Source organism: Chiloscyllium punctatum, chromosome 3 (genome assembly GCF_047496795.1).
Source record: "Chiloscyllium punctatum isolate Juve2018m chromosome 3, sChiPun1.3, whole genome shotgun sequence".
Lineage (NCBI taxonomy): Eukaryota > Metazoa > Chordata > Chondrichthyes > Orectolobiformes > Hemiscylliidae > Chiloscyllium > Chiloscyllium punctatum.
This window is the reverse complement of record NC_092741.1, coordinates 123,894,352-124,018,219: the sequence shown is the minus strand read 5'-3', so window position 1 is coordinate 124,018,219 and position 123,868 is coordinate 123,894,352. Positions and strand designations below refer to the sequence as shown.

Here is a 123,868-nt window from a genome sequence, read left to right as displayed (position 1 = left end):
ATCAGGCCAGGTAAGGGTAGAATGGGCCTACCGGGTCACAATACGCGGACCAGGCTCAAATCAACGCCCCCACCCGGTCCTGTTCTGGCTGCAGAGCTACAAGGAGAGGCAGATACTCCTAGAAGCCTCCAGAAATCTTGGAAAAGATCCCCAAGCCATGATCTATAAAGGATCCAAGATCATGTTATTCCAGGACTTTTCCCCAGCTCTGGTCGAAAAGAGGAAGGCGTTTGATGAGGCGAAGAAGTGTTTAAGGAACTTAAATATTCAGTACTCCTTACGCTACCTAGGGACGCTACGCTTTAACCATGAAGGATCAGTGTATAACTTCGGATCACCAGAAAAGGCAAAGGAATTTTTGGACTCTCTTAGATAAATTGTAAGAGATAATTGATGTTGGTTTGCTTTCCCCCCACTCCAGTTTACATTCCCCCCTCCCTTTTTTTAAATATATTAATCCCTTTGTTTTTACCTTACTGTTTAATATTATCTTGGGGGTGGGGAGAGGGATTTATTTATTTGTTCTCTACTTAACGATTTTCTCCCCCCCTTGTTTTTTTAAATTCGAGATATATATATAGGCCAGGGGGGTCTAGTTAATGTTGGTGGGGGCAAGTGGTTACCTTATTCTATTTTACTTCTGTCTCTAGGAGCGGGGTTGTTTTCCCTTGTTATTTTGTATTATTATATTTAATTATTACTTGTTGAGGTTGTAATTTTATAGTTATATATGTTTATACATGGTATTAACATTATCAAATATATCCAGGTGTTGTTGTGGGTGGGGGGTGGGGGTGGGGGTAGGGTGCTCACTGTTAACTCTAGCTCTGTAGTATATTTGAATTTTCTTCATCCTATTGAGGAGTGCCTGGGTCAAGGGTGGGGCACTGGGTGGGAGAGGATACGATGGATCTTTGGAAAGGAAGTGATATCCCCTGGGAGCAAGGGGGAAAATCTCCATTTAAATACGTTTTTTAAATTTAGAAATAGTTTTTTTATTGTACTGTTGTGAGTGGATTAGAGAGCTTTATTTTTATAAATTTTATATGCTCTATGCTCAGGTTGTTCTGGATAGGGTTTTCCCTCCCGAGGGGTCTCGGATTTGCCCGGACGATCATGGTTGATCAGTCGGTTAAGTGGTGCACCTGGAATGTCAAGGGGAATAATTCGCCAGTCAAAAGGAAGAAAATATTATCAAACCTCAAGAAAGAAAGGGTTGATATAGCTCTCCTACAGGAGACACATTTATTGGATAACGAACACTTGAAATTACGACAGGGTGGATTTGATCAGGCCTTTTTTATCTTTAGCTCAAAAAACGGGGGAGTTGTTATTCTTATTCGGAATAATTTCCCTTTCAAAATCCTAAATCAGATAAAAGATGAATCTGGATGATATATTTTGATTAAGGCCCTGATAAATGGAGAGGAATATGGGATTTTAAATTTGTATAGCCCCCTGGCACATCCTTTTAAATTTATAACGGAAGCCTTCTCAAAATTGATGGCTCTTGGTGCTCGTCATACAATTATAGGGGGAGACTTTAATTGTATTATAGATCCGGAAATAGATAGGATTCCCAAGAGTACTGCAGGAGTATCTCCCAGATCTAGACAATTGGTGGATCTGAACAAAGAATTAGGATTAGTAGATGTATGGAGATGTCTTCATCCACAGGGCAGAGAGGTTTCTTTTTACTCCAATCCACATAAATGTCACACCAGAATCGATATGTTTTTTGCCCCCTCGATTTTTAAAAATTCCATATCATCCTGTAAAATAGGTAGTATAGCAATTTCCGATCATGCTGCTGTATATATGGAAATCAAGGTGAGGAACAATGAGACATCCCCCCGGCATTGGCGTATGGACCCCTTCCTGATGAAAGATAGTAAATTTGTAAAGTACTTCTCTCAAGAATTTAAAACTTTTTTAGAAATTAATTTAGGTACGGCGAGCAACCCATCAATGATGTGGGAGACCATCAAAGTTTACGCGCAAGGTTTGATCATCTCATACTCAGCAACCCAGAAAACATTAAAGGGAGAACAACAGCGTCTGCTCGAAGCTCGCTTAAAAGCAGCTGGAGCAGCATACGCTGATAGACCTTCTATTATTAAATTGCAAAGGATTACGGCCCTTAGGACAGCTCTAAACACCACGCTTACCCAAACGGCTAAGAGGGAAATATTATTTGCAAAACTAAGGTTATATGAATTTGGCGACAAACTGGGTAGATACTTAGCATTTCTTGCAAAGAAAAAGAAGGCCCCTCAAACTATCATGTCTATCAAGGAAAGTATAGGTATTCTGACACATGATCGTAAACGGATTAATGCAATCTTTAGAAATTTTATTCTGATTTATATAAATCACAGGATTGTGAAGACAGGACTAGGAGGATGCAATCATTTTTAAAAAACTTAACCTTTGTGGACCTAATCCTGGAACAGGTATCGGTCTTGAATGTTCCCCTAACAATCCAAGAAATACTTGACGCAATCAGGCAACTTCAGAGCGGTAAGGCACCGGGCCCAGACGGCTTTCAAGCTGAATTCTTAAAGAATTTACAGGAATATTGGCTGTTCCACTTATGGGCATGTATAACTATGCATATAGTCAGCGCTGTCTCCCACCTTCGCTGAAAGAGGCAAATATCTCTCTTATCCTTAAAAAAGGAAAGGACCCAGAAGATTGCGTGTCATACAGACCAATATCCTTGCTAAATGTAGATTTTAAAATCCTTTCTAAAACGTTAGCACTGAGGCTAGAAAGGGTACTGCCATATATCATAAAGGAGGATCAGGCGGGGTTTATTAAGGGCCATAGATCATCCAATAATATTAGAAGGGTTTTGAATATGATTCAAGCCTGTCATCAGGGAAAGATACTAGGAGTAGTAGTTTCATTAGACGCGGAAAAGGCATTCGATAGGGTTGAATGGTCATATTTGTTTTACACATTGGAAAGGTTTGGCGTTGAAAAGGTGTTTACCAAATGGGTCTCAACACTGTATAGTGATCCCAAAGCAGTTGTGATTACCAATGGATTAGGCTCGGATAACTTCAGTGTGGGTAGGGGCTGCCGTCAGGGATGTCCTCTCTCGCCATTGTTATTTACGCTAATAATTGAGCCGCTAGCAGAAGCTGTACGGGCTGACCCGAATATAACGGCCCCAAGGATTGGTACAGGTAAACATAAAATTACCCTTTATGCAGATGATGTTCTTCTATTTTTCAGTAATCCTTTGATGTCCGTACCTCGCTTAATCCAAGTTATTAATACATTTAGTGTATTTTTGGGTTACAAAACTAATTTCTCAAAATCGGAGGTTATGCCAATGGGTGGCCTTGCTAGTATATCCCACTTATTGGACGGATCCCACTTTCCCTTTCGGTGGTCCCTGGAGGGTTTTTTATATTTAGGCATTTTTATTACCCCAGTATTTGGTCAGTTGTACAAGGCTAACTTTGTGCATTTACTGGAAAGGATAAGGCAGGACCTCCAGCGATGGGGAGACCTTCCAATTTCCTGGTTGGGTAGAATAGCACTAATTAAAATGAATGTCCTGCCCCGTCTCCTATACCCTATGAGAATGCTTCTGGTGATGCTGCCGAGGCTGGCACTACGTAAATTATATGGCTGGTTGGGTTCCTTTATCTGGAATCATAGACGGCCCCTCATTAAGCTGAAGAAACTACAGCTTCCACAGGCAAGGGGAGGATTGGACTTCCCAGACTTTAGGAAATATCAGTTAAGTTCCCTATTAAGTTACATAGCTGATTGGGTCTTGTCTGATCCACAATCAATCTGGCTGCACATCGAGGCTTCTCAAGTAAAATGCCCACTTATTAATCTCTTATTTTCAGATAAGAGAAAAATCATACGGATCAGTGTAAAAGCCCTATAATACTAAACACAATTAAAGCTTGGAATATAATGCGGCAAAATGAGGGCAACTCACATAAAACATCCCCCTATGCTCCGATAGTGGGAGCATGGGGATTTCAACCAGGGTTTACAGATGCCACTTTTAAACTCTGAAGATCCAGGGGTAACTCTTGTTTAGGGGATCTATTTAAAGAAGGGGTCCTGATGTCTTTTGAACAGCTGCGTCAGAAATTCGGATTACCTAATGGAGACCTCTTTCAATACTTCCAAATTCAAGATTACATACAGAAGAAGACTACGTTATTAGATAGTCTTTATAAATCAGATAGAGAGTGTAGAGTGCTCAGGCCAATGGGGGTATCATCCATCAGTACTATTTATTATTTACTACATGATGAAGTATCGGGAGATATGGGCAATCTGCTTAAAACATGAGACTAGGATTTGGGACTGGAAATCTCTATAGAAACGGGGTGGCACGGTGGCACAGTGGTTAGCACTGCTGCCTCACAGCGCCAGAGACCTGGGTTCAATTCCTGCCTCAGGCGACTCTCTGTGTGGAGTTTGCACATTCTCCCTGTGTCTGCGTGGGTTTTCTCCGGGTGCTCCGGTTTCCTCCCACAGTCCAAAATATGTGCAGGTGAGGTGAATTGGCCATGCTAAATTGCCCATAGCGTTAGGTAAGGGGTAGATGTAGTGGTATGGGTGGGTTGCGCTTCGGCGGGGCGGTGTGGACTTGTTGGGCCGAAGGGCCTGTTTCCACACTGTAAGTAATCTAATCTAATCTAAATGTGGAATGACATTTAGGAAAATGACAGAAGAATTACCATCTGCAACAGAACTCAGGCTATTCAACTGAAGATACTTCATAGGGCCCATATAGCACCGGATCGATTGGCAAAATTTAAGGCAGGAGCATCTCCAATGTGTCCTAAATGTAAAATAGAGGTGGGCACTCTTGTATATTGCCTATGGACCTGTCATAAGATCAGTAGATATTGGACTAAAGTAGCAAGTGCTCTGACAGAAATCTTAGGAACGGAAATTAGAGTGGACCCTGTATCTCTCCGTTTGAGCTTTTTGAACTTTCCCTCCCTGAATATGCACAGGAAGAGATTATTTTCTATTCTCTCTTTCTGTGCAAGAAAAAATATTTGGTAAACTGGGTGGCTGAGGGCCCCCCTGGACTTTCAAACTGGCACAGATTAATTATGGAATGTATTCCCCTTGACTTCCTTATAAATATGGTGCCCCAAAAGGCTGAATTATTCCATAAAATATGGCAGCCCTTCTTGAATTATATTAATACAGAAATTTCGGCTATCCTAACAAGGGCTTTTATTTAATTGAGATGGCGAACCTGGCTGGTCTGGGGCCCCTTGGGAGAGGAATCCCGCACGAATACGGGTTTTGTTACGATTTGATATTAATACATTCCGAGCAAGTATCTCACTACCCAATTTCTATGTTATCCGTTGGGCTTTTTTTCTCTTATTTGAATAATGTAAGAGACTTAATTATACACTCTGGTAAGTTGTAGGTTAGATTAATAGTTAGTTGAGTTTTGGTTTTTTTTCTCTTGGTATTTTTCTTTTGTTAAGTTTTGGTTATTATTTATGTAAGATTTAATTGTATATCAATGTTTATACTTGGGTTGTTTCTTTATTTTGTAAACTTGTAAAAATGTTAAATCTTCAATAAAAATATCTATAAAAAAAAGGTGTTTCGAGATTTTGCGTGAACAACAGTGGATGAATGATGATATATTTCCAAGTCAGGACGGTGAGTAGTTTGGAGGGAGGAACTTGCAGGTGGTAGTGTTTCTGTGTATTTGCTGCCCTTCTCCTTTTGAGTGGTAGACGGGTTAGAAGGTGCTGTCAAAGTGGATATGCTGCACTATCTCTTGTAGGTGGTAGATACTGCTGCTGCTGTGCATCATTACAGGAGGGAATGCAAGTTAAGATAGTAAATGGGATGCCTTTAAGTAGGCTTTGTTGCCTTGGAATGTGTTAAGTTTCTTGATGTTGTTGGAGCTGCACTCACCCAGGCAAGTGGGGAGTATTGCATCCTGACACTCTTGGTTTGTGCTTTGTGGGCAGCCTTTGAGGGAGACAGACAAGATGGGTTACCTGCTCCAAAATGTACAATATCTGTCTTGCTTTTGTAGCCACAGAACATATACAGCTGGTCTTGTTAAGGTTCTGGTTGATGGAAAATCCCATATGTTGATGATGGAGTGATTCACTGATGGTAATTCCATTGAATAACAAGGTGAAATGGGCAGGTTCTTTCTTTTTGAAGATGTTCACCACCTGATCGTTGCATGGTTTAAATATATACCACTTCTGATTTTTTGTTCCTCAGTTAAGGACTCCCCCTACACTGTTGCTGAGAGGGTGCTCAACCATGTTTATTCCATTTCATGTACTTTTGTCCTCAACTTTTCCTTGTTCTTCCAACATTGTACAGCCTCCCAGTCCTGACTTATTATTCCTTCAACCTCCATATTCAGTGGATTGTGCTGTTACCTCTAGTGTGAGGTCAACACTAAATATATCCTCACCATTTGACTATTCCAAAGTGACAGCTCCCTCGAAGATACTGAGATTCAGACCTGAAATACTCCAATACCCCTCCCCAACTCGCAAATCCTTGCCATGCTAGTATAGAATGTGAAATCCCTGTCCTTTTAACTCTGTTTTTGAAGTTTGCAAATATTCTTCCAGGTGAAACAGCAAATCATTTATACTTCTTTCTATTTAGTAACCTGTATTCACTGCTCACAATACAGTTTCTTTGGAACTGGGGATATCAAACAGAGATTAGTTAATCATTTGTGGAACATCTCTATACAGTGCACACCTGTGACCCTGAGCAACTTGCCATTTTAAGTATCCACCTCGCTCCCTCTCTGATTTTCCTTTCATCAGCCTGTCACAGTGTTCTAACAAAATTCAATACAGGATTAAGGAACAGGGAGAAAGTGAGGACTGCAGATTCTGAAGATCAGAGCTTAAAAATGTGTTGCTGGAAAAGCGCAGCAGGTCAGGCAGCATCAAAGGAACAGGAGAATCGACGTTTAGGGCATAAGCCTGAAGAAGGGCTTATGCCCTAAACGTCGATTCTCCTGTTCCTTTGATGCTGCCTGACCTGCTGCGCTTTTCCAGTAACACATTTTTAAGCTCAGGATTAAGGAACAGCACTATACTTTGACATTATAGTCATTGGTACTCAACACTGAGTTCAACAAAACAAGATCAGTGTCTCCGCTCCCACTTCATTTGCTTGCCCATTGCGTGTTGGTCATGCTCTCTTAACTTATTTTTTATATGTACAGACAAGAGCAATTCTGATAACAGATGCTACCTTGCCTGCTGTGTGTCTCTAGCACTTTCTGTTTCCATTACTGTTGTTTAGAATCCTGCCATTCACACTTCTTCTGCTCGTAGCATAGTTTCTTTACTTTCCCCATCACCACTCCCTTTTGCTCTGGCCCCATAAATGCTTCTATCATTTTACATTGCCTCACCAATCCCTTCTTTGGTCTTTTTTTCCACCTTCTCCCATTCAATTACTGCAAACCAAAAAGTTATTAGCTGAAACCTTAACTCTGTTCCTTTTTCCTTAGATGTTGCCTGACCCTAGATGCTGAGTATTTCCATCACATACTGTTTTCATTTTGGATTTCCAACAGGTGTACTTGCTTAGCCCTGACACAGTGCTACAGACAAGATTTCTGTAGTTTCTCAACTAAGAATTTTTGATGAATGGCTTTATTCATTGGATTGGGTTTTGCCTTCCTGAAAGCCCAGTCCTAATATTTCACTCATAATGAAGAAGGTATTTGGCACGATTGCCATCATTGGTCAGAGGTCTGAGTACAGGAGTTGAAACGTTATGTTAAAGCTGGACAAGGCATTGGTGACATCACATTTGGAGTATTGTGCACAATTCTGGTTGGCCTGCTATAGGAAAGATGTTACTAAACTGGAAACTGTGCTCAAAAGGTTTATAAGCATGTCACTGAGACCAGAGGGTTTGAGTTATAAGGAGAGGCTGCATAGAAAGGGCCATTTTTCCCTGGAGTGTAGGAGGCTGAGGGGTGACCTTACAGATGTTTATACAGTCATGAGGGGCATAGATAAGATGAATAGCCAAAGGCTTTTTTTCCACTAGAGTAGGAGAGACCAAAACTAGAGGGCACATGTTTAAGGTGAGAGGGGAAAGATTTAAAAGGGAACTGACAGGGAAATATTTCACATGAAGGGTGGTGAGTGTATGAAATATCCTGTCAGAGGAAGTGGTAGAAGTGTACAATCACAATATTTCAAAAACATTTACTGAAAATGTGTTGCTGGAAAAGCGCAGCAGGTCAGGCAGCATCCAAGGAACAGGAGAATCGACGTTTTGGGCACAAGCCCTTCTTCAGGAATGAGGAAAGTGTGTCCAGCAGGCTAAGATAAAAGGTAGGGAGGAGGGACTTGGGGGAGGGGCATTGGAAATGCGATAGGTGGAAGTAGGTCAAGGTGAGGGTGATAGGCCGGAGTGGGGTGGGGGCGGAGAGGTCAGGAAGAAGCTTGCAGGTTAGGAAGGCAGTGCTGAGTTTGAGGGATTTGACTGAGACAAGGTGGGGGGAGGGGAAATGAGGAAATCTGAGTTCATCCCTTGTGGTTGGAGGGTTCCTAGGCGGAAGATGAAGAAGGGCTTGTGCCCGAAACGTCGATTCTCCTGTTCCTTGGATGCTGCCTGACCTGCTGCGCTTTTCCAGCAACACATTTTCAGCTCTGATCTCCAGCATCTGCAGTCCTCAGTTTCTCCTTAAGAAACATTTGGGCAGGTACATGGATAGGAAAGGTTTGGAGGGATATGGGCCAAATGCAGGCAATTGGGATTGGTTCAGTTTAAGAAATCAGTCATCATAGTTGATGTGGGATGAAGGGTCTGTCTCCATGCTTTATGATTCTATGACTATTTCAAATTTAGTGAAAAATTTGATTAAACATTAATGTATGTCCAATCTTGCCTATTTATGTCATTGTAAAATTAAAATTAAGGAGACTCAAAATTATTCACATCCAGCATATTGCAATCAAATAATTAATAACACAGTCTTTAGAATAACCAAACATACAATTTTCAGAATTTAAAAAAAAACTGCAGTTCTGTCTGTCATTAAATGAGGGTAACGAAAGTGATTGCTATGTTCCAATTTTCTAAGTGTATGTGTCAGGTATAGACTCCCATGCACACAGAAGCACATATCAGTAAATGATGGGAGTTTTCCTGATGCTTTTTCATCTCCGAATTCTAACCAGCGGAAAATAGTAGTTTCCCAGTGAATAATTCCAGTCGGTGAGTGCCAGGAAAGTACGATTTGGAAAATTGGCACTTTTTAGTCAAAGTACCTGTAGAATAATAATAACAATGACAACTGTAAATGTTAACTTTGTGAGTCAAGATGTGTTAATACAAACTGTATAAATCTTTGACTCCCGCACCAGTGTAAACATGGCAGAAGATGAATCATCAGAGCCCTTGCCCAACTAGCATTGAGCAATTGATTTGCCCTTGGAATAAGCACGTTCAAAAAGACCTTTTAATCTGTCTCTGATGCCTACTAACCTGTACTGGTGATATTTCTAGTGCATTTATAATTTATCTTTTCATTCATTATTAATCTTCACCTAATGAGATTTTCACAGCAGATACTTATCCAACTGTGGACTCTAGCAGAATATCCAATGTCATTTTGGGTCTGTTCCTATCTAATTTGAAGCATGATGTCAGGAGATCTCCTTTTTAAAATTACACAAAGTGGACTGAACTTTCATCACTGAGGCAGGAATGAACTTCGGCACTGTTTTTGTGTCAGGAAAATGTCTCTAGTGGGAAACTGATTGAAGTTAAGATTTTCGCAGGTTGCTACTTTCATTGATATGGGTGTGGTTTTCCTGTCCATTTACAGGCAGGAAAGGAGAAAACTCAGATGGGAAGAGGGACAGATTTAAATTCCCCACAGCAACCATCACTGAGGTTGTCCCAAGGGGAGAATCTATTGATTTTGCTGAAGACTTTGTCCTCTTCTTAGCTGCTCCCTCAAGATGAAGCATGTCTGGGAGTGGGCCCATGGGTTCAGGGATGGGTCATAAGTCTAAAGTATGATCTGAGCACAGCAGGACACAGGCCAGGAGGTGCTTGAGGCATTGGGTAGATGAGTTGTTTGGAGGATTGTGCACTCTGGTATCTCAGCTTCACCTCTGCCGGCTCCTGATGAACTCTCCCAATCTCTTTGCTGCTTTCCCACCGGAACCTTTTCCAATTTGGTCAACACAAGCCAGTATCTCCTATGAGTCTGATCTCTTCAGGGAACATTTTAACATTTTTGCGAAAGCGTTTCCACTTCCTCCTGGGAAACTCATGAAGCAGCCAAACCCCAAAATAGAGCAGCTGCTCTGGGAGCAAGTCTTCCAAAGCAGCAAAGAGAAGTGAGATGGCACAGGAGATCCAGAGATCTAGCACCCTAGGGGAGGGCTGTCCCTTGCTTTGCCAATGACAACATGGATCAAACATTACAGAGTGTGTGTATGTGAGGGAGAGAGAAAGAGAGAGAAAGAGAGGGAGAGCAGAGAGGCTCTTATCTCAGAGGGAGGCAGGTGGAGGCCACCAGCTGACCTAAAAGAGGTCAGGCTTCAGAATGCAATTCCTGTCAGTATCAAGCGTGAGATGAGAAGCCGGATTCAGTTCTGTAAAAAGTTCAGTCACTACATTCATATTGACAAGGTGAACGTACAGCCTTGATAGGTCTCAGATCTTGTACCCTCCAGCAGACAGATTACCTGAGGAGTCTTAGGACACATACTGCTGCTGACCTTGGCACTTACTCTCAATCCACAGAATGGTTCAGATCCACGATGCTGCTGAGTTGTTGACACCGGTCAGACATGATGGTTAGGGACAGATAGCATTAGCCACAGAAGACAATGATGGTTCATCTGACCATCATAGAGACATAGAGTCACACAGCACAGAAACAGAGCCTTCAATCCAATCAGTCCATGCCGAATATAATCCCAAACTAAACTAGTCCCACTTCCTTGCTCCTGGTCCATATCCTTCTAAACTTGGGCTGAAGGGCCTGTTTCTACACTGCAAGTAATCTAATCTATTCAGCGAGTTAGAACAATAGAACCTTATAAAAAGAGGCAGCATGGTGACACAGCAGTTAGCACTGCTGCCTCACAGCACCAGAGACCTGAGTTCAATTCCCACCTCAGGCAACTGTCTGTGTGGAGTTTGCATATTCTCCCTGTGTCTATGTGGGGGTGCTCCAGTTTCCTCCCATGGACCAAAAATGTGCAGGTTAGGTGAATTGGCCAGGCTAAATTGTCCATAGTGTTAGGTGAAGTGGTAACTGGATGGGTTGCTCTTCAGAGGGTTGGTGTGGACTTGCTGGGCCGAAGGGCCTGTTTCTACACTGTAGGTAATCCAATCAAACCTTTCCTATTTATGTACTTATTCAAATGTCTTTTAAACATCGTATTTGTGCTCACATTCACCAATTCCTCAGGAAGTTCATTCCGCTTGTGAACCACCCTCTGTGAAAAAAATTCTCTCAGGTTTTTTAAAAAAAAATCTTCTCACCTTAAAAATATGTCCTCTAGTCTTGAAATCTCCCATGCTTGGGAAAGTATACCTATCATTAACCCTATCTATACCCGTCATCATTTTATAAACGTCTATGAGGTCACCTCTCAAGCTCCTAAGCTCCAGTGAAAAAAGTTCCAGCCTTTCTTTATAACTCAAACCTTCCCCACCTGACAACATCCTAGTAAATCTCTTCTGAATCCTCTCTAGCTTAATAATATCCTTCCTATAATTGGGTGACAAGAAATGGACACAGTATTCCAGAACAGGCCTCACCAATGCCCTGTCCAACATCAACATGACTTCCTAACTCTTATACTCAAAAGACTGAGCAATGAAAGCAAGCACGCTAAATGCCTTTTAAATTACCCTGTCTATATGTGATGCAAACTTTAAAGAATTATATACCTGCACCCTCAGACCCTTTGCTCTCACAGAAGAAGTGGAGTCATAATGTCGAGGGCAGAGCCCAGACAAAAGAAGTGCACCTTTCCTGTGCTGCAGCATTGAAATGGAACAAGATGCAATGGCGATAGCCAGGAAAGAGAATGAGGAGGCAGCTAGGTCTCGAGAATTAGGAGTTCTGGGTGGACCTGCTGATTCCAGAGGGCAAAAGTATCATTAATGGTGTGCAGTACACCTTACCCCATCTCAGTGTGAACACATCGAATGGTTCGCAATGTCAGTAATGTCTGCAGTTCAATTGACTGCAGGGTATACTCAAACTTTGAAAAACTAGGTTATTTTGAGCTCAGATTATATGTCTACTTTTGGGAACATCCATTTATTGGGTTATTTCGTATGTCATTCGATCTAAAAATAATGAATATTGACTTCTACTGTTCCTGAACCTGTTCACAGTTTTTATAAAATGGGTGCAAGCATTTTTCAAAAATGCCTTGAATCAACACTTAGCCCTCCTCCTTTTCACAAATTTCACAATAATTTAAAGTAATACAGAGGTTATTTCCATCAATTTTCAATCACATGAACTATACGATTCAGTGATCAGCATAATGATATTATAAATAATACACAGCTCCCAAAATAATTGCTGAAATACAGTGATGCCTTTATTAGAAAGCATAGATTTGATGCCACTCAACAATAATAGTTTCAAACATTAACTCTTTCATGGAAGAGCAAATCTTCAAAGTTCCTAGTGAGTTAAAAGCTCAACATTTTATGTATTTGTATGCACATTTAAGGTTCTAGCCCACATGGTATTGTTTCTATAGGAAATGTTTCAGTGAACAAAATGAAAATTTAATCAAGTAATGTAATGATGCACATTCAACTTTAGCAAATGTATTGGAACAGTGCCTGAGAGTATTGGGAATGACAAGAATATGACAGTCAAATAGATGGTGCACATCTCGTGTACTCCCCTCAAGAACAGAAGCTTAGCAAGTTTTCTTTTGCTTCTTTAAAGATGTATCACTGAACAGCACAAGTTACACTGAAATTAATAATGATATCACTAGCATCAACCATCAGGTCTGACTCAGGGTATCAATGTCACAGTCCAAAGTAAAGAATGCATCCCTTACCCTTCACAGTTATCAGAAACTGATTTCATAATTGGGAACCATGCTTGTAGTTTCAGTACCAGATGTAGTAGTCACCAATGGCCTCCTAAGGTCTGAATCCAACACATGTCAGCAGTGTAATATTCAAGTGTAGGTAAGTGGAGAGACTGAGGCTCAGAAATGACATGTCTGATGATGGTCAATTGCAATCATGCTAAGACTTAGGGACAGAGTTGCCATTTGATTCCTGTTGGACAAAACAACATGGCTGATTAATGGGATCTGAAGATGTTGGCAACTGAGCTTGCAAATGGTATTGGCATTTCCTCAGATTTAATGAATGGTATTAGTTCCTCCCATAGGCACATTATTTTATGGGAGCTGTCTGTTTTTATGACAATATGACACATGAGCTTAACAATAGAATGGCTTGTGATAGGAACTAGATATACATGCTGGTTTTTGGCACAGTACTTCTTAAAACAGTTTCAGGTAAAGTTTTTGAACATCTGTGAGATTATGCTTGATTGTTAACTTTTTGGCTTTTATTGCAAGAAATCGTGCAGAGTAAGAGCTAAGATCAATTTTTCATCAGTCAAACAAACCAACTGTCAGTGAGTTGTTTTGCTAAATTAAACAAATCGATTTCTAACTGTCCTCATTGTCATCTTTTTTTAAGCCTGTTGACTTTTACCCTGTATTTATTACACAGCTGTCTCGATTCACAACAGCAGGAAAGGATGCAAAGACTTTCCAATACAATGACTGTGAGGTATTTAATATTTACCATAACAAGCTAATTGCTTATAACTTGCAGCTAATAAGGAAACATTATCAAAGGCTGCTCTTTAATTACCCTGTAATGTCACAGCATGAGCATTTGTGGGAATTTTTCCAATTCAACAGAAACACAATGCCAAACCCCATTATTTATCATTTTCCTAAATGACCATGAAAGATGCAATGGGGCATCTCATGGCTATGAAACTGGGGCTGTGTTGGTAAGAAAGTCTGAAAGTCTGGTTTTAGTATACAACTGTGGTTATAATTGTTGATTAGCCCGATTTGAGCTTGCCTGAAGATGTTAAACAGGAGAACTGCAAGTTTAATACTCAAATGCTTTTTGGATACTATTTTTATATAGCAGCATGTGTGGATTCCACTCACCCATTTCCAGGTGTACAGTGCTATAAGATAGTTCAGGGACCAAAGGAGAAGATGTACATTTCTTTGAGGGGATACTGGCAGAGCAGGGATATCCCACATCGCATAAGGTGCAATATTCATGCAGAAATGCAGCAAGCCAATGGCTACCCCATTGCGCGGAGGTTTTTCTGAACACATACTATAAGGGAAGCATTTTTCTGGCAATTACAGCATGTGAACTTAGCTGGATTGTTTGGGAGTGAAAGTGACGGGAAAGATGACTGTCCTCTGCAACTAACCTCGGATTCCTCCCAGACACCTCATGATCTATGTTCCTCGACCCTAACCATCTCCAATTAAACCTCTACACCACAGTCACATTTAAATCTTCTGACTTTCTTGTCGAGCATGACTAGTCAGCCCTCACTCAGGACCCCGATCCTCTAGATACAACTCTGAGGAGGAGTACATTGGCAAATGATGTGACCCAGGCAACACATGAAGTATAATGGTAAAGCAAGTTGGTTTGTTTACACTTTGGGATGCATTGAATCAAGACAGAAGGTGCTCTGAAGTGAAACGTCATTATTTAAGCTGGTTGGAATCACACAGGACTCACTGAGTACCGACCTATTCATTCAGCTGCTGATTATTTGCAGGTCTATGGGAAGGAAAAGTGCACTGATGTATCATCACATTGTAGGGTGGTTGATGGAACGAAGATGTATCTCCAAAGAAATATGGGATGGGGGTGGGAGGAACAGAAAAGGTCAAAGGTGAACTGTGTTATACAGAAAAACAGAGTTCAGTGTTGTCTTTGGAGCAGTCACCAAGGAGTCCCTCAGAATTCATGTGGGCACTGGGTAGATCTATCCCTGAAAATCCTCAAATCACTTGGAAAAATTTATTCCCTATCACACACAAGTTATGCCCATGAACAGAATGGAAGGAAATGTTAAGGAGTGGGTCCGTCAATCACAGGCGATAGGTGGGTGGGTGTAGGGGGCAGGGGGTTGGTTCCGTGAATAAAATGGTCAATTATTACAGGCACAGGTTTGAGGCGATTGGTTGAAAGATTAGAGGGGACATGAGGAAAATACATTTCCACCCAGAAGGTGGCGGGGTCTGGAATTTGCTGTCCACTTTGTGCTTGAGGCAGAAATTCCTAACTCATTTTAAAGAAACCTGGCTCTTCACCTGAGGCACTACAACCTGCAAGATTACAGGCTGTGGGCTGATTGGTTGGCTTCAATAGGTGCTAGTTCTTTTCCTAATTTTTTTTTGGTCAGCACAGACACTATGAGTCGAATGGTCTCTTCCTTTACTGTGAGGTTTCTATAGTTCCCTGATTATGATGTGAATTTGAGATAGAGAAAAGCTGAAATTCAAGGTTTTAAGGCAATTCAAGAGGCGGCACAGTGGCTCAGTGGTTAGCACTGCTGCCTCACAGCAACAGGGTCCCAGGTCCAATTCCAGCCTCAGGTGACTGTGTGGAGTTTGTACATTCTCCCCGTGTCTGCGTGGGTTTCCTCCGGTTGTTCCGGTTTCCTACCACAGTCCAAAGATGTGCAGATTAGATGAACTGGCCATGCTAGATTGCCCCGTAGTGCTAGGTGCATTAGTCAGAGGGAAATGGGTGGTTACTCTTCAGAGAGTTAGTGTGGATTGGTTAGGCTGGAGGGCCTGTTTCCACACTGTGGGGAATCTAATCTAATCTAATAGCCATCGACACTTGGAATGCCCTGCCTGCAATCACGTTTTGAAATGCTGAAGGTTCTGTGGCGCCAAGGAGGGGAATGGGTTCTGTAGGACCTCAGAGCAACCTGGATACTGTTAAATAACACTGGAAACCAACAACTTCAATCTGATGGATGGTCTTTCCTCACTGTTGATCTGCTGTAATGACAAAGCTGACAAATATAGCTTCCCTTTAACAAGTTGCATCACTCACATTGGCAAATGAATGGTAAATTGCAACCTTCCTTTGTGCCACAGAATAAAAAAAACATAGATTGTACACAGTGCTCATCTTCATGGCCACATACAGCACTCTGCACTGGACATCATCTTTGAGCGTAGGATAGACTAGAAATCAAGGTCAGTCTCCTAAACTCTAGATGCAACTGAAAACTGACTAATCATACAATCTTCCTAATGCTTGGCATGTGATCTGGTGAATTCAAGCAAAACAGATTGCATTCCCAAGTTGGCTGCTAATAAAGATGACACTCCTGGCCCAGTCTCTACTCTAGAGGTTCTCCTGCAACATGCCCCACTGATGTTTGACATGGAATGAAGGATTCTATATTTTTAAACTGTGTTGATCGCCAACTCTTTCAGTAAAGAGGTTTGTTGAAGTTAAGAAACTTCCTGAAACCTAAATAAAATGTGCACAGAGAACAATCCCAGTCAAGGGAATGTTAATACTGAAATCTGCTGTGATGTAGAAAGTTTAGGAGGTTCTGACATGAAAAATGTCAGTAAAAATGAGGCACAAATTGATGAGACCCAGTTCTCTGATGCTCTGATTTGATATTGTATCTAGTAAATCTTCACACCAGGCGAAACCTTCATGGTTGATCATGATGCTCCCAGAGTTTAATTTCAAAGCCAATATTTGCTACATCGCTTCATTCTGTTTCTAATATTGTTTGTATCAAAACCCGTGTGGATCGAGAGGATGACACAGTATCAAAACTAAGGTCAGATCATAAAGATAGTGAGTGGTATCTGTGTGGCTGTATGTTCATCTCCACAGAGATGGTGAGTAAATGGGATGTGACATGTCATTGTTTGTCTTGGTGAAAGAGAAACTATTTCGATGAGGAGTGATTGAATTTTCAAACTTTGTTTCTTGTGTTTCAGACTCTGTCATTGTCCCTTGATAAGCTTGACTGGCAGAAGAAAGCTGTATCACAACAGGTAACCGTTTACTGCTGGCATTAAATAGAAGTGGTTCATTCACTCACAGTTCATTTGACTATGTTCATATAAATGCAGAGCATGAGATTTCCTACCATGGCACATGACATTATTTCAAGTGCTTCAGTGCAACTTTGAATTTAATAGTCACATTAAATATTATGGCTTAAGTACTTGCAGCAAGGAATGTCTATTGAACTCCATATCACGGATCCATATCATGGCTTGTAACATGCCTGAGCTACTTTTGAGTTGGTCTTCCTGTTCAGTGCGTTACAGATAAAGTGGCCAGCTTCCATTAACTTGCATAAATCTATTCCCTGCAGTCAATAAAGGAAGAAAGTAAATTTAAAGAGTGGCACCACCAGTAAATATTTGCATTAAAGTTTCTATGAGCAGTATCTACCTGACCAGAGAAACGAAAAAAATCAACGTTGAATCTAAACTGTGAAGAAATATTAACAGAAGAAATTTGGAAAGTTAAGATTTTGTTCTGTACTTGAAGTACACATCTGCATTTGTAACCTTGAAATTGAACATTGTCCCAACCTGTTACCTAACTTGAGTGTAAAACCATCGAAGAAAGGGCGTAGAATCACAGAATCATAGAATAGATACTGATCAGAAAACATTTTTTTCAGCCCATTATGTCCATATTATTTCTCTGCAAGAACAATTCAGTCAGTCCCACTGCCCCATTTTTTAACCATAATCTTGCAATTTGATTTGTTTTTGGACTAATTTTCCAAGTGCCTTTTGAAAGATAGCATCAAATCTGCCTCCACTCTACCTTCAGGCAGTGTATTCCAAATCCTAATCACTCACTGTGTATAAAGAATTCTTCCTCACTTTACTATCGGATCTTTGCCAATCACTTTAAACTGGAATTCCCTGAGTCGGAACCTTTCTGCCAGTGGAAGCATTTTCTCTCTATCCACTCTGTCCAGACCCCATTCTACACTCCCTTGAAACCCAATACTCAAATGATTTTGAACATGTCTATAAATCTCTCAACCTTTTCTGCTCTAAGGAAAACAATCTTTGCTTCACCAAGGTATCTACAAATCCAAAGCTGCACATCCTTAGAATCATTTTTGTAAATTTTTCTACATACTCTCTAATATCTTCCTTCCTAAAACACAGTGCCCAGAACTGAACACAACACTCCAGAACTTGCAAGGATTGTAATCTGGGAGGAGAATGATGAGGTGTGAGAAGGATAGTGATTGACTTTGGAAGGACATATTTTGATAGAATGGACAATGGAAGGAAGAACGAGAAACAACAATATAAAAAGAAAGGGTATAATGTAAATGATAATGAACGAAAAGAGACACCTGGGTATATATGGGCTCAAACTGTTGGAGGTGACAAGATGAATTGAGGAAGTGGTTAAAAGGTAACCAGATTCTTGGCTTTAAAACCAGAGAGCTGGAGCACAAAAATAAGGGAGTTACAATGAGAATGTTACAAAACTTTGGTTCAGCCTCATTTGGAGCATTGCATTCAATTCTAGATGTGAAAGAAGGACGTGAAGGTTTTAGAAAGGGTGAGGAAAAGATTTACTAGAATTGTTCGAGGGTTATCGAACAAACTGGAGAAGCTAGGGAGGATACTTAATAAAGCTGTTCAAAAGGGGCCTAAACATAGCAGATAGAAATTGGATCAAATGGCAGCAGTGCTGAAAACCACAGTATACTAATTTAAGGTAATTGGTCAAACAAAATGGAAAAGTAAAAGGAGGCAGCCTTCTTTTCTACAGTGAATATTGAGGATCTCAAATGCACTTCCTAAGCATATGTGAAGGCAGACTCAACCATGGTTTTCATAATAAAATTGGATAATCATCACAGGAGAAATTTCCAGGGCCACAGGGAAAGGGCCATGGCAGTAGGACTGTTGAGTTATGTTTGCAGCGAACCAGTATGATCAAGAACAAGAGCTTCTTTAAAATATATAAAAAGGAAGAGAGAAGCTAAAGTGAACGTAGGCCACTTAGAGAATGGGGCTGGGGAAATAATAATGGGAAACTAGGAAACAACAAACGTGTTGAATCAGACTTTTTTGCATCAGACTTCACAGTTGAAACTTTATAAAATTTCTATATAATCACGGGCAAAAGGAGGAGAGGAAATAAATACAATAACTTTCACAAGAAAAAAAGTGCTCAGGAAACTAACAGGACTAAGGACTGATAAATCCCCTGCATTGGATTGGACGCGTCTGAGGATATAAAAAGGAAGTAGCTACAGATAGTAGATGTACTGACTGTAATTTTCCAAGTCTTTAGGTTCTGGAATAGACCCAAACGATTAGAAAACTGTCAACATAAAACCTCCCTTTAAAAAGGGAAGCAAACAATAAACTAGATCACTATCAGCCAGCGAACTTAATGTCTGTTATTCAAAAAATGTGAGAGTCTTTTATGAAAGATGTGATAGCATTTAGAAATACATAATGTGACCAAGCAGTCAACATGGCCTCAGGAAGGGGAAGTCGTGCCTGACAAGTTTATTAGAATTCCTTGAGGAGGTAAAAAACAGGGGATGCAATGGATGTAATATATTGAGATTTTCCAGGTACCACATATTAGACTACTTAAAAAGACATTATGATGTTGGAGTTTATTAGCATGATTATAAGATTGACTAACTAACAGAAGACAGATGGGAGATAAGATTAACCTTTTTAAGAAGATGTGCAGCACTTCACCAGAGACTTTCACTTAAACCTTCAAGCTCAGTGAGCTAACTTACATACTTATAAGATAAACATTTTCAAAATGGTAACCTATAGCTAGTGGTGTCCCACAGAGATCAGTGCTGTTGCCACAATTATTTACAATATATATTAAGGATGAGAAATGAATGTACTAAAGCCAAGATGGCAAATGACTCAAAAGTAGTTGGTAAGGTAAGTAGTGAAGATGACACAGAGTCTTCAGATAGATATAGACAAATTAAATGCATGGGCAAATCCTTGACAGATGGAATACAATGTGAGAAAATTTGAGGTTATTCACATTGCAGGAAGAATAGAGGAGCTGAATATTATTTGAAAGGAGCAAAGACTGTAGAAAGCTATAGGACGAAAGGATTTGAAGTATCCAAGTTCACCGGATAATAGGAAAGGCAAGTGGGATGTCAGCCTTTACTTCAAAGGGAGTCATGTATAAAAGTGGGGAGGTTTTGATAAAATATACAAGGCACTAGACAGCCTACAGCTGGAATACTGTGAACAGTTTTGGGCCCCATATCGAAGGAAAGTTTCACTGGCACTGGAGGCTGTCCAGAGAAGGTTTACAAGGCTGATACCAGTCATGAGGAAAATACTAGTAAGTTGAACCTGTACTCATAGGAATATAGGAGAATGAGAGTGAACCTGAGTGAAACGTACATTTTTAGAAAGAAGTTTAGGACGATGAGAGATTCAAATTGTTTGAATCTTTGTAGCATAGTAACTGCCAAATTGATACATGGAGCAAAAACAGAAATTGCTGAAGAACTCAGCAGGTCTGGAAGTATTTGTGGAGAGGGAAATAAAAGTAATGTTTATTAACCTGTGTTGCATAGAAGGTTGACTGGGCTCAAAACAGTAACTTTTTTCTTTCCCTCAACATATGCTGCCAGACATGATTGAGTTTCTCCAGCTATTTCTGTTGTTGTTTCAGATCTTTAGCATCTGCAGTTCCTGTTAGTTTAAAAATCTAGGGTAGGTGCAGGAAGATTTCCCCATGTCTAGGAACAAAGGGAATAATATCAGAATATGTGGTCATAATTTAAGACGGAGATTAGGTAGAATCCACGAATCTGAGGAATATTTGAAATGGAATGTCTCTGCTGGCAATTGATCTTATAAATGCAAGGGTTGTATAGGCATTGAGTGGTAGAGAAGAGGGAACAATAGTGAAGTATCATTTGTTTTGTACTCAAGAGCCAACCTTATAGAGTGAAAACATAATTTCTGCTTTGTTGTATTCCTATTCCACTGTTAATCAATTTTCTGCTTCTGTTGTTACCAATACAGAGATCTGTTACAAGGGAATTTGCATACAGCAAGAAAGAGGCGAGTAGCTATTTCTCAAATAACATGCTACTTTTCTAAAAACCAAGAGGAAATCAGAGGGATTAGTCATTTCATTTTTCACCCTGCACTTACTTTTTGAAGCTCTGTGTCAGAAACAGTAAAGTGGAAGACTTATCCCAAATGGTGCAGGTAAACAAAAAAGCCATGCATTTCAATGGAGTTGAACTGGAATCTTCTCTTAGCCTAGTATTCAGCAAAGATGTTTGCTGGAATTGGTTAACATAATATAATTCAGATGTGTGTTCCATTATTAAAGCCCAGGTGATTTGCCCAAAGGGAGGAAGATGAAATGGAGAGTTCAGTGTCAGCTGCTGTCATGCACTTCCTTGGAATGGGTTACAAAGCAGCATCTGCAGAGGCCCTGGGAGAAGGTTATCGAACAGAACAATCAAAGGGAGAGGAAGCTACGTTTAAATACTGTACTTTGAAAATGAGCCCAACCTTCAAATGCTCAAGCATTTCAGCTAATGCAAGTCTTCTCAGTAAGTCATCAACATGAGAATTTAAAAAGAGGTATTTGAAGTATGATCATTGTGCGGTTCCACCAGCAACATATACCCGTACAATATATCTTTTAGACCTTCAATATACCTGTACAATATACCTGCCCTTTTAGCAATGAAAAGCATGTGGAAAATAGATCTCATGAACCCTTGCAGATTTTTCTCGCCTCTAAACACAAGCCTTTCAGAATACGAAAAGCAACTTTAGCTCTGTTTAAAATATTTTTGGAAGAACTCCAAGAGCAGTTTGTGTAGAATTAGTCATGAATAATGTTACTAAAGTAATAATTATCTAAGTCAACTCACCGTCTGAATACCCAAGCCACTCAGCATGTACACAACATCTTCTGTTGAAACATTTCCAGAAGCTCCATTAGCATAAGGGCAACCACCAAGTCCAGCCACAGAGCAATCCACAACATTGATTCCCATCTGTAAGGGAAGATCAGAACTTAATCCACTGCATTATATCTTCCTCAAATTTGTTTTCAGAATGTGGGCATTGCTGGTAAGACCAGTATTTATTGCCTATTGTCAAGAGATTGTTTCCCCAATATCTAGCAGACCATACCACTCTGATCATCCTGTAGGGACCACTCCCATTATCCCACAGTGTCCACTCCCAACATCTCACAGTGACTCTGTATCTATTACCCTTTCAGAGACTGCATTCCAGATCATAACTCCTTGCTGATTATAAAACGTTCACCTCATCTTCCATCCAGCTGTTTTGTCAATCAGTTTCCTCTGGTTGCTGACTCACCTGCCAGTAAGAACAAATTCTCTCTGTCTACTCTATTCATGCTTATGATCATCTTGAATACCTTGTTTAGATCTCCTCTTAACTTTTTTTGATCGATGGGAAAATTCTAAGTTCCTCTTATGCAGTTAAATCATGCAGACAATTGGCAAATTACATAGGCTTCAACCTATGTGCAACGGATCAAGTTTTTCAAACAATTAATAACGCAGGCACAAATAATGCATAATGCATGAAACTAGATAATGAAATTAATTAAATCAACAAACTTAATTGTTTTAACCACAGTGAATAACTTATTACTGTATTCTCACCAGCATAACAAAGTAAAACCTGTGATTGAACCAAAACTAGATATGCTCAACTGACATATAATTCATGAGTTGAAAGAGTGTTGCAGTAACTGAAAAGTGATTAGGTTTTCAATTGGTGTATGTGTGATACTAAGAGATACAGCAGATGGCAGTGTTAATTAACTGCATGATTCTTGTGAATGAGTTTAGCGTCAGGGATACATGTAGGTAATCCCAAAGCTGAGTTTTAAAAAAAATTGTTTTCATTTAATCATGTTCCTGCCTCAGTCGGGTTATAATAAAGGAATTCTATGCAGGACCATGAGAGATTAAAATTGTTTGAATCTTTGTAATATAGTAACTGCCAAAATGATACCGGGACTTGGGCAGCACAGTGGCTTAGCAGTTAGTACTGTTGCCTCAGGGACCCGGTTCGATTCCAGCCTCAGTGACTGTCTGCATGGAGTTTGTACTTTCTCCCTATATCTGGGTTTCCCCCAGTTTCCTCCCACAGTCCAAAGATGTATAGGTTAGGTGGATTGGCTGTGTAAATTGTGGGGACAGTGAGGTCTGCAGATGCTGGAGATCAGAGTTGAGAGTATGTTGCTGGAAAAGCACAGCAGGTCAGGCAGCATCCGAGGAGCAGGAAAATCGACGTTTCAGGCCGGAGCCCTTCTTCAAGAATGCTCATTCCTGAAGAAGGGCTCTGGCCGAAACGTCATTTTTTCTGCTCCTCGGATGCTGCCTGACTTACTGTGCTTTTCCAGCAACACACTCTCAACTGTGCTAAATTGTCCATAGTGTGCAGGGTAGGTGGGTTAACCATGATAAATGTGGCGTTACGGGGTTAAGCTAGGGGTCTGTGTGGACTGTTCTTCAGAGGGTTGGACTCTGGACTCGATGGGCCAAATGGCCTCTTTCCACACTGCAGGGATACCATGATGCTGGAACAGAAACTCAGCAGGTCTGACAGCCTCTATGAAGAGAAAGGATAAAGTGAGAACTGCAGATGCTGCAGATTAGAGTCAAAAGTGTGGCGCTGGAAAAGCACAACAGGTCAGGCAGCATCTGAAGAACAGGAGAGTTGAGGTTTCAAGCATAAGCTCTTCATCAGGAATGTGTCCGGGGAGCAAGAGGGCTGAGAGGTAAATGGCGGGGGGTGAGGGGGGGTGGGGCTGGGGGAAGGTAGCTAGAAAGGCGATAAGTAAATGAATATGGGGGGTGATGGTGATAGGTTGGAATGGAGAATGGAGCAGATAGGGGGAAGGAAAATGGACAAGTAGGACGGACAGTTCAAGAGGGCAGTGCTGAGTTGGAGGGTTGGATCTGGGAGAAGGTGGGGGGACAGGAGCTGAGAAAATTGGTGAAATCGACATTGATTCATTGTAGTTGGAGGGTACCAAGGCAGAAGATGAGGCATTCTTCCTCCATTCATTGGGTGGCTAGGACTTGACAGTGGAGGAGGCCTAGGACTTGCAAGTCCTTGGCGGAGTGGGAGGAGGAGTTGAAGTGGTCGGCCACAAGGTGGTGGAGTTGTTTAGTGCGTAAGTCCCAGAGATGTTCTCTGACATGTGATGCTTGACACATCGACTCTCCTGCTCCTCAGGTGTTGCTTGACCTGCTGTGCTTTTTCTAGCGCCACACTTCTGAGTCTATGATGAGAAAGCGAAGACAATGTTTGATCCCTCATCAGAACTAGGAGAAGCTCGGAAAAGGCAATATATACTGAAGGCCGGGGATTAAAAAGTGAGAGGAAAGAGGGAAAAGGAGCCCAGTGAGAGAGAAAGATAGGTGGAAAAAAAAGGGATGGGAAGTGGTATGTCAGGGAAGGAGAAAGGCTGATAATGGGAACTGTAAGTGGGTGGAAACAATGGGTTGATCTGATTCCTTTGGGAGGTACTGATTGTGGGAAGATTTATAAAGCAGGCTTTCCCTCTCATTATCACTCTGATTTTAAAATGGCAAGCAGGCAGCCAGAACTAGGAAGTTAGTCAAAGCCCTGCATATGGGGCAGTGTATTTTACTGTGAATTAAGCCTGATACAGGAAGCAGGATGTCACACAGTCAATCTTAAAGGTTGGGACTTAACACTCCACCATTCATCACAATAACTTGGATGAATCGATAAGTGAATCAAGCTTCCAAACAACAGTAATTAGGGGAATATTATAGAGATGGAAGAAGGCAATGATAAGCATTACTTTGAAAGATATTTTCTATAAGTTGAGAGATGTACAAAAAGTGACCAAAAAGATCAGTGCAATTTGATAGGAGGTCATCGGCCTGAAACACTAACTTTGTTTTTCACCCAATGAATACCGCCAAAGCTAATGGGTATTTCCAGCACTTCCTGTTTACTTTTCAGATTTCCAACATCCGCTACATGTTGCTTTTGTTTTAGATTAATGAAATGTTGGCATTTATCTCAAGGGTTCAGAAATTAAATGAAGGAAGCTTTACTTCAGTTGTAGAGGGTCTTGGTTAAGTTCCCACTGGAGTACTGTGTATAATTCTGGTGTTCAATATGTATTTTAAAATTCATCAACAGAGTAGATACAGAGGAATATATACAAAACATATATAAAAAAATTCTCTCACCTACCCAAGTTCTAAATGTCTTGGATCAGACATAAGCTGACTAAATGATGAAACATTTAGATCCATTCTTAGCTTGCAATATAGTGTTAACAGTTTTTTTTTAAAATGCCAGAAGATAGTGTTATGGACCTTATTATACAGGAACTTGCACTTGTACAATACCTTCCCCAGCCACCAAATTTCTTAAAGTGCTTTACAGTCACTGAAGCATTTTTGAAATGTTGTCATCTTAGTAAAACAGGAAATGCAGAAGCCGACCTGTGCACTGTTTCAATGAAACGAGCAGGAGTTGAATGGTTCCCTTCTTGTTCGCATAATTCTCAAATAAAAATACCCAATAATTTTAAGCAATCATATTAAATTTCACCTTTTACTTTTTTGCTCCCGAGACAATCTCAGCTGATTAAGCTCTCCACACAACAGAAGTCTCTCATCACTGTTACCATTCCAGGAAACTTCTTCTGCATGCTCTCTAAAGCCTTGAGATTATTCCTAAAGCGCAGTGACCATGTTGGGTCACATGGTAGCTCAGTGGTCAGCACTGCTACCTCACAGCTTCAGGGACCTGGGTTTGATTTCACTCTTCGGTGACTATCTGAGTGGGTTTACCCCAGGTGCTCTAGTTTCCTCCCACAGTCCAAAGATGTGCAGGTTAAATGGCTGGGCCATGCTAAATTTTCCATAGTGTGTAGGCTAAGTGGATTAGCCATGGGAAATGCACGATTATAGAGTAAGAGATGGGTCTGGTTGAGCTATTTTTCGGAGAGTCAGTGCAAACTCAATGGACCGAATGTCCTACTTCCACACTGTAGAGATTCAACATTGAACACAAGACTCTAGCTAAGATCCAACCCAGTGATTTCTGAAAGATTAACATAACCTCCTTGCTTTTACTGTCATATATATTTACAGAGTTAAGGATCCTACTTGTTTTTATCAACTTGTTCTGCCACCTACAATGTTTTGTATATGTTTATTGGCATGTCTCACTGTTCATGCACTCCCTTTAAAACTGTACCAACTTAAATCTTCTCTCCTCATTTTCCTTCCAACAGGAATCATTCCACACTCTGCTTAAAGACTTTCATTTTCAATGTGCCTGCCCTTTTCACAGTCTGTCTATTTCCTCCTAAAGTCTGCTGTTATCCTTCGAACCTTCGTGTCATGTGCAAGTTTTTTTTAAGTTGAGTTCGCTCTATTGCCACTTGCAGATTTTAACATGAATCAATCCGTGTGGTGCTCCTAATAATCCCTGGGGGACACTATTGTTTACTTCAGTCCTGTCTGGAAACAGCAGTTCATCATTACCTTCTGCTTTCTGCCCCTTAATCAATCTCATAACCAGGCAACCACTGCTCCATTAATTTCATGGTCTTTAATTTTGCGAACGAGTTACATCATCAATGCTTTTTCAAAGTTCACCAACACATCAAATGCATTATCCTCATCAACCCTCCCCATTACTTCAGTAAAAAACTCAAATTAAGTTTGTCAAACATGATTTGACTTTAAAAACTCCACACAGGCTTGTTTTCATTCACATACATTTTTCTGAACAATTTTGTCCTGGTTTACATTCTCAACAAGTTCCTCAACAATTGACATTAGGCTGCATCTTCTTTTTTTCGAACTTAGAAAGAAACATTTGTAATCCTCCACTTCTCTGGTAAGATTGATATAGCCAAGTAGGATTGAAAGATCATAGCCATATTTTTTCAATAAAAATATATTTTAAAAAAAGATCATAGCCAAAGCCTCCTATGTTGCCCCTTTGCTTCCATTTAGCAACCTTTATTGCATCCTATTTAGGCTGGGTGTTTCTGCTGCTTTGAGTGTTGCTAACTACATCAGTAACTTGACTGTCTCCATTTTATTCTAATTCTTTTACCTGCTCTTCCACATCTTTGGTGTAGACAGATACAAAGTATTGATTTAAGACCTCCTGCCATGTTCCCTACCTCCACAAGAAGATATATTTTTCAATCCTATTTATCCCTCCCTTGAGCATCGCTTATTTACAAAGCACTACTGTCTTGGTTTGATAATGTATTATCAATCTGACTTCTACCATCTTTTTCTGTTTCATTTTAATTGCATTCATTTGGCAAGCTCCAGTGTTGAATGCCTTTCCTTTGTCATTTGTATGATTACATTTAATCTGTACCGATTTCTTTTTTGAAGGCTTCCCATTGTTTGTTTGTATTCTTTAACTGATAATCATTGTCTCACTCCCACCTTCAACATTTTGCTTTTAAAAACATCAAAGCTCACCTTTCTGCAGGAGAGTATCTTCATATTTGACTGTTCCTTGCCCTTATCCATAATTAAACCCAAATATATAATAATAATTGTTTCTTAAAAGCTTTCCTATGGACCATTGCTCCACTATGTCCCCCCAGTACTGTTGCCGGGTTACAATCCTGAAGCTCCCTCTCGAACAGAACTGTGGGGGTAACTTTTACCACATGGACTAAAGAAGGCAGCTCAGCATTACCTCTTCAGGGGCAATTAGGGCAAAAAGGCCAGCAATGTTTACATCCCATGAAGTAGTAATAAAAGAGCTTTGCTGACTGGAATAGAAACATGCCTAACCACAGGTTTGCCCCGAACACACTTCAGGAATATCAGCCACTTCTCATGCTGTATTTCCTCTCCGTTTATGTTAAGATAATTGTAGTCTCCATTATTGTTATTCTGTTATTTTTATATCTTTTGAATTCTGCTTGCAGATTTGCTGCTTCCCATAATTTGGTGCTTTTGTATTGTCCTGCTCTTCTCCTGATTCTTAACATTAATCAAATAGAGTCTGATTGGAACCGTCAAGCATATCATCCCTTCATATAACAGGGCCAGAACAGTACCTTGATCAATATTACTAAAGATACCCTTTCCTTCCTTCTTCCTGAGGAATACATGAATAGCCAAGTATTTTGAAATGGCACTCCTGTCTTCATGTGAGCCAGATCTACATTATTGCTAATTTACCATATAACCTTGAGTGGCAACTTGTGTGTGCAGCTCACCAACCTTCCTGTGACATTCCAGGCATTGACATACACAGACTCCAAATCCCCTCAGGGTGTGATGGTGGAAGACTGACAGAAATAAACAAAGGATGGAATCCTGCTGGCCCCTGAATGATGTGGGTCACAATGGAAGAGTTGGGAAAGTTGGGAAGGTGGCCAGTGTGGAACTCTGTAATGTCGAGAGCAAATAGTCGCATTTTCCAACCAAGTGTTCAATAACAAGATGAGATTTTGACCAGTCAGCGGCAAGAGACCTATTAGCACATACTAACATCTCATTAGATGCTAGCCTTGGCTCAGTGATATGCAGTTTCCCATTCCCACATCCACTGGTTAGAAATGAGGTGGCAACGATTCCCAACACGGAAATCAGAGCAGTAACCTGGTGACTCAGCTCTCCTCTTACTCCTTGTGGATACCAGGCACCAACATACTCTCTAGGCAGTGATGGTGTGTCCCATCCATCCACAGATCTTGGTATCTGACAGCCTCAACTTATCATATGGCACATCTACTTAGAGTTCATAGACAAGGACAGGCATCCATTGCATGGATTGGACCAGGGCACAGTAAGTCAAGGGCAGCTTCCGATTTCAGTCTGGGGCCTTAGACACAGCCACTTGGCAGTTGGGGTCAGTCAGGGTCAGAGGTGCATATCTCTACAGATTGAGGAGTGGGTACTGGTCAGACTTAGTGTCAGTCCGTTAAAAGCCAAGGGTAGGATATCAGGGTGTACTGCTACAGGTATGAAGCCGGGGAAGTCAGTTGTGATTAGAGGCAGCATGCTGGGATGTAGAGGGGATAATAATTGTGAAGAGAGGTAACTCATAAATAAGAACAGAGGAGAGGCAGCATTTAATGGAAAGGGGTAATGCAGGAGAGGGAGCGCGTCATTAAGAACAATGCCCTTGCTTTTTTGGGCAGACTTGTGGGCTAGTATCAAGATTAGAGTGGTGCTGGAAATCCACAGCAGGTCAGGCAGCATACAAGGAGCAGGAAAATCGATGTTTTGGGCAAGAGCCCTTCATTGGGAATTCCTGATGAAGGGCTCCAGCCCTAAACATCGATTTTCCTGCTCCTCAGATGCTGCCTGACTTGCTGTGCATTTCCAGCACCACTCTAATCTTGACTTTAATCTCCAGCATGTGCAGTCCTCACTTTCACCTTGTGGACTACTATATCAGGCATATTGCCTCACCATGCCTGGGCTGAAGACATAAAGTGGGGACTTGAAGATTTAGATTGATCAGTTGGGTGTGATCTTAGAGAAGTTCAAAGCCAGTGGGATTGATGGGGAGGGTTCCCAAAAAGGAAGTGTTTACATTTGGGGTTTCTCCAAGGATAAGAGGCTGTGTCTGAGGCTCCCTATGGAGGGAGCAATGACTGTTTCGTTCCATCATGCTGTAAGTAACAAGTGCGCAACAGACCTGAAAATGACTGTGACGACATCCAGAGTGGGCAGCCAAAGCATTTTATCCTGTGAGGGAGGTGGTTTCTATGTTGAAAGATGTGAGGGCCTTCAAATTGTAATAGCAATACAGAGGCACTGATAAAGCACAGGTAAAATCCAACTGTGAGCACGACATGCTTTCTGAAACGTGGGCTTTGACCTGCAGTGCGGACGACAAATTCTGTTCCCAAGCACTGTGGAACACATCAGGTAACCTCAGGACTCAATCCCAGTTAATGGCTGGGATGCATGAGCAATGTATTATGGTCTGGGAAAGCTCATTCTATGTATCAAAGTAGCAATCATCTTCCAAGTTTCCAAAGCCTGCACCTGGTGCAGCAGTTGCTCACTTTACACCTTGTGTGAAGTAACTCCATAACCAGTATCCCCTCATCAAGGCACCCTTTATTAACATATGGAGAGTCCTTGACACAAATCCATCTCCCTTAGAGCCTGCTCTCAGAGTGAACAGGATGCCTGACACTCTTGTTCGTATCTGTCAGCCAGGGCTCTCTGATTGAACCAGGTTATCAAGCCCAATCAGGGAACTCATATTCTTTGAGCTCCACTTGGCTGACCTTGTTACAATCACCTAAAAAATTGAAAAGCGCGAAGGACGACTAACCTCTGTACTTTCATTCTTGTAGTTAGAGCCAGATAGATAATCACGCACAACTGATTTTGAAAAGTGAATGTATATGGAGAAATGTAAGAACATACTTACAATCAAGTGCCACCCATGACATCTATGTACCCTCATAAGGTCTTCCTTCTTCCTTTCCTCCCACTACATCTCGGTTATGTCCTGGGTCGGCAGCATGGTTGGAGGGAGCTTGCCCTACAATAGAGCCCATTAGTCTCAGAGTTTGGCTTGGGACACCTCAGGCTCATTCCTGTCTAGAGGATGTAGACATGCTGAGTGCATCCAAACAGTGGTAGATGCACTCTCCTTGGCCTGAACTCCGACAGGGCCGAGGGGGGCAGTACTGAGAGGTAGTGGGAGTTTAGATGTAAGGAAGTGAGTGAGAGATTGTATTGCAGACAGTAATGTGAGTGGCGGAGCTTGAGCCTTGATGGAAGGTGGGTGCAGGAGCAGAGTTGGAGTGAGGGTGAAGTACCAGAGAGAAAATAGTGTCAGAGAGAAAATGGTGGCACATTGTTAGAGCAGTGCCCACAGCCTGGTGGATCTTTGGATCCTGGATCCTGGTGGTGACCTCAGACCAAGCAGGCAGGGTCTGGTCATGTGGCCTTCTCTGCCAGATCTGTGGGAAGAGGACAACCCTCCTCTGCACTACCCTATCCACCAGGACCTCCAGGTCCCTGCCTGCAAAGCAGGACACCAATTTACTTTTATCTGCCGTGTCTGGGACAAATTAATTGAACAATACAGGGCAACTCCACACTGCACAGTACACTATAAAATAAAAAGTGCCAGTGCTAAGGATCCAGTAGGTTGCTCTGCCCATACAAATGGGAGGATATGACAGGCAGAGCACCACAGGGCAGGGTGGAGAGCTAATGAGGCTATTTGAGGCAGCAGTGTGGCTCAATAGTTAGTAATACTGCTTCACAGTACCGGGGACCTAGGTTCGATTCCAACCTTGGGGGACTGTCATCAGTGAATTTGCACTTTCTCCCTGTGTCTGTGTGGGTTTCCTCCCGGTACTCTGGTTTCATCTCACAATCTAAAAATGTGCAGATTAGGTGGATCAGTCTGGCTAAATTGCCCATAGTGTCTCTGGAGACTCAGTGGAATAGTCATGGAAATGCAGGGTTACAGGGACAGGGTGGGGTTCTGGGTTTGGGGTGGGATGCTCTTTGGAGGGTCAGTGCAGACTCGATAGTATGAATGGCCTCTTTCAGCACTGTAAGGATTCTATGATTTTCTGACAATAGCATAAGAAAGCCAGGCAGCCTTCACTGAGAGAAACTCTCAATTAAATCTAGCAAAAATGACACTTAGTCAATTTTCAGTCAGGTTCAGCCCCTTTTCCCTGATTTGTTGTTGATGATTCGGCAGTGATAGCCTGTCTAACACAGACCTATGCATGTGATTACCTGTGTTGTACCCTGCTAAACTTTGCTCACTCTGTACCATAACTTCAACCTGAGAAAAGCAATCCTCCCGGCTTTGTGGCATTCCGGAGCTGAGTCTGAAATGCAAAATTCAGGATACCTTCTACCAGCGGGTAAATGTTTTGGGAAAGCTCATTTTCATTATCATTAGATCCTGACGCTCAGCATTAGGAGTGCATTTGTCAACTGAAATGAGCTTCTCACCGCAATATGTTATTTCTGAATAGCATACTTCAGAAGTGACTGTCAGTGGATTGCAGATGCCAGTGGATGTTTTCCAGGCTGTTGCCTTGATTTTTCCATACCATAGTAATTAGATCTCCAAAGCTGTGGTCGCCTTTGCACACCAGAATGAGTTAATCACCCAGTCATTGAGATATAGAGGTAAAAACAATGACTGCAGATGCTGGAAACCAGATTCAGGATTAGTGGTGCTGGAAGAGCACAGCAGTTCAGGCAGCATCCACGAAGCTTCGTGGATGCTGCCTGAACTGCTGTGCTCTTCCAGCACCACTAATCCAGACATTGAGATATAGAGATGTACAGCATGGAAACAGGCCATTTGGTCCAACTTATCCATGCTGACTATTTAGATTAAATTAATGTATTCCCATTTGCCAGCAGTTGGCCCATATCCCTCTAAACCCTTCCTATTCATATACCCATTTGGAGACCTTTTAAATGTTTGTAATGGTAACAGCTTCCATCAGCTCACCCTCTGCATGAAAAAGTTGCCCTTATGTTCCTTTTAAATATTTCCCTTCCGTATTGAGATTTCAATATACTTTTGAGGTGAACACTGCATTTCCTTGATCTAAATGACAGAAATATACCTAAAACTATAATTCTAAAAAACTATAAACACTTATGAAATAATTAAAATGTTGATATTGGCAAAGGAGATCTAGGTAAACAAAGAAAAAATCATTATCAGGCACCCCCAATCTGAACATAATTACAGTGAAACCTCGATTATCCGAGCACCTATTATCCAAATTTAGGATTATTCGAACAAGATCGCAAGGTCCCGATGCTTGGTTAAACTATATTATCTGGCATTTGATTATCCGAACAAAATACTCCCTGCCCGTGTCATTTGGATAATTGAGGTTCTTCTGTAGTTGGATCTTTGTCTTTGACAATTGGCCAGCCTGCAATCCAATTCCCAGATTTCAACATGATCCTAAGACTATGTACATCAGCAAAAGAGAGAACACTCAAAGCTTCCTCTCACTTGTCAAATGCATTGACAAGATTTAACATTGCAGAGGGTGAGCTAACATTTCTTTTATAAACACATCTGTGAACACATCCCAATACGGGACCATTCCTCACTGTCCAAAGCAATACTCTTTCATGCTTTAGAATAACTCTCTGATGTACCAGTGCCATTTACAGACAGTACACTGTGAGAACTTGTGAGCACAGAGATCGTGAGTTGCAGACTACTAACATATATTGGAAAAGAAAACTCACAACCTATGACCTGCTGTTCTCTGTGGGTGCTCCTCCAACTATAAAATAAAATTACTTTTCACATGACGTCCATTTTAGATTAACATACACTTTATTTTCTGCTATTCCAGATTTCATCATAATAAATTGATCTTTAACATATATATAGAAGTACGCTACTGAAAATGTGTTGCTGGAAAAGCGCAGCAGGTCAGGCAGCATCTAAGGAGCAGGAGAATCGACGTTTCGGGCATGAGCCCTTCTTCAGGAAAGGATTCCTGAAGAAGGGCTCATGCCCGAAACGTCGATTCTCCTGCTCCTTGAAAGCTGCCTGACCTGCTGTGCTTTTCCAGCAAAACATTTTCAGCTCTGATCTCCAGCATCTGCAGTCCTCACTTTCTCATAAAAGTACCCTACCAAGGCTGCAACTCCAAAGTAAAATAGAAAGTTCTGGAAATACTTATTGTAAGAGCATGTGAAGGAACTGCTGTCAATGTGTGGGTGTTTGAATAGCTGAAACCATTCTCCTTTACTGACTGGGTCCTCAAGGTCTGCCTGGTCTAATATGGCAGAAGAAAACTACTAGGTATTTGTCTTAAACAAGATGTCATCTAACGCATGATACTTAGGGGTGGGGAAGACCCTGGAAAATGCCAGCATTAGGGAGTCCAGTTTCTTTACTCTGCCCTGGCATCTTAACATTTGGGGGAGATGTCAGCGGCTTGGTCAATGAAGTGCCAGGTCCTGTCAGTCTCTTACCAGGGAGAATAATATATAGGACCTGGGAACCACCCAGTGGATTGCTGGGGTGGAGGGCAGGGAGCTCTCCAGCACACAAGAGAGCACCCCACCCCCAGGAGCAGTGGCTGCCAAATGCCTATGGAGTAATTGGAGGCTGTGATTCCTCCTTCCTTCCCTCCACTTTGATTGGCCATGGTCTGCCTACCTTGCCCCACCATGGTACATCAATAGATTGTGCGTTGATGCTCCCTCTCTGTCTTCCTACAGCATTGGTATGGCCACTCCCATCAGAACATATTAGTGGCTGCCACGAGTGAATTGGTCTCCAGGTGTAGGGCTTCCTGTTGCCTAGTGTGTGGCCCTATTTTCAGTCTTGGCAGCACAACAACTGGCCTGTTCAGAGAATTCCAGCCCTTGCTCCAGAAAAGGGTTTCTTGAGAATACATCCAGCAGCACCTCCCTGCCAACTCTGGGGAGTTTCACACTGCCAGAATTAACACCACTCTGACAAACGTTTCTATATGCATTGGCATGCATGTATGTTCAATGCATTTTATGACATGGTCGATTGAGTAAATCAAGAAACAAACAAATAATGCATTGCACAGAGTGCCTGCAGGGCTGTATGTTCACAGAGTAAGATAAGGTGGTGCTGAGTTCAAAAGGAATGTCCATGTACTTTTATATTCTTCACTCTAATGAATTCCATTTATCTAATAGCTGTTTACAATCCTAAGACTGTTGATGAATTCTGGAGGCAACTTTCAGGGTTCTGAATTTATCATCTAGATAGGGAGTTGGAATGTAATCAGGATAACATTGAGGATTTCCCCAAGCACTTAATTTTCATTAATTAACTCTTAATCACTCATCCACTTACACCACTATAGTATAACAGTCTAAATATTAGATTAATTTCATAAGGTGCTTTGTTTCCAGAATGTCAAAATATCTTCTTCTAATGAAGAGTTGCAGGGAAAACTCAGCAAGTCTGGCAGTATCTGTGGAGAGAAAGCAGAGTTGACGTTTCAAGTCCAGTAACCCTTCTCCAGAGCAGATTCAATGTCGCCAATATAAAGGGGAGGAAATCAGAATAGCTAAGGCACGGAATATTTTTGATGGATAGAGAAACAGCATACAGAGCCATAAATGACGTACAAATTGTTTACCAAGATGACAATGTGCATCCTTTCTTGTGACGATGTTGCTCCTTTAACAACGTTATTCTGTCCTTGTTTTTTTATTACGAGGGTTCGTAAAGTCAGATGCTCCGATATGTTTGTGAATATCTACTTGAAAACGTTTCAAGTCTTTCTTTTAGAACACTTGTTGCATAAAAGGGGATTGGCCAATTCTCCCAGTTTAGGGTTTGGTTTGGTCAGTTTGGTCAAGCGGTCTGTTTGAAGCTGTTGGTCAAGTTTTAGCTGGGGAAAATGGTCTCGGATTCAACAGAGGTTTTCTGACTGACTCTCTCTCTCTCTCTCTCTGCAATCTCTCTCCTGTAAAAACCAGTGTTTTATTTTACCTTTTTAGCCAGGGGGGTCTTCATGGTGATGTTGCAAGTATTTAGAACAGCATAATTAAGTTGCAATAGAGGTGACTGGGCTTTCAGATGTGTGACGTTATTCTAAATTCATTTCTCTTTTGTTTGTGTTTCATTCAGTAGTCTGTAAATAAATTCTGTTTTGTTTGAAACTGAGTGATTGGGCCAGCTGCATCACTCCAAGAATATCCACTCTACACCTACTTAAACTAGAAAAGATAAGTCTGGGCTATCTTCTTAAAATGTTTTGAGGAAGTCTGACCTGGTCCATAACAGTTCTTATGAATGTTTTCAAGAAACTACCTGAAATGTATATTTTCCTGATTGTAAAAGGAATAATTCCTGGAGAATCAGTATTAATGCTGCCTCATTTTATATAAAGTCTGAATTTAACTATTCTGGTGAATGCAGGAAAAAAAATGCAATATGGAATACTTATTTGTAGTCAATTAGCAGAAAACAGTTTAGTTAGAGATTTCAAACTTAAAGATTTAATAAACTTCAATTTTGGGTATTTGCATTATCTTAACTATCTAAAGAGCCCCTAAAAACCTCAACAGTATTAATTTCTGTATTCGCCTGCTATGACTGCATCACCTAACAAAGGAGTTAGTGACAATGAAAAGTCATCCTCCACAAAACAAAATGTCACTCTGGAAAAATCTCAGAAACAGCAGAAATCTCAGAAAAAGATAAACTACTTTGAAAGTTGGTGCTTTCTGATTGGTAGGTGTTCTAACTCCTCTGTCATTCACAAAAGGCATGCCAGTCAAGTGAAAATGCTAGACTTAGAATCCCTACAGTGTGGAAATAGGCCATTTGGCCCATCAAGTCCACACTGAAGAGTATCCCACCCAGATCCAGCACCTACCCTAGATAATATGGCCAATCCACCTAACCAATCCATCCTTGGACTGTGCGAGGAAGCCAGACCACCAAAGGAAAACCACATAGATATGGGGACAATGTGCAAACTCCACACAGTCACCTGAGGATGGAATCAAACTGTGCCCCTGATGCTGAGAAACATCAGTACTAACCACTGTGCTACCATGCCTCCCACCGTTTAGCACTGAGGATACAGTGCATGAGGTGTGTGTTGTCACTGGACCAATCTGAGGAAAGGACAACAGAGATAAACCAATTCTCAACCAATTACAAAGCTGCTCTGAGAGGACAGATCATGGAATAGCGAAACAGCATCCAACAATCTGTCAGTCAACATTCACAGAAACCACTCTGATGACGTACTGCACACAATGACCATTCGAGAACCTAAACGTGACACAAAGATGTGCTGCATCTGATAATTTCACACCAGAATGTCAAATTATGCATAATAGAGAAAGCCTGAAAAGTTTTGGATAATGATTACAATATAAATACATTTTTGCTGTTTTTCTTTTTCTCATTAATGTTTTCCTTTTGTTTTACAGAAAAGGATGAAGAGCAGATGGAGTGGATGAGCTTATTTCCCTGTCATTTTGCAGAGATCCCAACCACCACGGGCATACACTGGGTTTACTTACCGCTACCAATGCCGTCACCGCGACCGAGCTCTTTAAGAGATCAGGTAAAAAAGAAAATAGAATGAGAAAAGAGAGAAAAGAAGAAAAGAAAAGTGGACGGAGTGAACGAACCCCAGGCTCAGAAGTCCTGCTCCACCGCCGTCTTACTGAAAGTCTGCTACACCCGTATGGTTATATTGACCGAACCTTATATAAAGCACAGTAAATGTCTAACAAAAATGTATTTACATTGTAATCATTATCCAACCCTTTTCAGGCTTTCTCTATTATGCATAATTTGACATTCTGGTGTGAAATTATCAGATGCAGCACATCTTTGTGTCACGTTTAGGTTCTCGAATGGTCATTGTGTGCAGTACGTCATCAGAGTGGTTGCTGTGAATGTTGACTGACACATTGTTGGATGCTGTTTCTCTATTCCATGATCTGTCCTCTCAGAGCAGCTTTGTATTTGGTTGGGAATTGGTTTGTCTGTTGAAGTGTAAGAAGTTTTTTTTCAGGTTTCTATCTACTCACTTACCTTCTGGAGTGAGGCAGCAGTGGCAGCACTCTCGGGCTCACTGAATTTGGTGGTCAGCTAGATGCCCAGAGCCAGGCAGCGGCTGGGGGCCTGACCCAGGACTCTCAGTGAGTTCCAATGCCCAGCGTGCAGACCAAAGTCGAAGTCCAGGCCCGGCGTGGATGACAGCTGGATCGGGGCTTTGAAGGTCCTCAGACTAAGCTGGTGGTAGAGGTTCCCCAACATCTGCAGCGATGACGAAAGCAAGGGAGGTTGAGCCAGCGTTGGGAAAGCGTGCCTAAACAGAGGAGCTGGAGCCAATGCAGGAGATGTGCTCCCAGCTCTGTCAAACACTTAAAACAGACTGCAATGGTTGAACTTTTAGCTTTATTTCTTTATTTTTTGACTTAATACTAAGAGTGAGTGCGATGTTTAATTTTAACTTTATTTCTTCCATTTTATGCTGTATTAAGACTGTTACGTGAATGTTTAACTTTTAACATTGTTCCTTATTTCTTTCTACCTTGTTCTTAAGTTTCTGTACCTAGGTCCTTGTGCTTAAGACAGCGCAGTTTGTGGTGACATTGGAAACTTTTCACTGCACTTCTATTTTTGTGTCAAGATTAGAGTGGTGCTGGAAAAGCACAACAGGACTGGCAGCATCCGAGGAGCATCAAAATCGACGTTTTGAGCGAAAGCCCTTCATCACCCTAATCTTGACTCTAACCTCCAGCATCTGCAGTACCCACTTTTGCCTCCTAATATTTTTGTACTTGAGTATATGTGACAATAAAATCTAAACCTAAATCTAAGACAATATTGATGGAGCCTTGCTTGTAGCTAGTGTGAGATTAAAATTGGACAACCCTGTTTCAAAGTATTTGCCCTGGAAAGCAAACTTGTACTGAGCCTGTCAGACTATAAAGTGACTTGCTAATCACATTCAGGAAAAAGATCACTTTGAAGAGAAATCTTGGGTCTCAGTATCTGCCTTTTCATGAACAATTATTATTGAAAGTGAAGCCCAGCTAGCAAGCTGAGACTGTTTTCTTAAAATTTGTGTATTCTCACATAGCCAGATTGAAGAGAAGGTCTTGTTGAAACAGATATTTTGGAATTCAGTTAAGTTGTCTAGCCATTCTCATTGAACTTTCAGTCTTTGAATCCTCTGATAATTAATCCATCTCCAGGAGGACGGCCCACTTCATAGAGCAGCCCGCCAATTAGATATCAATTGCTCTGTGCCACGCCAAGTTTGGCCACTGTCCTTGAACAGATACGTCTCTGGCGGAGTCAAACCTAAAGAGAAGGACAGTTCAGATATTGATGTAGGATCCTTAAGTTCCACTGAACATTGCACTAGAAACAAAACTAATGTTTGTACAATCCAGATCACAGCAGAAGGATATCACTGACCTATGAGCTCCATCTTAAGACATAGAGTCACGCAGCACAGGATAGATCCTTTGGTTCAACCATACATGTCAAATACAATCCCAAACTCTATTATTCCCACCTGCCGGCTCCTGGCCCATATCCCTCCAAACCTTTCTTATTCATGTACTTATTCAAGTATCTTTTGAACATTGTAATTGTACCCACATCCACCACTCCCTCAGGAAGTTCATTCCACATGTGAACCACCCTCTGTGTAAAGGATTTGTCCCTCATCTTTTTTAAAGATCTTTGCTCTCACCTTAAAAATGTGTCCCCTAGTTTTGAAATTCCCACCCTAGGGAAAAAAACACCTTCCATTAACCCTATCTATACCTCCCATGATTTTATAAACTTCTATAAGGTCACCTCTCAACCTCCTCTGCCCCAGTGAAAAAGTTCCAGCCTATCCAGCCTTTCTTTATAATTCAAACCTTCCATATTCGGCAACATTCTGGCAAATCTCTTCTGAACCCTCTCCAGCTTGATAATATCCTTCCTATAACTGGGTGACCAGAACTGGACACAGTATTCCAGAAGCGGCCTCACCAATGTCCTGCACAACCTCAGCATGACTTCCCAACTCTTATACTCAAAGGACTGAGCAATGAAGGTAAGCATGCCAAATGGAACACGCCATCAGGTTCTGCAGCCGATCCACAGAAAGAGTCAGAGGTGAAACGTTCAACTTCCCTGTAACTTAAAAGGTCCCTGGCAGGACATGGTGAGCAGTGCTGCAAACTGGGAAGGTTCCTTCTGCCAAATGTCAACTATCATCAGCCTCGATAGATGCAATATCTGATTGTCTAAAATGTCCATCCAACTCCTTCTTGGGTGCTACACTCGATGCTGAAAATGTGGCTCTTCATTGCCTTCCTGCCTTGCTCCTGAGGCTGTACATCAGTTCCTGAGGATACTGGTCCTCACCGTTGGTCATTACAGTCTTTGAGTACCCCAATGCTCATGTAAAGCTGTCTCCCTGCTTGTGGTCTGCTGCACTCACAATGTTCATTGAACCCTTTTCCCATAGCTTCACTTTCCCTGCATCTCCCACCACTGAGAAAGCATGCACAGATCACATGCTGTGTGAGCTTGATGCCATCTGTGTGCCAACTGGCAATGCCCCTCAACCGTTTGGCCTTTAATCAGAATCGAACAACTGTGGGTGGTGTTTCCACCTCTTTAACCTTGGCCAGTTTCCGATCTCTTTTGTAACAGGTGGATTCCCGCAAAGAGGTGAATCTGAATTGGGCCAGATTCTTCCACACCCATTCCCCATCTCAGCAGGATTGCTGACCGCAGGAATGGCATCAACAAACCTGCACAACAGGGGTTGGTATGCATTACAATTCCATCCCGCATCAGGGAAAACACCTTCCACTTATCAAACGCCAAGAGCTATTTTCAAAAATAATGTACCAGTCATTTGGCAAGAGCTGGGAAATGAGGCAAAATAGTGCCTGGGACACCTTGTCATCTTGTCAGTGGCAGGACAGTCGACATCCTCCAGAAGCACACGTGAAACCCATACCCTGCCTCTGGTGGGGTACTGTGCCAGGGGTGCCTTGATGTCACCTCAGATGACTATCCAGTAAAACCTGGCAGTCCCCCAGCAGGCTGTGCGATATTGAAGAGGATGCTCCATCCTTTTAATGTACTGCCTGGCCATTGATGGGACACCCCAGCCACAATTCTGCTCTACAGTGACCATGTCACCTGTGCTCCATGATCCCTCCCTACTCACCCACCATCTTTCTGGGCTCAGTGTTAGCCTGTGCCACCTACCCTTTTTCAAGTGCATTTTTGCCATGGATGTCTCAGCAATGGACAGTGACAGTGATGGTGCAGCTACTGAACTGTTGATCGCAGCGGTTAGCAGCATTTAATTAACATGCCACCACAGGGCACTTGCTTGCCTAGGTCCCACTAGTGGCTGGTGTGGTTGTCACCCACTGCAGGAGGACTTTTCTTTATTCATTTGTGAATCTAGGTGTTGCTGGTTAGGCTAGTATCCATTCTTAGAGAACAATTAAGAGTCAACCACATTACTAAGAGTCTGAGTCACATGTAGGTCAGACCAGCACATTTCTCACACAAAAGGGCATTTGTGGACCAGATAAGCTTTTAATGACAGTCAGCAGTGGTTACATGGTCAGCATTTCTTCCAAATTTTTAAAGTTCAACTACCTGCCATGGTGGATTCGAACCTATGTACCCAGAATATTAGTCTGGAGTACCAGCCCCGTGACATTACCACTACATCACCACTTCCCCTTGTCTTTACGCCCATGACAATGTTTGCACAGGTAACATGTTTTGCATGTTATCTAAAAAGATCAGTGTAAACTATTAAAGCTGCCCAGATTTATACTGCAAGTAATTTAATACATTTAAAGCTTTATTACAATACTTTGACCTACTCATTACTACGCATCCAAGGCAAAATAACACATGGTCCACATCAAGTATCAAACTAACAGCTCCACAACTTCAATCTATTTACTTGAAAGATCTTTTCTTAAGATGCATGTGCTCGTAATTAAGATGGAAGTTATTCAAATAAAGGCAATAAAGGGGAACACTTACAGAAGAATGAAAGTGGTGGTTATATTTGAAAATTCAAAGTTCTGCTTTTTTAAAAATGTATTCAGTTGTGGGATGTGGGTGTCACTGGCTGGCCAGCATTTATTGCCCATCTCTTGTTGCCCTTGAGAAGGTGGTGATGAACTGCCCTCTTGAACTGCTGCAGTCCACCTGCTGTGGGTTGACCCACAATGCCATGAGGGAGGGAATTCCAGGATTTTGCCCCAACGATAGTGAAGGAATGGTGATATACTTCCAAGTCAGGATGGCGACTGGCTTGAAGCTAGTGGTGTTCCCATATATATGCTGCCCTTGTCCTTCAAGGTCGGAGTGGTCGTGCATTTGGAAGGTGCTGTCTGAGCAATCTTTGGTGAATATCTGCAGTGCAGATAGTACACAGCTGCTGCTACTGAGCATCGGTGGTGGAGGGAGTGGATGCCTGGGGATGTGGTACCGATCAACTGGACTGCTTTGACCTATATAGAGTCATAGAGAGGTACAGCATGGAAACAGACCCTTCAGTCCAACCCATCCATGCCGACCAGATATCTCAACCCAATCTAGTCCCACCTGCCAGCATCAGGCCCATATCCCTCCAAACCCTTCCTATTCATATACCCATCCAAATGCCTCTTAAATGTTGCAATTGTACAAGCCTCCACCACTTCCACTGGCAGCTTATTCCATACCCATACCACCCTCTGTGTGTGTCAAACTTATTGAGTGTTATTGGGATTGTATTCATTCAAGCAAGTGGGAAGTATTCCATCACACTCTGGCCTTGTGCCTTGTGGATGTTGGGCAAGCTTTGGGGAGTCAGGAGGTGAGTTAGTCACTGCAGTATTCCGAGCTTCTGACCTGTTCTTATAGACACTGAGTTACGTAGTGAGTCCAGATGGGTTTCTGGTCAATTATAACCCCTGTTGATAGGGGTTGATAAGCTTTGATGAAATTATTTTTTATTACTTTTAATACCCACTAATAAATTTACCAATGGTCTTCACATACATTTGCTCTGGCTTTTCTTTCAGATACTTTATATAACAAACATGGCAAAATTTATTTTCGGAAACACTTCTGGTGAAATCTATTCTCTTGCATTTTATTTTGCAGAGTGATTAAAATAAATCAAGGTTCTTTTCTCATAATCTTTATATTGTCTTTGTAATATCACACTGATATATGTTCATATGTGGCAGATGTTATTTGAAAAGACCATTCATCAACTTTATTTTGCTCTTCAGCCCCACTTTCTGACTTCTTGGCCACCAAATGAAGAAAGATAAAGACAGATTGGAGGACTATGTTGTGGCTAATAAACCCAGACAGTTGGCTGCAGATTGAGTCATCAGATCCAACCACCTGGCTCTCTTCCATGGTTAGAACCATGCCAGTAAGTCCCTGAAGAGGAAGGGAAGTACCATAGAGACTAAAGACTATCATCAACCCCAAAAATGACATTTGATTTAATTTTGTAAATTCCCTAACATTTCTGTGTTTGTTAAAGTGTCATTTGAAAGACTTTCCACTCGTAAAATAGCTAAGTCGTACATCACAATAACAAATCAAAAACTGCAGATGCTGGAGATCTGAAACAAGCAGAAACAGAAATTGCTGGAGAAACTCAGCTGGTCTGGCAGCATCTGTGGAGAAAGAAACAGAGTTAATATAGCGAGTCTCACTGCTCTTCTTCACTGGGCTTGAAACATTTGCTCTGTTTTCTCTCCACAAATCCTGCTGAGTTTCTCCAGCAATGTCTGTTTTTAATTTGTGCATCAGTCCTTTACTGAATAAATCAACAGCGTAAGGCAGATGTTCAGTTTGTTTCCATTTTCTGACAAGGAAGACAGTTCAGAACAAAATTCTTTATTGGATTTTATTAAAGTTACACTAACTATCCAATTACAAATGAGTTATTAATATTTCCATGATGATCCTCATTTTCAATAACTAAGCTCTAACTAAAAGGATTTGTTGAGAGTACAGTTGTTATTAAAAACACAATTTTCCCTCCAAAGCAGCATGTTGAATTCGACAGAACAATTAACTGTAAACTGTAAAAACATAATAGTCAGGCTTGTATGTCTTTTTCTACACTGACAAAATGCAAATAATTAATTTTATGCCATTCTCAGTGGATTATTTACAATAAGATATAAGACTTCCTATCTTTCATGGTAAACATTATTAACCCAAATGGAACAGTTTTCCCCAAGAATCCTCAAAGATTAAACAATCTACACATCAGTATGTTTACCATATGTCCATTTTATTACCATGGGACTGTTAGAGATGTTTTCCAAGTTCTTTATACTGAGCCAGATGTCACAAATCCCAGAGTGAAGTAGAATTAACGTGGTAACCTTCACATGACCTCAACTCTGCGTTTGTTTTATCAATGATCAGTGTTAAATTATACAGGGCAGTTCTTGCTGAATATTCTCATTCTAAGGGCCACTTTGCCAGCAAGTACCAAAACTGCTGACTCTGTTGAATGATGGAACTACAGCAGTACCTCATGTGATTGCTCATGCTCTGGATTTTTAATTGCTGTTTGCATTGGCAAAGAACATGCACCAGGTCTGGCTTGTGCTCTATCCTTCCAGTTCTTTGCTTTCACTAGCGTCAGCATAGGATATTGTACTCGGCACAAGTTGTGTTGTGTAAACATAAACCGGTAATTTATCCTGTCACTCTACAAAAGTTCAAGCCCTAATTGCATGAGGTTGGAAAACTCAGATGGACTGTTCTCTGAAATATTTTCAACTGTTACATTCCACAATTACTTACTTTTCTGTGAAATTCCAACATAAAATGAATGAACAGCCACAGAAATTCTGATTAGTTTAAAGAAATAAAATTATCTACGCAAAACATTGATACAACTGGCAACTATATTGATGTACCTGGCTGCAAATGATTTTTTGACCATCTGAAATCACTACACATACCACAGAATGATGGCAATCTCTAATATTCATTCATCTTTATCTCAACCTGCAGGCTCTGCATTGCCTTTAAAGCTTTTATATGATATTTTCCATTCTGGATTGCAATGATTATACTTTGTAGTTAATGATGAACAGTTGTAATACTATTTTAACTCCCTGAATGTGGGTGGCACAGCTGAATGTCCGGACTGTTCCATATATACATAAATAGCACCCCATGCAGAGAAAATAATCTTTGCAAGGCGATCACCGGTTGTATATATAATATTACATGCCTCTTTAATTACATGTTCCCCACAAGTACAGTAGTCACACATCTACCTTCCGTTTACTGATAGTCTCAAGACTCCTCATTGCAAACTTGTGGGACACTGTAAAATGATGCTTGCTTTCAGGGTTGAAACCTGAGAAGCCACCTCGACTTCAATTGAAATAACGAAGAAGATGCCAAGCAAGAAATTCTTAATAACAGAGAGTGATTTGGTGAAATGTAACTTTTTGTTCCATTCTATTCCAATCCAACAAAGGACACTCCTGTATTCTTCAGAAGAAATGGTTTTGTCGACTTCTTCTCCTGTCCGGCTGTTGTTGGTATATTGCTGGGTTGGTATTCTGTGACAACAGATTCCATACTGAACCAGCTAGTCTTCATCATGCGCACTACAATGCTCTTGGCCCATAACAGGTCAATAGAAATGGTGAAATCCAATCCGAAACTGCAGCGTATGTTCTGGCGTGCTATTTAAATCTGCAAGCTTGAAGAGTGAGTAACTCTCTCTGGAGGCATGGCTCAGCAATTCTAACTCATTTCAATGAACTTCAGTCCACAAAGTTACGATTTCAAAAGGGACTGCGAGGGAAAATTCTGGCAGATGGATTCGATAGTCAGGAATTCTAAAGTCCAGGAGCACAGTCTGATGATGCAGGGCCAATTATTTCAGACTGACAGGAGGAAAGATTATTTCAGTCAAAAGGTGGTGAATCTTTGGAATTCTCCACCTCAAATGCTTCATCATTGGAAACATTCCAGGTCAGAACAGACGGATATCTGTTCTACTCCTGTTCCCATTTGCTTTACTCTTGTGTCCAGTACTTGGGAGCCATTTGACAGGAATGCTTGCAGCCTGGGTCTCCCAGTGCTTTGGGAACACAGCAGGTAAGAGGGAGGGCAGAGAGGGAATTGCTCTCTCCAACAGGTTAAGTGGTTTTGCAAATAGGGAGCCACAATGCTCTTCCCACATCTTCTTCTTTGCCTCCCAGTCACTCCTCAGCTTCTTTAGCAAAGCGTTTACTGTATCTCCAACTAAGACCTCTCTGACTAGGAGACTCCCCACACAACCACAATCCCACCACCAAAACTCCATGTTGCACGGCCCTGATCCTCTCTGACTGCTCAAGTACACCCATCCAGCAGGAGTCCAGCTGACCAGTCGACCAGCCACTAAGCAGGAAAGACAGCAATAATATTCCAGTGACGTCCTGGCAGGCTCTGAAGCTGCAGGCATGGGCCCCTGTTCCTTCTTACTTACCTCCCTGTGTCAACAGCCATTCTGCCATTCTGTCGTAATATACCTTCACCATAAATCCATCCTCCCCTCCAGTCTATACTCTAAACATACCTGCAGTTGTGGTGTCTGGACATTAATCAATATTGGAAGCTCCAGCCGACGTACCTCTTGCTAACATCCGAGTTGATTGCACTACAAATTAGTATTCGACTGGCAGCTCCCTCGTTTATATATTTCATTGAAACAACAAGGGAGATACATTTACAATTATGACTAAAGCACATTCTACTCCAATCACAGACAACAGCGAACTATTTTAATAAAATGAAAAAGGCAGAAAAAGAAACATGACTCTGATTTTTGAATGCAGTAATTATATTGCTCACTGTTTTTGTCTTCTAAAAAAACATGTTCTCAACCTTTGATAAATGGCGTCTGTGAACACATCGCAACTGAAATGACATTTGAGGTCAATATTTCCTATAATTTCAGTGCCACATATGCTATAGCTTTTCAAAAAAGTCAATTAAATGTAGGCACAATACTATTGGTTTAAAAAAAAACAGCATATTTCTTCAGGTGAGATATATGGGACTGGGAGGAACTATGGGAATACGTATTGGCAGGTCACTATCCTACTGATACATGATACATATTTTTTCGAGCATTTACACCCCAAGTGAATGGTCAATGAAAGGTAAAGCAATACCACCCAAGTCATTTTCTTGTATGTAACTGCAATGGTCACCAACCAGAAACTAAGTTTGCCAAAAAGGTTGCTCAGATCTCCTGGCCTGGCATGGCGGCCTTTCAGCCTGACGAACGGTGTCTTGACAGCCCGGTATAGCAGTCTCTTGGCCTAGTGTGGCAGTCTCTTGGCCTGATTTGGAAGCCTCCCGGCCCAGTGTAGCAGTCTTTTGGTCCAGTGTGGTGGTCTTTCAGTCTGGTGTGGCAGTTTCACGGCAGCCCAGTGTGGCAGTCTCACAGCAGCCCATAACAGTCTTTCAGCCTGGCATGGCAGTGTGTCTTGGTGGCCCAGCGCAGTAGTCTCTCAGCAGCCCAGTGTGGCAGTCCGTCGGCGGCCCAGCTTGGCAGTCTCTCAGTGGCCTGTGGCAGTCATTTGGCCTGGCATGGCCTCAGCATGGGCTTCCAGCCTCAAGGTGACTCCAGAGTGGTTCCCAGCCTCTACAGCCTCAAAGTGAAGCCCAGCATGGTCTGGAGTCAAGGACTGGACTGGAGGCTATGTGCCATTGTGGACTGGATTGGAAGGGCTATTGTCCTGAACTTCTTTATTTCTGTGTCTTTGAATTTATTCCCACAATCTGTAATATTGGATTACTTTTCTAATTTTTTTCCCTAAGAACTTGTATTGAAGAAACTGTATCTAGGTATATTGTACCTAAGGTGGTACTGTAAGTGGCGACTTATAAACTTCTCACATACTCATTTCAGTGCATGTGACAATAAAGATAATTCAATTTGTTTGATTTCAGATTTCAGGGAACATGTAAGGGTGCAGCTAGCAATGTTTTCTGGCCTCATGTTTGGCCATTATCACTGTTCTTTGGCTCTGGAGGTTTGCACTATGGAGATGGCAGCATTTCAAAGGGGATAATCTAGCTCAGCACTCTACCCAGAAGCACATCGAGGTCGTCAGAGATCAAGGTAATGGTGTCCAAAAGAGTCTGTAGCTGATTAATGTTGAGACAAGAATGGGTTGAAAATAAGCTTGTGATTCTCAAATACAGACCTTCATCTGTACTTCACTGTGTGACACAACCAGATCATTGGTTCAGGTATCTGAAAAAGCTTAGCTACAAATTAGTTTTCCAAAATTGTCTAAGTACACAGTATTAAGGTATGCCACATTCCTCAGGCAGCTTTTATCCCAACATACAATTAAATATGGAAACTAATTGCAGCTTTTCTCGGTACTACTGCTGCTCAGCTTTGAAAAGCCTCTAATTGAAAATCCAGCTGCTGTTTTGATTTTGGATCATATGCATTAAGAGACATACTGATTTGAGAGGCAAACAGAAAAACCACACAGCCGTCTTTATACTATACTATCGAGTGATGCAAAGACGTAAGGATCAAATGTTTGAATAAGGGCCAAATTAGAAAGTGATTATCTTGCAAAACTTTCCATTCACTGTATGTCATACTAAAAATCAGGTTTTCCTAAATACCATAATTTAAATGTTCAAATGAGTTCTCATTTAAATAGAATCACTCATCTTTCATCTCAATTCACAATAGCACTTAAAGATCCTATTCCTTCTCACTTTGAAGGTGAGATAGCTGAATTAATTTCTATTTGTATTGCTGCAAGCTATCTTTATGCTGAAAACTTTATCTAAACATATGTTTCAATAGAAAAGTACCAAATATTGAGCATATAACTATGACCAATGTTGACATAATCAGACAACCAATGGAATTTAACTCAGCTATCTTGTCTAAGACCTCCCAATCTGCAGATTTACATTTGGAACCTCATCCTGTAATCTAATACTTTATTACTCATTCATACGATGTGGGTGTCAATGGCAAGGCATTTGTTGTGGGCCTCTGTTTGCTTTTGAACCAAGTGCTTTGCTCGGCCATTTGAGAGGGTAATTAGCAAGCAACTACTTTACTGTGGATCTGGTGTCACTTATAGCCCAGGCTAGATAATGACAGCAGATTTCCTTCCTAAAGAATGGAATTCCTAAAAAGCATTTGTGAACCAGATGGATTGCATGAAAATTAATGGTAGTTCCACGATTCAGAACTTTCAATTCTAGATTTTATTAATTGAATTTATTGTAGTAAGATTTGAATACTTGCTTGCACAGGTATTGCCTGAGCTATGGAATTACCATTTCAGTGATAAACTCACTACATCTCCATCTCCCCTCAGTATTCTTAACTTCACTTAACAGCCACAGTCAAACCTCTTTTCTCCTGGGTTATTGTTCTTTATGGAAATGTACTTCATTGCAAATTATGAATTATTTAAATGTCTATCACTGCTTATGCTTTTTGCATATTGTTGCCCAATCTCCATTAGTCAACCTGCACCCCAACTAATGTAGTTTGTTTTGTTTAGTTTAAAAGGGCCCAGTTTCTGACTTAAATAAATCACATTTAATTTCAATGTAAAATGTTATTAAATTATGATCAATTTTTTTTGAGGCTCTTTTTTCTCAACATTATTTAGCCCTTTCTGACAATAGATCCAAAATAGCACTTTTCATGGTTGGTTCCTTGACATAAAGAGTCTACAAAGATTTAAGGGTATACATACATATCTTTATATACATGATGAATATAATGTGTGAAAATGTGAAGTTGTCCAATTTAGCAAGAATAATAACAAACCAATATATTGCTTGAATGGAGAAAGATTACACACTCACATTTGTGCATATTCCTCCTGCATCAGATAAGTGGATACGTTTGCCACAGCAATAATGTTCAGCATGACTACTTGGGTAAGTGGAGCTGCTATTAAATCGTGACACAGTGTTGGAGGTATTCAATGACAAGGGCCATGTAAAGTTGCTGGTACTTGGGTGTGCTATTTACCTCAGCATTTGTCTTCAAAACTCAGAGAATCTCTTATACACAACACAGCTTGTGTGGGAGTGGTAAGAGTATGAGGATATATCCAGGAAACTACTTGTCTGTCATGTCTGTTGGTACACTCTAGTTGTAGGTGTCTTTCAGAACCCATAGAGGGCATGCTCACACTATGCACAATGATCTGCAGGTCAGTGTTCGGGAAGCAGCCTTTCCAGTTTGCCTTGCTCACTTCATCAGTCCAGGAATTCACTCTGTGGCACAGTTGAATTGACACATTTGTGCCTAGCTGCATAGTTACAGGTGAAGTTGCGACACTTCGGACTGAATATTGACGACCTCTGCCATTGCACCATACATCAACTGATCCCATTTTGACAGAAGCCACTATCACTTCACTTCAGCTGAAGAAAATCAACTCCTAACTAATAATTAGTGATATTTTATGTATTGATATATACAAACTTCAAACACCAAAGGTATTTTAGTAAACTTCTCTCTTTTTATTTTCATGCAGCAGCAGACTTCTCATAGCAATTAAAGAAACTCACTGTCTTGCAACAAGATCTTTAATTTTTTTTGTAACATTATACTAAATTATGTATAATGTAATGATTAGAAAAGGCTTGTAATAAGATACAGGTCTAATCAAAAGGATGCTCTTAGATGTTCTGGTTTCCATAAATTTGAAATAATCTCAAATACTGGGGCTAAGTATATTTCTTACTGCAGTTTGTGTGGCAGGTGGACGAGACTCAATACATTGTTACTCAGTGCATGATTACAGTGCAGCAGTACAGTCTAGCATCCCAGATGTATATCCACCTATTTTTTTCCAAGTAATATATCAAAATAACTAAAAAAGGACTCTGTATTAATATCTGTTCTATTCCAATCATTTGCTAAATTAGAGAAGATTAACAATCAATTTTTATAAATGAACTGAACACCTTTTTCATTGTTCTGTGTTTTATAGTTTGTTTTCTTAAAATGTTATTCATAGTATCACTTAGATGGTAAATGTTGCACCTCCAACTTGTTGATTTGGTGTGGGAGAGCTGACACTCTCCAGGCTAAATTTCTCATAGTGTCCAGGGATGTGCAGGCTAGCTGGATTAGCCACAGGAAATGCAGGGTTACAGGGATAGGGTGGGGTGCTGGTTGGTGGGTCAGTGTGGACTTGATGGACTGAATGGCCTTCTTCCACATTGTAGGAATTTGATTGGTTTCAGTGACATACAACATACAGTTATCATCTTTCCTTTAGTTTGACCCTCTGCTTTGGGCAGTTCCTTGGTATTGAATCTCAGTTCCCTCATATGTTGCAAATTGCATTACCTTTTTCACCCAATTACTTTTAAATTTTCAGCAAAAATCTTGCAGTTGAGCCTGAGAGGGATGATTTTATTCTGTGCTCCAGATTTAGGGTTGTGGACTTACTTCCAGCTTCTTCCTGATTTAAAGGGTTGTGTGAATTTCTCTTCTCTGTCGGAAACACAAATTTCATACAGTTGTGCAATTCTGGATTATTGTCTAGATTAGAGTAGTGCTGGAAAAGCACAGCAGTTCAGGCAGCATCCGAGGAGCAGCAAAATTGATGTTTCGGGCAAAAGCCCTTCATCAGGAATACAGGCAGAGAGCCTGAAGGGTGGAGAGAGTATTCCTGATGAAGGGCTTTTGCCCGAAACGTCGATTTTACTGCTCCTCGGATGCTGCCTGAACTGCTATGCTTTTCCAGCACCACTCTAATCTAGACTCTGGTTTCCAGCATCAGCAGTCATTGTTTTTACCGCGTTGATTTTAACCCTACTGCGAATCCTCTTGCAAGGATGCCTGCCTTGAAGAAGTTTTCCTCCTCTCTCTACAAGAATCTCAGGGAGTCCCTCTCCCACTGCAACTCCAGGTCATTTCCTCTGCCCTGAAGCTCTTCAACCATGTCCTGAAACAAACTTGCTACTACAGCCACATTTGCTTCCTCAGTGCCTTCAGGCTCTCTGCCTGTATTCCTGATGAAGGACTTTTGCCCGAAACGTCGATTTTACTGCTCCTCGGATGCTGCCTGAACTGCTGTGCTTTCCCAGCACTACTCTAATCTAGACTCTGGTTTCCAGCATCTGCAGTCATTGTTTTTACCCAATTCTGGATTATTCTCAAACTCACCATCAACGTCCAGGGTATGGATAATTTAGTTCAACTGACTTCACAATCAGTTGCATCATTTCAGAGAACTTCTCTAGGACACCTGCATTGGCCAACCCCACTGCATTGTGGCTGAACACTTTAACTGTCCCTCCCACTTCGCCAAGGACTTGCAGATCCTGGGTCTCCTCCATCACCCAACCCTAACCACCCGATGCCTAAAGGAAGAACACCTCATCTTCCACCTTGGGATCCCCCAACCACATGGGATTAATGTGGATTTCACCAGTTTCCTCATTTCCCCTACCCCCACCTCATCCCAGTCCCATACTTCTAACTCAGCACCACCCTCTTGACCGGTTCTACCTGTCCAATTTCCTCCCCAACTAACCACTCCACCCTCCTCTCCAACCTATTACCTTCACTTGCACCTTCATCTATCGAACACATTCGCAGCTAGCTTCCCCCCAGCCCCAACCCTCCTCCCATTTATCGCTCAGCACCCCTGCTCCACAAGCCTCATTCCTGATGAAGGGCTTATACTCAAAATGTTGATTCTCCTGCTCCTTGGATGCTGCCTGACCTGCTGTGCTTTTCCAGCATCACACTCTTCGATTCTCATCTTCCTTTGCTTTGCACAGCATTAGCGCAGTGTTTGGGCTCTTCACACCTCTCCAGCTTGATCCATATCCACTGTCAGTGAACTCACATGACTGCCTACAGTTCTTGCCCAATTTTTAGAGAGCATTCTTTTTGCTGCATTGACCATAATGCTTTTCTTTTGACTGACTGAAAGGTTAGCTATCTGGGTACCTTGACTACGCATTCTGCATGTGCTCTGGCAGTGCCTACAGCCTGAATGAGTAGCCTGCTGCCATCCGTGTCCTTCCGTTTATGTTTCTAGCTGTGTTTTTCAATCTCCTCATGAAATGGTCAACAGGTTCATCCAATTCCTGCCTCAGGCATTAAATTCATGTCAGCCAAATTAACCATTTGTCTTTGGCTGGAGATGTGTGTTGAATTCTTCAACCATTCTGCCTTGTGTTCTTGCTTCTATCTTTACTCAGCTCCCAGCTATTAAATAAATTCAACTCTTCTCTCCTGCCTACGAAAGGAAATAGCTGACTGTTGTCTTTTTAAAAATTCATTTACGGGATATAGGTGTTGCTGGCTGGGCTAGTATTTATTGCCCATCCCTAAATGCCCAGAGGCCAGCTAGGAGTCTGTGAGGAGTAGCATGTAGGCCAGACCAGGTAAGGATGGCAGTTTCCTTTCCTAAAGGACATCAGTGAACTATATGGGTTTTTACAACAATCAACAATGGATTCACGGTCATCATTAGACTTTTATTTCCAGACTTTTTGTTTGCATATTGAATACAAATTCCATCATCCTTCCATGGTGGGATTCAAACCTGGGTCCCCAAAACATTACCTGGGTCTCTGGCTTAACAGTCCAGTAATTATACCACCAAGTCATCACCTCTCCTATTTAGACAGCTCTGTTTTGCACTTTTGTTCAAACTTCTAAACTACCTTTCCAACTTCATCAGCCTCCCTTCATGAGTCGTTGCCATACATTCACTGCTGTGGTGATTTACACATGATTCATTCAATCTCTCTCTCACTGGCATTATTTTGGCATATTTTTTCAAGCTAATACAGCATTTAATTCATTTGTAACCTTTAAGCTATTCCAGCAAGTTTTAAGAAGATTTGCTCACTGAGCTGGAAGGTTCATTTCCAGACATTTCATCACCCTATTAGGCAACATCTTCAGTGAGCCACAGGTTGATAATTCCTGCTTTCTATTTATACGTTTGGGTTTCTTTGGGTTGGTGATGTCATTTCCTGTGGTTATGTCATTTCCTGTGGTGAAGTCACTTCCGGTTCCTTTTCTCAGGGGGTGGTTGATGGGGCCTAACTCAATGTGTTTGTTGATAGAGTTCTGATTGGAATGCCATGCTTCTAGGAATTCTCGTGCTTGTCTTTGTTTGGCTTGTCCTAGGACACACTATCCCTTTAAGCTATCCCACCACTATTGGTGAAAATAAACATGGAGACGGCAGAAAAGCTTGCCAAAATCTACAGACATTTTGTAGATACAGGAGAGGTGTCAGAGGAGCAGAGAGTGACAAATGTGACATCCTTGTGACATCAGTGTTGGATAAGGTTTTAGAAACAATAATTGGTCAGAAAAAAATCATCAACAAGCTATCAGAAAAGTTTAAGTTTACTTAATAGAGGCAGCACAAATTTATAGAAGCCAGATTATACAGTATAACTAAAGTTTTGATGATGATTGATGAGGGGAATGCAGTTAATTTTGTTTATGCACAGAAAAGGCTGGTTCATTAAATCAAGGCTCCTAGAATAGGAGGATCAAGGTTGGCTTAATACCAAGCAAGGCGAGACAACTGTGTTATTTGGTTGTCATACTTTAGGGTAATAGACAATGATGTTCCTCAAATATCAATACTAGGACCACTGATTATATTGACATATATAAATGACTTGGATAATGTAAAACAAGAGTAATAGTTTAACATTTGTCAATGAGGAGGAAACTTGGAGATGTGGCAAACAGTGGGATTACTAATTAACTGCAACAGGACTCAGATTGATAGAATAGGCAGATAAGTATCAGATGGAACTTAATACATAGAAATCTAAGGTGACGAATCTTAGCAAAAGGGATAAAGGGAGGCAGTATAGATTTAATTGCTCCAATGGGTGTGCAGAGGCAGAAGGGCCTGTAAATTCATCTTTGATCTTTGAAGGAGTTGGACTATTGAGAACAATGACCGCAAAGCATGACCTTTTACAGTTGAAAAGTAGAAATATTAAGGCTAAAGCAGGGAAGTATTGCTGAATATTTTTAAATTCTAGCTGATCACCAAACTTAGAGAAGGTGCAGAGGAGATCTATCAAAATATGGAATTTCAGCCACAAAGTCAGCTTGAAAATGCTTGGGTTGTCTTCCCTTGTTGAAGGTAAAAACAATGACTGCAGATGCTGAAAATCAAATTCTGGATTAGTGGTGCTGGAAGAGCACAGCAGTTCAGGCAGCATCCAACGAGCAGCGAAATCAACGTTTCGGGCAAAAGCCCTTCATCAGGAATAAAGGCAGTGAGCCTGAAGCGTGGAGAGATAAGCTAGAGGAGGGTGGGGGTGGGGAGAGAGTAGCATAGAGTACAATGGGTGAGTGGGGGAGGAGATGAAGGTGATAGGTCAAGGAGGAGAGGGTGGAGTGGATAGGTGGAAAAGAAGATAGGCAGGTCGGACAAGTCAAGGAGACAGTAACTGAGCTGGAAGTTTGAAACTAGGATGAGGTGGGGGAAGGGGAAATGAGGAAGCTGTTGAAGTCCACATTGATGCCCTGGGGTTGAAGTGTTCTGAGGCGGAAGATGAGGCGTTCTTCCTCCAGGCGTCTGGTGGTGAGGGAGCGGCGGTGAAGGAGGCCCAGGACCTCCATGTCCTCGGCAGAGTGGGAGGGGGAGTTGAAATGTTGGGCCACGGGGCGGTTTGGTTGATTGGAGCGCTTTAGGGAACATCTCCGAGACACCCGCACCAATCAACCAAACCGCCCCGTGGCCCAACATTTCAACTCCCCCTCCCACTCTGCCGAGGACATGGAGGTCCTGGGCCTCCTTCACCGCCGCTCCCTCACCACCCGACGCCTGGAGGAAGAACGCCTCATTTTCCGCCTCAGAACACTTCAACCCCAGGGCATCAATGTGGACTTCAACAGCTTCCTCATTTCCCCTTCCCCCACCTCATCCTAGTTTCAAACTTCCAGCTCAGTTACTGTCTCCTTGACTTGTCCGACCTGCCTATCTTCTTTTCCACCTATCCACTCCACCCTCTCCTCCTTGACCTATCACCTTCATCTCCTCCCCCACTCACCCATTGTACTCTATGCTACTCTCTCCCCACCCCCACCCTCCTCTAGCTTATCTCTCCACGCTTCAGGCTCACTGCCTTTATTCCTGATGAAGGGCTTTTGCCCGAAACGTTGATTTCGCTGCTCGTTGGATGCTGCCTGAACTGCTGTGCTCTTCCAGCACCACTAATCCAGTATTCCCTTGTTGAAGGTTGAGGGTTGATTTAATAGAGAGTTGGTATGGACACTACTGGCTGAATGGCCTCCTGCTGTATGGGTCTAACATTCCATGGGTGCCACGGCCTGATAGGAGGGCAATGTGCGAGTTCTGATCCCGCATTTGACGGCTGTGGGCCCAGCTCTGCCTTCTCCCAGCCGAACTGGCCACCTCCAGGCTCACAGACCACTCATGGATGTACAGGCTGGATGTCCAGGCTTCTGGCCTGAGCAAAAGGCCCAAAGTTGCAGAACCTCGGAGGCTCAACTGCGGGAGAGGTGCAGCTGAGTCAGACTAAAAAGGAGCCCTCAGAGATGTGCATTTTTAATTTAGAGATAATGAGACCCCTCCATGGCCCCTCTAGGGATATGGGTCAGCCTTCTCAACTCACAGGCTCCTCTGCGACCTGTCCTGGGCTGGCACAGGGAGGCCGTCTCCAAGGCTAGAGAGCTGTCTGCTAGTGCCGGACTCTTCCTGGGCCTCATTGATTATTTAAATTGGCTGCCATTTAGATGAGAATGTTCCACATTCCAGTGCTGTCACTGGGAAAGTGAGGAATGGAAAGGAAAGGTGGGGGGAATGAAAGGGATAAGCACCTTGTCATGATGAGCCTTAAAGAGTGAAGGAAAAGTTCTGAGCTGAAGTCAGTTATGGTGGCGATAGAGGCTTTAGAATTTAGATCCAGTGCTTCTGGTTTAACAGATAGGAAAATCCTCCTGATTACATCTTGCCTCTATTAGTTGAGGCATTGAATATAAGAGCAAGGTGGTTACGATGGAACTGTATATAACATTAATTAGTCCACAATGAAAAGTACCGTTCTGGTTACCGCACTTAGGAAGGAAGTGACTGCACTGGAGCGAGTGCAGAAGGGATTCATCAGGATATTGCCTGGCCTGGACTGATCCAGATATGAAGAGAGACAAGACAGACTGGGGTTTATTTTCCTTAAAGCAGAGAAGGCTAAGGGGTTATCAGAATGATGTGTACAAAGTTGTGTGGGTCATAGACAGGGCTGACTGGAAGACCTTAATGGTGGGGTCAGTAACCAGGGGTTATAGATTCAAGGTGAGGAGCAGGAGATTTAAAGGGGTTTTCAGGGGCAAGAAAAATTACTCAGAGAGTCATGGCTCTCTGGAGCTCTCTGACTAAAAGGGTGGTCGGTGTGGGAATCATAGAGTCATAGAGATGTACAGCACAGAAACAGACTCTACCATCCAAGTCATCCATGTCAACCAGATATCCTAACTTAATCTAGTCCCATTTGCCAGCACTTGGCCCATATTCCTCTAAATTCTTCTTTTTCATATACCCATCTGGATGCCTTTTAAATGTTGTATTTTACCAGCCTCCACCACTTCCTCTGGCAGCTTATTCCATACATGCACCACCCTCTCAAGGACCCTTTTAAACCTTTTCCCTCTCAACTTAAAGCTCTGCCCATTAGTTTTGAACTCCCACATCCCGGGGAAAAGATCTTGTCTATTTACCCTAATAATCCCTTCATGATTTTATAAACCGCCATAAGGTAACCCCTCAGCCTCCAACAATCCGGGAAAAACAGCCCCAGTCTATTCAGCCTTTCCCTATAGCTCAAACCCTCCAACCCTGGCAACATCCTTGTAGATCTTTTCGGAATCCTTTCAAGTTTCACAAAATCCCTCCCATAGGAAGGAGACCAGAATTGCATGCAATATTCCAAAAGTGGCCTAACCAATGTCCTGGACAGCCGCAACATGACCTCCCAACTCCTAATCTCAATGCTCTGACCAATAAAGGAAAGCATACCAAACGCCTTCTTCACTATCCTATCTATCTGTGACTCTACTTTCAAGGAACTATGAATCTGCACTCCAAGGACTTTTTGTTCAGCAACACTCCCCAGGGACCTTACCATTAAGTGTATAAGTCCTGCTAAGATTTGCTTTTCCAAAATGTAGCACCTCACATTTATTTAAATTAAACTCCATCTGCCACTTCTCAGCCCATTGGCCCATCTGATCAAGATCCTGTTGTAAGCTGAGGTAACCTTCTTCACTGTCCACTACACCTCCAATTTTGGTGTCATCTGAAAACTTACTAACTATACCTCCTATGTTAACATTCAAATCATTTATATAGATGACGAAAAGTAATGGATCCAGCACCGATCCTTGCGGCACTCCACTGGTCACAGGCCTCTAGTCTGAAAGGCAACCCTCTACCACCCCCCTCTGTCTTCTACTTTTGAGCCAGTTCTGTATCCAAAATACATTTCTCCCTGTATTCTATGATATCTGACCTTGCTAACTGGTCTCCCATGAGGAACCTTGTAGAACACCTTACTGAAGTCCATATAGATCACGTCCACCACTCTGCCCTCATCAATCCTCTTTGTTACTTCTTCAAAAAACTCAATCAAGTTTGTGAGACAAGCTTTCCCATGCACAAAGCCATGCTGACTATTTCTAAAATCTTCAAGACATTTCAAAACTATTTAGATGAACAGCTTGAAATGCCATAGCATGAAAGGTTATGGATCAAGTGCTGGAAAGTAGGATTAATATAGTTAGCAGCGAGATGATCAGTGCAGACGTGACAGACCAAAGGACCCTTTTCTGTGCTGCAAAAATGTCTCTGATGTTATGACTGTATATCAGTGCATACCCTTTAGTGTTATCTTGTTCCTTTTAATAATAGGTTTTGAGTGTCTTGTTGGACAAAGAATGCTGATAATTGCAAACACAACATATTTATGAAATCAACAATAGTGACAATGCCAGTGATTGTGGCGAACAGAATTATTCAATAATCTTTGTTTTCACCTGGTTATTGCTGTAGAATACCTGTGTCATCCCAATGCCAGTGGAACAGAACTCCCTCTGCCAGGGCAGTAAATGATATCGATTATGTGATACTGAAAAGCTTTTGTGCAATTTCCAGTTTCGCATAACACCAATTCCCCCTTGGGGTGGGCTGCCTGGGATCTGGGAAGATGGAGACTGTTACATCATCACATCTATTAATACCCTACACAGTGAACCTTTCATATTCCCTCTTTGGGAATCTCTCTCGAATCCTGTGTCATTTATACCAGCGCACCATAAAAACGTATAATCCGCCTGGAGCTTTGGGCTGCTATTCACTCCAACCAAAAGCTTTCAGTGCTCAGTTCTCTTTCTCCTATTCTATTATTATGTGTTTCAGTTGTAAAGCCATAATGAAAGGATCCTTTTCTGACAGCCTGGCACAGGCTCATCATATAGTTCAACAGCTCACAGAGAGATAAAACAGAAGCCCTTAAGGGTCTATTTTACTCTGAACAGGAATGCAATGTGAATGACATTGAGCTGTCATGCTCACAGACACTGAATAGGTGAACCTTTGTCCAAAGCTTTCACATCAACAGAATCTCCTGAAAAACAATGTTTTACTCTCAGGGTAGAAAAGTTGTGAACGACACACAAAAGCTTCACAAATAAAATGGCAATTTAAGCCACAAGTTTGTTTCAAGGTCTATTCTTTTAAAAAGATAATTTTTGCTACTTCTGACTACAGACTTTCAAATACCTATTTATGTGAGTTTATTTTTAAAATGGAACAAAGCAGATGTTGTCCAAAAATAATAATCTTTTTCCCAATTTGCAACTAATAATGAAAAGAAATTAACTTTACATATCAGAGATTAAGAAGTTTATTTTACCAAGTAACACCTTTCTGAAGTTGCACCAATTGAATTAATTTAAAATTTCACATTTTTCCTGGAATCAAGAATAATGGTGACTTTGAGGTTATAGAATTATCGCAAAAGCCCACCCAGTTCAGTAATGCTCTTGAGGGAAGGAAATCTGCTATCCTTACTCAGTCTGGTCAGCATGTGACTCTACACCCACAGCAATGTGGTTGATTCTTAACCACCTTTTGAAATGGATGAGCCAGCCTCAGTTGCATCAGAACTGTACATAAACATGAGAATCAAGCCCAACAGACCACCCAGGATCTACGCAATCACCAGACAGTGGCACACCCAGCCCTGTGAACTCAGCAAAATTCTCCTTACTGACATCTGGGGACCGCTATCAAGTTTCAGAGAGAGAGAGATCTCAAAATCTAGAATCGTATTATCCCTACATTGCAGAAAGAGGCCATGCAGCCAATTGCATTCACACTGACCCTGTGAAGACAATCTCATCCAGAACCAGTCCCCTGATCTTATCCTTGTAACCCCACATTTACCATGGCTAACCCACCTAATCTGCATGTCCCTGGACTCTACAGGGCAATGTAGCATGGCTAACCCATCTAGCCTACATATCCCTGGACACTATGGGCAATTTAGCACGACCAATTGACCTAACCTGTACATCTGTCGACTGTGGGAGAAAACTAAAGCATCCAGAGGAAACCCAGCCAGACACAAGAAGAATGTTAAACTCTTCACAGATAGTCAGCTGAGGCTAAAATTGAACTCTTGTCCCTAGCACTGTGAGGCAGCAGTGTTAACCACTGTGCCACCATTCCACCTTAGTCAAATGACAGTGACGTAAGTCAGACCCATGCCTTCCAAACTTACAACTCATGTCGCTGACTTTATTGCCATCCCCATTCCCAGATATGTTTTGCCCTGCTAACAGAGGTGGCGGTACAGTGATATACTGTAACAAGAGAGTAGTCCTGAGCACTGACCCTGGAGCCGAGGGACTTTACTGCTCCAGTAGAGATACAAGATTGATGTCTACTGGACAAAGTTGAAAATGGACAGGATGTGGAGGTGCCAGTGTTGGATTGAGGTGAACAAAGTCAGAAGTCACACATCACCACGTTATAGTCCAACAGGTCTATTTTAAATCACAAGTTTTCGCAGCATGAGGTAAAGTGGAGGGAAGTGCACAGCTACAGAATTTGTAGGCAGAGAGATCACTGTAAGATAATTCTGGATAATCAAAACTGTCAAAAGATAGTACAAATGGTGTGAGTGGAGTGTTGGCAGTCTGAATAACTGGATCATCAAAAGTGTCAAACAGTGTGAGTAAAATGTCAACAGCTGAATAGTAAGTGAAAGGATGACCTATGATCTGATTAATTAAGGCAGAGATAATTACAAAACATCAAAAGTAAGATAGTGCTAGAGACAAACCAAATAGCTGGAACAACATGACAGTTATAAGAGTCAACAAGATTTACACATATTTCGAAAGGCAAGGACTGATTAGGGATCGTCAACATGGCTTTGTGCATGGGAAATTGTGTCTCACAAACTTGAATGAGTTTTTGAAGAAGTAACAAAGAGGATTGATGAAGGCAGTTCAGTGGACGTGTTTTTTATATGGACTTCAGTAAGGCGTTTGATAAGGTTCCCCATGGGAGATTGGTTAGCAAGGTTAGATCTCATGGAATACAAGAAGAAATAGCCATTTGGATACAGAACTGGCTCAAAAGTAGAAGACAGAGGGTGCTGGTGGAGGGTTGTTTTTCAGACTGGAGGCCCTTGACCAGTGGAGTGCCACAAGGATCGGTGCTGGGTCCACTACTTTTTGTCATTTATATAAATGATTTGAATATGAACATAGGAGATATAGTTAGTAAGTTTGCAGACAACACCAAAATTGGAGGTGTAGTGAACAGGGAAGAAGGTTACCTCAGCTTACAACGGGATCTTGATTAGATGGGCCAATGGGTTAAGGAGTGGCATATAGAGTTTAATTTAGATACATGTGTGGTGTTGCATTTTGGGAAAGCATATCTTAGCAGGACTTATATATTTAATGGTAAGGTCCTATGGATTGTTGCTGAACAAAGAGACCTTGGAGTGCAGGTTCATAGCTCCTTGAAAGTAGAGTCACAGGTAAATAGAATAGTGAAGAAGGCATTTGGTATGCTTTCCTTTCTTGGTCAGAGTACTGAGTATAGGCATTGGGAGGTCATATTGCGATTGTATAGGACATTGGTTAGGCCACTTTTGAAATATTGTGTGCAAATCTATTCTTCCTCCTATCGGAACGATGTTGTGAAACTCGAAAGAGTTCAGAAAAGATTTCCAAGGCTGTTGCCAGGGTTGGAAGGTTGAGCCAAAGGGAGAGGTTGAATAGGCTTTTCCCTGAAGTGTTGGAGGCTGGGGCTGACCTTATAGAAGTTTATAAATTCATAAGCGGCATGGATAGGATAAATAGACAAGACCTTTTCCCTGGGGTGGGGGAGTCCAGAACAAGGGGGGAGGGGCATTGGTTTCAGGTGAGAGGGGAAAGATATTAAAGAGACCTAAGGGGCAAGCTTTTCACACAGAGGGTGTTGCGTGTATGGATTGAGCTACCAGAGGAAGTGGTGGAGGCTGGTACAATTGTAACATTTAAAAGGCATCTGGAAGGGTATATGAATATGAAGGGTTTTGAGGGATGTGGGCCGATGCTGGCAAGTGTGACTAGATTAGGTTTGGATATCTGGTTGGCATGGACAAGTTGGATGGAAGGGTCTGTTTCCATGCTGTACATCTCTATGACTCTATATGACAGGGATCTAACTAAAGTAACAAGTAACTGCTCAAACTAATAAAAATACAGAGATCACAGCAAGTTATCAAAGTAATGGTGCCCAACCTGAAGGGTAAGGAAGATTTTACAAACACAGAACAGTATGGTAGGGTTACATGCAGCATGACATGAACTCAAGTTGTTTGAGGCCATCTTCATGGGTACGGAACTTGGCTATCAGTTTCTGCTCAGCGATTTTGCATTGGTGTGTATCTCGAGGATGCTCAAAAATGGACAAAGTAGGTCCTGTCCACAAAAGACAGAAGAAATCCCATGAGGTTCCAATGATGAGAAAGGTGACAGAGGGTCTTGTAAACAGTGCCTTCAAGCAACATTTACTCACTTGCTCAGTTTGGGTTCTGCTAGAATTACCCAACTCCAGATCTCACAGTAATTTTGGCACAGAAAGGACGAAACAGGAGAAATGATGCAAGTGCTACTGCCCTTGTCAACAAGGCAGCATTTGACAGAATTGGTACCAAGTAATTCTAGTTGATTGAAATCAGGGGTAAACAGTAGGACCACTGCACTGGCTGCAGTCATGCCTCACACAAAGGAAGACTATTAGATGGTTGTGTTTGATGGAAGCTAGTCATCTCAATCCCAGGATACCACTGACCAAAATGAAACCTGCTCTGCCCAGGTATCTGAGGCCCAACCACCTTCAACTAATTTAGCAACAATATATAGTCAGAAGTAGGGATGTTCATCGATGGTATTTCAATTCTTAGTGTCTCCAATAATGAAGCCACCATTGACTATGGACAAGCAAGGCCTGGATAAAATTCTCACTTGGACAGATACACATCACAAATGCTTCTTGTCATTTAAGTGCCAGGTATTGAATATCTCCATTTGACATTAATAAATTACCATTGCCAATCCTCTTCTATCCACACTCTGGAGATCACCATTGACCAGAAACCTAATTTTAACAACATTAATACTGTGGCTGCAATAGCAGGATAGAGGTTAGATATCTTGTAGTGAGTAATTTACCTGACTCCTTGACTCCTTGTCTGCCATCTAGACACAAGTCAGGACTGAGATGGAACACTCCCTGTGTGCCTGGATAAATGCAGCTCCAACATTCAAGAAACTCAAGATTGCCTAGGACAAAGACCTACTTAATTGTGACTCCCTTACCATCTTAAACATTCATTCCTTCCATCACCAGTACTCATTGGCAGTCATGTGTAACATCTACAATTCACAATGCAGCAATTTCCCGAGCATCTTTTAACAGCATCTTCCAAATCTGAAACCTCGACCATATGGAAGGATAAGAGTTGCAGTTACTTGGAAATACCACCACATGCAAGTTGTCCTCCAAACCACAGACCATTCTGACATTAAAATGTGTGGTAATTCTTCATCATAGTTGCATCAAACCCCCCTCCTGAACAGCAGTGTGGGTGCGCTCAAACTACACGGAGTGCACTGGAGGATGAAAGCAGCTCACCACTACTTCCACAAGAACAATGAGGTCAAGAAAGTAAGTGCTGACCCAGCCAGATACAGACATAAACCATGAATGAATTCTTAAAAAAATCAAGAAACCTTTTGCTATTTTAACACAAAACCCTCTCAACAATACATTTTTGTCCATTCATGCAAATGTTACTGCAATCAGCACCAACGCTGCACTGAGCAAACAGATTTGTGTTTTTTTTTAAAGATAGCTTGCTTCCCTGCCCTTTTTGCTATTACATGATACAGTCGAATGACTGCTGAAAGCCCTGCTCTTACTGAACCTTAGTCATCGAGTTATAGAGATATGCAGCGCAGTAATAGACCCTTCCATCTAACTCATCCATGCTGACCACTTATCCTACCTAATCTAGTCCCATTGTCCAGCATTTGACCCAGATGCCTCTAAAACCTTCCTATTCATACACCCCTTCCAGATGCCTTTTATACGTTGTAATTGTACCAGCCTCCACCACTTCCTCCAGCAGTTCATTCCATACATGCATGACCCTCAGTGTGAAAAAGTTACCCCTCAGGTCCCTTTTAAAGCTTTCCCCTCTCATCTTAAATTGATGTCATTTAGTTCTGGACACCCCCATCCTGGGAAAGGACCTTGTCTATTTACCCTATCCAAGCCTCTCATGCTGTCATAAACCTCTATAAGGTCACTCCTCAGCCTCTGATGCTCCAGAGAAAATAGTAACCAACGTGCTTGGAAATATTTTCAGAACCCTTTCAAGCTTCACAACATCTTTTTGATAGGAGGAAGAATAGAATTGCACACAATATTCTAAAAGTGCCTAACCAATGTCTTATACAACTGCAGCATGACCTCCCAACTCCTGTACACAATGCTCTGACCAATAAAGGAAAGCATACCAAACACCTTCTTCACTATCCTATCTACCTGTAACATCACTTTCAAGGATCTATGAACCTGCAGTCCAAGGTCTCTTTATTCAGCAACACTCCCCAGGGCCTTACCATTAAGTATATGAGTCCTGCCCTGGTTTGCCTTTCCAAAATGCAGCATCTCACATTTATCTAAATTAAACTCCGTCTGCAACTCCTTGGCTCATTGACCCATATGATCAAGATCCTGTTGTGCTCTGGTACATCTAATAGCTACACTATTCTACACTCAATAGTTCTGCATGCACGTGGAAAATCCATCATTGAAACAACTGTACTGCACATTTTGTCTTAACACCAATCATTTTATTTATTGTGTCTCAATGTGTCCGAACACTGATTAGGTACACAGTTAACTTGGAATTGTTATCAGCTGCATATAGACCTGGAATCCAAATATTTGTTTGACAGGTGGTGAACTACTGGCCCACCATGGAATTTTACACAGTGGTAATTTAAGGAATGAATAAACAATCAGTTGCATTGAATTGTTATGAAATATGTAATATTCTAATGGCTTGATACCTGTACTAGTACATCTCCTGCGGTTTGGCTTGTGGTGAGTCAGAGAACATACTCACTCCTAACAATAGGAATATTTATGCTTCCAGAATTACTTCTCGAGGCACAGTGACAGTGAAATGCAACCACACACGTCACCTGGTTTTAAGCAAGATTTCAAAATTACCAATAAAATAACAGGAAGAGCACTGCCCAGACTGTAAATGCTCAATATTTTATCCAAACATAGGTATTGAACTTCTTGCTGATATATTTCCCATTGTTCTAGCATGTCCTAGCATGTCGAGTGTATTTTCAGATTTTGAGACTAAGGGGAGTTGAGAACCTAATGGTACCATTGTTTGACGATTAATCCAGAAAATCAAGTAATGTTCTGGGGTCCTCGTTCAAATCTCACCACGGCAGATGGTGGAATTTTGAATCAATAAAAATCTGGAATAAAGGGCCTAATGATACACATTGCCAATTGTTAGGAAAACCCATCTGGTTTAGTAATGCGCTTTAGGAAACATAGCTTCCTACGTGTGGCTCCAGACCCACTGAAAAGTGATTGACTCCTCTGGGCAGGTAGGATTGGATAATAAATTCTGGCCTAGCCAACATCACCCACTTCCTCTGAATGAATGACAGCAAGATTATCTGCTAGAGTAATTCCTCAATGTACTGTTGGCTTTTGAATGCATCATTCAAGTGTCACCCTGCACTTGTACCATCTCGAATGACCATGTGGCGTGAATATCAGAATTGGTGCTTTCTGAGTCAAGTACAGGGTCATTGAGTTCCTCTTTCACCACTGGCGGAGGGGCATTGTCATTTTCATCAGCTGGAATATAAGAAACAGACCAGAGTCAGCCTCTGGATTGAGTGGAACAAGAGAGAGAAGGGGGTATTGAAAGGACCTACGTCTTTTTGTTCAGACTATAAGACATGAGGAAGAAGTCAGAAATGAGAAAGAGAATTGTGTATAAAAAAACCCTGCGTGATGTTTCCTTCAGTATCGTCTATGACCACAACTTCCAATCTGGCCCTCACCATGATGGTCAGGGTGCTCTCTTCAAGAGGAACAGGCTGTCCATCAAACTGTTCCTCTACTGTGACAGCCTGTCGTATAATGTCATTTGGCCCTTCAAGCCTGTTCCGCCATTCAATACGAGCGTGACTGATCATCCACTGAGTCTTGTGAGGTGCTTGAAGAATATATAACTGTCATGGTGGATTAGCTGCCATTGCATCTATGTGAGATGTGAGTTGCGAGTTAAGTGCCTGAGCATGAGAAGTAGATTAAGTGAAACCTATTGCAGTAATTGCAGGCCAGTGCAGGTTAGTGAGGAAGGAGCGTGCTGTCGTATGAAGTGAGATTGTGAGTGGTGCCAATGTGAACAGAAAGTATGACCTACAGCTGCACATCTCTGGCTTGATCACGAAGTATTTCCTAGCATTGCAGCTATGGTTCCAGGGCTATTGTCCTGGAATGAACACCCTCAGACATCTCCTTTCACCTCCTTCTGAAGAAATGCCGGGGCGGGTATCTTTCTTCCTGGAGTAAATAAAAGGCACGGTTCTTCTTCATTTCCCATGCTGAGGCCTCCACAGCAACACTGGCAAATTCTGGCCCAACTCATCCTCAGCCATTTCTTGAGTAACAGTTTATAAGCTGTTGGCTGCCATCAAGTACCATCGTGGATACTACTGACACTCTGACATGTAGGCAGCTAATGAATAGTACTACCCGCATAAACTAGCTATTTGAATCAGAAGGAAACTTTGGATATTTTATGCTCCCTGCAATGGTGCGATCTGATGTGGCGCAATCCAAATATGACTGCAATCAGATTTCGGAGCCCATGAATCATATTCCATTTGTTCGAGTTGCTGGGAGGGTTACTGGTACTTTCAGAAATGAATTTCAAAACCATGACAGTTCATAAGCGAATGTTGAGCAGAGTGCATAGCAAGATCCCATTCTAAACAACATAAAAGGGCACAAGGTGCCAATGCAATGCATATAACAGAACTGGCCTCTCCAGGGAATGTGGCACATCACCTTAGACAGAGTTTGAAAGGAGACCAGAGGTTCATGAACAGTATAATCAACCTGGTGAAAGATATATGCCTATTTTGCCATCCTCCCACGGGACAAAAGCTCAACACTATTGCTGGATTAAATTAAAGGCCAATTAGATATAGAAGCCTCCATGAAGTACAGTAACATTGAAATATACCTCCTTAAAAACAAGCATTCAGGAGACATAAAAATAGAATCACTGATGAGTGAAAGAATACAAGATAATGACAGGATACAACAGCATTGTAAAATCTCTGAAGTGTTTTAAAAATTGGAGTTGTTTTGCAGTATTTAAATTTCATATTTAAATATACACATCACATAATTTAAACTATATTTACTTCACACTCTGATGAGAACAATTTATCATAAAGGAGTGTGAGAATCAACAGCAGTGATTACTCAATTTGTTTCTCCTCACACACTAACAGTTCCTGACATGATTGCAATCCTTGCTTTATCCTTATGGCTGTCCGAGTAAGTTCCAAAATAAAACTGGATTTACCTGTAATGCTACAAAGACATTAGCCACAGCCTGGCCATATGTGTCATGGCAATGAATGGCAAGGGCACTTTTAGGGATTTCTTTCATCACTGCTTCCAGCATTTTCTTCACATTTCCCGGAGTTCCGACACCAGTTGTGTCGCCCAGTGAAATCTCATAGCAGCCCAGACTGTACATTCTTTTAGCCACCTAGGGGGGAAACAAAACTGCAATTAATATATTTCTCAGCTCAACGCATTGAAAAGAAATTTCTGAATTCAAGGAAATTGTTTGTAATCCCACTCTGTTTTAAAAAAGGAAAAACCTAAAAAAAATGACAGCTTAATAAATAATTGAAGTTTCCTTGAAAAGTGTGTTGATAGATTTCTTTTCCACACCATCTAGCTTGGTAACAAATATTCAGGACATGTTGAGAAAATGGGGATCACTCACAACTGAAGAGACATATGAATTAAATTACTATTTATTTATTGAGACAAGGTTCCACCACAGCAAATATTGATAAGACACATATATGCATTTCGATCTATAACTTCTCCAAAATGGAAAGGAGGGTCTTTCAGACTACAGAGGAGATGTAAGAGGGTGTCACTGGGTTCAAACATGGGAACACAGTCCCTTCACTATATTCATTAGTTGGAAATCTGCTGATGGCATGATAACAAATTACAGAAGTGGAAAACAAGATTGCGTGTGTATAGCAATATCACAACTTCCATAGTCACGAGGCAACAAAGCATTTTGCACCACAAGGTTTCACGTTCAGTAAGTGAGATTATCCATTTTCAGTAATGTAGGCTGTAGGATAAATACTGTCTCTGAGACCTTGAGAATTCTCCTGTACTTTCTGCACTTTGATGTGAGGTTTCCCATTGGTTTCCAAGTCACAAGTAAACACTGATGTAGAAATGTGGTACTGTCTAACATTCTTCACACATTGTCTGAGACAACAGATAGCATCTCAGTTTAAGGTAACCAATAACAGGCAAACCACTGCACTGTCACTTCAAGAGGCTTGAGTGTTATCACTCAAGCGAGATTCAAAGAGACTCGTGATCGAAAATACAATTAAACATTACCAGTGGGTCCACTCTAAATCCATTTGACTGGATTTCACCAACACTAAGAAGCAATACAAAGCACAAAACATTCTGACTAATGCGGTAATAGTAGTAAAATCCAACAAGAAACAAAGGTGGAAATGTTGGATCTTCCCATGAGAAAGCACTGATGGGGAGCTGCTTTCTGCTACTGAATGTAGGCTCAAACGTGGCATCACTGGAATCGAAGCTTTGTTCCACAATCTGCCTGCTCAGCCTATTTCTTGTACTCACTCCCAGCGCCCACACTGATGATCTACCTAAAATGGCACCTATTAGGGCTAACACTGTAAATGTATGATGCAGATGACGCTTTGATCTGTAAAAGTGCCCACTGTGTGAAAAAATGTAGGTGCTACACATTGCGATATTTACAGTTTAAAGTGTCAACTTCACAACCAACTTCTCCCAGCATGGACCAGCACTTGTAAGACCCAAAGTCAAGAAACTTCAGGCCTGCATTTTTTATCAATTTAGATTAATGGGTGGAAAATCAAACTCATCCCAGCACCAGGGCCAACTATGGGTGCCATGAATGGCTGAATATGTAATGTGATCTGAGAATGATGGTGGGCACTTATAGAAAACAAGAACTGTACTGACTGAACAGGAGAAATAATTGATTGAGGTTATACTGAATGACTATATTTCTCTATTCTCTGTAGACATTCTCCAGGTGCTATATTGTGTCCTCAAGCTAATAATGGTATGGAAGATGTATCCAATTTACAAATGTCATCCCCCAAATGAGTGCACTGAGTTTTAAAAGCTGCTGCTGGATTATATCTCAAGTATAGATGAGCTACCACACAGAGTGTCAGAGTCCTTGGATGAAGGTGTCTGCTGCATGTTCAAATAGCAATAAGAAAGTAATCAGAGATAAATACTCAGAATGGCTCTATTGTTGTTCTCTTTACTATCATCAGAAAGGGGGTGGCATTGCAGTTGGCATAGCTCATGCTGAATGAGTAGAATGTGTATAAAAACACAAGGTTTGAGACAAAAACAGACACTGCTGGAGAAACTCAACAGCTCAATGGCATGTGTGAGGAGAAAAACAGAGTTAATGTTTTGAGTCCAGTGACTGTTCGTCAGAACCAAAGGCAGGGGGGAATGGCTGATGTTGGGAGACAGGGTTTTGGAGTGGATGGAGAGTAATGAGTTGAATTGATGGTGACAATGCCCTTAGAGACAGAGAAGAGAAAGAAGAGATAAACAAAGGGAACACTGATAATAAGCAGGAGGGAGGTAAATGCTAAATGGGCACAATGGGAATTGTGATTTTTTGAAAATGGGTTGGATATGTTTGGGGAAGAACAGCGTTTGAGGGTGTGGGGTAGATAACAAATATGAGGGAAGGTGTTCATGCTATGAAACTGTTAAACTCAACATTGAGTCCTGAGGGATGTCATTTACTTAGGTGGAAGACAGAATATTGCTTCTGCTGAGCTTTAATGGAGCACTGCAGCTGGTCTGAGACAGAGATAGTGGCCAGTGGTGTGTTAAAATAACAGGTAACTGGAAGCTCAAGCTCAGGTTTATGCCAGGTAAGTAGGATGCTAACTGAGGAGAGGGTAGGGCCCCAGGTCCCAATTAAATATGATGCAATGTTTAGGGTGTGCTGGGGTAGGTGGGATCGATTCTGGCAACAAAATGGGGCCAGAGTTTCAGGTTGAATCTGGCAGAGCACGGGTCTAACTGAGGGTCCCATGGGAGGTGGGAAACATACTGGGTCACAGTAAAAGGTCTGGGAGAGTTGTATGAAGTAAATCTGGGATCAGTTTTATTGTTACTCAGCAGTTTGATTACCTATGTAATAGTCTATCTTTAAGTAAGTAACTATTCCAGTTAACTTCAGTGGAACCATCCAAAGTTTCTGATTTTCATGAAGACTTTGTCAAGTTCTAGGTATTGAGGAATTGCCCAGTGAGGAAACCCAATTTCCCAAGCAATTCCTTTGACGTGTGCTACAATGGGGATTCTGCAGGGTGCCAGACACAACTCCCACCTACACTGGAGGAATAACAGCCTGGCCAGTGAAAGTCCTGAAGAAGGGTTAGACCTAAAACATTGACTTCTCCACCTCCTGATGCTGCCTGCCTTGCTGTGTTCTTCCAGCCTCCTGCTTGTCTACCTTGGATTCCAGCACCTGCAGTTTTTTTGTCTCTAACCATGAAAAGTCCAGGCCATTGCTGCTCCCACTACAAATGCCAGCTTGATTTCTGTTACTAATTTTGTTTCCACAATGTTGAGCCAACACCAAGACTAGGACAGTGTAGGTACAACACACTTACATTCTTGGGTAGCGTTCCTGTGTTATTTATAAAATGTGTCTTAATTTACTTCAATAGTACTTTGTCAAATTAGCAGTTATCAGCAATACATCTGTTTTGCATTCATGGTGTATCTGTGTAATAGTTAAAACATAGGTTGGTAAAAATATGTTGCCTGATGACACTGTTAAACATACATTTTCCATCCTGGTTACTTTGTTACACTTTTGTGCGGTGAATTCAATTTAGAGAACATAATTCGTCACTTTAAGTTACAAATCAATAAGCTTGGGAGACTTATTTTCCATAACAAGGAGCAAGGAGCCAGAGGTAAGTAAGTTGTCACAGTTTGCAAATGGATTCCCATCAACGATGAAGTTGAGGTTCTGGTAGTGAGGTAAGGGATTGTGGGATAAGTGTCAAACAGTATGGTGCTGGAAAAGCAAAGCTGGTCAGGCAGCATCCGAGGAGCAGGAGAGTTGATATTTCGAGCATAAGGTCTTCATCAGGAATGTGGGTAAGTAACTATCACTCACAGAATGATTGGATACTGGGAAATTGAGGCAGGATTTTAAAAGAGGGATCAGGATTGAGAGACAGAAGGAGCAAGGGCCTCAGACATAGATTAGGAGAGTAGTGATTGGGGGCTGGGCCTCAGACATGGATTGAATGGGGCTGGAAATGAAGACTGGGCCTCAGACATGGACTGAGTGGATTCTGGATTAGTGTTGCTGGAAGAGCACAGCAGTTCAGGCAGCATACACGAGTAAGTGGGTCTGGAGTGAAGGCTGGGCCTCAGACATGGAGTGAGTGAATCAAGGAATGGAGGCTGGGCCTCAGATATGGATTGAAGGAGTCTGAAGATGGAGGCTGGGACTCAGAATTGCAAACAGGAGTTGGAGTCAGAACGTGGGAAAAGGATTGTACATCATGTGGCTTCGGTGTTGGGTCTGGTCGAAACATGGTGGTGATAATAAATAACATCTTTTCACTTAGGCATTACAGGGACAGGCTGATGTAGCGCAAACCAAAATTGGAATAAGGAGTCATAGCAGATATTAGCCACCTTCGTGCTTTGGCAATGGCGTACTGCTTATTTCAAGTATAGGTGAAGGCTGGATCTTTTTTGTCGTGCCCAATGTGGTAGATGACATGCACTTCCCATGTGTGCATGCTTGCTGCCAGTCATGTACAAGTTTTAGAAGGTCTTGGAAAATGAATGCCATGTGGTCTGATATAATGCTGTTAGTCTCTACTGATGTGGAAATAGCTCACATCCCAGGTACAAGACCCTTGTGTGGTTACTAAAATTCATGGGGGATGAGCTGTGTGAGTACATATAAACTTCAAAAGGGACCACCAAAGGAAGAACAAAGTCTCTGGTGCTGTAAAACTTGTTGGATAAACAAAATAGCAGTAAATTACTGTACATGTTGAGCTGTTGTATTTGGACAATTTCATTGGCATATTTCTAAACATGATCCTTACTGTAGTTATCATGAGTAAATTAAATTTCTCTTGCATTCTTACTTTGGGTATTTTTAAATCTGATGGAATAGCTATGAGAAACCTTACAACAATGAGATACATTCTGACAAGCTTCTTTCCAAATCACTTATCTTTCAAATGTAACTGTTTGAGGCAGTTCCCCCACCATATTTAATACAACCCTGACTGTATAGCTTACCTCTACAACCTTAGATGGTGCAATGCTTCCTTCATAAGGACATCCTATTGCGCAGGAAACATACCTGTAGTTTGGACAGTAAAAATAAAATGATGCTTTGTTTCCTTTACAGTTGCAATCTTAAGAGCGTAAATAATTACTGAACAAATGTCGGTTCATTGTTTAAAAAAAAAGCCTGCAGAAATTTATAAAGTCCAGAGATGAGAAATTTAATAATTATTTCAGATACTTCATAAACAGGGAAGATACTTTTAGTCAGGAATTATGACTTCTGATTAAAATGCATTGTGTCATTTCAGGGTGTAGGGAACAGGAACATATATTTGTTCTGTGGTAGATTATTCAAAAGGAAGTGTGTCATATTCATGTTGCAATTTAAAGCTGCACAATCACTTTAATAATCACATCAAAAGCAAATTTTAACCAACAAAAAAGCCTGAATGATCTTTCATGGTTATTCCAAATGTTTACAGAAATACTATGTTACTAATCTTATGCATGATTGTGAATGGATCTTAAATTAGATTGTGAAATGTAATGGAGCTTCCTGTCAGTCATTGCTCCACAATCCAAATTTATACTTCTGATTTTTAATTATCATTTTTTCCTTATCAATCAACAAGATTCCTCATATAAACTGATGTTATTGACTATAAGTATAACTTATCTGATTCTGGTTGAGCCAGGATACAATAGTCAGTTTTGGAATTGATCATCTATAAGACCAACTCCTTGGGGGAGCTTCACACTTGGGCTGATAATTGGCAAGTATCTTCAAACAATTACAATAACAGAATTGCTATGGTGCAAAAGGAGACCATGTGGCCCATTGTGTCTGCACCAGCTCTCCAAATGAGCATCGTGACCTAGGGTCATCCTCCTCCTTTTTCCCCATAACCTTGCATATTATTTGCTTAAATAATCATCCAGTATCTTCTTGAATGCCTCAACCCTACTTCCAGATGATGTGCTCTAAACATAAACCACTGACTGGGTGTGCAAAAACCTTTTCTCACCTCCCATTTGCTTCTTTTGGGAATCATTTTAAACCTGTGCCCTCTCGCTCATGATCATTTTACAAGAAGGAACATTTTCTACCTATTCAGCTCCCTCATGGTTTTGAAAACTCTACTGGATCTCCTCTTAGCCTTCTCTGCTCCTCATAAGTGAAAATATTCTTGTAAATCTATTCTGCATTATCTCCAATATGGTACCCAGAACTTACACAGTTCTCCAGCTGAGGACCAGCGTCTTTTACAAGTTCAGTTTCATCTCCTTGCTTTTATTCTTTATGCCCCTCTTAATTAAGTCTTGGATACTGAACATTTTATGAACTATCTTTCCTCTGGTCCTGCCATCTTTAATGATTTGTGCAGATATACATCCAGATCCCTCTGCTTGTGCACACCCTTTAGAATGAAACCCTTTATGTTATGGTTTCTATATTCTTCCTACTAAAATGCATCCTGTCACATTCCTCTGCATTGATTTTCATCTGCCACCTATCAGCCCACTTCACCAACATGCCTATGTCCTTCTGGAGTTCTGTACTGTCCAACTCAGCTCACAAGGTTTCCAAGTTGCATATCATTCACAAACTTTGAAATTATCCCCTACAAACTAAGATCCTCATTAACTTGTATCAAGATTCACAAAAGTTCCAATTCTGACTCTTGGAGAACTCCACTACAAACCTTTGTCCAGCCAAAAAAAATCCATTGATTATTATTCACTTTTTTTTTATCTCTCAGCCAATTTTCTATCCATATTGTAAGTGTCCTTTTTATTCCATATAACTTTTCTCACAAGTTTGTTGTGTCGCACTGTATCCTTATGGAAATCCATACATATTAAGTCAACAGCATTAACTATTTCTGTTAACTTTTGAAAAAATGTTACTTAAATACTGTTTCCCCATTAGAAACCCATCCTGGCTCTTTCCATCCAACCCACCTCATTTCCATGTGCCTTATTCTATCCAAAATACTTGCTTCCAGAAGCTACCAAATTAACAAAGTTAAACTGACTGGTCTGTAATTGCTGGGCTTATCCTTACTAACGTTTTTGAACATGATATACTGTTTATAATTTTCCAGTAATCTGGCACCTCCCCAAGTTCTTAGCAATGACAATTGCCAATGAGGGAATCTAGCTATCTCAAGTAGGTATTCAATGTAATTCCTCACGAACAACATCCTGTGGGTTACCATAATGTAGAAACTAAGCTGGACCAGTACCTAAATACTAGGGATAAAAGTGCAGGTCAGAATCTGGGCATTCCATGCTGAATCACTCACCTCCTGACCCAAAGCCTGTCCACAAGGTACAAGTCAGGAACTTGATGGAATACAGGGGTCCATATTTATGAATGTAGAACTTACGAACACTCACATTTATGAAAACGTAATTTTAAAGAGCCAACATATGAACATTTCCTGTGGTAGCGAACTGCTCCCCATTGTCCAAACTGCCTTTGAATGGACTCCAGAATGGAACCTATTCCCTGCCTGTCCTCCACAGTTGCATGGTCAGTGCAGTTTCAACCACTCTCAAAATTCATTTCATCCACCACATATGCACCACAGCTGCTGAGCATACCACCAACAAGATATACATGAATGCTCTTGGCAAGGTTTATTTAATAGCAATCCCAAAGCAACGTCTACCACTGATGAAGTCAGAGGCAGCAGGCCTACTGAAACCTCATCTTCACCACAGTTCCCCTCTAAGACACGCACCATCTTGACTTGGAATTATGTCGCCATTTCTTCAATGCTGCTGATTCAAGATCCTGGAATTCCCTTCCTAACAGCACTGTGGGTATATCGGCATTAGTTACAGCAGTTCAAGATTGAAACACATCACCACCTTCTCAAGGGCAATTAGGGATTGGCAATGTATGCCGAACTTGCTCATGATGCTCACATCCCAGGCATCAATTACATACTTATCTCATAATGATATCATCAAATTCTTCCTGCTCTTCTGATGACCATTACAAAATAATTACAAGCAGCTAAAGCAGCAAATTGGTGCACTTGCAAAGAAGCGAAAGTGAGGACTGCAGATGCTAGAAATCAGAGGTTAGATAAGAGTGGTGCTGGAAAAGCACAGCAGGTCAGGCAGCATCCGAGGAGCAGGAAATCTTCCTGATGAAGGGCTTTTGCCTGAAATGTCGATTTCCCTGCACTTGCAAAGAGCACAAGCTGCCAGGTCAGCAATGCTTTCAGAAACAGGTCCTATAACCCAGTTTGTCAGTATAATATATTGGTTGTGAAACAGACAGGTCAGAGAGAACTTGCCATGGGGGTAAACAGCCTTTTGTCTCTTTCTCTGAAGCCACTCACATTAATATTTGAGACAAAAACCCTCAATATTCGAAGTGGAGATTTCTTAAAGGATAAGTCTGAATCGACCCCACTGTCTACAGAAAAAGAGAATTCAATTAGCCCTAAATGACCCAGGGAGAAGCCACAGCATCAACAGTTTGCATGGCAAGTGATTCGAGCTGTAGACCAGCATTTGCAACAATTTGTGAATAATGTGTTTTCTCAAAATGTAACCGTTATTTGGCCAAAATACTTTTTAAGACAATGCTGTGCAGATGCTAAACTAGTTCTTATTTGGTGGCTTAAAAACTTGTCTGACTTGTTTTTGATATTGAGCTGTACACAGTCTGATGTTTGGCAAATATTTTAAATTTAAATTCAGAATTTGTCGTGGCCAGTGGTAATGTGTGACAAGGAAATACTGCATTGCTAGTAAGTGGGCCTTTACATTGTAAAACACTAACTAGACTGCGTACAAAGTATTCCATATAGTTCTGGCATCCACTTTCCAAGAAATGTAACAGCAGTAGAGGGAATGCATTATATTATTACGGCTGGAGTCTTATGGAAGTGAAGGAAGATTGGATAGGCTGGGACTGTTGTCTTTGGAACAGGAGAAGCAGATTGAGTTGATGTGTATAAAATTAGTTCGAGACAGGGGATCTAGATGGAGTGGATAGGAAGGACTTATTCTCCAAGAGCAGGTCAGAAGCTCGAAATACTGTGATGAGTACTCAACTCTGGATTCCCCAAAGCCTGTCCACCATCTACAAGGCACAAGTCAGGAGTGTGATGGAATACTCTCCATTTGCCTGAATGGGTGCAGCTTGAATAATGCTCAAGAGGTTTGACACCATCCAGGATAAAGTAGCAAGCTTGGTTGGCATTGCATCCACAAACATCCATTTGCTCCACAACTGATGCATTGCAGAAGTTCACCAAAGATCCTCAGGCAACACCTTCCAAACCCACAACCAGTTCCATCTAGAAGGACAAGGGCAATAGATACATGGGAACACCACTACCTTCATGTTCCCCTCCAAGCCACTCACCATCCTGACTTGGAAATATATCGCCGTTCTTTCACTATCGCTGGGCAGAATCCTGGAATTCCCTCCCCAACGGCATTGTGGGTCAACCCACAGCAGGTAGACTGGAGCAGTTCATGAAGGCAGCTCACCACCACCTTTTCAAGGGCAAGAAGGGAGGGGCAATAAATGCTGGCCAACCAGTGACACCCACATCCCACAAATGAACAAAAAACAATCCCTTAGATCAATAACTGGAAACATAGAATTAAAATAGTTTGTAGATAGATTGGAGTGGAGCTGAAGATAAATATTTTCACACAGAAGTCAGTAAGGTTCCAGAATTCACTGCCTGAACTGGAGTTACAAATACTTCAGTCCTTGCCACAAACTGCTCCCTCACCCCTGACTCCATGACTTTACCTGGCAAATTTGAGCTGACTATTCACAACCTCAGTGTTATTCCGAATCGCAAGATGGCCTTTCAACCACTTTGACCACGATAATTTCATCATATCTCGATCACGCCTCAGCTCCTCTGCTGCTGAAACCCTCAGCCATCCCCTTGTTACCGTCAGATCTGACCAAATGAGGACACTCCTGGTCAGTCCCCAACAATCTGTGCTCCCAAATTTGGGGTCATTCAAATTTAGCTGTCAGCACCCCAACAAAATCTTGTTCACTAACCAGCTTTTGCTTGCTGGCCTCAATTTTGAAATTCTCACATTTGTTTTCAAATCCTTTTACGGTCTCAGCCCTATCGAAGTCTGTTATCTCGCCCAGTCCTACGACCATTTTCATCCAATTCTGGCCTCTTGGATCATCCCCAATTTTAATCGCTTCAGCACAGGTGCCAAAACTCAGCTTCAAAAGCCCCAAACCGAGAAATTTCCTCCTTGTATTTCCCCATATGATTTTCTTCAATTAAGAGGCTCATTAAAACAGACCTATTTGTGGCAATCATTTGGTCACCTCCCTAATTTCTTGTTTTGTGTCTCATTTGTTTTTATTGTATCTGGGAAGCACTTGGGTAGACACTTTGTAAATTTAAAGGTGTTATCTAAACAGATGTTGTTGTGATAATAGAAGCGGAAACAATGATCTCCTTTGAAGTGTACACGGATGTGTACTTGAGGACCTATGACCTACCAGGCTATGGGGGCTGACAGTGAAAATTAAATAGATAGCTCTAACTTAGCCAGTGTAGACCAATTGGGCCAAATGGCTTCTTCTAAATTTCTATGATGCTGCGCAAAAAGTCACAGTTGTGTAAACACCATCTTTTCAGTTAGCAGGATAAATCATAATATACAGCTCAAATATTGATATTTTATAGGCATATCTACAGATGTTGAAGTTCACAATATCTTTAATCATGTCCAAAAGCCCATCGATAACAACAATATTTCAGCAACATGTGTGTTGAAGATGTCACAGTAACCGTTGTGGGCCATTTTGAAAGATAACTACATATAAAGTATTTCAAAAAGTTCCTTGCAATTACAGTTTATATAATTCAGATTATTTCAAAACTACAAGCAAATTGGCCCCTTCATTTTAAAATGACAAATGTAATTATTAAACATGCTGTGCAGTTTTGAAAAGTCGCCCCCCCCTCCACCCCCCCCACAGAATTGTTTACTGAATGTGTTCTGGTGTTCCGCTGTATTGTTTATTTAAGATGCTTGATTAACGCAAGACTTTGTTTAAATACCATTCTTCAGATTACAAATTATCTCAAGAAGGACTGATAACGTCTCTGCAGACAGATGAAACGTATATAAACATTCATTATATATTCACAAACTGCAGATTTTAACAATTGTCTATCCGTAGATAAAACTCCGCCAGATGTGGCAAAGCTGGGTAACTGAGAACGCAGTTTATGACTGGGAAAACTCAACAGTTACTTGCCTTCGTATTTAAGACAAACAGGCACAGACGTTATCTGTCTTCATTTCGCTCTGTCGTAACTTTTGCAGTCAGGATCATTGGGGTTCAGCAATTGTACAATCTTCAAATTTCCTTTGGTCATTTTCATAACTGGGATTTCAAATTTCTTTACTTCTCTTGTTCCAATGGTCTTGACTCTTGGTGGGTTTTGGAATCTGCGGATGGAACCACTCCTAACCTGTTCGTCCATAGTTATGGCCAAATGCAAAGCTGGGTGGTTTTGGAGTATTCAAGACAAATGGCTCAACACCAGGTTATAGTCCAACAGGTTTAATTGGAAGCATTAGGTCTCGGAGTGCTATAAACCTGTTGGACTATAACCTGATGTTGCGCGATTTTTAACTTTGTTCACCCCAGTCCAACACCGGCACCTCCAAATCAAGACAAATCAGTTGGTCAAAACTCATGAAAACATCAGTGAGTCAGCAGATGAATTAAAGCATCTCAGGTTACCAGTGTCTTTTTTTAAAGTGCTCAGTTAAGGGCAATAGTGTTCTACACACTTCTTATTTTAAAGTCGATCTCACGGTTTTGCATGTTTCCGAGAAAAGTGGTGTCAGTGGAGGGGGTTGCAGAAGTGAGGGAGGCAGAGTCAGGGATGTGGAATGGGAAAGCAAAGAGCTGGGCAGCAGCAAAGAGACAGGACCAGTGAGGAAGGGACCAGCAGGGATATGGGTGGGCCTACTAGCAGCAATGATCGGGCATCAGCAGAGACATGGAATGTCAATGAAAGGAGCCGAATATCAGGCAGGGGGCAGCAGAGAGCTGCAACTCCAGAAGGGACGTCACTCAGAAAAAAACAGGGTGTACAGCCAATTGGCATGTGCTTGATACACAGCAGCGTGAAGGCAGACCTAGGTTACTACATGAGACAGTGGCAGCAGATACCTGCAGCCTGCTGAGAGCTGATCAGCTCTTTGTTGGACCTGGTGACCAGGTTTCACCAGTCAATGAAAAAGCCGTCACCATCTTCAAGTCATATCCACTGAATGGACCTCAACCTCTGCAGATCCAGGATCTCCCACAAACAGAGAATAAGGGCAATTGGCTTCCCACAAGGGCAAAACATCATTGACCACATTCATACAACAATTTGGATGCCCCAGATCAGCGAGGAATATTCATCCATAAAGACATCCACTCCATCAATGTACGTCTTACGAATAAGCATAATATTATTCAAGAGGTATGTGTTCCAGCTTCCTGGAGAGCAGCCTTTTCAGTGCCCTGTTCCCTTCCCTTTGAAACATAGTCATTGGAGCCCAACAGCATGGCATTGAATGTCAAAAATAGCATCAATATCTTCCCGGGCACAACCAAATTATGCCCCATGAATGCACTGAGTGATAGCCTTCAGGTCCACCATAATGAGCATGGTCTATCATACTCTGCACAATATTGCATCAGACAGCAAGACATTGGCAGTGGAGAAACAGAGAAGGAGTGGATAGATTGCTGGTTAGTGAGACAGTGAGAGATAATAACGAGTTAGTGAGGGATCAGGAATGGGGGGGGGGGTCAGTGAGGGATCAAGAATAGGGTGGGGTCAGTAAGGGGTCAGAAATGGAGGGGTCCGTGAGGGATCAGGAATGGTGGTGGTCGCTGAGGAATCGGGAATGGGGGTCGTCACTGAGGGATCAGGAATGGGGAAGGCAGTGAGGGTTCAGGAATGGGGGGGATCAGTGAGGGTTCAGGAATGGGGAAGGCAGTGCGGGTTCAGGAATGGTGGTGGTCAGCGAGGGATCAGGAATGGGGAAGGCAGTGAGGGATCAGGAATAGGCAGGAGTCAGTAAAGGTTCAGGAATGGGGGTAAGGTCAGTGAGGGATCAGGAGTGGGGGAGAATCAGTGAGGGATCAGAAATAGGAGGAATCAGTGAGGGTTCAGGAATTAAGGGTTAGCAAAGGTTCAGAAATGGGGGGATCAGTGATGGTTCAGGAATGAGGGAGAATCAATGAGGGATCAGGAATGGGGGTAGGGTCAGTGAGGGATCAATAATGGGGGCGTCAGTGAGGGGTCAGGAATGGGGGTGGGGTCAGTGAGGTATCAGGAATGGGTGAGAGTCAGTGAGGGATTAGGAATAGGGGGAATCAGTGAGGGTTCAGGAATGAGGGGGTTAGCGAAGGTTCAGAAATGGGGGGATCAGTGGCGGTTCAGGAATGAGGGAGAGTCAGTGAGGGATCAGGAATGGGGGTGGTCAGTGAGGGATCAGGAATGGGTGTGATTAATGAGGGACCAGGAATGGGTGTGGGGGTAAGTGAGGGATCAGGAATAGGGGTAGGGTCAGTGAGAAGTCAGGAATAGGGGGTCAAGGATGGTTCAGGAATAGGGGTGAGGTCAGTGAGGGATCAGGAATGGGGGTTTCAGTGAGGGATCAGGAATGGGGGTGGGGTCAGTGAGGGATCAGGAATGGGTATGGTCATTGAGGGATCAGGAATGGGGGTGGGGTCAGTGAGGGGTCAGGAATAGGGGGTCAGGGATGGTTCAGGAATAGGGGTGAGGTCAGTGAGGGATGAGGAATGGGGGTAGGATCAGTGAGGGACCAGGACTGGGGAGTCAGTGAGGGATCAGGAATGGGGGTAGGGTCAGTGAGGGATCAGAAATGGTGGGGATCAGTGAGGTAATAGATAACAATAGATAATAGACAATAGATGCAGGAGTAGGCCATTCAGCCCTTCGAGCCTGCACCGCCATTCAATATGATCATGGCTGATCATTCCTAATCAGTATCCTCTCCCTGCTTTATCTCCATAACCCTTGATTCCACTATCTTTGAGAGCTCTATCCAACTTTTTCTTAAATGAATCCAGAGACTGGGCCTCCACTGCCCTCTGAGGCAGAGCATTCCACACAGGCACCACTCTCTGGGTGAAGAAGTTTCTCCTCATCTCTGTCCTAAATGGTCTACCCCATATTTTTAAGTTGTGTCCTCTGGTTTGGCACTCCCATCAGTGGAAACATGTTTCCTGCCTCCAGAGTGTCCAATCCTTTCATAATCTTATATGTCTCAATCAGATCCCCTCTCAGTCTTCTAAACTCAAGGGTATACAAGCCCAGTCGCTTCAGTCTTTCAGTGTAAGGTAATCCCGCCATTCCAGGAATTGACCTCGTGAACCTACGCTGCATTCCCTCAATAGCCAGAATGTCTTTCCTCAAATTTGGAGACCAGAACTGCACACAGTTCTCCAGATGTGGTCTCACCAGGGCCCCGTACAGCTGCAGAAGCACGTCTTTGCTTCTATACTCAATTCCTCTTGTTATGAAGGCCAGCATGCCATTAGCCTTCTTCACTACCTGCTGTACCTGCATGCTTGCCTTCATTGACTAGTGTACAAGAACACCCAGATCTCTCTGTACTGCCCCTTTACCTAAATTGATTCCATTGAGGTAGTAATCTGCCTTCCTGTTCTTGCCACCAAAGTGGATAACCATACATTTATCCACATTAAACTGCATCTGCCATGCATCTGCCCACTCACCTAACTTGTCCAGGTCACCCTGTAATCTCCTAACATCCTCATCACATTTCACCCTGCCTCCCAGCTTAGTATCATCAGCAAATTTGCTAATGTTATTGCTAATGTTATTGTAGGTTTCAGGAATGGGGTGCAGTCAGTGAGATGGAGAGGGATTGTAAATTGAGAGTTCAGTGAGATGGCTTACAATACCTCCATGAACATAGAAACTGCTGTAACAATTGTCAGAAAAGAACTTTCCATTCCATTTTCTAAAATTAGGGCAGCCTTCTATTGAAAATACAAAGAGGCTTTTGAATTGATTTGCCTGCTGTCTAGTGAAATATCTAATGTGCATTCGCTTTATTAAAATCCCTTTATTTGGAAACTATAAGAGTGCATACATGAGTCGGGTTATTATAAACCAAGCACTTTGCAGTGGTTGGATTTGGCAAGATGGCATACTTTGGCAGCACACGGAAATAAGAAATAATTTTTGTATCACACACCAATTATTAATCACTTCAAATGACTTTGTGTCTGTCTCTCAGCAAGAATAGGCTGCCATCTTTTCAGCGTCTCTGGAATGCTCTAGTAAATTCTGAAGAACATCTGGAAGCATTTTGTTCATTATAAAATGTCACTGCGGTTATTAACATTTTTGCAGCTTATTTAGAAAGCTGTTCTTTAAAATTTTGTTTTGCTGTGAAAAGTTCTCTTATCACCACTGGCAAATGCCAATAAAGTTATTCATTATAATTAGCATTCAGTTTTTTTTCTACATGGAGCCCTAAAAAACATTGTGGAGAGTGTCCCACAAAATAATTAGGAACATGTTATTTGTTGCAAGCTACCAGACCTCACCCTTATATTTACTGAATTCGAACCATTGATTTCCAAGTGCACTTTAAATTGCTCGGGTTCTTTTTACATTCAGTGTGACTTTTTATGGCTGCAACATGTGCGATTTGAATTGAGAATTCATTCCTTGCATCCATTGTAGTATTAGGACAAAATGCTATGCATCTGAAAATATATTTAACATATCCAAGAAGAGTCACGGATAGGAAATTGTAAATAGAGTCATAGAGTCATAGAGATGTACAGCATGGAAACAGGCCCTTTGGTCCAACCCGTCCATGCCGACCAGATATCCCAACCCAATCTAGCCCCATCTGCCAGCACCCGGCCCTTATCCTTCCAAACCCTTCCTATTCATATAGCCATCCAAATGCCTCTTAAATGTTGCAATTGTACCAGCCTCCACCACTTTCTCTGGCAGCTCATTCCATACCGGTACCACTCTCTGCGTGAAAATGATGCCCCTTAGGTCTCTTTTATATCTTTGCCCTCTCACCCTAAACCCATGCCCTCTAGTTCTAGACTCCCCCACCCCAGGGAAAAGACTTTGTCTATTTATTCTATCCATGCCCCTCATGATTTTGTAAACTTCTATAAGGTCACCCCTCAGCCTCTGACGCTCCAGGGAAAACAGCCCCAGCCTGTTCAGCCTCTCCCTAGAGTTCAAATCCTCCAACTCTGGCAACATCTTTGTAAATCTTTTCTGAACCCTTTCAAGTTTCACAACATCCTTCCGATAGGAAGGAGACCAGAATTGCACACAATATTCCAACAGTGGCCTAACCAATGTCCTGTACAGCCGCAACATGACCTCCCAACTCCTGTACTCAATACTGACCTCGTTAATCTTCTCATTTCTATTAAGTAACAGCTTTTGGAATTTCACTGTACCTCTAATACACCACCTGATGTATATTTCCAAAAATTCAGGAAATAAATTAACTTTGTATTCTTTATTAATTCAGCAGAGGCTGAGGGGAGACTTGATAGAAGTCTATAAATTATGAGATGCATAGATAGGATTGACCATCAGAATCATTTACCAGACTTGAAATGTCTAATAGTAGGGGGCACGCATTTAAGGTGAGGGGGAAAGTTCAAAGGAGATGTGAGGGGCATGTTTTATACATAGAAAGTGGTAGGAGTCTAAACAAGCTACCAGAGGTGATGGTGAAGGTAGACACGATAGGGGTGTTTTGGCATCTTTTAAATAAGGACATAAATATACAATGAATACAGGAATATTGACCAAGGGCAGGCAGAACAGGTTAGTTTAATTTGGTGTCAAGTTCGACACAACATGGTGGACCGAAGGGTCCGTTCCTGCGTTGTTCTGTTCTTTGTTCTATGGTCTACATTCTAATTCCAGTAGCTATTTCAAATTAGTAAAGTATAATTTTTTCACTGGTGTAATTTAGAAGCGATTTCTGGATTAGAATAACAAGATCAAGCCATTTAGCCCATCAGGTTTCAACCAATGTTGTTCTTCACATGAATCCTCTGATCTAATCCCATTTCCTATAATGATAATGTGCAAGATTGCTGTCAGAGTCTCCTCTTTTTCTTTGCTTTCTTCTTTCTGAATTCTCAGGTGTAAACTGACAGGGTCAACTGACAATTCGATCTTAACTTCGAATAACTTCTTTAAAATCATGTCACATTTGAATGTTAACCTTCACTAGTTGTTTTAATTCTTCTCTGGGGATCCCAAAATCTTGAAGTCAGCCTTCTCTGATATTTGAGGGAAGATGACTTAGTCAAGAGTTCTTTGTCATTTTTTCACTCTCCATTGTCTTCCCTTGTGTGTGTTTAGAATGTGAAAAATCATGCTGGGATTGACTGATTGACCAATTGATTACCCTTCCTTTTGTGGCTCTGAGATGGTGGTAGTAGATCTTCCGAAAATCCATGATTTTGACATCAGCCATCCATAACGTACCTACAGAAAATCACTCCAGTGCTCTTTGCACTAAGTTTGTGTCTCACACAGTGTGCTGAGTTAAGTAGAGACCACTAGAGAGTGGTGGAGCAGAAGGGGTAGGGGCCAGAGGAATCAGAAAGGAGTATCCACAACTGACTTCTGGCATCAGGGGAACTATCACCAATCAAACTGGAGCCCAACGTAGTAATCCTCCCTGACAGCAGCAGAATGCCAATTAAATGAAACATTTTAAGGCATCTAACCCAAAACCTAACAGAATTTAGTAGTGGCTCAGGGATTTAACAAGCTCCTAGAGGCTGCCTATTAAACCCTGTGGAGGCCCACGCTGGGCCAGTAAAGTGCCCAACTGGATTTAAATTGGATCAGACATTCCGCACAGAAACAATGCAGGGCTCCCATAATTTCCCACCTGTTTGGTTGCAGGGAGGGGGTGGGGGTTCTGTAGTACTGGAGCAAAATGTTGCACTGTCCTTTTCTACATTTGGTACTCATTACAACTTTCATTTTCAAATGAATCAATTTTGCAATTTCAAATTTGATCTAATCCATTAACCCAAGGAATCACTGCCTTTGTTATACACCAGTTTATTTTTCCTGCTGTATATTTGATTTGTTGTTTTACCATCTGTCATCTAACTATTTCCCACTACTATTCTGTGTACCATTTTCCTCAATAATTAATCTGGGCCACAATCTTTTTGACTTTATTGTCCTGTCTATTCCAGTGAAGTGTTTTTTTTATCATCGTGTCCACGGTTGCTACTATGTTCTCTGATGCTTAGATTTCCCAGTTGCTCCATTTCATTATCTATGAACCGTATTAGAATGGTGTATCATTCATTGTTACAGCAACAGAAAATTACATCCAAAATGGTTCTGAATGCATTTCAAATAAATTTCATCCTTGCCAACACACACTTTGCACCATCCCATCCTTCTGCAATCCAAAATATTTCTGGAAAAATTTTTTAAAATCTTTGATAATTTATCCACAAGATAAATCCTCAATTTCCTTTCCATTTTTTGACAGATTATACCATACTGTAGACTCTTGTATACAGTAGCAGTGTCCCTGCCCATAGGCCAGAAAATCTGGGTTCAAGTCCCACCTGCTCCAAAGTCATGTCCAAACAAGTTAATTCAAGATACTTCATAACGTGCTAACACTTACACTTTGTAAGCTATATCCAAGGGCCTTTGATTTGGATGAAAATTTGCTCTTTAGATCTAATGGATTTATGTTATGATGTTGCATCTCATTAATATTGCCATCCCCTGGTCCCTCAAGCAAACCTTTCTCAAAGTCTTACCCTCACTCCTTTTCCATTACTTGACTCCATCTTCTGCTAACACCACCAGCCACCACTCCCACCTCCACTAGTGATTCCTGGATGTGGATTTTAGCCAGCCTTCCGAAACAACAAGCCATTTTGTTGTGTTAAATCATTTTGTAACAACTGAAGATGAAAGTGCATCAGCATCTTCTTAACGACCACTAAAAGGCCTTCCCACTTCAATTTAATTTTGAAAAATTAAGAGAATGAAATCCCTTTACAAAATGTGATAGGTTCACAAGTTGAGATTCTGGATTTCAGTCAGATGAGTACATTATATTGTCCAAAGCAGCATTGCATTCCAATGAGAAAGTTCAAAAGAAATGGCTTCTCAAATGTTTAATGAGCATGTATATTCCTCATATTCCTTATTCGGGAATGGGCAGTAATTTATCTTGTCAGATTTCCTTGCAGCGTCTTGGAATGATCTAGCGAGCACAAAATTAATCATTGTTCTGGCCGAATCGACAATCTTTAAATTAATTCTCAGGGTTTTTAAATGACATAAAATACTGCAGATCAGAATAAAAATGACCACCTGAGCAACACTGAATTTGGATGAAATCAAGGACGTGATGGTATAGCAATTCCTTGGTCTCTCAATTTTCAGTTCTATTGACTTCAATAAAACTTGTGAATAACGAAAAGATAGAAATAACTTCAATGAAAAGATGTTACTGTCTCTGTAGATTACGGACTAGAAAATTCTTTACCTGAATAAACATATGTTTGGGATCCTTTCTATTCATTTTAATAGTTACGTAGCCAGAGAAGTTAAGATAAAGGAGTTTATCCACACATACCCTCGAACTGGAATGTTGCCATCTTTCGCTGAACTGATAACTTCCTCAAACCGTTGCATACTTTCCTCAATGGAACAATTTGTGTTCACCTGACTGAATGTTTCAGAGGCTGCTCCAAAAATGGCCACTTCTTTCGCTCCTGCTGCAATCTGAAAGAAAATAATGACCAAATGGCATGTAATAAATGGAATACAAAAAAACCCATTAGAAACTGGGATAGGTTATATGATCCATAAGGACTGCTACACTAATCAGTAAGATGTACACCAGCTCTACCCTCCCAAACTCTTCCCACTTCCTTACTGCCCAATAATCTATTGATTTCAATTTTGAATTTGCCCATCAGTGGAACCCCTGGAGTAGGAAAATCACAGACTCTCAGTCTTCTGAATCAAGCAGAATAAATCTGCACAAAATATTCAGGTATGAACTCATGAAAGCTCTGCACACCTTCAACAACACATCCTTCCTCTTACACTGCACTTACCTTGCAATAAAGGCAGATGCACCATTTTGCTTCCTAATTTATTGCTGCACGTGTATTTTAACTTCTAATGATTCACGTGCAAGGAAACCCAATTTCACCTGAAGGCCAGCATTTAGTAATACCTTAAAAATTCTGCTTTTCTACAACACAATGTATTTTTATAGAGCATCTTTAATGTGGTGATACATCCCAAGACTCTTCACAGGCACATTCAAAAACAAAGTATGATACCAAGCCTCACAAGGAGATATTGGGGGTCAGATGAAGACAATTTTGGTCAATGAGGTAGGTTTGAGGTCTTAAAGGAAAAAAGTAAAGTAGGGAGGTATAGGTTAGACATTTCCAGAGCTTGGAGTCCATGCGACCAAGGCATGGCCACCAATGGTAGGATTGGAAAAGCACAAGAGGCCAGAATTAAAGGAACTCAGATATCTCAACAGCTAGGAGCAAACTACTGCAGATGCTGGAATCTTTACTGAAAACAAAAAAAATGCTGGCGATCACAGCAGCATCCATGGAGAGAAACTAAGCGAACGTTTCATGTGGAGACTCAAAATGTTAGCTTGCTTTCTCTCCATGGATACTACTTCATCCACTGTGATCTCCAGCATTTTGTTTTGTTTTCAATATCTCAGAGGCTTGTGGATTTTGGAGCAAATTACAGAATTAAGGAGGGGTGAGGCCATGGAGGGATTTGAGAGAAGGATGGTCATTTTAAAATCATGGTGTTTCCTAACCAGAAGGCAAAATAATCAGTGGGCACAGGGATGATGGTAAAATGGGACTTGCTGAGAATTGAGACATGGACAGAAAAAACTTGAATGACCGCATGTTTACAATAATTTGAGGGTGACTAGCTAAGTGTATGTTTGATCAGTTAAATCTAAAGGCAATGATAGGGGCATTGGTTCACAGGCATGGATGTTGGATAGCTCTATCAATAAATTTATAACATAACTAAGTTGCCATCTTCAACATAACATTCTTCAGTGATTGCGAATGCACTTTTCTGTTGACCAAAGCACTTTGATTTTGGAAAAACATTTCACTCATTCCCACTGACAAAGCTGTCTATAAAGCACATTGTCCTGTCAATTATCATCATTAAAATGAAGCATATTCCTCTCCTCAGAGCAACAAGCTCTTGATTAATTGCCCATGTCTTTATCAGCTTTATTTTATCGCTATGGGCAGAACAATTCTATGGATCACCATTACATGTTTTTCAGGCATGAAAAAGTAAATTGCTCAAAGTATTTCTTACCAATTAAAATTAGTCCCATTCTTTAGAGTAAATAGGCTATAGGAACTGTTACAACATAGGGTAAACACTCCTGCTTAATTTACAGCAGCAACACAGAAAAGATTTATCCCATGCCGTAATCTGTGAACATTCGAGAGGCCAAGAACTACTTAAAATAAAAATTAACAACTTTATTTCTTAAAGTATAACAGAGAATAATTAACTAACACCGATTTACAGCTCTTTCCTCTAATCTATCTTTTACCTTCACTTTTATACTGGTCGGCTAAAACTCCCGATTAAGATTTACAAGACAAAACTTCTTATCTCAAAACCAGGCAGCTTTTGGTTCTTCTCTGGGTTCTTGTCTTTTTTTCTTCTTCTTGGGGATTCTGCTTCACAGGTTACTAATTGATAAAGGTACCTTTGAGAGAGCTATTTCTCAGGCAGCTTCTACATGCTGACTTGGCAATTCTCTTCCCAATTGTTCAATTTTCCCCGGTCTTATACCCCCAAAGCATCGGATTGTCTCATTGGCTTTTAAGATAGTCAATCTACTAAATTCAAACCTGGTTGGAAATTGGTCTTTATTATTTGGGTATAATTTAAACTGATTGGCTTAATTCAAATCTATTTTTGTCTCTAGGCAACCAACTAATTGCTGGACCAAAAGGTTACATTTTATATTTTTTTCAGAACACTGTCAGGGACTCCTGTTGCTTTTAGCTCTCTTAAAGGTACAATACACACACACCTTCACTACAGAGCATATGAAGAGGATTATACTTCAGAGGAAGGTTAGATAATGGAATGGAATAAATGACATAGAGGAGAGCGCATACCAATCTAACAATACATTTGAAGTTGTGAGTCTCTGTGGAAATGTCCAAAATATAGCACATAGAATGGACAATGAAAATTCTAATTGAGCAATATTTTATTTTGTTCAATTTAGTGTCATTTTAAAATGAATTTAACTTGTTTTTTTTCAATGCCAGAAAGAAAATCATTTGCAAAAATTTCCTCAAATATGCATACTTGAACTATAGGAGAGCGTTCACTCTGAGCAAACAGAGCATATCCTAGAGAACCTTTCTGTTAAATGGAAAATATAAAACATTTGAGCAACCATGACAAATAAGTTTTCCTAATAAGTCATTTTGACTGATATGATTTTCCTGTCTCAAATCTTCACAATTTCAAAACCATCAACTCACATTTGAAATTAATTCAAGAATTCTTCCCTCAACTTTACTGAACTTTTCCACATGATGTAGTGCACTCTCTAGTTCATAGCTTAATGTCCAATTTTACCTTTAATCATAATGCCTGGGAGAAATGGGACTGTGGGTTTTGTGTCTTCTGGAAGCTTAGAACAAGCATAATCAGCATTACTACTGGCAGAATCTGAGTTGGAATCCATTTGCATCAGGGGTGTAATCTTTTAACATCAATGCAGAACATTTTCAGTGGAGCAACCAACAATGCACATCGACCAATCCTTAACACTCAAATCATAATTTTCTAATCTTTAACACAAAATGAGGGCAGATATTGTGATTTTTCAATCATCACTCCAGGGAGAAGAACCCAATATTGGCAGTAAATTGTTGCAAACTTAATTCCTTTGTCTGGATCTTCAAAGAGCTTAAAATAACATGTAAGCCAGGTTCTTTCTACCAGAAGTTTCTATCTTTGCATAGTAGATTTTGTTAAATCTATTGAGGTCTTCCTTAAGTTTGCCTGTTCAAATGGTTTCATTTTATCACTAACATTGACGTTAAACTAATAGGCCAGTTGTTATCTGCTACTGCTTTCCGAGCCTTTTAAAACATTATTATTAGATTTGGATGTTGCTAATCCCATTGAACTGCATGTGCTTAACAATAATCATGCAATGAGAACCAGTGCCTCACAAAAATTCTCCTTGATATAAAAGATAGAAAGATCCCAAACTCAGTCTTGCCAGGTATAGAAACAGGTGATCCCATCCTGCATTCCAATGGCTGTGGTAAATTAACTCTCAACATCATGAGGTTCAAGAAGAAAAGAAATATTCAACCAAAGCTCCAAGTTTCCTCTATTTTGTTCTTAGTAAACTGGAGGGCATCTAAAACTCTGCTGCCCAATGTCTTAACCAGCAGCAAGTCACTGTGCTCTCTGATTCACACTGGTGCCTGATCAAGCAATAGCTTGAATTTAAAATTCCTGTTGTTTAGAAATCCTACCAAACCCATACCCTTCCCTATCTCTATCTCTGTTAACCGTTTTAACTCCACAAGGCTCCAGGATACCTGAACTCCTCTAATTCTGGCATCTTATCTGTCCTCAATTGTAATTGCTGCACCATTAGTTACCAGGCCTTCAGTTGCCTCAGCCTCCAGGTCTTAAGCACTGGAAGTCCCTCCAAAAACCGTTCTGCTTTGCTTTTCTCTTTAATGCACTTCTTAAAACCCAACTCTTTGGCCAAATACTTGGCCATCTGACTTAATATCTCACTCTGTGGCCTAGTGACATAATATCGTGTGCAGTGCCATAGGACAATTAATTATGTTAAAAGGTGCTACATAAATACAAGCTGTTGTTGCTACCTTTATTTGTCCTACACTTAGTTGTCAGTAAATTCAGAATTATGGTTCCTATGTACGAACACAAATCTTCTTCTTGCTAGCTTTCTCTATAAAATATACAGATGTGTGACACTTTATCTAACTCTCTTTCAATCCAAACAATTTATACAGCTTAATGATTTCATGGAAATAATGTTCTGTTTCTTTCTCTTATTTATCTTTCCTTCATGTCTACCTGCTTTCTTTCAACTCTTTTTTTCTATCTATTCACTTTGATTTACCTCATGACCTTACTGCTTTGCTTAGCTCCATTGGCCAGATGGCTAGTTTGCAATGCAAAGTACCACCACCTGCATGACTTCAACTCCTGCACCAGCTGAGATTACCCTCAGGGAAAGTCCTTCTCAACCTATTCCCTCGCTTAAGGTATGGTGACCACTAGCTTATCCCTGTATTTCCCATAACTATTCCATCTAGCCTACACATTCCTGCACACCATGGGCAATTTAGCATGGCCATTCCATCTAATCTGCACATCTTTAGACCATGGGAGGAAACTGAAGCACCAGGAGGAAACCCATGCAGATATGAGCAGGAACAAAGTATAAGTTTGACATTCCAACAATATCCCTCCACCAAACCTAAACCCTGTTACAAGTAGCCTATGTGCATCTTTGGGCTTTGGAACTGCAAAAAGAATATTCGATTTTTACATTTTGAAACATTTTTGAAAATGTTGCAAGTAGCAGGAATAGACAGGCAGGAGGTTGGATGAACACAGCAAACCAGGCAGCATCAGGAGGAACAGAAGACAATGTTTCAGGTGTAACCCTTCTTCAGGACTAGGGCTGGTTGTAGGGGGAGCTGCACATAAAGGGCGGGGTGTAGGGGCAGGGTGATGAAGTGGGGATAGGTGAAGACAGGTAGAGGGTACGTCCTGGTTGGTCAGTGGGAGGAATGAATCCGGTTGATGGCAGGGAGGAGTGGAAGGGAGGAGGAGGGGGTGGGAAGAAGGCCGGGGGTTGGGGAGGGAGGTTATTTGAAATTGGAGAACTCAATGCTCAGTCTTCCAGGCTGTCGGGTGCTTAGGTGTTGTTCCTCCCATAGGGAATGTGGTTTGTTTTGGCAATGGAGGAGACTAAGGATGGTCATGTTGGAAAGGAAGTGGGGAGGGGAATTAAAATGGGCAGTGACTGATAGGTCCAGTCAGCCCCTGCGGGCCCAGCTGAGCTGCTCGGTGAACCGTTCCCTAAGTTTACGTTTGGTCTCCCCGATGTAGAGAAGACCACATTAAGAGCACCTGATGCAGTAAACTAGGTTAGAAGAGAGGCAGGTGAACCTCTGTCTCACCTGGAAGGACTGTTTGGGGCCCTGGATGGAGGTGACGGGGGTGGTGTACTAGCAGATTTGCATCTTTTCTAGTTGCAAGGGAAGATACATGGGGGTTCAGTGGTGGGGGTGGCGTGAACCAAGGACTGTTGGAGGGAACGGTCCTTGTGGAAGGCAGAGAGGGATGGAGAGGGAATGATGTTTTTGGTTGTGAGGTCTAGCTGGAGTTGGTGGAAGTGTTTGAGGATGATGCGTTGGCTGCAGAAACTGATGGGGTGGTAGATGAGGACAAGGAGGACTCTGTCTTTATTGCATTGGGGGGATTGAGAGCAGTGGAACAGGGAATGGAGGTGGTGCAGCGGACGGTCTGTCTGGATGACAGAGGGAGGAAAAGCACATTGTTCAAAATAGGTGGACATCTGGGATGCTCACAAGTGGAATGTCTCCTTGTCCAAGCAGATGCAGCAGAGGCGGAGGAATTGGGAGAATGGGACGGAGTTCTTGCAAGATACTGGGTGGGAGGAGGTGTAGTCCACATAGTTATGGGAGTCTGTGGGTTTGTAATGAACATTCATCTGGAGACTGTCACTGGAGATGGAAACGGTGAAGTCAAGAAAGGAAAGGGACGTGTCCTAGATGGACCAAGTCAATTTGAGGGCGGGATGGAAGTTTTTGGAGAAGTCAATGAACTGCTCCAGTTCAGCCTGGGTGCAGGACGCTGCACTGATACAATCATTGATGTAACGGTGGAAGATTTGGGGCACAGTGTCTGGGTAGGTACTGAAGAAGGAAGAGCAGTATTAGAAAATTATAACCAGAATAATGGGCTAACATTTAATGGTATAAGATATACTTTTACCACAATTTCAAAGTACTTATAACATCAGTAACATTCAGAAATACACTCACAGCGTCGTGAAAGCCATGGAGATTTGGTGTTAATACAGGATAACGTACTTGTGGGAATTTCTTTATTCCTTGCATAACTTCTGTGTGATCTGCCAACTGACAAAAGTAAGTGCACAAAATGCACAATGTTATTAATTTGTTCTTCTCAAATACTCAGTGATATGAATAGATACAAAAAGACAGTTGGTAAGATTTCACAAGGGTAACTGTTAACAAACATGTAAAACTCTTGAGGTAGATAAGGAGTTGGTGAGGAGCTAGAACATAGACATAATGGATGTTACTTCATTTGACAGGAGATGACAAATGATATCTCCCAGAAATTGTAGCTTTTCACTACAACTGACTTAGATGATGACACAACCACCATGGTAAATTACAGAACAGATTTAGTAACTCATCTGACGCTTGTAAGGCCTGTGGGTCATCAACAGCAGCAGAATTGTATTCAACCACAACCTGTAAATTCATGGCCAGGCATCTACACCCTCTCCACCATTACCAACAAACTGGGAAATCAATCAGGTTCAACTGATGGTGCAGTTGGGCATGCTACCCGCAGCATCAGGAATAACCAGAAGTGAGGTGTCAGCCTGGTAAAGATACAATGCAGAATTACTTGCGCTTCAAGTAACTTAAATAGTATACAATAGATAGAGCTAAGTGATAACACAGTCAATGCATCAGATTTAAGCTCTGCAGTCTTATCCAACCACAAATGTTGGTGGACAATTAATCAACTTACTGGAGGAGGAGGGCCTACAAATATCGCCATCCTCAACGTTTAATGGAGTGGGAGGAAGTGGGTGGGTTGCAGCCTATATATCAATGCAAGGCTGAACTTTTTGCAACAATCTTCTGCCAGATATACCAACTGAATGATCTAGCCTGGCCACCTCCCAGTTCCCTAAGGTCACCAATATCGGTGTTCAGCTAATTTTGTTTACACCACATGTTATGGAATGTTAAGGGGTGATGGTTGAAATTTCCTTCATTGGAAATGGTCATTGCCTGATGCTTAAATTACGCAAATGTTAGTTGCCACCCATCAGCCCAAACCTGAATGTTTCCCAGGTCTTTCTGCATTTGGACACTGTGTCTTCAGTATCTGGGGAGTTGGAAACGATGCTGAACATCATGCAATCATAATTTAATATCCCACTCTGCCCTTATAACGGAGCGGGGTACATTCAAAAAGCAACTGAAAATATTTGGGTATGGGATACTATAGTAATGATTTCATTTAATTCATTCATAGGATTTGGGTGCCATTGGTTAGGCCTGCATTTATTGCTCATCCCTTATTGATCAGAGGGCCATTAAGAGTCAAACACCTTGCTATGGGTCTGGAGTCACGTGTAGGCCAGACCAGGTAAGGATAACAGATTTCCTTTCCTCAGGCATATTAGTGAAGCAGATGGCCTTTTTTCTTCTAAATGGTTACTTGGTTATTATTAGACGCTTCATTATAGATTTGTTTCAATTCAAATTCCACAATCTGCCAAGAAAGGATTCAAACCCAAATCCCCAGGACATTACTCGAGTTTCTGGATTAATATTCTGGTGATAACAAGAGCAGGCCATTGTCTGCCAGCATGCAGTGATGTCCTATGGCTGGTATGATTAAGTCTGACAACCACAACTATTGCCCTCCGTGCTTGGTACAACTTCAACCAATGAAGAGCTTTTCCTTGATTGTCTTTCTCCCTCAAATTGGCTCAAGACTCGACTTGTGAGACTGAGGACCTCAGGAGGATGCTGAGATAGATTGTCCACTCAGTATCGCCGGCTGAAGGTGGATGCAAATACTTCAGCCTCCTCTTCTGCACTAATATACAGGGCTTTCTAACATGAAAGCTGACGGTCTTTGTAAAACTCACCACCTCCAATGAGTTGCTTAATTCTCAACCACTATTCATGATTGGATGTGGCAGGACATCAGAATTTTGATATGATGCACTGGTTGTAGAATCTCTTAGCACTGTCTACAGCATGCTGGTTATGTTATTTGGTTTGCAAGTGGTCCCGTCACCAAGTTGAGAACTCATTTGTAGATGTGCCTGTTGCTGTTCTTGGCATCCCTGCCGAAAGTCTTCACTGAACCAGAGTTCACTCCCTGGCTCAATGGTAATGGTAGAGTGAGGGATATACCAAGGGAAGAGGTTACAGATTGTGTTTGAATGCAATACTGTTGCTGCTGATGGCCTGCAACACCTCATGAATAACTTAGTTTTGATGATCTGTTCAAAATCCATCCCACTTAGCAGTGCCGCACAACATAATGGAGGGGATACTCATTTGAAGGTGGGATTTTGTCTCCACAAGGATTATGAAATGATCACTTTTACTGTCATGGACAGATGCATCTGGAGCAGGCAGGCTGGTAAGGATGAGGCCAAGCATGTTATAGAGTCATAGAGTCATAGAGATGTACAGCACGGAAACAGACCCTTCGGTCCAACCCATCCATGCCGACCAAATATCCCAACCCAATCTAGTCCCACCTGCCAGCACCTGGCTCATATCCCTCCAAATCCTTCCTATTCATATACCCATCAAGATGCCTTTTAAATGTTGCAATTGTACCAACTTCCACCATTTCCTCTGGCAGCTCATTCCATACACATACCACCGTCTGCATGAAAGAATTACCCCTTAGATGTCTTTCCCCTCTCCCCCTAAACCTATACCCTCTAGTTCTGGAGTCTGCCACCCCAGGGAAAAGACTTTGTCTATTTATCCTATCCATGCCCATCATGATTTTATAAACCTCTATAAGGTCACCCCTCAGCCTCCAATGCTCCAGGGAAAACAGACCCAGCCTATTCAACCTCTGTCTATAGCTCAAATCCTCCAACCCTGGCAACATCCTTGTAAATCTTTTCTGAACCCTTTCATGTTTCACAACATCTTTCCGATAGGAAGGAGACCAGAGTTGCATGCAATATTCCAACAGTGGCCTAACCGACGTCTTATACAGCCACAACATGACCTCCCAACTCCTGTACTCAATACTCTGACCAATACCAAACACCTTCTTCACTATCCTATCTACCTGCGACTCCACTTTCAAGGAGCTATGAATCTGCACTCCAAGGTCTCTTTGTTCAGCAACACACCCTAGGACCTTACCATTAAGTGTATAATTCCTGCTAAGATTTGCTTTCCCAAAATGCAGCACCTCGCATTTATCTGAATTAAACTCCATCTGCCATGTCGCAGCCTATTGGCCTACCTGATCAAGATCCTGCTGTACTCTGAGGTAATCTCCTTCGCTGTCCACTACACCTCCAATTTTGGTGTCATCAGCAAACTTACTAACTATACCTCTTCTTCCCTTGTGGGTTGGTTTCCTCAGCATATACCGCAGACCCAGTCTAACAGCTATGTCCCTTAGAGGTTGGCTAGCTCCATCAGTATTGGCACTGCCATGCCACTCTTGGTGGTGGTCATTGAAATTCCCATCCAGAGTACATCATGTACCCTTGTCACCCTTAGTGTTCAACATGGAAGTGATTCATCAGCCAAGAAGGAGCAGTCAGTAGTTATGAGCAGAATGTTTGATCTGATGCATGAGATTTCAGAGTCAATGTTGAGGACTCTCAGGGCAACTTCCTCCTGACTGTATATCACTGTGCTGCCACCTCTGCTGGGCCTGTCCTGTTGCTGGGATTGTAAACAGGGATGGTCTACATCATTGCAAGATATGATTCTATGTCTATGACTATGTCAGTCTGTTGCACGCTTAGTCTCTAGAACAGCTCTCCAAATTTTGACACAAGCCTCCAAGTGATAAGAAGGAAATCTTTACAGGATTAACTGGGTGTTACCTCCCATGAGTTAGGAGTCTTCTTTCACATATACATACTTCATCCACATTCTTCCTTTCCTGACCTGAATTTTCCTCCATCAACTTGCACACATTTCTGGTAATTATCCTGACATAGCTTTTTTTTTGAAGCACAGCAAGTCCTTTAATCTCAGAGGTCCTGATCCTCCATCAGAAGAACTTTCTGATTATTCTTTCCTGTGCCAGTGGTCAGAAATGTAATCCTTCACTTTCTGTTTTCATGGACCATTCCAGCTGTTCCCTCCCCTTGAAAAAACTTTCACCTCAGAGCTCAATCTTTGTTGTAAGTAAAGTTGTCAATGATTCTAATGATCATAGTCCCCTCAGATAAGTAAATACGTAGCTGAACAAAGAACGCTACAGCACAGGAACAGGCCCTTTGGCCCTCCGAACCTGCATTGACACATTTAGCCCTTCCATACTAAAACTGTCTTTACTTACAGGATCCTATTCCCTTGCCATTCATGCATTTGTCCAGGTTGACCCAATCAGTGATGCCCACATAGCTTCTTGAATGCTACTATTTTGGTGGCTTCCACCACCTCCTCTGGCAGCACATTCCAGGCACTCACCACACTTTATGTGAAAAACGTTCCTCACACATCTCTTTCAAACATGCCCCCTCACACCTTGAACTTGTGTCCTCCAGTAATTGACCCCTCCACCCTGGGAAAAAGCCTCACACTTTCCACTTTAACCATGCCATTCACAATCTTAGAAGCTTCTATCAAATCGCCCCCTCAACCTCCTGCGTTCCAGGGAAACCAAGCCCAGTCTACCCAAATGTTCTTCGTAGCTAAAATCCCCCAAAGCAGGCAACATCCCGGTGAACCTTTTCTGTACCCTTTCCAAAGTATCCGCATCCTTCATTAGAATTGGAAATGTTAGCGTTGGACTGCGGAACATGGGGATTTGCTCTCTTTGAGACTGTCCCAGATGATCCAGATCAATGTCAAGTAACTGGAGAAGGTGGGACTCATCTCATCTAAGCAGAAGTGGACATGTTGGAAGATTGAATAGAGGTGTCCAAGATTAGGAGAGGGTGTTGATTAAGCACATAGTGGGGAGTGCTTCTGTTCAGTAATGACAGCAGACCGATTTCAGTTTATTAAAAAACGTCCAAGGAGAAGATGAGGAGGATTTTATCTTTGCTCAGTGAGTTGTGATCTAGAATATAATGCCTGAGAGGGATCTGTCTAAAAGGAATGGGATACATACATGAAAAGGAGAAATTTGCAAGGTTTGCAGGGAAATGGCTGTGGGGGGTTGGCCTAAACAGACATCTGACAGAGATTGAGCACAAAAACAATAGGTCAAATCATTTCCATCTGTTCTGTATTATTCCATTCACTGACTCTAGCTGCAACATTTTTAATCTGCCAGAGGGAAAAATCAGTAATACTGGGATTGAAGTACACAAGACAAGCCAGGGCAGTGTGTACAATTTGCTAATTTTACTGGATTTCCTTTGAGGTCAGAATTTCAATCCAGTCACCATCCCTTATATTACCAAAGGTAAAAAGGTTCATGTGGCTGATGGGACTGGACCTTGATCCTTTAACCTTTCTTTCCTTGACTCTGCAAGGTTCTTTCTAACCTCCATGCTACACAGTCCTCTTCCTGCACCTGTCTCTTTCTAGTTGCTGTGTCTATGTTGTGGCCTAGCAGTATGGCCACTGGCTAATGATCTAGAGGTCCTGGCTAATGAGCTGGGGACCTGCATTCAAATCCAATAAAAATATGGAATTAAAAAGTGACCACTGTCAACTGTAAAATCCCGTCTGGTTCACTAGTGTCCTTCAGGGAACGAAATCTGCCATCTGTCTCATCCATGTGAAACTCTAGATCCACAGCAGCGTGATTAATTCTTAACTGTATTCTAGATAATTAGGGACAGGCAATAAATGTTGACCCAGTCAGTGATGCCCATATCACATGAGAGAATAAAAGAAGTTATCCCCAAGGTATCACACACTCACACTCCACATCATTGAATCTGAAACAGATTTAGAAAGAGAGAGTTCTACAAGTGCAGCCATCCTGCCTAGTTTCACTTTTCACAGATTCATGCATTTTCAGATTCTTTTCCTGTGCTGACGTTTCCAATTCTTAATTCACCTACATATGTTCAGTGCCAGCCAAATTGTCCTTAATACTCCATACTACTTGATTAGTATGCTTGGCCTGAGCAGTCAACCGACTTATTGAATGCTATTCTGGCTGAATTCCCTCTGGTTTGTTTTAAGTTCCTTTCTGAAGTTTGGTGGCAACAGAAGCAGAAGAATTCCTTGTATGTTTGTTCAAATTTCAGTCCCATTGCTTTGGCTGGACAGCATCTGGATTTTAATTTGGGCTTGAGTAGGGAAGTTGTTGTGAATTTCTCACTAAGTGACGGAGGTCATATGCAGTCATACGAACAATGCTTCTCGGGTCATACCTCACTTACCTCAGACTCCTCTGCCTGTTCATTCCTGAGACACACTCAAAACTCCCTTGCTGTGGTTTACCTGTTTGTCAGTCTTCCTTTCCTTGGCTCTTCAATCCTATCTCGTGTTCTACTCCTGTAACCTTGCAAGTTTATTTTCTCCAAGTGCCCAGTCAAGTTCCTTTTGAAATCATTAAATATCTCTACTTCTAACCCCTCAACGCAGCAAGTTCAAGGCTGTTACCACTTACTACATTAAAACAAGTTTTTCCTCATATCACCCACATCTTTTGCCCAAATCTATGTCATCCTGTCCTTGTACTATCAACTTTAAGGCACCTTTTTGTTATCCATCTTACCTAATCTTGTGCACATCCAAAACTTCACACGGCTAATTCTAGTTAGTATGAATTACTAGAGACTTGACATTAATATGATGTGCAGATGAGGAGTTATTTTCAACTTCAGTAGCTGTGTAACAATGTATGGGTGCAGAAAAACCTCTGGTCCCTTATTCCCCCTCGTCATTATGTTCGTCTGATTTTAACCTGAACTTGAAACCTGGCTTGCTGTAAAGTCTTTGAAGCTGCTCAATTGGCTTGCTTTCTTGTTGGCTGCTCTTGCAAACTTTGAAAAATGTTTCAATGACTTCATTGATTCACTTGGTGATGTTTCAGGCTGCAGCCGGGTAACTTTTCCTGTGGGATCCTTTAGTCAATACACTTTTACTGCTGATTGATATATTACCTGACCAGTGGTTCAATTAGCCAGTCAACAGTTTGTCAGTTTGAAGTTACTTGCTAGGAGATATGAAAATATACTGTACATACTGCAAATGCAATATGTAGGTTGACTTTTGAAGCCTCAAACAATCCTTTCAAAGAAAAGGGGGCTGTGTTATTTGCTAAATAGACAGTGTGAATTACTTACTTTGAAAAGATAAATAACAAAGAATATAACAATGATAGTTTATATTAAATTAATCCAGCATGGCTTTTGAATAAAATTATTCTACAAAGATACATTTAACGCCATTCAAAATATTTAAAAACACTCCAAATTCAACATTTCTGGCATACCATCTAGAGCTTGCTACATTCACTCTGACTTTGACTGTGACGTCATCATAAGGACCCCAGTCCAAATCAAATGTGGTGCTTTTGGTTTCACAATTATCCTTCACAACAAATCAACTCCCTTTCCAGCCATTCAATTCCATATGCTACATTATTTGAAAAATCATGTGAAGGTTTGTGCACCAATAGCATTGCAAGATTTGATGATCAAACCACACAAAAGACTTAGTGAGCCCGCATGCTTGCTTGCTCATGAAGGTCCTATCCTCTGTCAATCATCCAACTATTCCATAGACGTCAGCCTTGAATGGCTAGTCAAGGCACACATCCAAATATTGAACTTTATACATTAGACCTGCAGATATAACAGCAATGTGAGTGTTATGTCTTCACGGGCACCTCTTAATCCCATTGATGTTATGGGATCTGAACATATTCCACGTGACTAAGCTGCATTCTTTTCCATGTACCAGCACCATGCCTATTCCACACATTATTGATTCATAACGCTATCCTCATTGGTGGACATGAACAAATGCATTTTCAATGTGGCTTGATATTTGAAAGGTAACACAGATTGTCCCATCACCCATGCAGGCCTGTACCACCATGACTTTTGATTTCTCATATCCAATAGAACATTTGTGAACCTTCCCACTCCATTGCTTGGCTGCAGGGCATATCAAAATTAGGGCCCTTTCATCCATGTGACCATTGTGAATAAAAATACTGTCTGAAGATGAGTTGCTGGAAAGTGGTTACTTGGCACCCAGATCTTTAAGTGGTTTCTTTTCATTCAATAAGGAAGCTACACCAACTAGCTGTCTCTCTGGCTGCCTGACCTTCTGTGCTTTTCAGCGCCTCACTCTGGCTCAGGGTTTGATTTGGCCCACTTCACTGCACCGGTATTTCTATTGATGAAATGATGTCTCTGACAATGTCCAAGGGTCCATTCCAGATCAGGCCAGTGGCTGTTTCTCATGGTGCATTTGATGTTGAGGTTCTGCTTCAGGGCAGGTTCCTTCTTCCAAAAGTCAGATCGAGTTTAGATTGACAACAGCATCAAGGGTTATTGGGGGCATACAAGAACGTGGAATTCAGGCCACAGACTGCTCATGATCTTATTGAATGGCAGAGCTCGAGGAATGGGATGGGCTACTCCTGCTTCTCATTCTTGTGCTTTTGTGTTTTCATACTGGTTCTTCACTGACAGCAAATTCCCTTGCTACAGCACTATCATTTGGTGAATTAGTACATGTTGTGACTTTAGCTTTAAACCAGCTTCATATTTCATGTGTATTGTTGGAAGACCCACCTCTCTCAGTCATTCACCACGTGTTCTGTGTGGGCTTGTCTTAAACTGCCCTGTTACAATCTCAGTCGAGACTTATTTAAAAATGTAATAAATCCCAGTTACTTACTGAAATAATGAAGCCACAAGACTCAATGATTTAAAACAAGGGCTTTTCAGGAAGCAGGTGTCAAATAAAGCGCATCTTGAATACTATCCAAGGTAACAACTCATTCTTAACATAGAAGCAACATATATTTTAATGTGGAGGTGCTGGTTTTGGACCGGGGTGAACAAAGGTCAGAGGTCACATGGCACCAGGTAACCTGATAAATGAACAGCACTCCGAAAGCTTGTGATTTCAAAGAAGCCTGTTGGACTATAACCTGGTGTTGTGTGACTTCCAAGATATATTAAGCATGAATTACCAGGAAAACTTCAGTTGATTATAAACTACAAATTACAAATGAAATAGAAGATACAACTAAGACAGCTCCTATGAACCGACTCAGTCATCCACCCAGGCGAAAGTGAGGACTGCAGATGCTGGAGAAAAGGGTGGCGCTGGAGAAGCACAGCAGGTCAGGCAGCATCCGAGGAGCAGGAGAGTTGATGTTTCAGGCAGAAGCGCTTCATCAGGAATGTTGATGAAGAATGTATGCCTGAAATATCAACTCTCCTGCTCCTCAGATGCAGTCTGACCTGCTGTGTTTTATCAGCGCCACACTTTTCAAGTCAGTCATCCACTCAGCTTACATGCAACACAAAGTCCTTTAAAACTCTATTTTCCTTCCAAAATATTTGAGAATTTAGCCTAAACCCTGGCTGACAACAGCTCACAACCAACCTGATCCTTATGGGCTGGTCTATACCAAAAATAATCTCAACTACAGATCCTGCACAACTCTGCGAACGTTGACCTGAATTATGTAGATCCATCAATGACTCCTTCAAGCAACAGTAACAATTGCAGTAACTATATATTTGCTTACTCCCACCATCTGGATCTAGCATCCATCACCTTCAGCCTACCTGTACTGCAGCACTGGGAACATCACCTGAGTTCTGATGGTTATGTGTCCTTGCATTGTATATGCCAACTTTTGAAACCTCAAAAGTCCTTCCAGAAAAGAAAGGGGAGCATGTGATATACATTGAGTATACAATGTGAAGTATTTATTTTGAAATGGTTACCACCTACATAAGAAAGAAAATAACATTGATACTCTATACTAAATTAATCCAGCACGGTTTGCTGAAGGAATTTATTCTACAAAGTTAGCTTTAAACCCACATTTTAAAAGCCACTCTCAATTTCAGTCTTAGATTCCTTAGAAACCTGGAAGGATCATTTTCCTTTCTCAGTTTCCTTTTTGAGTTTCCATTTTCAATTAGAATTGGTCTTATAGAATACAAGCTTTGAAACCCTGGCTTCTATCACACTGCATATCCCACAATGCAGCTGTGTCACCTGCTTGACCCCTTGCTCATAGCTATGTCAAGTCAAACAGGCACTTGTGAAATATTGAGCCCAATAACTAACGTCAGTAAAGCATATTATAGACAAAAAGCATGAGTCAACCTATATGCTCACTAAATACAAATCATAATTTTAGAGACTGAATAAACAGGGTCATCACATATGCTGGGTTGATCCAATCTATGGTAAGACTGTGATATTTCTGTTGAAAGGTCATTGTATTTGAATCTAACAGATAGGATTTGGTCAACAAGTTATCCAAATAACCTGAGTATTGTTATTCTATATAGAACATAATTTATTTAAAGCCATGTTATCTGAAGTGAGAGATGTAGATTAAAGTTATTTATCATTAAATATAGTGTATAGTTGCAATACTTGCTCCTATATTGTATGTAAGAAAGTAACCAAACTTACAAGGATTGAGGGCATGGCCCCTTTTATTTTGAAAAATCAAATAGCTCGGAGTTTTGCCCTACAACTTACATGAACCTGGACATCTCCAAACTATTAAAAGTCACATTTTTTTTAAGCATTAATGAAGAAAACTGGAATGGTGTTGAAATCTAATATATGTGATGTGAACTAAAACAGATGATTCCCAATCCTTTCAGAATGTGTGAAGTGTTTTTGTAAGCAGGAATATGGTTCTCGTTAAGCCAAAGACTAAAATAAATGCCAGATCAGTTCACAAGCAATTTCCTATTAAATGTGCAATTTATAAATAGGGCAAAAAGGTAAACATTGTGTAAAGAGAGGGAAGTCTGGTATACCTGAGCTAAGATGAGTAAATGGCTAAAGATGATGGATGTCTAAAATAATTATCATTAAATATGTGTATGGTTTATATACTTACACAACAAAATATTACTGGGAAGCCTATATATTATGGAGTTTACAGAAAGACGAAGGAGAAGATTACTACAATTTTAGAGATGTCAACTTTTTTTAATTGCAAAAATATACTTTATTCATAAAAAATCTCTTTGTATATATACATTGTCAGAAAAGCATTTTGGTTCTGAACAGTTGCATATCAAGTAAATAAACAAAACAAGGAACTTTGACTTTGTCCACAAAACCAAAGACCTCTCTTCTACATGCTATCCTAATATTTAGACATTTGAGGCTGGGAGAGTCCGATAACTGATTAGACTCCCATTGCCTTCAGCAGGAAGACCTCAGTTAGTGGCCTTTCCTAACAGCACCTTGGCGACAGCTGCCCCAGGCTTTAGTGCATCGTTTAGCACGTAGTCCTGGACCGTGACATGTGCAAGTCTACAACACTCAATTGAAGTCAACTCCTTGCTCTGGAAGACCAATACGTTTCAGGCAGACCAAACAGTGTCATAGAATATAGAACATAGAAAAGTACAGCACAGAACAGGCCATTTGGCCCATGATGTTGTGCTAAGGGTTAATCCTAATGTAAAATAAAATAACTTAACCTACACACCCCTCAACTCACAGCTATCCATGTGCATGTCCAACAGTCGCTTAAATGTCCCTAATGACTCTGCCTCCACCATCACTGCTGGCAACGCATTCCATGCATTCACAACTCTCTGTATAAAGCACCTTCCTCTGACATCTCCTCTATACCTTTCTCTTAATATCTTAAAACTATGACCCCTTGTACCAGTCAATCCTGCCCTGGGGAAAAGTCTCTGGCTATTGAATCTATCCATTCCTCTCATTATCTTGCATACCTCGATCAGTCACCCCTCTTCCTCCTTCTCTCCAGAGAGAAAAGTCCGAGCTTATTCAACCTCTCTTCGTAAGGCAAGCCCTCCAGTCCAGGCAGCCTCCTGGTAAACCTTCTTTGTACCCTCTCCAAAGCCTCTGTATCTTTCCTATAGTAGCGTGACCAGAACTGGACATAACATTCCAAGTGTGGTCTCACCAGGGACTAGGAGAGCTGTAGCAAAACCTCATGGCTCTTAACTTCGATCCCTCTGTTAATGAAAGCCAAAACACCCATATGCTTTCTTAACAACCCTATCCACTTTGGGTGGCAACTTTCAGGGATCTATGTACTTGCACACCCAGATCCCTCTGTTCCTCCACACTGCCAAGAATCCTGTCTTTAATCCTATACTCAGCATTCGAGTTCGACCTTCCAAAATGCATCACTTCACATTTATCCAGGTTGAATTCTATCTGCCATTTCTCAGCCCAGCTCTGCATCCTGTCTATGTCGCACTGCAGCCTACAATAGCCCTCAATACTATCGACGGCACCTCCAACCTTTGTGTCATGTGCAAATTTACCAACCCTTCCCTCAACCTCCTCATCCAAGTCATTTATAAAAACTACAAAGAGCAGAGGCCCAAGAGCGGAGCCCTGTGGGACCCCACTCAACACTGACCTCCAGGCACAATACTTTCCATCTACAACCACTCTGCCTTCTGTCAGCCAACCAAATTCTGAATCCAGATAGCTAAATCTCCTTGTATCCCATACTTCCTGATTTTATGAATGAGCCTACCATGGGGAACCTTATCAAATGCCTTGCTGAAGTCAGTATACACCACATCCACTGCTCGACCTATCTTGTCATCTCCTCAAAAAACTCTATAAGATTTGTGAGGCATGACCTGCCCCTCACAAAGCCATGCTGACTGCCTCTAATCACGCTATGCTTTGCCAAATAGTCATAAATCCTATCCCTTAGAATTCTTTACAAAACTTTTAATGATTAAATGGTCCTCCAGGCACAGTTGATGTTTGTCTCGGTGTGTGTGTCCCCCGGGGAACGCAGTTCCTGCGTCATGGAACTGCTCACAGCAAACCTCAGCATAAACCACTGCAGTTTCCTCCAGACTTCCTTTGCAAAGACACATTCCAAAAGGAGGTGTGTGACAGTCTCAACACCCTTCCCCCCACCCCACAGCCACTTCAAGGCCAGCCTGCGGATTTCAGAGATGTCAACATCATTCTACTATTAACAAGCATTTAGCTCTAACACAGGGTTTACAATTGAGTCCATTATGTTTGGTTTTGGGCACCAGACTTTAGAAAGGATGTCAAACCTTAAGGGATGATTGAAGAATGATTCCTGAGAATGGCTGCAGTGGCGAGGGACTTCAGTTATGCAGACAGATGGGTGGAACGGTGGCGCCGCGGTTAGCACAGAAGCCTCACAGCACCAGGGTCCCAGGTTCAATTCCAGCCTCGGGTGACTGTCTGTGTGGAGTTTCCACATTCTCCCCGTGTCTGCGGGAGTTTCCTCCGGGTGCTCCGGTTTCCTCCCACAGTCCAAAGATGTGCAGGTCAGGTGAATTGGCCATGCTAAATTGCCCGCAGTGTTAGGTGCATTATCCAGAAGGAAATGGGTCTGGGTGGGTTACTCTTTGGAGGGTTAGTGTGGACTTGTTGGGCTGAAGGGCCTGTGGGAATCTAATATAAGACTGGGGAGGTTGGATTGGTCGACATCACAGAAGTGATTTATAGAAGTTTTCGTCATCAAGAGGATGTGGGGAGAAATTGTTCTCATTGGTGGAAAGGTCAAGAATCAGAAAAGGACAATTTAGTGATTGGCAAAAAAAAAACATGAGGGAATTCGGGAAAATGCTGCTTGTAAGCATGTGTTTTCAGACTGGAAAATAGTACCCGAGAGTCTGGTGATGGCAGGTCCAATTGTGGTTTATAAAAGGGAATTGGTTAATACCTTTGGGAATAAAGCTGTAGGGAAATGAGGAAATGAGAAGGAAGGGAGATTAGTTAAATTGCTTTTGAGAGAATGGGCAGCGACTCAATGGGCCAAATGGTCACCTTCAGTCTGCAACCATTCTATGATTTCATAATCAAAAACAGAAATTGCAGGAAAAGTGGAGCAAGTCTGGCAGCATTTGTGGAGAGAAATCAAAGATAACATTTTGGGTCGAGTTACCCTTTGTCAGAACGTTAGCTCTGATTTCTCCCCATAGATGCTGCCAGACCTGCTGAACTTTTCCTGCAATTTCTTTTTTTGTTTCTGATTTACAGCATCTGCAGTTCTTTTGGTTTTTGTTTATGATTTCATGGTGATTGGCACAGAGTATGAAGTACAGGGGGTTTTCTGAAACCTTTATAAATTGCTGCTTAGGCATCAACGAGAGAAAATGTCGAACACGGAATATGGGGAGTGGGAAATAAAGTGGATTTCAAGCCCAGTATCAGCTATGATGGTCATTTGATCTACTCCTACTCTTATTTCTTGTGTCAAATATTCTAGCAAGATCAAAAAATGCTGTCAAATTGCCCCACTTGGCACTCATCATCCTCACACATCATATCAACTGCGAGTTGTTGAGATGTATTCTCCTGCACAGTCCTGGCTGGAACAATAGAATAGTGGCAGGGAAGATGAAGATAGAGAGCAATAAGAAATGCCACTACCTCCCTGTCCCAATAAGGGCAGAAACATATCAGGTTCTGAATGACATCGGCTCTGGTGAGAGGAGTGGTGGCATTGTCATCTCAACATCAAGTTCATCTTGCCACAACTTCCCTACTTTGCTCAAGCAATGAAGTGAGACTCTCACCAGAGCGCAGCGAGTTCCCAATGCTTATTATCACTTATTAATTATGAATTGTCAACTCACCACAGTTGTGATTTTATCACACAAACTAGCCTTTAGGAAAACTCAATATGGAAACCAGAACATGTTCAATTCGCTATTTGAGCCAAAATAAGCTCCATATTGGACACCAGACACTAAGTTCTCAGGCATGGACACTGGCCACGCATACCCCACGTCCACATACATTGGCATCTAAAATGTACCAGCCTGTATAAACAGGCACATCTCTAATCCACTTACATGATGCTCCGTCACTTCAATGCCACACTATAACTGTCATTGTAATGCTGCAGCAAGGATGCTGTGCACTCAGCACTCACCCAGTTCAAGGACTGGCTCAGACTTCATCTCTGGGCTCTTCACTCACTGTCACAGCATTCACTCACTCCGTCTACCTGGATATACACAGCATTCCTGCCTTACCTTTTCTCGCCTCAATCAGAGACACTAGTCTCACCTTATTACTGTTGGGCTATGCCATTTAGCACAGACATAAAGCCAGGAGGCTTATCCCAATTATCAGCCATTCTCAATCCAGCCGAGGGGAATATCCTGTGCTCGGGCAATCCTGGTACAGTAAGTCAAATGCAGGCTCTAATACCAGTCCAGTCCCTGCTCAGAGGCAGCCAAAGTTAGCATCGTCTGCACATAAAGGGCGAAGAGTAGACTGATGAGAAGCCCAACACCTGAAGGGACTCTTTCCCCTTTCTTGTGGGCTGTTTTGTTTCTGGAATGTGAGACAGGTAGGTATTATGGAAGATGGAAGTGGTAACAGAGCTATTATTGTTGGTGCAGGGTCATAGACCAAGCGAGTTGGCAGTACAGAAGGTGTGTTAATGTTGCACTTTGGAGTGGATGAGGGTAAATGAAGGATGATGTTACATGCAATACTGAGTATTAGCATTGTTGGGAGGCGGGTGCAGTGTCAGAAATAGAGTGAATGAGAGATATCCAAGAGATGAGCGTGACACTTGCACTGGCAGAGTGAAGGACATGAACTTTCTTCATACAAAGCTGGGCATTCCTCAAGATGGCTGAGATTGCTTCAAAGTTGGCAACCTCGGGCCAGGCTGGCATGGCCTGGTATCGTGGTTTCCAGTACTGATTCTGGGAAAGGGGAAGTTCCACCCGTACACAAGTCCAGTCAGCAGGAGCACCAGGAATATGGCAGCAAACCAGGCCATGGATTTCTGCCAGTCTGCCATGTCCCAGGCGAAGGTCAGGAATGGTGTAGGGAAAGTCTGGACTGAACACGTTTGTCAAGGTGCCTCACGTGAAGGTGGTACCGGTGTCAGGGATGACCATGACTTTGTAAGATTGGGTGGAAATGTAGTGTGATTCTCACCATCAGGGTAAATGTGCTGAGTTTGGAAGATTAAGTGAGAAAACTTGCTTGGCCTCACAACGAGAACCACACCAGCAAACCCTGCGTGATTCGCACTTAGCCAAAACATAAACACAAGGATTCCACCCTGACTTTCCTCGCGTGTCCTTTCTTAGACCATCATATCTCCATGCCAAAGTGCAAATGTCAACCTGTTGAAATTTTGGGAGGGTTCAGTGCTGGTGGAGGAAGTTACTAGACCCCAGTTACCACACCTTCATTGGCAGAATTCAATCTTCTCTAGAAATGGTAACGCCCAGAGCTCAGAGTCAGCAGAGACGTTCTCCATTGAGATTTCAATAACTTCCCTACACGTGTCTCCGAAACTCCAACCAAGCTTCAGGATAGCTTCCATTTTCTCACATGCACACCCATCTCTTTGGAAATGCCAGGGTGGGTAATTTGTGGCACCATTGGCATTTTGCAGCCATGGAGGGGGTGGAGTAGTCACCTGTGCACAGTCTGTGATTTGGCTTTGGGAAACAACTTAGTTCAGTTTCAGGGTCCAGAGGGAAGAGTAATCAGGATCCACTCTCATGACTGCTTTCCACTAAAGAGGAGAATCCAGCCCATGTCTTTGCAATGAAAATGTGAGATTTCTAGAAAGTACAATGTCTTTCCAGATTTAACACTTGGCATCAGTTAGAAAAGCTTGAGGAAACAGTATTAAGGATTCCCAGAAGATTCTTAAAGATGTACATTTTAAAACTAAAAAGAAATGGATCAGCAAAACATGTTACATAGTGAGGTGCTACGCATTTTGGTACAACCCCCACAAGTAATGTTTACATTTTCACATGAAAATATTTCCATTTTGTGCCGGATGATGATGCTGTTTTTATTTTAAACAGTCAATATAGATTGGTTTGCACATTGTTTTTGAGAATGTACTAAACAAGAAATGTGAGGAGTGATGAGAAGCATTCAGTAAATGCTGTTTGCAGGGTCCAGGCTGCTGCTCTCGATTTCCCATGCCATATATTTAATCGGGTTAAAAATCACACAACATCAAGTTATAGCCCAACAGGTTTATTTGGAAGCACCAGCTTTCAGAGCGCTGCTCCTTCATCAGGTGGTTGTGGAGCAACTTTGCAGCCACCTGATGAAGGCCAGCCCTCCGAAAGCTAGTGATTCCAAATAAACCTGTTGGACTATAACCTGGTGCTGTGTGATTTTTAATTTTGTCTCCCCCAGTCCAACACTGGCACCTCCACATTATTACATACATTTAATAGACAGAAAATCAACATCCTCATACACGAATCACAAAAAAGTTTAACTTGCACATTCAGCAAGTGATTAGGATGGTAAATGGAATGTTGTTTATCACAAGGGGAATGGAATATAAAGATAGGGATGTTTTCCTTCCGCTGTACAGGTTTGTGGTGAGATGGCATCTGGAGGAGTGTGTACAGTTTTGATCTCCTTCTTTGTACAAAGACATAATTGCTTTAGAAACAGTTCATGAAGGTTCATCTGCTTCATTCCTGGGCTGATGAACCTTTCTTATGAAAGAAACACTGAACAGTTTGTGTTTTTATCCATCAGAGTTTATAAGAATGAGAGATAAGCTTGTTGAAACATGTAAAATCCTGATGGATTTTGATGAGGTAGATACCAGGAGGATGTTTCATCTTGTGAAAGTGACCGGAACAAGGAGATGTAGTTTAAGATTATGATGTCTTCCTTTTAACATGGAAGTGAATTTTGTTCTTCTCAGAGGGCATGAATATGTGGAATTCTTTTCCCACAGAAACAGTGAAGACTGAATAATGAATTTATTCAAGGCTGAGTTAGAAAAGAATTTTGGTGGACAAGGAAATCAAAGTTTATGAGGGAGCACATGGGATGGTGAAGATGACTCAATCAGCCACAATCTTACTGATTTGTGGAATAGTCTCAGAAGACTGAATGGTCTACTCCTACTTCTGAATGCAATGCTCCCAAGCTAATTTACTGTATTAGTCATTATTCATCAATCTCCTGCAGTGTCACATACTAAGAGGGTGATGTTGACTTTACAATGCAAAAAATGTACTGACAAGTAAGCAGGCCCATTGACAATTCTCATGATTAATATTCCCAAAGAGCTACCAATCTGTTATTCCCTACTTGGACAAAGTCAAAAGTATGTCCTGACAGTCAAGCAAAGTGTAATCTCCAACTGAGTCCCTGCGCAAAGCTTGGGGATTAAGTGGACTATTGCTTACTGACAAATCAATCAGCATGTTAAACGTGGTGGAAGTAGATTTATCCTTGGTTCAGTGTGCCTGAGGCCAGACTATTTAGGGACCAGAGACTCATCAGTGCTTAGTTGGCAGACGTACAGGCACTGAATTTTCATATATTCATAGATTTCAACCTTTTCTTATGCGTGTTGTATTTCTTTTGAAATAGGCTACATTTGGAGACTGTTAATCTCAGTTCAATGTGACTATGTCATTGATCAATCTTGATTCTTCTTCCAACATAATAAATCCAACCACTTTTGTAAAGAACTTAGCAATTATTACACATTCAAATTAAGTGTTTTGACATACCTGGGGCATCCATTTTGGAGGGACAAAACTGGTAGCTTCAATGACAGATAATCCTGTTTCTGATAGAAGGTTGATCAACTTGATTTTTACTTCTGTTGGTACAATCACCTAAAAATAATCCATTCAAATAATAACATCTCTGAACAGGTTGATTAGAAAAATAGTTTAAATGAAAAGGCCAATCTTCTGGAAATGTTCATTACTGATTATCCAACAAATGGGGGCTCTTGACAATGCAATAGAAGAAACAGCAAAAAAAGACTAAGTGCTTTGCTAATGGAAACATTGTTAAAGAGGATGCAAAGTTTAAACACTTAGTCAAGAAAGCACATCAATGTGTCTACTTCCACAGGAGGCTAAGAAAATTTGGCATGTCCCTAAAGACTTTTAACAATTTTTAAAGATGTACCAATAGCGAACATTCTATCCAGATGCATCACAGCTTGGTATGGCAACTGTTCTGCCCAGGACCATAAGCAACTACAGAGAGTGGTGAGCACAGCCCAGTCCATCGCACAAGCCAACCATCCATCCATTGACGCCATCTATACTTGGCCACGGAAAGGCAGCCAACAATATCAAAGACCTGTCCCACCACGGTTACAATCTCTTCCAACCTCTTCCATTGGGCAGAAGATACAAAGGCTTAAACACATGTACCATCAGATTCAAGAACAGCTTCTCCCCACTGTTATTAGGCTTTCTAATGGACCTCTCAAATTTCAAATTTAATGTTAACCTCGTTCCATGTGCACCTTCACTGCAGCCATAACATTGTTTTCCTCATTCTAATACCCTTATGCACTTTGTATGGTATGATCTGCCTGTACTGCACACAAAACAAAACTTTCCACTGTACCTAGGTACATGTGACAATATAGATCAAATGAACACTCGGGAGCTTGCACATGGTGTGCTGATGTATTGGAAAAATATACCTGAATTCTTTATGGTTTTCCAATAAAACATTGCTTTGCTTTACAAGCTGTTTCACTAAGAGCTGAATCTCAATGTTTTCACACCAGTTAATCATGTGCCCCTAAGCATTGTGATATCTGAGATCATCCTCAGTCCACACAAACCAGGGATCGACCTTGATTGGCATGGTGTATTGTCACATGACTAGATTAGATTACTTACAGTGTGGAAACAGGCCCTTCGGCCCAACAAGTCCACACCGACCCGCCGAAGCGCAACCCACCCATTCCCCTACATTTACCCCTTTTACCTAACACTACGGGCAATTTCGCATGGCCAATTCACCTGACCTGCACATCTTTGGACTGTGGGAGGAAACCGGAGCACCAGGAGGAAACCCACGCAGACACGGGGAGAATGTGCAAACTCCACACAGTCAGTCGCCTGAGGCGGGAATTGAACCCAGGTCTCTGGCGCTGTGAGGCAGCAGTGCTACCCACTGTGCCACCGTGCCACCCATAAATGCACTTGCCTATTTCGGCATCAGAATGCAGCATGAAAACAGTTTGATGCTAGGTAGTGTGGACATTGCACACTGTTAACAAACAGGATGTAGAGTGTTATCAAATTTCCATCATGCATTCTGTCTAACCAACTGACTACCTAATGCTCAACTGCCCAAGAGAAAATTTGCTGTGAAGTTATTATTTACCCTTTCCACAAACATTTTGGATGTTTACATCCAGCAGAGAGTCAGTCAACTCACCTCAGTTCGAGGTCTCTCTGTCATCTTCTAAATAAAAGTTGAAAGGTTAGTTGAACGGGAATAAGTCAATCAGTCCCACAAGCCAGTCAATTTATTCAGCTAGTCAACTAAATCATGGTTGATTTGTAACGTAACTCCATCTCACTGTGTTACTTCCATAATTCTTGATGCTCATGCAAAATAAAAATACAACAATCCTAGTTTTGAAATTGTTTCACCAGAATAATAAAAGCAAAGGTATGTTTAAGATAAATTAAAGAAGGATTTATGACACAGTTGCTTGACTTGGTTATAGGTTCATTAAATAAGCCTATTACACTCAAACTATAACATATTCCAAATTACGGCATTCAATATTCTGCTATGATACAGTAACCATACCTTCTCATTCTGGAGGCCATCCCTAGGTCCAACCTCAACGATCTTTACAAATTCAGGAAGGGCTGGTGTTGTATTGTTCTAGGGGTTAAAAGAAGTTTCAGATTGAAGCAAAAGCCAAAGTTCTATTTAGCAAATCTTCACACCTGTTTCTGAAATTCAGTGCCGTCATGAAACTTCAAAGCCAATATTCCTCTAAAGTGTCAAACATGGCTCAATTAGTAGTAATCTTGCTTCAGTTCACAAGGTTGTAGGTTCAAGTGCCAAGCTAAAATGTGCACACAACAATCAAAGCTGCAGTACTGAGGGACTGATACACTGTCAGAGATGCCTTTATTCAGATTAAATGCTACACTGATCTCTCAGATAGATGTCAAAGATCCCACATTATTTAGTTCTCAGGCAACATCTCAAAAAACAGATTATTTGATCTTTATCACATCTGTGTGAGTTTACATGAACAAATTGGTTGCTGTGTTCCTTATATTGCATTAGTGACTACAAAAAGATTTACTACAATGTCATCTAAACTAGAAGGTTTGAGTTATAAGGAGAGGCTGGATAGGCTGGGACATTTTCTCTGGAGTGTAGGAAACTGAGGGGGTGACCTTATAGAGGTCTACAAAAACATGAGAGGCATAGATAAGGTAAATAGCCAACAGCTTTTCCCCATGGGAGAGGAGTCTAAAACTAGAGGGCATGGTTTTAAGGTGAGATAGTAGCGATACTAAACAGTTCAGAGGGAAGCGTTTTTTCCACACAGAGGGTGGTAAGTGTCCGGAAAGGTAGTGGTGGAGGCAAGTATTATGATGTCATTTAAGAAACATTTGTACAGGTACATGGATGGGATACGTATGGAGAGATAGGGACTAAATGCAGGCAAATGGGACTAAATTAATTGAAAAACAGGGCAGCATGGAGAAAGTGGGCCAAAGGGCCTTTTTCCATGCTGTAAACTGCCTTGACTCTCTGACATCAAGACCATGTCACTGGCTGCAAAGCACTTTGTCATACCCATGTGAACAGCACCATCTAATTACCCTTTTGTCCTTAATGTATTTGTAAAAACCCTTTCGATTCTCCTTAACTCTATTTGCCAAAGCTATCTCATGTCCCCTTTTTGCCCTCCTGATTTCTTTCTTAAATATACTCCTACTGCCTTTATACGCTTCTAAGGATTCACTCGACCTATCCTGTCTATACTTGACGTATGCTTCCTTCTTTTTTTTAAACAGTCCCATGGGAGACTGGTGAGCAATGTTAGATCTCATGGAATACAGGGAGAACTCACCATTTGGATGCACAGCTGGCTCAAAGGTAGAAGACAGAGGGTGGGGTTAGAGGGTTGTTTTTCAGACGAGAGGCCTGTGACCAGCACAATGCCATAAGGAATGGTGCTGGGTCCTCTACTTTTCATCATTTATACAAATGATTTGGATGTGAGCGTAAGAGGTACAGTTAGTAAGTTTGTTGATGACACCAAAATTGAAGGTGGACATCGAAAAGTCTTACCTCAGATTACAACGGGAGCTTGATCAGGTGGGCCAATGGGTTGAGAAGTGGCAGATGGAGTTTAATTCAGATAAATGTGAGGTGCTGCATTTTGGGAAAGCAAATCTTAGCAGGACTTATACACTTAATGGTAAGGTCCTAGGGAGTGCTGCTGAACAAAGAGATCTTGGAGTGAAGGTTCATAGCTCCTTGAAAGTGGAGTCACAGGTAGATAGGATAGTGAAGAAGGCGTTTGGTATGCTTTCCTTTATTGGTCAGAGTATTGAGTACAGGAGTTGGAAGGTCATGTTGCAGCTGTACAGGACATTGGTTAGGCCACTGTTGGAATATTGCATGCAATTCTGGTCTCCTTCCTATCGGAACGATGTTGTGAAACTTGAAAGGGTTCAGAAAAGATTTACAAGGATGTTGCCAGGGTTGGAGGAATTGAGCTATATGGAGAAGCTGAACAGGCTGGGGCTGTTTTCCCTGGAGCGTCAGAGGCTGAGGGGTGACCTTATAGAAGTTTACAAAATCATGAGGGTCATGGATGGGATAAATAGACAAAGTTTTTTTTTCCCTGGGGTGGGGGAGTCCAGAACAAGAGGGCATAGGTTTAGGGTGAGAGGGGAAAGATATAAAAGAAACCTAAGGGGCAACTTTTTCCACACAGAGGGTGGTACGTGTATGGAATGAGCTGTCAGAGGAAGTGGTGGAGGCTGGTACAATTGCAACATTTAAAAGGCATCTGGATGAGCGTATGAATAGAAAGAGTTTGGAGGGATATTGGCTGGGAGCTGGCAGGTGGGACTTGATTGGGTTGGGATATCTGGTCGGCATGGACGAGTTCGACTGAAGGGTCTGTTTCTGTGCTTTACATCTCTATGACTCTATAAATATTAAGCTTTACTTAATCTATTCTGCACTATATGATATGGAATCTTAACAAGAGTAATACCTTATTTATAGTTTTCAGACATGTAACAATATTTCATGTAAATACCACAAATCTTGTAAATTATGTAGTAGATGGACATGCTTGCTTTCACTTCACAAAGAAACCACACAGATTGATTGGACTGTAAGTCATGTTACATTTTTGCTTCAAATGATGTCCACCATTTTACATGAAGATTGGGCAGATTTTCAGAACAAAGCATCCAGCTTTAAGTCAAAGCTGCAGTTTTCAAGCTTAGCTACTTCCAGGGGGGTCAGATAAAGCTTGCAATGGTAGCTTGTGCTCATGACTTCCACTGAATCCTTTCCATCTGTGCAGAAATCAAATGTGACATCCAAGTATTTTCTGTGCTAAACCAGTTTGCAATTCTGATTAAAGATATTCAGTCTAAAATTGGGAAGGCAGCAGAAGGATCAATATTACCATGCATTACTGTGAACACATGAAAACAAACGACGACACAATATTAATGCAAATTTGTTTTTGTTTTAGCTGGTTTTATTTTGATGAGCTCATACGGATAGAAGAGTTTTACCACACAAAACACGTCAGTCATTCAATAGTGATTTCAAAAGTACCTTCAAATTGTGTTTCAAAGCAAAATGTTTGCTGGACTATTAAATCCCCTCAGTTCCTGCTGTTTCTGGGAAATAGCACTGATATTTCAAGTAGTTTCTTACAATTATCGTTTCCCAACCTTAGAACAATGGCTATCACTGTCAAGCTAATTTGATTACATTGTGGTTTATCAGTTTGTTAACCATTCTGGCATTACTGTAGGCTGAGTGAGCAGTTAAACCAGAGAAGAGTGATTGCCTCCTGACCGTACCCATTATTTCTTGCACACCAGGATCCCCTGTTGCGATTCATAACAGCAACTGAAATGATTTACTTAGCTAAATAAAACGGATTGACCCAACTCATTCACACAAAAGGTATAATAATTAAGCAATTCTCTAACAAATTTTAACTAATGGCATAAATTATCGACACACCAGCATATCTTCCACCCTCCCCCACCCCCAAAACACATCCCTCGCAAGATGAAAGGTGTATATGTGGCTCAGTGAACGAGGTTGGCTTTTTGAGTTGTCATCAATGAGGTAAAAATAATGACTGCAGATGCTGGAAAGCAAATACTGGATTAGTGGTGCTGGAAGAGCACAGCAGTTCAGGCAGCATCCAACGAGCAGCGAAATCAACGTTTCGGGCAAAAGCCCTATTCCTGATGAAGGGCTGCTCGTTGGATGCTGCCTGAACTGCTGTGCTCTTCCAGCACCACTAATCCAGTATTTTTTAGTTGTCAGTTTTGCATTAATCTTTGATATGCAATTATCCTGATTACATTAAGTGTTGACATCAGGGCGCACAGAGTTAACGGAAGCTGGAGATTAGCTAATGGTGACTTGGTGCATCTTACCTGTAGCCCTATTGGGATGGAGGTGTCTCCAATGGAGAACCAGTCCATCTTCGCCCCGGTACTCAGACATTCTTTGATGGTCGAAGGTACGTTCCCCATGGACTTGCCTCCCGGCCACACACACGTACAGACAACAGCCGAGTCACTCAACCCGGCTCTTTCAATACGATGGCCAATAAAAGGCATTTAAGGAAAAAAATGAAGCTGTGTACATTTTTTAAAAAGAGAAAAGCCCCGGTAATGACTGAAGGAGCGATGTGATGCTGATGAACTGATGCTGGAGCAGCATCCATATACCGCTGGGAATGCCCTGCTCCCTGCAACACAAACACTGCATCAGAACACGCCCAGTCTGGAAGGCTGCAGTCATCAGCTGGAACATTCAGCTGGACGTGGACCCCAGCACATATACTTGAGGAGTGGAAAATGCCCACCAGCTTCCGCACACGGACTGTCATATTTTCCAGAGCAGTGGATTATAACAAAACAAAATGAACTTTTCTTTATACTTTAAGTATGTTTTATGTGTTGGCTGCTGCCTCTGAGTCATGAAGATCTGAGTTCAAGTCCCACTCCACACAATAATCATAGCTGACCCTGGACTGAAATACTGAAGGAGTGGTGCACTGTCATCCGCGCTGCCATTTAATTGAATGAGATATCAGAAGAGATTCCCTTTGCTCCGAAAATACTCAGAGACATTCTTTTCCAGACAGGAGCAGGGGAATTATTATCCTGCAATGCCATAGAGCATAGAGTTGTACAGCACAGCAACAGACTCTTCGCTCCAACTCATCCATGCCGACCAGATATCCTAAATTGGCCCATATCCTCCAAGAGACTTCCCTCCCCATTCACATACGCATCCAGATGCCTCTTAAATGTTGTAATTGTGCCAGCCTTCACCACTTTTTTAGATTAGATTAGATTACCTACAGTGTGGAAACAGGCCCTTCGGCCCAACAAGTCCACACCGATCCTCCAAAGAGCAAGCCATTCCCCTACATTTACCCCCTCACCTAACACTACGGGCAATTTAGCACGTCCAATTCACCTGACCTGCACATTTTTGGACTGTAGGAGGAAACCGGAGCACCCGGAGGAAACCCACGCAGACACGGGGAGAATGTGCAAACTCCCCACAGACAGTCGCCTGAGGCAGGAATTGAACCCAGGTCTCTGGCACTGGCAGTTGATTCCATACACCCACCACCCTCGGTGTGAAAAAGTTACCCCTTAATTTTTCCCTTAACGACCTAAACCTATGCCGTCTAGATTCCCACCCTGGGGAAAAGACCTTGACTGTTCACCCGACCCATGCCCCTCATGATTTTATAAACTTCTCTAAGGTCACCCCACATCATTCAATGCTCCAAGGAAAATAGCCCCAGTCTTTCCAGTCTCTCCAGACAGCTCAAAGCCTCCAACTCTAGCAACATTCTTGTAAATCTTTTCTGAACCCATTCTAGTTTCATTATATCTTATCGCCCCTGGGAATGGTATCCCATCACAAAGTCACTCTTTATTTCACGTGGAGAGTTCTTGACCCTGATCCAGCTCCTGCAGAGCCAGCTCTCGGAGTAGAGATTATGCCTGACACTCCTGCTTTTTTTTCATTTTATTAACTGCGGTAGTGCTTATATTTTTCCCCAGCACCCATGTTGTGTGTGTGCAGGTGTGAGACACAGTGCGAGACACAAGGTGCACAAAGCTTTATTCAATTTCCACCACCAGGAAGAAAAGAAGCACCCGAGTGGCCAGTGATAAGCACTGCCCTTCACATCAAAGGGCAATGCTGTGGGATCAAACAGTGAAGGGGAAGGCAGGGATTAAATCAAAATAGAGTTGGAGAGGGAAATAATTCTCTCCACTCGCTGCGGTGCCCACCTCTCCCTGAACGGCTCAAGGTGTTGGTAGACACCGCGTGCTCCTTCACCAGAGAAACCCGGGCTCTAACGTAACCACGGAAGAGGGGCAGGCAGTCGGCCCTAACAACCCTCTCCCTGGCCTGCTGCCTGGACCTGTTTATTTTTTTTTGTGAGACACAGTGAGAGAGACAAGGTGTACGAATCTTTATTCGATTTCCACCACTAGGAAAATAGGAAAACACCCAGGTGGCCAGTGACAAGCACTGCCCTTCACATCAAAGGGCAATGCTGTGTGATCAAACAGTGAAGGGGAGGGTAGGGACTAAATCAAAATAGAGTTGGAGAGGGAAATAATACACTCCATTCCCTGCGGCGCCCACCTCTCCCTGAACAACTCCAGGGTGTTGGTTGACACCACGTGCTCCTTCTCCAAGGACACCAGGGCTCTAACGTAACCGCGGAAGAGGGGCAGGCAGTCGGCGCTAACGACCCCCTCCACAGCCCGCTGCCTGGACCTGTTTAGAACATAGAAAAATACAGTGCAGTACAGGCCCTTTGGCCCTCGATGTTGAGCCGATCCAAGCCCACCTAACCTACACTAGCCCACTATCCTCCATATGCCTATCCAATGCCCGTTTAAATGCCCATAAAGAGGGAGAGTCCACCACTGCTACTGGCAGGGCATTCCATGAACTCATGACTCGCTGACTAAAGAATCTACCCCTAACATCTGTCCTAAACCTACCATCCCTTAATTTAAAGCTATGCCCCCTCGTAATAGCTGACTCCATACGTGGAAAAAGGTTCTCATGGTCAACCCTATCAAAACCCCTAATCATCTTGTACACCTCTATCAAGTCACCCCTAAACCTTCTTTTCTCCATTGAAAACAGCCCCAAGTGCCTCAGCCTTTCCTCATACGATCTTCCTACCATACCAAGCAACATCCTGGTAAACCTCCTCTGCACCCGTTCCAGTGCCTCCACATCCTTCCTATAGTATGGCGACCAAAACTGCACACAATACTCCAGATGCGGCCGCACCAGAGACTTATACAACTGCAACATGACCTCAGGACTCTGGAACTCAATTCCTCTACCAATAAAAGCCAGTACGCCATATGCCTTCTTCACAGCACTATTTATCTGGTGGCAACTTTCAGAGATTTGTGTAGATGGACACCAAGATCCCTCTGCTCATCCACACTACCAAGTATCCGACCATTAGCCCAGTACCCCATCTTCTTGTTACTCTTACCAAAGTGAATCACTTCACACTTAGCTACATTGAATTCCATTTGCCACCTTTCTGCCCAGCTCTGCAGCTTATCTATATCCCGCTGTAACCTTCCTCACTGTTCTTCCTCACATCCTTCCTCACTGTCAACAACTCCACCGACTTTCGTATCATCTGCAAACTTGCTCACGCAACCTTCTAGCCCCTCCTCCAGGTCATTTATAAAAATGACAAACAGCAATGGTCCCAAAACAGATCCTTGTGGAACACCGCTAGTAACTGCGCTCCAAGATGAACCTATACCATCAACTACTACCCTCTGTCTCCTTCCAGCCAGCCAATTCCTAATCCAAACCTCTAATGCACCCTCAATGCCATACCTCCGTAGTTTTTGCATTAGCCTGCCATGGGGTACCTTATCAAACGCCTTACTAAAATCCATATACACCACATCTACCGCTTTACCCGCGCCCACCTCCTTAGTCACCTTCTCAAAGAATTCAATAAAGTTTGTGAGGCACGACCTGCCCTTCACAAAACCATGCTGACTATCCTTGATCACATTATTTCTATTCAGATGTTCATAAATCCTATCCCTTACAATTCTCTAAGACTTTGCCCACAACAGAAGTGAGACTCACCGGCCTACAGTTACTAGGGTTATCCCTACTCCCCTTCTTGAACAAGGGAACCACATTTTCTATCCTCCAGTCTTCTGGCACTATTCCTGTAGACAACGAGAACATAAAAATCATCAAGGCCAATCTGCAATCTCCTCCCTTGCTTCCCAGAGAATCCTAGGATAAATGCCATCAGGCCCAGGGGACTTATCTATTTTCACCCTTTCCAGAATTTCCAACACCTCTTCCCTACATACCTCAAAGCCATCCATTCTAATTAATGGTGACTCAATATTCACATCGGCAACAATGTCCTGTTCCTGAGTGAATACTGACGAAAAGTATTCATTCAGTGTCTCCCCAATCTCTTCAGCCTCCACACGCAACTTCCCACTACTATCCTTGACTGGACCTATTCCTACCCGAGTCATTCTTTTATTCCTGACATATCTATAGAAAGCCTTAGGGTTTTCCCTAATCCTACCAAATAAGGACTTTTCATGTCCCCTCCTTGCTGCTCTTAGCTCTCTCTTCTGATTTTTCCTGGCTACCTTATAACTCTCAATCACCCCAATTGAACGTTCACGCCTCATCTTTATATAGGCCGCCCTCTTCCCTTTAACAAGGGATTCCAATTCCTTATAAACCATGGCTCCCTCACATGACCCTTTCCTCCCTGCCTGACAGGTACGACCTGTTGATAGCCAGTTTGGCCAGGCCCAGGAGCAGACCCACGAGAAGGTCTTCAGACCTGCCCTCCCTCCTCCGTACCGGGTGCCCGAAGATCAGGAGCGTGGGACTGAAGTGCAACCAAAAGCAGAGGAGGAGGTTTTTGAGAAAATCAAAAAGGGAGTGCAAACGCCCACACCCAATATATACACGGTCCACGGACTCCACAGCGCCACAGAACAAGCATTTGGGCTGGGAGTCCGTGAACCACTGCAACCTGCGGTTGCAGGAGACTGCTGCATGCAGCACCCTCCACCCCAGATCCCCGAGAGAAAGGGGGAGGACTCCCGAGTAGAGAGCCCTCCACTGGGGATCCCCACCGCCCGGTGGCAAATGGGCATGCCAAGGCGTGTCCGGACGGTGGATGAGGGAGAAGAGGTGGACGGTGTGCATCAGCAGTCTATACAGGGCCTGTCTTTTTACCCCCTGAAAGGGAACAAAATTAAAATTCCGGAGGCGGCTCAGGTTGTGGGGCACAGGCTCCCGCGGGAAGTATGGGACCTTGGGGCCAATGTGAAATTCCGTCCGGGCTGCGGTGAGTGCGGACGGGATCCCACCGCACACCTGAGCGTCCTCCAACCGGTGCACTACGTCGGGTCCGAGCACCGCCGTTTTAAGGTGTC

At 41.9% G+C, this 123,868-nt stretch overlaps 1 protein-coding gene across 5 annotated transcripts; it reads right to left on the bottom strand.

Annotated features, from left to right (window-relative positions):
• Positions 1-9,063: 9,063 nt before the first annotated feature.
• hmgcll1 (3-hydroxymethyl-3-methylglutaryl-CoA lyase like 1) lies at positions 9,064-119,085 on the bottom strand. Of its 5 annotated transcripts, none has more exons than XM_072560210.1 (9): positions 118,793-119,085; positions 114,927-115,004; positions 112,862-112,969; positions 94,251-94,346; positions 87,713-87,861; positions 73,010-73,073; positions 67,950-68,138; positions 22,028-22,153; positions 9,064-9,296 (listed from the first exon to the last, which is right to left on the bottom strand). In XM_072560210.1, exons 1-9 carry the CDS (start codon positions 118,976-118,978, stop codon positions 9,288-9,290), a joined length of 1,005 nt encoding a protein of 334 aa, XP_072416311.1. In that variant the 5' UTR covers positions 118,979-119,085; the 3' UTR covers positions 9,064-9,287. The 5 variants fall into 5 exon arrangements, with proteins under 5 accessions (XP_072416311.1, XP_072416292.1, XP_072416301.1 ...); XM_072560191.1 differs by lacking the exon at positions 9,064-9,296 and adding an exon at positions 12,596-17,452; XM_072560200.1 differs by lacking the exon at positions 9,064-9,296 and adding an exon at positions 12,596-17,452 and having other exon boundaries at positions 94,299-94,346.
• Between the last annotated feature and the right edge of the window lie 4,783 nt (positions 119,086-123,868).

Excerpts from the sequence above, each read along its gene's own strand:
- hmgcll1 (XM_072560191.1), bottom strand. The coding sequence starts at position 118,978 with ATGCCTTTTATTGGCCATCGTATTGAAAGAGCCGGGTTGAGTGACTCG. Across the intron at positions 94,347-112,861 it reads CTCCAAAATGGATGCCCCAG|TTGGCAGATCACACAGAAGT; the intron begins GTATGTCAAAAC and ends TACTTTTGTCAG. Across the intron at positions 68,139-73,009 it reads CACCATCTAAGGTTGTAGAG|GTGGCTAAAAGAATGTACAG; the intron begins GTAAGCTATACA and ends TTTCCCCCCTAG.